The sequence below is a fragment of the Catharus ustulatus genome, chromosome 15, assembly GCF_009819885.2.
Source record: "Catharus ustulatus isolate bCatUst1 chromosome 15, bCatUst1.pri.v2, whole genome shotgun sequence".
Taxonomy (NCBI): domain Eukaryota; kingdom Metazoa; phylum Chordata; class Aves; order Passeriformes; family Turdidae; genus Catharus; species Catharus ustulatus.
The window spans coordinates 18,960,863-19,082,758 of NC_046235.1; the positions used below are offsets into that span (position 1 = coordinate 18,960,863).

Here is a 121,896-nt window from a genome sequence, read left to right on the forward strand (position 1 = left end):
ATTTCCTCAGGCACACAAAGCAGCAACTCAATAAGAATAAATATGCTAATGAATGTATTTAGTCTTGGCCATTACGTTTCATAAATATTTACTGCTCACTATTCAGAGTCCCAATCCACAAGAATCAGTTACCAATCAAAACAAGAAGTGTGAAGTGTTTTGTTGTGCTGTGCCAATACAAACCAGGCCCATTTCCTAGAGACCCTGCTGGGCTGCACAGAGGGACCCCAGGGCACAGCCAGAGGAGCACACACAGCTGGGCAGAGGGCAGCAGGAGCTCCCTCCGTCCCTCTGTCCCTCTGTCCCTCAGTCCAAGCTGGACATGGCCCTGGCACTCTGGCTGACAGCAGTGCAGCCTCTCAGCTCTGCCAAGGGACTTACTTATGGAATCAATCACATTGGCACTGTGACAATTGCTTTTTCTTCTATTCTCACAGTGCTGCAGACTTCCAGGCAAACGGTCTCCAGGAGGAGAAGGGGAAGGAGGGGACTCCATTAAGTGAATAAAATAGGAAAGGGCAGGTGGAGTCATTACCTGGTGTCTTTTCAGCAAGGAACAACTAAATCAAAGCCTAATCAATATATTCCTTTCAACCAAAGTTCAAACACAAATCTCGGCCCCAGGAGGCCAGGCTTGAGGGAGCTAAATTTGCTCTGCTCAGAGGGCAAGGATGCACTTGCCATGCAGAGCAAACATCCCCTGCCCATTAAACTCTGCACTCACAGCCTCAGCTAAAAGCTTCCCTGATGGAGCAGAGCCCTGGGGAGGCACTCAGCCCCTGCAGAGCCATCCTGCACCGTCCCTCTGCTGGGACACCCCACACGGGCCCCAGGAACAGCTCCAGGGCAGCCTCGAGTCAGGGCCACCTTGTCACTGAGCTGGGACAGGGAACTGTCCCAGGGTGGAATGACAGGGACACTGTCCCAGGGTGGCAGGACAGGGAACTGTCCCAGGGTGGCAGGACAGCGACAGCCTGTCCCAGGGTTCAATGACAGGGACACTGTCCCAGGGTGGCAGGACAAGGACAGCCTGTCCCAGGGTGGCAGGACAGGGACACTGTCCCAGGGTGGAATGACAGGGACAGCCTGTCCCAGGGTGGAATGACAGGGACACTGTCCCAGGGTGGCAGGATAAGGACAGTCTGTCCCAGGGTGGAATGACAAGACCAGCCTGTTCCAGGGTGGAATGACAGGGACACTGTCCCAGGGTGGCAGGACAGGGACACTGTCCCAGGGTGGAATGACAGGGACAGCCTGTCCCAGGGTGGCAGAAGGACAGCCTGTCCCAGGGTGGCAGAAGGACAGCCTGTCCCAGGGTGGAATGACAGGGACACTGTCCCAGGGTGGCAGGACAGGGACACTGTCCCAGGGTGGAATGACAGGGACACTGTCCCAGGGTGGCAGGACAGGGACAGCCTGTCCCAGGGTGGAATGACAGGGACACTGTCCCAGGGTGGCAGGACAGGGACAGCCTGTCCCAGGTTTCAATGACAGGGACACTGTCCCAGGGTGGCAGGACAGGGACAGCCTGTCCCAGGGTGGAATGACAGGGACACTGTCCCAGGGTGGAATGACAGGGACACTGTCCCAGGGTGGCAGGACAGGGACAGCCTGTCCCAGGTTTCAATGACAGGGACACTGTCCCAGGGTGGCAGGACAGGGACAGCCTGTCCCAGGTTTCAATGACAGGGACACTGTCCCAGGGTGGCAGGACAGGGACACTGTCCCAGGGTGGCAGGACCACGAGGCAAACACAAAACAGCCTGAGAGCTTCCAGCAGCACTGAGCAGCCCAGGTGTGTACCTGGAATATCTGCAGGAGCTGCACTGGCTGCCAGGGGACAGGGACAGGGACAGGTGGCACACCTGCAGCACACACCACACCCTCCCCAAGCCCTGTGGGGATCCAGCACGGGGTTAAAGCTGCACAGCACCAGCACCTGCAGTGACCCCAGGGGAGGTGATGGGGACATGGAGCATCCTCATCACCACACCAGAACCCTGTCCTGGCCAGAACGTTTTGTGCAGCCTCTGGACAGAGCACCCAAACCCTTTCCTCCTTCTTGTGAGCAGCACAAAATGTTCAGTTCAGTATTCATTGTTTGAATGAATCCTCACTAACACCACGTCCTGCAGGCAGTTGTCACCTCCCTGCCTTCAAGTCAAGCACAAGGAACCTGAAAAGGAAACCAAGTGAAAACGGTAGAAATGCTGGAGCACCTGCAGGGGATAAATAATGTACCAACATAGCAGAAATCTCCTCCTGCAAAAGCATCCTTCATTGTGAGGCCCTAACTTGGCTCAGAGCTGCTCCTACAGCTTCTCCTGCCCCGCCCTGGCAGGGAGATCCTTCCTTGGACTGGGCCAGTTAATTCAGCCACGTTGGAATAAAGTTTTACAAACTTCCCCACACACCCTGGCTTACCACTCCCCCTCCTGGGCTGGAAACTCTGCCCAGACTTTGCCTGCAGATCCCAGAGCTGCCTTCACCCTCTCAGGAGGAAATCATGCTCTACCACAGATCCAGGCTGGGATTTACTGACATATCTGCTCAGACTTGCAAACTATTCACAGAGAAATCATTTGGCAATAATGTGGGTGCACATCATTCATTAACACCTTTCCTGAACAAGTAATAAAAAATAAATATAAATGCTGTAATTTCCACCCAGATGCACTATGACTTCCACCAAAAAACCCAAAGTGGAGCAGGTCAACTTTCACTCATATATTTTTAGCCAGAGTTGGAATTAAATAAGAGAAATGTGACAAACATGAGGAGTTGTGAAATGGCACTGGCAGTCCATTAGGCATTGAAATACCCCCACCCCACCCACAGAATGGGCTCATGTCTCAGTTACAAAAATAATGATTAAATGAATCAGTGCCTTTGCTGACCTTGACGAGTTTTATGAAGCATAACTTTTCTCTCTCTCTTTCTGTAAAATACAGATATTATCACAGCTCACTCCACTTCTTCCTTGGAACCACTGCTACCCACGTGTGACTTCAACATCTCTGTTAGGGTTAGGCCTAGGATTAGGGTTAGGCCTAGGATTAGCATTATGCCTAGGGTTATGGAGGGTTCAGAAAAGCACAAAGCCCAGAGCTCCAATGACTCTAAAGCAAATAAAGCAGTACCAAGGGCAGCTCAGGATTTTGACATCCTGACTCCTTCCCCAGCTTGGTGCTTGGCACTGCTGCTTCCCCCTGTGACTGTTTTTTATTTTAAGTGGACTGTGTAAAGCCATGAGTTTTATCATAGCCCTGCACGAGGTTTAGCATTCACACAGAACGTTCTCCTGCTCGTCATGCAGCTCGTCCCCTCTCCATCTCCTGCCCCTCACTGTGCTGCTCCCCTGCCTCCCTTATCTCCCAGCTCTGCTCAGACACTGGAGAGCTGTCAGGATCAGGAGATAAAGCAGGAGCAGGGCTGAGCTGAGCAGGGCTGAGCTGCTCCCACAGTGCAGGTGCAGGGAGCAGGGCTGCTGCTCGGGGCAGGGCTGGAGATAAGGAGGGAACAGAGGGAGCATTTATCAATCACTGCCACTCTTGCAGTGTGCATTACACATCTGTCAGTGTCCTCACCGTGCTGTCACTGATGGCATTTGTGTGTCTGTGCCCCAGAACGTGGCTGAGCAGGGCAGGATGCCCAGATCCAGCTGCTGCTGAGGGACAGGGGCTGTGGGGCTCCGAGCAGCGCTCACCTGGCCAGGTGTGCCAGGTCTCAGCCACCCCTGACGTGCCTCAGCCACCCCTGCTGTGCAGGCACCAGGGCAGCTTTCACCACGTGTGACCCACGGCTCTGTGGTGCCCCACGCCAGCACAGAAGGAGCTGGATCCTTGGGGTGCTGGATCCTTGGGGTGCTGGCTCCCTGGAATGCTGGCTCCCTGGGATGCTGGCTCCTTGGGATGCTGGCTCCCTGGGATGCTGGCTCCTTGGGATGCTGGCTCCCTGGAATTCTGGCTCCCTGGAATGCTGGCTCCCTGGAATTCTGGCTCCTTGGGATGCTGGCTCCCTGGGATGCTGGCTCCTTGGAATGCTGGCTCCCTGGAATTCTGGCTCCTTGGGATGCTGGCTCCCTGGGATGCTGGCTCCTTGGGATGCTGGCTCCCTGGAATTCTGGCTCCTTGGGATGCTGGCTCCTTGGAATGCTGGTTCCCTGGAATTCTGGCTCCCTGGAATGCTGGCTCCCTGGGATGCTGGCTCCCTGGGATGCTGGCTCCTTGGAATGCTGGCTCCCTGGAATTCTGGCTCCTTGGGATGCTGGCTCCCTGGAATTCTGGTTCCCTGGAATGCTGGCTCCCTGGAATGCTGGATCCTTGGGGTGCTGGATCCTTGGGGTGCTGGCTCCCTTGGAATTCCAGCTCCCTGGAATGCTGGCCCCCTGGGATGCTGGCTCCCTGGAATGCTGGCTCCTTGGGATGCTGGATCATTGGGATGCTGGCTCCCTGGGATGCTGGCTCCTTGGAATGCTGGCTCCCTGGAATTCTGGCTCCTTGGGATGCTGGCTCCCTGGAATTCTGGTTCCCTGGAATGCTGGCTCCCTGGAATGCTGGATCCTTGGGGTGCTGGATCCTTGGGGTGCTGGCTCCCTTGGAATTCCAGCTCCCTGGAATGCTGGCCCCCTGGGATGCTGGCTCCCTGGAATGCTGGCTCCTTGGGATGCTGGATCATTGGGATGCTGGCTCCCTGGGATGCTGGCTCCATGGAATGCTGGCTCCTCGGGGTGCTGGATCCTTGGGGTGCTGGCTCCCTGGAATGCTGGCTCCCTGGGATGCTGGCTCCATGGAATGCTGGCTCCTTGGGATGCTGGATCATTGGGATGCTGGCTCCCTGGAATGCTGGCTCCTTGGGATGCTGGCTCCTTGGGATGCTGGCTCCCTGGGATGCTGGCTCCCTGGGATGCTGGCTCCCTGGGATGCTGGCTCCCTGGGATGCTGGCTCTCTGGAATTCTGGCTCCCTCGGGGTGGAAGCTGCAGAGCTTTTATCCTGCTCATAATTCTGAGACACAGCTCCTGAAGTGCAGAACTGCTGGGGGGAAGTGCCTGGGGCTGCAGTAAATACATCCAGCTGCAAAAACCATCCGAGGGCTGGAGGAGGATGCGTGGCAGGATGCAAATTCCCAGGGCCTGCTTTTGACTATTCCAGTGCAAAGGTGCTATAGAAGCACAAATTGTTATTGCAGTATTAGCTGGTACAACGAGGCATTAGGAAGAGGAACTGCCTCAATGCCTGGGGGAAATCAGGAATGAGAATGAATTACAGAAACTGATACAGTTATAAATGCCCTGTTCTAAAATCTATTTGAAACAAAACTATTACCATAATAAAAGTAAAATCCATTTCTGTTCTGCTTATTCTCTGTAGACAAAAGAAAGGGTCAAGCATTTTTTTTTATCAATTAAAAGATGTAAAGAATCAGGATTCAAAACATCAATTTAATTTTGGGCGCAGATAATCTGGTGATTTGAAGAAAAATTAGAATCTAATTCAGGGAAGAAATTCAAGTAATGAATGGCTTACCTTCCTCACACCTGGTTTCCAAAACTGTGTGAGTTTCCAGCACATTGTCCTGAAAAACAGGGACAGAGCAGAGCAGCCCTTCCTGTTCCTGTTTAGGAAACACGGAGCAAACTGTGCCCTGGGAGCTGCTGCTCCATCCCTGAGGAGGGGATTTGTCTCTTCAGTGCTTTGCCTGACAGCCCCAAAGGCCACACGAGGGGACAGAGGGACATCAGTGCCACGAGGGGCTGGGATGTGCCCTGCCAGGGCCAGCACTGCCCCAGCTCCTGCGGGGCTGGCACAGGGCACAGGGGGGACAGAGAGGACAGGGGACACAGGGGACACAGGGCATGGACAGGACATGGACAGGGGGCACAGGGGACACAGGGCAGGGACAGGGCACAGGGGACAGGGCACAGGGGACAGGGCACAGGAGGGACAGGGACAGGGGGGACAGGGGGGACAGAGTAAGGACATGACATGGACAGGGCAGGGACAGGGCAAGGACAGGGCACAGGGGGGACAGGACAGGGACAGGGCAAGGACAGGACATGGACAGGGCAGGGACAGGGGGGACAGGGCACAGAGGGCACAGGGCAAGGACAGGACAGGGCAGGGACAGGGCAGGGACAGGGGACACAGGGGACACAGGGGGACACCCCCAGAGCCAGCAGGGCAGTGCAGGGGGCTGCAGGAGGGAGCAGCTCCCTGACCCTGGGGACAGCAGCCCAGAGCTCCCAGCTCTGCACCAGCTGCTCATTCCCTCCATGTCCCCATGGCAGGGGACACAGGGGCTGACACTGACCCCACATTGATCCCCTGGCAGCTGCCAGGCCTGCAGCAGCACAACACAGGCACGGAGAGAAGGCTATTAATGAGCTCCAGCTACTAAATTATTGACTAGTTAAGTACTGCAAATTTGGCCTAATTGTTTTCATGATGGGAGTTTAATTAAAGTGTCTTTTGTATAAAAAGTCTAGCAATATCCTTGTTCAGATAGTGTCAGGGAGAGCTTCCAAAGCCTGCCTGGCTTTCAAAACCAAATTAAAAGTTACATCCAATGCAAAGCTCTTCAAAAGAGGGAGCTTTTGTGTGGGAGAGCCCTGTAATTCCCAGCTCCAGCTCCCAGTCCTGCTCCTGAGCCAGGTGTGCTCTCCCATCTGGGAGAATCTCACCCTGCACCCACCGAGCTGGAGAATGCAGCTCCAGGGCCATGGGAAGTGCAGGGCAGGATGGAAATCTGATGGCAAATGAGAAGTGAAGGAAGGCTCCCAGCGAGGAGGGGGAAAGCAGCCAAACCCAAACACTGGGGGACAGCAAATGACACTGAAAATCCAGGCTGCACACGACTGTCCACTGCAGCAGGACAGGAATCACCTGCCTGGACACAGGGCAATGTGACAGTGCACAACTCAGCATAAATGCAGGGCACAGCAGAGTCTGAGCCCCGGCCTGCCCTTTGGTTTGGCACTGGGAGCATTTCCAGACCCTGCCCAGAGCTGCCCAGGTGAGCTGGTCCCAGCACAGCCCCGTTCAGAGATTGCTGTGCTGTGGTCAGTTTGCTGTTTGGGAGCTGTGCTGTGGTCAGTTTGCTGTTGGGGAGCTGTGGTCAGTTTGCTGTTTGGGAGCTGTGCTGTGGTCAGTTTGCTGTTTGGGGAGCTGTGGTCAGTTTGCTGTTTGGGGAGCTGTGCTGTGGTCAGTTTGCTGTTTGGGGAGCTGTGCTGTGGCTCAGTTTGCTGTTTGGGGAGCTGTGCTGTGGTCAGTTTGCTGTTTGGGGAGCTGTGCTGTGGCTCAGTTTGCTGTCTGGGGAGCTGTGCTGTGGTCAGTTTGCTGTTTGGGGAGCTGAGCTGTGGTCAGTTTGCTGTTTGGGGAGCTGTGCTGTGGTCAGTTTGCTGTTTGGGGAGCTGTGCTGTGGTCAGTTTGCTGTTTGGGGAGCTGAGCTGTGGCTCAGTTTGCTGTTTGGGGAGCTGAGCTGTGGTCAGTTTGCTGTTTGGGGAGCTGTGGTCAGTTTGCTGTTTGGGGAGCTGTGCTGTGGTCAGTTTGCTGTTTGGGGAGCTGAGCTGTGGTCAGTTTGCTGTTGGGGAGCTGTGCTGTGGTCAGTTTGCTGTTTGGGGAGCTGTGGTCAGTTTGCTGTTTGGGGAGCTGTGCTGTGGTCAGTTTGCTGTTGGGGAGCTGAGCTGTGGTCAGTTTGCTGTTTGGGGAGCTGTGCTGTGGTCAGTTTGCTGTTTGGGAGCTGTGCTGTGGTCAGTTTGCTGTTTGGGGAGCTGTGCTGTGGTCAGTTTGCTGTTTGGGGAGCTGTGCTGTGGTCAGTTTGCTGTTTGGGGAGCTGTGGCTCAGTTTGCTGTTTGGGAGCTGTGCTGTGGTCAGTTTGCTGTTTGGGAGCTGTGCTGTGGTCAGTTGGCTGTTTGGGACTCAGCAGGTGCCACTTCCATCGCCCCAGCTCCACCAGGACACTGGGCAGTCGCAGTCTCTGCTCCCTGACCTGCAGTTCTCTGGCTGAAGATGATAAAGGATGTAGATAAAGATGTAGATAAAGGATGTGACTGTCAGAGTTAAACTGGATAAACTCACCCACGATCAGGGTCTGCCTGAGCCCTGGTGCCTGCAGTGCCTGGATCAGGGGTTAGGCAGAGGTGCAGGCACTTCCCAAACCAGAGCCATGAGGAGTGACCAGCTCACCTCTCTGCACCCACAGCTGGAGCCCCAGACAGGGCACAGGGCCCAGAAAACCTCTGAAACAAAACAGTTTAAAAAGCCAGAGCAATGTGTCCACATCCCAGTGTGGGGTTTCAGAAATGCCTCAGCCAAAGGGATTTAGCTTCCCCTGAAGTCGCTGGGTTTTTCCCTGAACACCCTCAGAGATTTCTGAAGGCACGTGGACCGTGCTGGACAGCCCTGCCACACTTCCAGGGAGAGCACCAGGGAAAGGCAACGACAAATTACAAGAGACACCAGAACAAAGCAGGAATTAATGGGGTTGACATCAGCTGGAAATAAATCTTTTTTTTTTAAAGACAGTCACATGTATCACATACCTGCTCATTTCAGAGCTGCAGGAATTAGAAATTCCACTCTGATCCTGCCATGGATGTGCATGCAGACATTGCCAGGTTCCACTGTGCTCAGGGCATGTTCTCCAGGCAAAGCCCTGTGGCACCTCGTGCCTCTGGGCACAGCAGGCACCAGAGGAGAGGATGGGAAAGGGTTTGGGAAGGAGCACGCTCCATGCCAAGGGCTGCAAGCAGGAGGGAGCTGATAATTCTTAAATTCCTGCCCAAGCATCTGCTGTGGACACAGAGCAGGGCAGAGGCTGTGCCTCACCTGCTGTGCAGAGCAGTGGGCAGCCTGCTCCTGCTGCAGAGCAGCACACAAAATTAATTCCCAGCAACTGTTTGTGCTCTGGCCACAGAGCCCAGCCTGGTGTGTGAGCAAGCCAGGGGAGAGCTGCAGGACACTGCAGCTGCTGCTCCACATGCACTGAGGAGAACAAGAAGTATTATTCAAACCCCTCACTCCAAGCATTCCAAAGGCAACAAAACCATTTCTGAGGGTCTGGCTGGCAGCAGGCACTGGATGGGCACTGGGCACATCAGCTGGGTTATCCATCCCAGGGACAGCACTCCTCCTCAGCCCTGCACAGCCCCCAGGGCTCAGGGAGCTGCTCAGGCCCCAGGCAGGGCTCCAGAGGCTGCAGTGACCCCACCTTGACAGCCCCTCGTGTCCCTGGAGCGTCAGGGGGCCAGGCTGAGGCACAGCAGCACAGCCCAGCCAGGGCCAGCAGCAGGGCAAGGCTCGGGCTGCTCCTACAGCAGCTCCTCTAAGCCCCAAAAAACCCATCTGAGGAAATGTCATCCCTTCAAACGAGACAAACCACAGCAAAGCATTAAGGTTTTACAACTTGACTAAATTACCTTTCGTACAATTTCAGGAATTACATCCTGGCACGTTGCAAGTCTCCAGTAAGTAATCCCCAGTGCAAACCTGATGAGAGAAGAGAATCAGAAGGGAAGAGTCACAGCAGCATATATTACCATTTTTTAAATAAAAACAAAGAATTGGAAGACTTTACAGCACAGCAAATGTACAAGCAGGAATGCTGGCAAATTACAGAGCGCTTGGGGAAGGTTCCTTTTTTTCCCCAAGCACAACCCAGTGCTGCTGCTGCTGTGGCAGGGTCAGGAGGGCACAGTGCCACCCTGGGCCCTGTCACAGCCCAGGGGACAAGCACTGCACAGCCAGGGACAGCCTGTGTGGGACAGGACAGCCCCAGGCTGAGCTTTAGTTGAATCCTGCCCTTATCCCAGCTGCTGTTCCCAGGCCTGTCCTCACATGGGATTTACAGGGCGCTCCTCCTCATCACACACGCTTTTTCTGTTGAGTTGGACTCCGTGACAAGGACAAAACTATCTATTAGGAAACAAATTACAGTTATTTAGTACTTCTAAAAAACGGCTGGCTTTTAGAATCACTTTGCCTTTTAATATTTAATGACCCAGATCAAGAACAGAACGCTCCCGGAGGAGCAGCCAGCTGGCAGGGAGCCCAGGGGAGAGAATTCTCTGGGATCACAGAGCACCTTCCCCAGCAGCTGTGCTCGGGGGGAGCTGGAACAGAACTTCCCTGGGCTTGGTTCCTGAACGGGAGCAAACAGCTCACGGGGAGAGCAGGGAGCATCTGCAGAGCAGGGCAGAGCTGCTCTGGCAGCGGGTGAGCGACACCTCCCGCGCTCACATCAAACACTAATCTTAGAAAAATTAAGATTTTAGTTAAACTTAAATAATTGATTGATCGTCCGTCATCTCATGTTTGCTCAGCTGTGCTTAAAATGGGAAAAGATGAAACTGGTAAGCAGGCCTGAAGAAGCACGAACAATCACAACCAGAAACCCATTCTTTGAAAAATTGGAATATCCCCAGAAATCATTTGTATTGTCATTAATAGAAAAGGCTCGAAAGTTCAGGGCGAGGAAGACTCGCCTTACTTCCTCCTTTTAGGACCCCTCCCCACAAAAACGACCCCAGACTTAATTCAAGAAGCCAACCACGCTGCTTAATAGCCATTCCAGCTAATTACCATAGAAAGCAGGGGATGGGCGGGGTTGGTATTATGAATATGTAATTATTTAAACCTTTTGTTAATAAATAGACTCTGTGACCACCTGTAATTTCGCAGTGCGTATTAGGGGGCTACCCCACGCTGCTGCCCAGCGCTGAATAAACATACCCTTTCTAACTTTAAATTGTTAGAGAGTCTTTTGTCCGTCACAGTTGAGTATCGGTATTAGACCAATACTCGTATTTTGGTAAATCACACAGGCACAAAAACCACCGAGCCAGGCACATCTCTGAATGATGACAGAGAATTCCGGGGCTAAAACTCTGGGGATTAAAGCACTGGGAACTAAAAATGTAATGCCTGAGAGCTGCTGTTTGACCCAAAATGAGTGTCTGATTGCAGTTCCTGCAGGAGGAAGGACGTGGGTTGTTCCCCCCAGGTCCTAAGGCTCTCGTTTCCCGCGTGGTTCCACAACTGTGAACACATCCTGAGCTGCACAGGCTGCTGTGGGCACCATCCTGCCAAGGAAAAGCAGCACAAAGCTGGGGAGGAACGCTCTGCCTGCGAGGTTACACAGCTGGGCAGCAGCGAGGCACAGGAGGGACCCGACTCCCTGTGGCAAAGGCAATCAGCATTCACCTGGGTGACAATCTGTATTGTAAAGCACAGGATAATTCGGTGATCTCAAATAACACCAGAACCTTGCTGTGACTTCCATGCTAATGCAAACGCCAGGCTGAAGAAACACTGCCATCAGCCTGGCAGGAAAGCAAACAGAAGCTTTAGGAAAGGCAGGGAAATTGCATTTTAAGGCTAACACAGTTACATAGTGCAATTATGATGTGCAATCACAGGTGAGCCAGAACTCTGATATAACAGAATTCTGATGTAAAAGGAATCTTGTGTTCTAAGCTAAAAAGGTTGACAACTCCAGAACAAAACTGTTCAATAAACCCAGCTCTACTGGTTTTTCTTGTTGCAGAATACGAGTTGATTTAAAAGCACAAGGTTTGCAAGGCCTGTTCTATACCAGAACTGGGGGTTTCTCCCCCACGTGCTGGTTTGAAATGGCACCACCACACCATGGATGTCACCTGCACTGTGAGCCCCAGTGAGACAAGGAGCGTTCACAGCAATCTTCACCGAGCAGCAGCCTCTGACACCAGTGCTGAACAGCCCGGAGCTCCTACACCCGACGGGGACAGAAATAACGGTGCAGGTGTACGAGTATGTGACACTGCGGGGGAAGAGCCCCAGCCCTCCTCTCAACCGTGTCCCTGTGTCCCAGTGTCCCTCTGTCCCTGCTGGCCGTCTGTCTATCCCCCTGTTCCTCTGTCTGTCCCTCTGTCCCCTTGTCCCTCTGCCCCTTCTCTCTGTCCCTCTCCCTGTCCCCTTGTCCCTCTGTCCTCCTGCCCCCACTGTCCCCCTGTCCCCATGTCCCTTCTCTCTGTCCCTCTGTCCCCCTGTCCCTCTCTCTGTCCCCCTGTCCCTCTGTCCCCTTGTACCTCTCTCTGTCCCGCTGTCTGTCCCTCTCTCTCTGTCCCTCTGTCCCCCCTCGGTTCCCGGCACCTCCCGGGCAGCAGCGCCACCGTGTGGCCGCCCCGCAGCGCTGCACGGGGACCCCGGACAGACACCGGGACAGACAGACAGACAGACAGAGCCGGGACAGACAGACAGAGACACAGGGACAGACACCGGGACAGACAGACAGAGAGAGCTGGGACAGACACCGGGACAGACAGACAGAGAGAGCCGGGACAGACACTGGGACAGAGAGACAGACAGAGCCGGGACAGACAGACAGAGACACAGGGACAGACAGACAGAGAGGGACACAGGGACAGACACCGGGACAGACAGACAGAGAGAGCCGGGACAGACAGACAGAGACACAGGGACAGAGAGACAGGGACAGACAGACAGAGAGAGCCGGGATAGACAGGGACACAGAGAGCTGGGACAGATAGACAGGGACACACAGATAGAGCCGAGACAGACAGACAGGGGCACAGGGACTGACAGACAGAGCCGGGACAGACAGACAGGGACACAGGGACAGACACCAGGACAGACAGACAGAGAGAGCCGGGACAGACAGACAGGGACACAGGGACAGACACCAGGACGGACAGACAGATAGAGCCGAGACAGACAGACAGGGGCACAGGGACAGACAGACGAGGACAGACAGACGGGGACAGGATCCCGACGAAGCGTGCACGCTCTCCTGCAGTCGCTAATGAGCTCCTGCAGTACATTTCTTTCCCCAGGGATTTCCTTATTTCCAGGACTTTCCTGCTCCATCACACGCAGCGCACCTGAGGCAGACACAGAGCTGACTTTGCCTGTAACTCACCCACAGCTCCCAAGTATCTTTCCCAGCCCAGTGGTGGCCTCGAGTGTTTCCAGAAGCCCTCATCACCTCAGCACGGGGGTCCCAGGGGCTCCAGGGCCAATCCTCACACTGCTCCAGCCAGAACCAGCCATTCCCCTCTTACAAAAACCCGGCAAATAAAACACGCCAAGAATCCCTGTGCTCTCCCTCATCCTCCAGCAAGAGCATCGATTGTTTTCTGTTTTCCACTCACAGCAACAAGCAGGACTGGCTGCACTGCTCACAATTCCGGATCCTGGGCACTCAGACCCACGTACCTGTGCTGGCTGGAACGTGCCATCATCCCCAGCTGGAGCCAGAAGTTGTTGGAGGGGAATCACTGGGGCTGCACAGAGTTCTCAGCAGAGCCATCACTGCAGCTCACACACCACAGTTTGTGTAAAACCAAAAGATTTCAAAGCAATCAAGGGCTGGGTTTACATGCAAATCAAATGTAGCCCACATAAATCAAAACGACAGCCTCAAAGGCTTGCAAAAATAATAATGTTTAAATTCATAAATATTCCAAGTCTTTCCTTTTTAACTGCAGGGAAATAAGGCAGTGATATTGCAAATTCAGCTAAACCTTTCCAGATTCCTCCACTTGTTTTCTGCTCTGGAAGGGTGGTGGCTGTGAATAAATGTAAATTAAAAACCCACTGCACAGATTAGTCGCTGTGATAAAGATTGATAAGTACAGAAGCCTCTCACATACAGATGTGCATATTTCAAACACAGATCAATTCATCACCCTTGAACAAAATGTTTTGTTCCCAGGTCATGGACAAGGTTTGAAGCGACCCCTGCAATCAATTAAAGGCCACCCAAAAGAACCCAAACTCCAAATGGGTGTTTGCAGTGTCCAAGGGACCTCTGTGCTCCCTCCTCGTGGACCCCGGGTGGAGCTGATGCACAAAAGGCCCCAGCTGAGGATTTCTGCTCAGGAGATGTCTTGGCACCAACACGCCCTTGGAGAACCCCAAGAGCTTTGGCTCTGCTCTCTGGGAGCTTGTCTGGTCACACCTTCCCACCCTGTTTTGCAGCACAGCAACATTCCAAGGCTCCACCTGCAGAGTCCCGAGAGACAGAACCAGGGCAGGAGCCTCGAGTCAGTTTAACCAAGCCTTTATTAGGAGCTCTGGGAATCAGCTCTGCAGAGCTGCTGCCTCCTGGGTTCAACCCATGCAGCACACTTTGCAATCCCATCCAAACCAGGGCTGTTTCACCCCCAGTTCTGCTCTCCTGGCTTGTAATCCCATCCAAACCAGGGCTGTTTCACCCCCAGTTCTGCTCTCCTGGTTTGTAATCCCATCCAAACCAGGGCTGTTTCACCCCCAGTTCTGCTCTCCTATCCAAGCCAGGGCTGTTTCTCCTCCCAGCCCTGCTCTCCTATCCAAGCCAGGGCTGTTTCACCCCAAGTTCTGCTCTCCTGGCTTGCAATCCCATCCAAACCAGGCTGTTTCACCCCCAGCTCTGCTCTCCTGGCTTGCAATCCCATCCAAACCAGGGCTGTTTCTCCTCCCAGCCCTGCTCTCCTGGCTTGCAATCCCATCCAAACCAGGGCTGTTTCACCTCCCAGCTCTGCTCTCCTGGTTTGTAATCCCATCCAAACCAGGGCTGTTTCACCCCAAGTTCTGCTCTCCTGGTTTGCAATCCCATCCAAACCAGGCTGTTTCTCCTCCCAGCTCTGCTCTCCTGGCTTGCAATCCCATCCAAACCAGGCTGTTTCTCCTCCCAGCCCTGCTCTCCTGGTTTGCAATCCCATCCAAACCAGGGCTGTTTCACCTCCCAGCTCTGCTCTCCCATCCAAGCCAGGGCTGTTTCTCCTCCCAGCTCTGCTCTCCTGGCTGCTGCTGTCCCTGCTCAGCTCCAGGGCCCTCCCTGCTTCCCACGGACATGCAACAATTCCATTTGCACTTCTGATTTGGCTCAAACCCTTCTCATCAAGGAGCACTAAACTCTGCTTCCCCTGTCACCCTGAGCTGCCAAGCACCCAAAGGCAGCGAGGGGTGGCCCTGACTCCTCTTGTCCGGGTTTGCTCCCAGTTTTCCCAGGCATTTCAGAGCACATCCATCAGCTCACCATGGTGTGGCAGCCAACAACAGTGAGTGACTGAGGCTGCCTGAGCCTTGCAGAGACACAGTCTGCAGCAGGCTGGAGCAGAAATGGTTGCTTTCTTGCTCTTGGGTTTGTTTCTTCCTTTAGAGAAGCCCTTAAATGCCTTTTTCATGCTCCTGTTCTAAGGCAAGGCAGGAGCAGCTGTAGAAAGGTGACAAAAACGTGAGAAACAGACTCCAGGCTGAGCATCTTTACCTGTATTTACTGCTCAAAGTCCTGGCAGTTGTGAGGTTTGGGTTTTACCTTTGTAAAAGAAAATCACAGGACAGTTTGGGGTTTAATACAGGGCTCACCACCCCTCCAGGGGTCTGCTTCTGTTATTGAGCCATTAAACTCCAGAATAAAAAAAAATAAATAAAAAAAAAAAGGTGATCAATGAAACCAAAACCACCAATTTTAGAGATTCCTGTATTTCATCCACCGTCCTCATCAGAAACACTCCACTGACCCCACTGGGGTGCAGAAGCCTGGTGAGTTCAGCAAATCCAGTGTCATCCTTCGGAGCCTTCAGCAGACTGGAAAGACTGGTTATTTTTTGGCAGAAGTTCAGCACGTCATCTCGCAGTCCTACCCTGACCCATAAAGCAATCCAGCTCACAAAGATCTGCCAGTTTTTGGTGGCTCACCCGGCAGAAGGAGCCCTCCAGCCCCAGGCTGCTCCGTGCTGGGCACTGCCCTGGGCCAGGCCAGAGCCACATTTGTGCTTCTGAGCACAGAACCAGGCTGGAGCAGGGCTCAGCTTGTGCCTGCACCCTGTGCCACCAGCCCCGTGGGGAGGGATGGAGGGATGGGAGGGATGGAGGATGGATGCAGGGATGCAGGGATGGGGGCTCTGGAGGCAGCAGAAATTAAACCACCAACATGGAACAGGAGCCCATTGCCTTGACAGCCAGCTCAGCAGGATGCTGCAGGAAAGCTCAGACTTCTGCCATGTGAAATAAGGGCATTTATTGGGTAAACCAAAGCAGATCACCAAAGATAAAGGAGCACGTTGGAAGCTGGGGAACAAATCCCTGCTTGGCTTGGAGTGCAGTCTCCAGGGCCCTGGAAGCTGTGGGCAGCACTGAGCCGGGGCAGAGCTCAGTCCTGGCTGCAGGCACCACCTGTGCCGTGTGCTGATGGCAGAGCTGACACTGCCAGGAGCAGGGACAGGGGTTGAGAAACATTATCATTGCCAGAGAACAATAAATAGTGATTTTATGAGTGCGTATTTGAGCCTGGTTTTATTGTAAACACTATCAGGCAATTTTGCCTGGTTGCTTTTTTCTTATCTTAAGCCAGCAAACTCTCCAAGAAGCCCAACAAACAGAGATCAAACAGGTGTTTGAGAGAAGGGATCTGCCTGACAGCAACCCCTGACTTGGGAAGTCTCACCTGCCCTCAGTGATACCCCAGGGACAACATTTTTCACATGGTGGATACTGATCTGATGAATGAAGCCAATCAAGCCTTCTGTAGATTGGGGCACTTTTAAGGAAAGAAACCCTCAGTACCCACAGCACAATTCCAGCAGAAGTGGAAGTGCAGGAGCTACAACAGTATTATTTTGAATGATTTCAGAATTGCAGAGAAACTTGGTAACCTACCACAGGAAAAGAGAAACTTGGCCATAAATTATCCTGCCTGGGCTTGCAGCTCAGTGTGCAGCACCTGTGAGCAGCCTCAGAGGGGATACAGGAGTTGAGGCTGCCCTGACATCACTCCTCAACACAAAAAGCAGTAAGTTAATGCTTTAGAGGAAAAGCAGCGTTTCCCCTGTTTGCCTCAGGCTCTCCCAGCCCCTGTGCTCCGAGCACCAGCGGCAGCCTGCAAAGGATCCCCATCATTGCTTCATCTCACTAATTAGCGTTTACCTGCTGCAGATTACAACACAGGATTAGCGTTAAGCAAGAGCTGTGCTGCTCACCCTCAGCCTGGTCCTGAGAAGTGCTGAGCAGCACACAGGGGAGTTTTAATCCAGCCCTTCCTTGTAGGGAGGCTCAAACCTGATAACTTCTATTTAGAATAATAAATTCACATACCCAAGTCTGGGAAGGGTTTTCAACTCCCCCCACGAATCAGACCCCAAAGGAATCCCTGTGTCACTGAAGCAGGTCAGCAAAACCCCAGGGAATGCTTCTGACCCTGCAGGGCACAGAGACAGCAGCAGTGGCATTTTCAGTGCTCAGCAAGTTCAGCCTGAGAGGCACCGCTGGGACAGATGAGCACAGAGCTGGGCTGGAACGTACTGGTACCAGTCCCCCTGTGCAGCTGGGCTGGTACCCCCTCACTGGTACAGACTGGTCCCAGTACCCCCTGGACTGGTACAGACTGGTCCAGTACCCCCTGCACTCCTCACTGGTACAGACTGGTCCCAGTACCCCCTGCACTGGTACAGACTGGTCCCAGTACCCCCTGCACCGGTACAGACTGGTCCCAGTGCCCCCTCACTGGTACAGACTGGTCCCAGTACCCCCAGTACCCCCCTCACTGGTACAGACTGGTCCCAGTACCCCCAGTACTCCCTGTACTGGTACAGACTGGTCCCAGTACCCCCTGCACTGTACAGACTGGTCCCAGTGCCCCCAGTACCCCCTGGACTGGTACAGACTGGTCCCAGTACCCCCTGCACCCCTGACAGTGCTGACACTGCCCTGCTCCTGCTGAAGGAGCAGCCCGTGGCAGACCTGGCTGTGCCTTTCCCCTCTGTTAAACACTTGTCCCTGTCACGGGATGTGGGAAGGCTGAACACCCCCAGGTGTGTCCCCAGGAGCCCCTAAGCCCCCCAAGGTGTGTCCCAGGATCACCAAACCCCCCCCAGATGTCTCCAGGAGCCCCTAACCTCTCAGGTGTGTCCCCAGGAGCCCCCAGGAGCCCCAAGCCCCCCCAGATGTCTCCAGGAGCCCCAAGCCCCCCAGATGTGTCCCCAGGAGCCCCCAGATGTGTCCCCAGGAGCCCCCAGGTGTGTCTCCAGGAGCCCCAAACCTCTCAGGTGTGTCCCCAGGAGCCCCTAAGCCCCCCAAGGTGTCCCAGGAGCCCCAAACCCCCCCCCCAGGTGTGTCCCCAGGATCACCAAACCCCCCCAGATGTCTCCAGCAGCCCCAAACGCCCCCAGATGTGTCCCCAGGAGCCCCAAACCCCCCCAGGTGTCCCCAGCAGCCCCCAGGTGTCCCCAGGAGCCCTCAGGTGTCCCCAGCAGCCCCAAGCCCCCCCAGATGTGTCCTCAAGCCCCCCCAGGTGTCCCCAGCAGCCCCAAGCCCCCGTGTCCAGCCCGGCCGGCTCAGGCCGCGCACAGCCGGCAGCGCTGCCGCCCGCTCTCGTCGCACGCCGGGCAGCGCAGCGCCCGGAACGACTCCCGGAATCGGTTTGCCAGCATGGAGAACTTGCTTCCATGGCACAGCGAGCAGGGGGCACAGCCCGAGCCTCTGCACTGCCAGCAGCCCTCCTGGAGCAGACAGCAGGGAAAAATCTGTTAGTGGTGGGAGAGAGCAAAGCCTGGAAGGTTCTGGAGGGAATCTCTGTCTCCTGGAACATTCTGGAGGGAATCTCTGTCTCCTGGAAGGTTCTAGAGGGAATCTCTGTCTCCTGGAATGTTCTGGAGGGAATCTCTGTCTCCTGGAAGGTTCGAGAGGGAATCTCTGTCTCCTGGAATGTTCTGGAGGGAATCTCTGTCTCCTGGAAGGTTCGAGAGGGAATCTCTGTCTCCTGGAATGTTCTGGAGGGAATCTCTGTCTCCTGGAAGGTTCGAGAGGGAATCTCTGTCTCCTGGAATGTTCTGGAGGGAATCTCTGTCTCCTGGAATGTTCTGGAGGGAATCTCTGTCTCCCAGAACGTTCTGGAGGGAATCTCTGTCTCCTGGAATGTTCTGGAGGGAATCTCTGTCTCCTGGAAGGTTCTGGAGGGAATCCCTGTCTCCTGGAACATTCTAGAGGGAATCTCTGTCTCCTGGAACGTTCTAGAGGGAATCTCTGTCTCCTGGAAGGTTCTGGAGGGAATCTCTGTCTCCTGGAACGTTCTGGAGGGAATCTCTGTCTCCTGGAACGTTCTGGAGGGAATCTCTGTCTCCTGGAACGTTCTGGAGGGAATCTCTCTCTCCTGGAATGTTCTGGAGGGAATCTCTGTCTCCTGGAACGTTCTGGAGGGAATCTCTGTCTCCTGGAACGTTCTGGAGGGAATCTCTGTCTCCTGGCCTTTGCCATCCTGGCACACCGCTCTGCCTGGGACTATCAGCTCTCCTCAGCAAGGACTTGGACCAAAAGGCTCCCACACGCTTGGGGACAATTTGTGGCTAAGCTAGAAAATGAGAAGTTAATGTGAACACACAATACCCCAAACTCTTTCTCTTCTGCCCCCTCCTGTGATTTCTTATCACACCGTTGCCACTCTGCAGCCTCAGGTTGGAGCCACACTTCGTTTCTCCAGGGGTTGCCCATCACCTTCTCTCCCCAAACGCCGTGCACACCTTTGAGCTGTCCTTTGTGCCTGCCTCTGTCCCCCTGTGCCAGGCAGCCTCTCTCAAGCCCACCTGGACATCCTGGGGGCAGAAGCAGAGCTGACCCGTGCCCAGACAGACCAGGCTCAGCTCCACGGAGCTCTATCAGCTCCACATGACACCACCAGCACTTGTGGGATCAAATCATGGTCAGGCTAATTGGGATTCTGACCAACAAAGACTCCCCCGTGAGAAAGCACATGTAAGGCACGACTTTATTTCAGCTGATACTGAAGTTTTAGCCTGAAGCAGTCTCAGCCACAGAGCAGCTGTGTTTAGCCTTGTCAGGCTGCAGAAACTCTGGCCTGCTCTCATCCCACTGGGAGGGGTGACAAGGGATGGAGCCCAGCCAGGCTCTGGGAATGCCAGCCATCTCCAGGAGAAGGAATCAGTGGGAGACAGGAGCAGCTGGAAGCAGCAGAGCTGTCCCCAGAGCAGGAGCTCAGCACAGGCTGGTCCTTGTCTCCTGAGGGGAATGAGGAGCAGAGTGATGCTTTTCACCCAGACTTACCCAGCAGCCAGCTAGAGATGGACAGGGCTTGGGTGGTCTGACCAGGGCTGGGGGGGAAATGCCCTTTCCATTTTCCCTTACCTGCACGTGCTGGTCACAGGTGACCGTGCTCTCTATTTTGTGCCCACCACCAAAGCGCTCTCTCTTGTCCCGGTACACGAACGTCCAGTCGTTCACGCCCTCGGTCTGGATGATTCTCCTCATGAGCTCTTTCTGGTCCATCGGGGCACGGATGATTTTCAGGTTATTGGTGTAGATGATGATCTTGCCAAAATCTACAACTGGAGAAGTCTGAAGGAGGAAGTTACCAGTCTCACCAGAATAAATTCACCCTGCAAACACTGATGGTCCCTGTGCTTCCAGAAGAGCATCCCCTCCCCCAGGCCAGCTCCCCTGACCACCCCCAGGGCACCCAGGGGTAAATGGAGGTACAGCCCTGATGGGTGAATTTGTATTTTTCTGTAGTAGTTTTAAAGCTAAGCTTGGTGAAACGTTTCCCTGAGAGCAGCACCTTGCTGACCTGGCCCCTCGTCCCTGGTGCCATATGGAGTTACTGGGCCCTATTGTTTTACACACTCTTCATATTTCACTCCAAGTGCTGTGTCAAGAAGCCACACAAAAGATGCTCCCTAAAAAACGCCCTGAGCCACATCAGCTGCCTTGAGGAGTTTCTGCTGTCCTGGCACTGGGGCACCTGCTCCAGGAGAAGCAGGAGGTGAGCCCAGGTGTGCCCAGCTGCAGGTGGGAGCCTGAGGTGTGCTGCAGACACGGCGTCTCCAGCTCCAGAGCGAGCTGCTGCAGCACAGGCTGGGACTGGACGCTGTGGCTGCTCCAGTATCTGTGGCTGGGGAGGCTGGGGAGGGACAGCAGCCTTACCCAGGAATGCAAAACAAATTAAGGGGCTGGATAAGATCACAGCAGTGCCCTGTCCCTGGGCAGGAGAGATTTCTGTGGCCTGATGTTTTCAGGCGAGCTCCATGTCCAGTGTGTCAGCAGGTCAAATATCAGCCAGCTGGGTTTCCCACACACAGCTCTGGTGAGCACCAGGAATTAACAGACTTTCAGTGTGCTCAGATCAAGGCCATAAAAGGTATTTACACACACTGTGCATGGGCTGCTTCTGTATTAGGATTATAGAAACGCTTCTCTATCAGTGGTATTAATTATATGTTAATAAAATAGCCAGTGAAACTAAGCTGGGATTCTCAAAGTAGCCAAGGAGGAATTCTGGCTGCCAGAGGATGTGGACACCTGGTACCCTGATGGCAGCACTGGCTTCCTGCCAGCTGAAGTCACACAACTTCAATATTTTAAATATATCTAATTAACATCCTCCTTACATTTGACTGATCCAGGTGCAGTAGGATTCCCATGAACAGATATCAATATGTATGAAAATGTTCTCTTTTACCCAAAGGACAGATGCAGATCAGCACTGGGAGAAGCCAGAGCACAGCTGGAGCACAGCTGGCAGATGCACTGCTGCAGACCCTGAGGATCCTGCCACGTGTGGCATATCCAGCATATGGAATTCCTGGAATAATGGCTGGAGAGTCACAACCACCCTTTTCAAGTCCTGGCCTGACAAAACAGTTTTATGTGGATGAGGCTGCAGGGTGACACTGCTGTCCCCAGCTGCTCCCAGCAGGATTTAGCCCAAAGCTGGTCCCCAGAGAGGCACACCATGGCCAGCACTGACCCTGCAGTGTGACACTGCTGTCCCCAGCTCCTCCCAGCAGGATTTAGCCCAAAGCTGGTCCCCAGACAGGGACAGTGGCCAGCACTGACCCTGCAGTGTGGCTCTGCTGTCCCCAGCTGCTCCAGCAGGGTTTAGCCCAAAGCTGGTCCCCAGAGAGGCACACCATGGCCAGCACTGACCCTGCAGTGTGACACTGCTGTCCCCAGCTGCTCCAGCAGGATTTAGCCCAAAGCTGGACCCAGACAGGCACACCATGGCCAGCACTCACCCTGCAGTGTGACACTGCTGTCCCCAGCTGCTCCCAGCAGGATTTAGCCCAAAGCTGGTCCCCAGAAAGGGACAGTGGCCAGCACTGACCCTGCAGGGTGACACTGCTGTCCCCTGCTGCTCCCAGCAGGGTTTAGCCCAAAGCTGGTCCCCAGAGAGGGCACACCATGGCCAGCACTCACCCTGCAGTGTGACACTGCTGTCCCCAGCTGCTCCAGCAGGATTTAGCCCAAAGCTGGACCCAGACAGGCACACCATGGCCAGCCTTACCCTGCAGTGTGACACTGGTGTCCCCAGCTGCTCCCAGCAGGGTTTAGCCCAAAGCTGGTCCCCAGACAGGCACACCATGGCCAGCACTGACCCTGCAGGGTGACACTGCTGTCCCCAGCTGCTCCCAGCAGGATTTAGCCCAAAGCTGGACCCAGACAGGGACACCATGGCCAGCACTGACCCTGCAGGGTGACACTGCTGTCCCCAGCTGTTCCAGCAGGATTTAGCCCAAAGCTGGTCCCCAGAGAGGGCACACCATGGCCAGCACTGACCCTGCAGTGTGGTACTGCTGTCCCCAGCTGCTCCCAGCAGGGTTTAGCCCAAAGCTGGTCCCCAGACAGGCACACCATGGCCAGCACTCACCCTGCAGTGTGGCACTGCTGTCCCCAGCTGCTCCAGCAGGGTTTAGCCCAAAGCTGGTCCCCAGACAGGGCACACCATGGGCAGCACTCACCCTGCAGTGGCTGGCTCCAGGCTGGCAGTCGCTGGGCAGGGGCACAGTCCCCGTGAGCCCGTGGCTCTGGTCCTGTCGGAGGATGCTGATCCTCTGGGCAGTCAGGGCTGTGGGCCAGTAGAAGCTGCTCTGTGGCTCCCTGGGCTCGCACAGGGGTTCCTCTGGCTCGAAGCAGTGGCGCAGGGAGCGCCTGGAGTGCTCCTTGGCCGGGGGCTCCAGCTCCTGCCCGTCCTCGTAGACCTGCTTCAGCACCCGGCCGCTGTAGGCTGAGCAGATCTTGAACCTCACCCTGCGGGGCTGCTGGCTCAGCTGCTGCTGGGGCTCCTCCATCCTGGGCCCTGCAGGTCCTGGAGATCAGCTCCGAGCTTTGGGTCCAAAAGAAAACGCTTGCAGCTTCCCCCCGCCACGTGATGTATAATTCAAGGTTTCTAGTAGTTCCTCTCATCTTACAGCAAAACTGACACCACTGGATTAAATATTGATAGAAATTCACAAAGAGAAAATATCGCTGGTAGGGAAGTTGGTGAGTGGGGGCCAGGCTGTACACACAGGAGGAAAGGAGTTAACCTGGAAGGAGAGGATTGCACAGGAAACTCTACCCTTGCTTCTGAAACCATGGAAATGTTTCTGCCACGTGCTGTGATAAGAACTATCCCAAATACACCATCCCAGTAGCTTCTCATAATTTTCTGACAAGATAAAAAGTTAAAAAGACAAATTCAGAGGAAAAGCAATCCAGCCTCACAAATTGCAAATGTGAATAATTCCTGTCCCTTTCTCACACTGAAACCCTGAGAGCACAAAGCTCGGGTTCATTTTAATCTAATATGTTCCTCTACAGGTTGTGAGATCTAATTAAGATATTCTCTTGTTAGTGCTCGATTCCTATTTATAATCCTTGATGCCTTTCAGGGCCTTTTGGACCATTCTGAGTTTGGTTTCCATTTTTAGGAGACAGTCATCACCTCACACAGCCCCAGCTGAGGGACTTCATTTCCCCAGCACTCCCAAAGCTCCATGCCAGGACAGCCCAAGCTCAGAGATCCCACCCATCACCCCACAGCTGGCACCTCTGGCACTGAGGGTTTGGTTCCTGCACCCATCCCCTGGGCTCCTCTGCCATTTGAGGGGTAAAATAAAGAGTATTTGTGGTACAAAACACATCTACAGGTAGCTGCTGTCTGGGCTTTAAACATTTCCCAACACTTACTTGAATCACGCCCAATAGGAGTTTAAATCTCCTTTTTTTTTGAGTTCCAAGACTTTAGTAGATATCCACATTGCACATCAGGTGGGACTCTGCCTTGGCAGAGCTTCATTTAACTCCTTTTGGTTCAGACCCAGCACTGCTAAAGCTGCATGCTCTCAATGGATTAATTCATTTTGTCTTTCAGAGGTTTGCTGATGACATCCTGGCATGACAGTTTAGGAGCTGCCTGCCCATAACTCCACTGCCACACCTTCCACCGACCAAGCTGTTTCTGTCAGACTCTGCTCGGAGGGTCCCTTGTGCTGCTGGAAGCCCCATCACAAGGACAGGTAAAAATTGTTTCTAGTACCAGGAGAACAAGCCTGGGCAAGCACACAGCCCTGGAGCCGCCCTTGGCATCCCCAGCTCTGCAGGGCTGATGCCAGGCTCCATCCTACCTCGCACCAGAGAGCCTCCTGTGAAAACTCTGATTTGCATGATTCACACTGGGGATGGCTGCACTCACTGGGGAAGGCTGAGCCACCCCTCCCCTGTGAACCCCACTGAATGAGGCCTCAGAACTGCTGCTTTTCAAAGGGTCCCAGCAGCCATAATCCAGCACAAATGACACTGGGAGACACCTCAACTGGAGCTCGTTTTCTTTTGGTAAAGGAACAAGCAGCCAGGAAAGGAAGCAGCAATGGGAGAGCAGAGCCTGAGCAGCGCTGTGAGCCCAGAGCAAAGCAGTGCTGGTGTGCAGTCACAGGAGCTGCCCCAGCTGAGCCACAGCTGAGCCACAGCCCAGCCCCTGCAGGATCCAGCCCCTGGCACTGCCAGCCCCTGGCACTGCTGCCCGGTGTCCTGCAGCCACACGCTCCCCGTGTCACCCCAGGCCAGGACACTGAGGCAGCTGCTCATCCCACAGCCTGCACGAGCCCTACTGAAAATACAGCAAAAATACAGCATTCAGCAGTGACATCATTAAACTGCACGACCTAGATCATCACAGCACTGTTCACTCTGTTCCTCTCATTTCAGTGATATCTGTATTTCAGGCGTGGGTCTCTCCTGCCAGCACACACGGGAGGATCAGGGAGCTGCAGGTGCTGCAGGACAGAGCCAGCCCTTGCCCTGAGCAGCACCAGGGCTGCACTGGAGCTGCTGCACAAAGCAGGGCCAAAAGAAGAGCTGGACTTTGAGGGCATTTCCACTTGCAAACTTTGCTGGGAAATCCTCTGTTGTGCTGTGCTTCCTTGGAGCAAGCACTGCTGCCCTCGTTCCCCTGCACGGGAACGGGAGAGGACGAGCAGGGGATGAGCAAGGGAGGAGTAGGGGACGAGCAAGGGATGAGCAGGGGACGAGCAAGGGATGAGCAGGGGCTCTCAGCTGCAGGAGTGCCCTGCTCTCACCACACAGCACGGACAGTGAGGGGCCAGGACACCCGGGCTGTTTGCCAAAGCCATGGGACAGACAGAGCAAGGCCTGGGAGCCAGCACAGCCACCACTCCCTCTCCCAGGCAGCCTGCACCTGGATCTCATCATTCCTTGTGCCAGGAGACACAGGCATCTGCAGCTAGAAGGGAACCCCAAAAACACAAGTGTTCTGCTCACTGCTGCTCGGGAGTTTCCTGTCCAGCAGCACTGAGACAGTCTCAGCTAAAGCCAGCACGGCTGGGCACGGATTTAGCTCAGGGCTGGACTCTGGTGCAAATATCTGACATCTCCTCTGGAGTCCTGAGCACCTCGTTAGGTCTGAGCCAAGGTGTGATGTCATGCTGCATCATCTGCCTTCATGCAGGGGCTGACAGCATTTCCTTCTGTGCTCAGCCTCCTGTTTTCACAGGTTATTTAAAACTCTGGATGCTTTAACACTGCACTGAGCTGGAGTCACGAGGGCGCACAGAGCTGCACAAACACACCTTCACACACTCCCTGAGCCATCCATCTTCCAGGAACCCAAGCTGAGGTTTCCCTGTGCCAGCACAAGGCAGGGCCCGCTGCACATTCCTGGGGGCTGAGCTCAGCACCCCCGGGAGAGCTCCATGGGGAAAGGCAGCTTACTCTGCACCTAAGTAAGCACAAAAATCTTGAAGTCACAAAGAAACAAAGGGAAAAACAGGAAAAGGAGCTTCAAAGAGGGAAATTCCCAGGTGCTGAGTTTTATCTATGGACACAACTCTCCCCCTGGGCTTCTGAGAGCACTAGCACCAGGAGAACCCTGGGTGCAGTGGGCAAGGAACAGTCTGGGCACTGGCCAGGGCACTGGGAGAGCTGGCCGTGGCACTGGGGCACTGGCCACGGCACTGGCCACAGCACAGAGGCACTGGCCATGCTGCAGGGGCACTGGCCACCCAGCTCCCAGGAGCACAAGGCAGGGAAATGGCTCTTTGCTGGATAAATCCACCTGGCACCTGAGGAGCATTGCTGTGCCCCACAGCTGGGCTGCAGCTCCCAGAGCCTGCCGGTACAGGAACTGCCCTGCCAGCACCAGGAGCTCCCCCAGAGGGCTCAAGCCCCCAGTGTGTTCCCAGTGTGCTCACGAGTGTTCCCAGTGTGCTCACATGTATTCCCAGTGGATTCCCAGCAGCCTGTCCTGCTCCCCAGCCCCCCTCCCACAGGGTCACTGCTCTGCAAGCAGGAGCTGTGGCAGAAGCTCACCCTGAGCCCCCAGCACACCCAGAGGGAGCAGCAGTCCCTCACCCCACAAAGCAGCAGCACAGCTGTAGTGCCCTGGTCAGTGCTCACCTTTCCATGCTGCCCCTCCTGCAGCTGGGGGCTCCCAGCAGGATTTATAACCTGTGCTCCCACTGCTGCCCAGAAGCAGCTGGGAGCCCTAAATTGATGCAGCCTTGCAGGCTGAGGGGTAATTTCCATGTGTGTAATTAGGTAACTGTAGCCTGATATTTTCTGCTGTCAAACCCACACAGAGAGCAGCTTCTCAAGGCCTGTGCTCAGGTCCAGACCACTTGGAAACCCTGATTTATTGTCCTGGAGAATTAAACCTGCATCCCTGCAGGTTCAGCTTATCAGGCAGGTCCCAGAGAAGCAGGAAACTGTGCTGGGTGTTCTGTGGTTCTGCTCTGCAGGGAGAAAGGATGAGTGCACCAGAAAGCCCAGAGCTGCTGGGGGGCACTGGGCACTGCTGGGGCCGGGGGCTCGCAGGCAGCTCCAGCTCCCAGCAGAGGAGCAGGGACCCTGGGCTGCGCAGATCAGAGGTGTCAGAGCTGGTTTTGTGTCAGCCCCACAGTCTCACATGCCTGGTGTCAGCTTTAACCACCCCCACCCCATTCCTGCCAGGTGCAGGAGGAGGAGGAAGAGGAGGAGGAGCAGCAGGAGGTGGCCTGGGTGACCTCTCCAGTCACAGGAAGGACACATCCATCCTCTCTCACTGCTGCTCAGCCTGGTTCCACCGCCAACTACTCCTAATGACACTTCAACAAACACACAACAATCTGTCTTCATGAAAATCAGTGAATAAATTTAATTTAAAAATACTTTTCTATTTCTGGACAGGCACCACTCTGCTCCAGCTACTTCAGAATCAGCTGAGGCCTTCACAGCACCCAACAGCCAGACTGCACAGGGCTGTAATGGCAAAACACAGCATCCAACCCTCTGTGAGCTTCATAAACAGCTCCCTAACCCCTCCTCTGTATGAAGTGTGGATGGGGTCTCAGTGTTTGGCTTCTGTCCCCAGCTGATGTGTTTGTACCGTGTGAAGGGGCAGAAAGGAGGGGACAGCCTGAAGCACACAGCTCCCCGAGGGTTTGTCCCTTGGTGCCCTGGGGGCTGCAGGGTGGCCACTGCTGTGCCCAGCACAGGACACCAGGCATTGCCTGGAGAGGTGGAAAATTGTAGAGAGGCTCCTTCTCTACTGGCTGCAGGTCCCCACACTCTGCACACCCCTGCAGAGTCACGCTGCCCTAATTCTGTCTTCAGGCAAACCCAATTTATTTACTCTCAGTGCTGGGTCCTGCCGCCGGCACCGCTGTGTGCTCAGAGCCCACGGCCAGCAGGCACTGCCCAGGAGCAGCCACAGGCCCAGCAGGAGCCCTCCCATCCCTGCCCTGCTCTGGGGCTCAGGCAGGTCCTGCCACTGCCCCTTGCAGAGCAGCACTGGGCGCCGTGCTTGAGGGTGGGTGGGAGGATGAGCTGCCAGCTCAGATCTGGAATCTGCAGCAGCCTGTGAGAGGCACCCCCTCTTCTGCCCTCCAGCAGCTAAAAACAGCCTCAAAGGTCCCTCTTCCCCCGGGAAGGAGGCATGTGGCATCCACTCGCATGGTGCAGAGTGCCTGAGGCTTTTTATTCCCCCTGCAGGTGCTGCTGTGCTGTGCCCTCTCATGGCACGCACAGCCCTGGCTGCAGTGGCCATGGAACCCAGCCCAGTGGCCACTGAACCCAGCCCAGGGGCCATGGAACCCCAGTGCCCCTGCAGCTCCTGCAGGATGAGCCCAAAACCCGCTTGCACTTTGCTTTGGGATGCACTGGAGCTGTTTCTGAGTCAGTGCTGGAGCTGGGGAAGCCAAGAGGCACCGGGGGAGATGCGTGTGCAGCTCGGTGTGGAGCCCAAGGTGGGCACGCTGCTCTCCACTGATCCAGCTCCATGACAAACCCCTTTGAGTAACCCAGCCTTGCAACACACATTTCAGCGTTCCATCCCTTCAGCAGCCAGCATCCATCCCGGGAAGCTGCAGAGGGCTCCCGGGGCTGGGTCAGTGGGGCCGTGCCCAGGCAGAGCCTGCGGCCCCAGAGCAGCGTCCTGCACAGCAGGCACCCGCTGCATCCAGCCCGACATAATTACAGCCCCGGCACCACTCTGCTGAAATGAAAGGGAAGGCTGAGCAGCTTCCTAGCTCTGCCTTTATTTTCTAACCCCAGTTACGAGTCATGCTGGAAGAGAGAGGCAGTGACAGATAATGGAGCTCAAGGGAATGGTCGGAGTGTGGAGTGGAAAGCCAGGAAAGCCTCACACCCTGATCCCAAACTGGACATTGATGTGCTGGGTTTCCTCCCCGTGCCCTGTTCTCTCCATGTGAACTGGGGCTGGGGGATGCTTAGTCTGAGGACATTCCAGAGATGAATTAGCTTTTGGGAAGTGCTTTGAAGATTTAACATGTTATATTTATATGTGTTAGCACAGACAGGGTTTGTATTGCAGCCTGGATCAGAGCCCTGGCTGTTCTGGCAGCTCAGAAGCTGTGGCTGGAAAAGCCCTGACCCCACCTGGGCGATCAGGATCCAGTGCCCCAGGCATTCAGGAAGGGCCAGAGCCGCTCCAGGCTCAGGGGAGCTTGCCCAGAGCATATCCCTGGTGGCATTCCCAGGGGATGGAGGACACAGGGGGCCTCCTGCAATGACCCACGTCACTGAGGCCCCTCAGGGACCCCCAGCCCCCCAGTCCCTGGGCCCCCCGAGTGTGCTCAGCACGGCTGGATTCCCCAGCCTGGCCCTCTGCGAGGTGAGCAGGCACTCCAGCTGTGGCCAGTGGTTTCCCTTGGGAGTTCAGTGGGCTCTGTGCATGTGTGTCCCCAGCAGAGCCTCGGTCCCACTCACTGCTCTGAGGGTGCAGCTAATGCAGCCTGGCCCTTGAAGAGCAGAAACCAAACAGGTCTGGCTGGAGATGAGCAGGAGCTGGCATGCAGAGAACTGTCCCTCGACTTCCAGCACCCCCACTGAGGAGACTTCACAATTCCATGTCCTTTCTAATCTAATCAGATGAAAATACAAACTGAGTGCTAATCACAGAGCACAAATAGGGAGGAATACATAAAAAAGAAAAGCAACCTCCACCACCTTTGTTTTCAGTGAAGTTGATGTCAGGCACTGCATTTAGAACCGCTGGCAGATGAGCTGGTGCTGATTGCAGCATCACTCATTGAGCAGTGCACACATCACCGTGACAGACTGCAGAGCAAAAGGAAACTTGAGATGGAACAGGGCGAGGTCATTAGTTCCTGACATTATCCTGAAGATGTTTGTCAACATTTTAGTTTAGCCGAATGGACACTATATCACAAAAATACAGAAATATTTTGTTACGACATGATAATGATCTGGGGGGACAGCTTTAGAAAACCACATTAACCTTTTCTGAGAGTAGGGCAGGGATGGCTGCAGCCTGATGGCGTTATCTGAGACATCTGCAGATTTACAGTCTTGTCCTCTGGTATTTGTAGTATTCTTATGTTGAAAACACAGGGCTGAAACACGGCAAGGTTTGTAAGCAAAATGGTCTTGGGCCTTAACTGCCCCCTGTTCTCCTTAGGCAATCCATCAGTATGTGCGACAGGCAGAGCCGAGATAGGAATGCGGCTGATAAAGGGAATGGAAATTGCAGGTACCGGGACATTCCCTGGCCTCCCCTGCCAAAGGCAGCGCCTCGCTGGGCGGGCAGGAGCCCCTCAGACCCCTCTGGCTGCTGCTGGGCTCGGGTCTCCCTGGGCTCAGGTCTCGCTGGGCTCGGGTCCCGCTGGGCTGGGCTCACACTCGGACCTTGCCCGCAGGGAGCAGGTGCTGGCCGTGCTCAGCGCTCAGTTGTGGCCCCCGTGCCCCAGCACCAGCCCATTGCCCACCAACCTGGAGCTGGGAGCTGCTGGGACACAGGTGGCAGCAGAAGCACACACAGGGTCCGCCCGGCCCCGTCCCGGCCCCGGTCCCACCGGGCAGGTGCTCTCCAGGTGAGCATCCCCGGAACGCCAGGCTGGAGCCCGTCCGGAGCACCAGGCGCAGGCAGCCGGGCCCGGCCCGGGTCTGGCACACGCTGTTCCCGCAGCAGACCCGTGCCAGCCCCTGGTGCCAGGGCTGCCCGGGGCCCTGGGGCCATCGCGGCTGAGCTGCAGGTCCGGGCTTGAGCCGCGCCGAGCGCCGGCCGCAGCCCCGAGCCGGAGCCGAACAGGTTGGGCGGCTCCGGGCTGGGGGAGGAATAATCGCTCGGGGCTGATTCAGCGAGGGCGAGGATGGCACTGGGAACCAGCCCTGGCACCGCCAGGTAGCCCCGGCCAGCGGAGGCGAGTGAAGGACTTTCCCCGGAGCTGCTGTGGGATCGCGCAGGGAGCGAGCCGGGCTGGCACTGCCTGCGGGCAAGAGGCGTGCGGGGTGTGCAGGGGTGAAGGTGTGCGGGGTGTGCGGGTGTGCAGGTGTGCAGGTGTGTAGGTGTGCGGGGTATGTAGGTGTATAGGTGTATAGGTGTGTAGGTGTGTAGGGTGTGCAGGTGTGCAGGGTGTTCAGGGGTGAAGGTGTGCGGGGTGTGCGGGTGTGCAGGTGTGCAGGTGTGCGGGTGTGCGGGTGTGCAGGTGTGCGGGGTGTTCAGGGGTGAAGGTGTGCGGGGTGTGCGGGTGTGCAGGTGTGCGGGTGTGCAGGTGTGTAGGTGTGCGGGGTGTGCAGGTGTATAGGTGTATAGGTGTGTAGGTGTGTAGGTGTGCAGGTGTGTGGGGTGTGCAGGTGTTCAGGTGTGCGAGTGTGCGGGTGTGCAGGTGCGCAGGTGTGCGGGGTGTGCAGGGTGTGCAGGGTGTGTAGGTGTTCAGTTGTGTAGGGTGTGTGGGGTGTGCAGGTGTGCAGGTGTGTAGGGTGTGTGGGGTGTGCAGGTGTGCAGGTGTGCGGGGTGTGCAGGTGTTCAGGTGTGTAGGTTCGCGGGGTGTGCAGGTGTGCAGGTGTGCAGGGTGTGCAGGGTGTGTAGGTGTGCAGGTGTGGGGTGTGCGGGGTGTGCAGAGTGTGCTGCAGCGCCAGCAGCTCGGGGCTGACGTTTATCAGCACTCATCTCATTTTTCCGAGCCGTGTCAGGAGCGCTGCAGCCCGGCCCGGCCCCGGGACCCCTGCCCAGCAGGACCTGGGGCTGCCCGGCCCGGCCCCATCCCAGCCCCAGCCCGGCCCCGGCCCCTGGCTCCGGCTGAGTCAGGAGTGACTCATTCCGAGCCGGGCTGCAGCGCTTGGGTGCGTTCGCAGATTGGCGAGCGCAGCTCTGGATGTAGGTGGCTGCGTTACCCGCTCCAGCAGCAGCTCTGCTCCGGCTCCCTCCTCCTCCTCCTCGCCCTCCGAGCAGGATTGAGCTCAGCTCTGCTTCCCAGCTCTGCTCCGGCTCCCTCCTCCTCCTCCTCGCCCTCCGAGCAGGATTGAGCCCAGCTCGCTCCCCAGCCGGCGCCGGTGGATGTGGGGCGTGGATGGCCCCGGCTCCGCTCCGGAGGGGGCTCTGCGCTGAACATGGATGACTTGGCTCTCCTTGACCTGTTGGAGTGTCCCGTGTGCTTTGAAAAGCTCGACGCCACAGCGAAGGTGCTGCCGTGCCAGCACACGTTCTGCAAGCCCTGTCTGCAGAGGATCCTCAAGTCCCAGAAGGAGCTGCGGTGCCCCGAGTGCAGGACCCTCGTCCTGGGCAGCATCGAGCAGCTGCCCTCCAACCTGCTCCTCATTCGCCTCCTGGATGGAGTCAGGTGTGGACAAAACGTCAGCAGGTTTGGCTCGATCCAGAGGTCGGGGGTCCTGTCCTCCCCCGCCTCCATCAGGAGGGTGCCCCGGGGGCTGCAGCTGCACCAGCACCGGCTGGCAACCAACCCCAGGATCCACATGGAAGGGGTAAGGAGCTTCTCGGTTCTTCCTTCTGCCCATGGGCATAGAAAGGTTCCTGCTGTGTGCCAGAGCCAGGAACCCTCTCTGTTAGCAGCGCTGCAGAGTGTTTGAAGTGAGACTGAGTGCTTTGTTTGTAAATTTGGCTGCTGCTTCCATGTGATATTTGACTATTTCAAGCTCACAACAGCAGAAATTGACTCCTAGGCTGAGACAAAGCCAGCCTGCCCTTCTCCCTTCAAAAACTTCCAGCACCTCTTTTCTCCCAGAGTTTTCAGATGCTTCCTGGTTTTTGGGGGCATTTCAGGTGCTTGGACTTTTGGGCAATGCATTGCTTTTGACTGATAGCAGTTGAGTCGGTAATTGCAGAGCTGTAACTCTTAGTGGAGCAGAAGGTATTTCCATACTGCACCTCAGTTTCCCCGCACTGGAAAAGAAGGGGGGTGCCCACTGATGCTCCTTGCTGTTCCTTCCAAAGTTCTCAGAGGTTCACTAGTTAAAAATATTGAATTTGACTCACTTTTGACTGTACCTAGGGATTAATTACTAGGCTAATTTTAAAATTCTAAGTTCTTTCCATCATTTCCTGTAATGATACAAAAGCTTTTCTTGAATAATGAGGACGTGATACTAGACCTGTTAAAAGAGCTTGGCTCAGATGGAATTTAGGGTAGAGACTTGTGGCTTCACCTTTCCCACATTATATTCCTGGATTTCCATTTCTCTCACCTGAACTGTTCTGTACAACATCTCCAAGACCTTTTACTAGCGCTCGGAGGCTTGGCTGGAAGGGCTGTTGGGTTCCTGCTAGAGCACAGAGCTGTGAGGTCAGGCTTGGCACAGGTGCTGTGCCCTGGCCACAGCTGGGCAGGTGTTGCTGTGTGCTGTGGGAATGAGCTGGCACGTGTGTGCAGGAACCTCCGTGCTTGGGTGAGGGATCTGCATGGATCACACACCAAAACCAGGCATCCCTCAGGAGCTGCTCTCCCTGAGCCCAGGCACCGTGTCCCTGTCCTGGGAGCACTGCCTGGCCAGCACAGCTGGGGACAGGGCTGGTGACACTGCCCAGGGACAGGGCTGGTGACACTGCCCAGGGACAGACCTGGGTGACACTGCCCAGCGCAGAGCACCCTCCTGGCCAGCACAGCCGGGGACAGGGCTGGTGACACTGCCCAGGGATGGGGCTGGTGACACTGCCCAGCCCAGAGTACCCTCCTGGCCAGCACAGCCGGGGACAGGGCTGGTGACACTGCCCGGGGACAGGGCTGGTGACACTGCCCAGGGACGGGGCTGGTGGCACTGCCCAGGGACAGGGCTGGTGGCACTGCCTAGGGACAGGGCTGGTGACACTGCCCGGGGACAGGGCTGGTGACACTGCCCAGCCCAGAGCATCCTCCTGGCCAGCACAGCCAGGGACAGACCTGGGTGACACTGCCCGGGGACAGGGCTGGTGACACTGCCCAGGGACAGACCTGGGTGACACTGCCCGGGGACAGGGCTGGTGACACTGCCCAGGGACAGACCTGGGTGACACTGCCCAGGGACAGGGCTGGTGACACTGCCCAGGGACAGACCTGGGTGACACTGCCCGGGGACAGGGCTGGTGACACTGCCCAGCCCAGAGCACCCTCCTGGCCAGCACAGCCAGGGACGGGGCTGGTGACACTGCCCAGGGACAGACCTGGGTGACACTGCCCAGGGACAGGCCTGGTGACACTGCCCAGGGACAGGCCTGGTGACACTGCCCAGCCCAGAGTACCCTCCTGGCCAGCACAGCCAGGGACAGGGCTGTTGACACTGCCCAGCCCAGAGCACAGCACCAGGAGGGGTACAGGGCCAGGGGCACACGGAGCAGGTCCTTGGGCTCCCTCCCCTGCTCTGAGCAGGGACAGAGCCTCGCTGGGAGCAGCAGCTCCCCAGGGCAGCTGCAGGAGCTGCTGGGGCCAAACCACCCCACAGTGACCGGTTTCAGTCCCTGCCATCCCGGGCAGCATTCCAGACGACAAGGAGAACGTTGTAGTTTTTCCAACTGGACTCTCCTGGCCCTGGATAAAAGAGCACATATACACTTGTCTGGTTTCTTCTCTCTCACTCATTTCTTGTTTCTTTAACTGGTTCTCGGGACAGGTAGGAACTTGCTGCTGGGATGTAATGGCAGCATCCATCCATCTATAGCTCCCAAAAGATTTTAAGACCAACTTAAGACCAAACTGCAGGGAATCAACAGAGCCAGTGAGCACCAAGGGAGCAGAGGCTGTGGCTGCTCCTTGGCACTGGGACAGCCCTCTGAGCTCCTGTGCCTCTCTGGGAAGGGATATAAAACACATTACACTGAAATACTCTTAGACTTAATTAGTTACTTAATTATAAAACACTTTGGAATCCTCTGCTGCGAGGTGAAGAATGCAAGGTATTAGTCACATTTTGGTTTTAGTGGTTTTAAATACCTGCATTCAGGACCAGGTGTTGCTTTGGGTGCTCCAGTGGGACGTTAATGATTTGGAGCCTCCCCTGAGCTCAGTGTCACTCGGTGACAGCAGCACGTCACCCAGCACAGCAGGGACACGTCTGGAAGTGCCTGTGCAGTGCAAAGATGAGGCAGTGATGAGGATGACTTGTCATCACCCTGCCCCATGGGTGCTCGAGGTCCAGGGAATTCCACCTGGAGGAATCTGGGTAAGCAGAGACCTCAGAGCAGATTCTTTTTGTCAGGAATCACAGTGAGTGCTGCTCCCCTCAGCACAGCTCTCCCCTGGGGACTCAGAATTCAGTGTCCCTGTGCTGCTGCAGCAGAAGGTCCCCAAAAACAGACTGCCCAATCTGCAAGGGCTGCTAATTACCCCAGTAGCACCCACCCCTGTGCTCTGAAGCAAACACGAGTGATGTGCCTCACACAGCTCTGCAGGCAGAGCCACCACCCAGCCAGCACAGGGCCAGCCTCTGGTTTTACCAAGCCTGCTCTATAAATAAACTTCCTGCACTCCCTGGAGCTGAGAACATGGCAAGTTTGATCAAAGTTTCTCTCTCAACAAGGATGTTTCCTTGCCAGCTCTTTGCTCTTCATGCTCACAAGCATCCATGAAGGCAAAAAATGGAATCAGTGCCTCATCACGCAGCGAGCAGGAGCTGGTCTGATCCTGAGCAGGAGGAGCAGGCAGGGCACAAACTGCACTCAGTCTGCGGTCAGGAATTTCCCAGAGCCAGTTGTTAAAAAACAGGGAATTTTCTAATTACAGCCCATCCCAAGCGATTTATTTGCTGGCATTTAAATCCCTTTTGAATCCACTTCCTACGAGCGAACGTGCTGTGGGCACGTGCTGGCTTTGTGCACGTGGACCTGGCCTGGCTGTGCCAGGTCCTGCTCAGCCCTGAGCCCGGCTCTGAGCCCGGCTCTGAGCCCCTGCCCTGCCCCTGGCACCGCAGCCAGGCCTTCAGATCTCCAACATCAGTGCAGGAGCACAAGGCTGGGATTTTCAGAATCCCCACATAATAAACTGTCTGGAATTTAAGAATAAAAGCACTTGCTGGGAGGTGTATGCGTAAATAAGCCACGCTGAAGCCTTTGAACTCGTGGCATGTGCCAGGTGTGGTTGCAGCTTTGCTGAGGCTCCTCCTCACCTGGCTGCAGCCCCAGCGTGAGCTGGTGAGCCAGCAGAGCGTGTGTGCTGAGGTGTGCACAGAGCTCCCACACCTCTGCAGGATGGAGCTGACCCACTGCACCCTGCAAAACTCCGTCCGGGCCACTGGGCCACTGCTTGGGGGCTGAACTTGGTCATGGACAAACACGGGACAGTGAGCCAGAGGAAAAAAGTTCCGAGTATGACAGCTTGCCTTGGGAAAACACAGACCACGCAGATTTAACTGTGACTTGGGCTATTTTCTCTTTGCATGAACTGAGTGCTCAACACCCCCTCCCAGCATTTCATGGGAGATAGACAGATAACACCTCTATTGGGATAAAAATACTCTGCACTCCAACGTCCCACCTTCACACGGACGTCTATAGATAGTGCCTGCGTCTTGGTATTTTCTTCTTCTCCAGAGTCATCTCCAGCTCCTCTCTGCATTTGACAGACAGCACTTGCCTTGCTGGAGCTCCTTGAAGTCTTGTTCAAACTCCATGTTTGCACCTGGCAGAGGAAGGAGAGTTTCCTGGCCCCGTCACTGACCCCCTTCCCTCCCCAAAACCCCCAAAACCCCAGCAGCTCCTGTGCAGTCACAGCAGTGACCTCCCCACACGGTCCTGTCCCCTGGGGCTGGCTCGGGGGTGTCACACACCCCTGGGTGCTGCCCAGGCTGGGCTGGGCCTGAGCTGGTGGTGCCAGCTCCTTTCCCACCACAGCATCCTCACACCCCACAGCTGCTGGGGCTGGTGGGGTGCACAGAGCCCCTCAGCTGGACACGGAGATGTTTCGTTTGGCTGCACGATTCTGTGTGCCCTCAGGGCCTTTCTGGAGGGAGGATTTGCCCCAGGTCTCCTGCCCTGCCATGTCCATCAGGGCTCATCTCACTCTGCCAGAACAAGGAGCCTCTCCCACGGCGCTGCTGGCACACCTGCGCTGCTGTGCTTTCTCCCTCTCACGTAGTTTTGGCACTTTTATCTTCTACAAAGCAGAGGCTGGTGGACAGCACACGCCCCAAAGCTGTGTGAGCAGCAGGGCTGGCACAGGGCACTCGGGGTGGTTCCTCAGCCCTGGAAAGCCCAAAGACCTCCGTGGCCCACAGCAGGAGCCAGTTTCCCTGGTTTTACAAAATTAGGTACCAAGCTGCAGACACATAAAAGTGTTTTAAATTGTTTCCAAGGCAATGAGTCAGGCTCAGATGGCGAGTCAGGAATAGCGCAGCAGGGCTGTGGAGCTCACCTGCTCGGTGCCATGGTCGGCCGGAGCCCCCGCTCTGAGGGCCCTGTCCTGACACTCCCACAGCCGATGGCCACTGTCCTGCTCCGGGGGCTGGTCCCTTGCCTCAGTGCATGGCTTTTCCTCCAGAGGGAAGGGGAAAGGTGGGAGTGCCAGGGCTGGAGGCCGCGGTGCCCTGAGGGACGGCAGAGCTCTCCCTGCTCCGGGCGCCCTGGCTCGCTGAGGGAACAGGCCCAGGCCTCAGAGGTGGCCATGGCGCCCAGGGCTGAGGAGCCACATCAGCAGCGCCTTGGCCACAACAGGGAGGGCACTGAGGCAGAGGAGAGGCTCAGGAGCAGCAGCAGGGAGCAGGACGCAGGTTTCCTCCCTGCACAACAGCCAGGCTCGCTGCTGCTGAGGCAGAGCGTCATGACCGGGCACGCCGAGGGCTGACACAGTTTGTTTTCCGTGCAGCTCAAAGCCCTGACACACGAATTAACCATGGCTGGGACTGCTGACAGCAGCACAGCCTCATCTGATAGAGCAGCAGCGAGCCCGGAGCCTGGCAGGGAGGGTTTGGTGCTGGCCCTGCAGCCTGAGCTCGCTGGGACCCCTGCACGCCCCTGCCATGTCCTGTCCTTCCCTCCCTGACTGTCCCTGCTCTCCTTGAGCTCCTGCAGCTCTGCCAAGGAGCAAACCCAGCCCAGCCCAGCCCTGGGTATTCCTCCTGCTCACCTGCATGTCCCCATCTTTCACACCTGCATGTCCCCCATGTTTCACACCTGGGTGTCCCCATCTTTCACACCTGCATGTCCCCCATGTTTCACACCTGGGTGTCCCCCATATTTCATACCTGGGTGTCCCCCATGTTTCACACCTGCACGTCCACTGTATGTCACACCTGCATGTCCCCTGTGTTTCATACCTGGGTGTCCCCTGTGTTTCATACCTGGGTGTCCCCCGTGTTTCACACCTGGGTGTCCCCATCTTTCACTCCTGCATGTCCCCCATGTTTCACACCTGCACGTCCCCCATATTTCACACCTGGGTGTCCCCCGTATTTCACACCTGCATGTCCCCCGTGTTTCACACACACCAAGTGAGTCCTGACCCAGCCGTGTCCCCCTGGGGAGCTGTGGTGCATCCTCAGGCCAGGCATTCCCCTGGGAGCTCAGCTTCTCCCATCCCCTCCATCACAGAAGCTGCTCTGGGCTTTCTTCAGTCATTTAATCATTTTCCATGTCCCCTCTGCCTACCAAAGCCAGGCCACGTTCAGAAGTGCTGTGAGCCTTGATGCCATGAGCCCTGGTGAGCACAGCAGGGACGTGCTCCCAGCCCCTGTGCCACTGCCCCAGCAGCTGCAGCCGTGCAGATGGAGCAGCACAAACCAGCTAAACCCACACAGCTCACATCTCCAGCACCTTCCCACGATGGCCAGTTGGGTCAGGAGCAGGTGGCCACCAGCATTAGCCGTGGCCTCCCGTGTGGAGGCCCAGGAGGGAACGGGGCAGCTCCAGGGCTGACGTGAGCAGCTTTGTTCTCCTGGGGCACACAGTCTACGTGTGCTGGGAAGACAGGAGCAATCCTCCTCAGGGAAGAAATAATGCAGAAACCACCCAACTGTCTGAATCCTCAGAACGTAATTATGTGAAGAGATTGAAATGACAAGTTCACTTTTGAAGGTTTTGTTCTCTGTGACAAGGCTGAAGTTATCTCCTCTGCCAAAATGCAGAAAAACAGAATCGTAATGGCAATTAATTTACATTCAAATAGCTCTTTTCATGCACCTGGATGCTGCAGAGCCCTGAGCTGAGCTAGCTGAGCACACAGGCAGGATGGGGCTCGTTCATGAGCAGCTGTGGCAGGAGGTTGGGGGCAGCTCTCAGTAACCACAGGAATGGAGATGCTGTTGATCATCTCTATAAAAAGGCAGCAGGTGCAGCCCCTCGGTGTCAGTGGGGGCAATTCCCAGCCCCACTGCTCAGTGTCAGCCACAGCTCAGGGCTGTCCTGGTGCCCCAGGGTGGGGCAGTCACACTGCCCAGTGCTGTGCTGCCTCCTGCACAGCCCTGGGGAGGACAGAAGATGCTCCTTGTGTAAATTCCCATGCTGTGGTAGGGGTCTTTGACGAGGATTGAGGAGTTAGAACCCTCTCATTTCAGATAATCACAGAGCGTGTTTCTCTCCTAGGAAGAGATGCCCCAAATTGCTTCCTCACACACATAGATATATTTTTAATCTTCTTTGTTTTGTGCGGAGGGAGACTCAGAGGCATTGGATGGCTGCCCAGCACAACTGATGCCAAATGCCAAAAATAGTGGAAAAAATTAAATCTTTTCTCCCTTATTGGCCTCAAATCCACTGAGAATGGGGACAAGGAGTTGGAGTGCATCTGCCATGACCATCCCTGCTGGCAGGGTGGCCGAGGAGGGAAAAAGCATCTCCCCCAGGGACGGTGCTGGTGCAAGGGGTTCTGCCCCAGACCTGGCCTTACCTGCTGCCCTCTCTCCCCAGGGCTGTCCCACGCTCTCTCCTGGCCCCCCATGGCAAGGGGCACCTGGGGCTGGGCTGCTTGAGAGCCTGGAGGAGCTCCTGGGTCTCACTCAGGCACGATGGAAGAGAAAACTGAGGAGAAAATCAGGAAAAACGAGGCAGCATCAAAAAAAGCTACAGGCACCCCAAAATGAGTTTCTTTGCTGCAGTTTTTCTCTCTCTGCTACTGGGCAGCAATGCTGATGACAAACTTTCGGCAGCCTTTGGCTGAGTTTTGCACAAAGCTGCTCCCAGTGTTTTCTCACCAGGATGCTCAGACAGTGAGTGCAGCTCCCGTTGTGCTGAACATTGCACTGCCACCCTGCTGCAATGAAATGCTGCTTTGGCTGACCCAAACCAGCTGGACAAGCTAACGGGAGAACAAAACCAAGCAGGTCCTGCTCCCCCCTGCCAGGACCTGGCCTGGGGAAGCCTCTCCCTCTGCCCTCAGCCACCTCCAGGCACTCCTTGTCTTTATCGCAGGTTAATTAGCACCCCAGTTTCTGCCTTTGCAATTAACCTACTTTGAATAAAGCAAAACAGGTCCCTTGCAGAGGATCTGGGACAGGCGGGAGTGGGCAGGAACCAGCCCAGACTGAGCCAGGCTCAGATCAGCTCGGAGCTGAGGGTGGCCCAGGACCGACCCCAGCTCCAGCACCAGCTGCCTCAGTCGCTCTTCCCTACACCCTGCAACATGTTAAGGAACAGGGACTCTGTCTTTCTGAAATCTCCAGCTTGCAGCTTGATTTTGTGACAGTAAAAACCATGTTAGTTGCTCCCTGTGGGTAGCTAAAGGCTTAATTTATGTCCTAAATAAAGCTGGGAAATCAATGGGATATTTTTGGCTCAGTATCTGAGAAGCCAAACAAAATTTCTTTTAAAAAATGTAGAATATCAAAACCTGCAGAGTTTTAAACAAGCTGCCTTGGGTTGGGAGATTTGAAATGTGGCAGAAAAGTGTGAGGAAAGGGTTAAAGAGGAGGGGAAGAGCTGGAGGTTGTGAGTGTGGTTAGAGGAAGAAAGAGCCCATTCATCCAACCATCCCTGAATCCAGGAGCAGGGATGTGCTCAGCCAGAGCTAACCCACAAGCACATCTGGCCCACCTGGTTTTTGGGTGTTTCTCCCAGTCTGCCTGGCTGAGGAAAGAACATTCCAGACTCTCAGCACTCCACTGCTTGCTCCCTGTTCCCAGGTATGCATTTCATTTCAGAGTTTCTCTTCGTTCTGATGCATTTCCATAACTCGTTCACGCTGCCTTTAATGTTTGCTGTATCCTGCTGTTCCCTCACATCCCAGACCTTGCTGCTCCTCCTTGTGAAAGTCCCGTTTGTTTTCTGGCTGCTCCTGAGGCGCTCCAGGGTCTGTGCTCCTGTGACCCCAGCCAGCAGTGCCAGCGTGGCTCTGGGGAGAGCTGCCCATGCCCACATCTGTGCCCACATCTGTGCCCACATCTGTGCCCACATCTGCTCTCATGGCAGAGCACACCTGCCCAGCTGTGTTTGCAGGGGGTCTCCATGGCCCTGGCATGGACCTGAGCCCTGGTTTTCCATGGAGAGCAGCACTGGCCCAAGCCTCCCTTCCCCATTTCTCTTCTCCCAGCTGTTGGTGTCACTGAGCCAAGCATGTGTGTTTACTGTGAGCACAAATTAACAGAGAGAATGACTTAATTAGAACTAAACATTAAACTAATTGCTTCCCATTTCGAAGGCTTTGAAGTAAAAGCAGTACATGAAATTTTTCTCTTCTTGGTTCCTTTTCCCTACCAGGCATCAGGGTTTGGGGATGCTGGAAGATGTCTTCTTTCCAAAAACTTGAGGATTTCCATGGGAAATTTGATCTTTTCCACACTCTTGGAAGCTAACACTGAGATTCTCACTTCTCTTTCTGGCCTCTGAAAAGTGGCTGAGGGAGAGGGAGCTCTGCACGAGTCCTGCCTGAGCCCTGGTGGATTTGGGGAAATGCCCAGTGAAAGGCAGAGATCTGGAATGTGTCACTGTGCAGAAGTCTCCTGTGAGATGAGTGGGTGACTGTGGCTTGGAGAAGCTGCAGGGCTCGGTCCTCACCGTGGCACATTCAGCTCTTGGCAGCCTCAGAAGAGAGGAGAACGCAGATGTGCAGAGCCCAGGGAAGAAGCAGCTGAGCAGCCTCTGGTCCCTGGGCACTGACAGCTCTGCCTGAGGCTGATCCAGGCTCCAGGGCTGGGTTCAGCCCCAGCTCCCAGCTGTGCCAGCTGCTCAGAGCCAGGAGTGGACTCAGCACCTGAAGTGTGGGGCTGACCTGTGCTGGGACCCTGCTGGGCAGGGCAGGAGCTCCAGGTAGTTCTGCTGCAGGCAGGGCTCAGCTCAGCTGCTGCCTGAGGGCATCTTGGTCCTTCCATTTTGGTGACAGTCAAGACCCCCACATCCCTGTATCTCTTCTGGGTTTGGCACATCTCTTCTGTGCCGTGTTACACTGCAACAATGATAGCATTGACCCACCTCTTGCCATAACTCAGGAAAATGCTGAAATAAACCCACAGCCACTGAGTTAAAGCAGGGATAGAGCCACAGGAGCACAGATCCTGCACTCACCGTGCTCTGCCCTGTTCTCCTGGCAGGTGACAGCCACCAGGTCGGCTGGTCACCATGGCTGTGACCTCCAGTCCTTCTGGAATAGAAATACCCGGGTCATTAAAATAGATAGTGTGTTGGAGGAGCTCTTATGGCAGGCAATGAGATCCCATGGGAAGACTAGTTTAAGGCCTTAACTGTTTCTTAATATTCTTAAACAAGTCCAGCCTGCTTTTCATCTTGATACAAACTTAGCATAAGTATTTGGGAGCTTGTCTTCATTAGTAAAACCCATCAAGGAAGGATGTGGGTAGTTAATCCTAATAAATGCATGCTTAAGCCTTAGACCTCTGCATTTTTTCCCCATTAATTAGGAATGCTTTTGGGGAACTCTGTCTGTGTGGGACCAACTGCAGGGTCTGTTTCTTGTCCCCGCAGGTGCCCCGAGCCAGGGCGCTGTACACGTACAGGGGGCACAACCCCGGGGAGCTGCGCTTCAACAAGGGGGACACGATCGTGCTGCTGCGGCAGCTGGACGAGGGCTGGTACCTGGGCGAGCTGAACGGCAGCAGCGGCGTGTTCCCGGCCAGCTCCGTGCAGGTCATCCAGCACCTGCCCCTGCCCCGCCCTCTCTGCAGCCTGGACCTGCGGGGCCGCGACCGGGGCGACGCCAAGGACATCCTGACCTTCCAGAAGGTACCGCGGGCACGGCGGGCGTGGGGCTCCGAGGAGCGGGGCTGAGCCGGCCCCTCCGACACTGCCACAGAGTGGTGACCAGAGCATCCTCACAGGGTGCAGGTGGCTGAGGGTCCCCATCAGTGTCCCCATCAGTGTCCCCATCAGTGTCCCCATCAGTGTCCCCATGCCCCTCTGACACTGCCACAGAGTCGTGACCAGAGCATCCTCACAGGGTGCAGGTGGCTGAGGGTCCCCAGGAGGGTCCCATGAGTGTCCCATGAGTGTCCCATGAGGGTCCCCATCAGTGTCCCCATGCCCCTCAGACACTGCCCACAGAGTCGTGACCAGAGCATCCTTACAGGGGTGCAGGTGGCTGAGGGTCCCCATCAGTGTCCCCATCAGTGTCCTATGAGGGTCCCCATGCCCCTCCGACACTGCTGCCACAGTCATGACCAGAGCATCCTTACAGGGATGCAGGTGGCTGAGGGTCTCCATGAGGGTCCCCATGCCCCTCTGACACTGCCACAGAGTGGTGACCAGAGCATCCTTAAAGGGTGCAGGTGGCTGAGGGTCCCCATCAGTGTCCCCATCAGTGTCCCCATGCCCCTCTGACACTGCCACAGAGTCGTGACCACAGCATCCTTAAAGGGTGCAGGTGGCTGAGGGTCCCCATCAGTGTCCCCATCAGTGTCCCATGAATGTCCCCATGCCCTTCAGACACTGCCGACAGAGTCGTGACCAGAGCATCCTCACAGGGTGCAGGTGGCTGAGGGTCCCATGAGCGTCCAGGGTCCCCATGAGTGTCCCATCAGTGTCCCCGTGCCCCTCTGACACTGCCACAGAGTCGTGACCAGAGCATCCTCACAGGGGTGCAGGTGGCTGAGGGTCCCATCAGTGTCCCCATCAGTGTCCCCATGCCCCTCAGACACTGTCCACAGAGTCGTGATCAGAGCATCCTCACAGGGTGCAGGTGGCTGAGGGTCCCCAGGAGGGTCCCATCAGTGTCCCCATCAGTGTCCCCATGCCCCTCAGGCACTGCCACCAGAGTCTTGACCAGAGCATCCTTACAGGGGTGCTGGTGGCTGAGGGTCCCCCTGAGGGTCCAGGGTCCCCATGAGTGTCCCCATGAGGGTGTCCCTATGAGTGTCCCCATGCCCCTCAGACACTGCCGGCAGAATCGTGACCAGAGCATCATTACAGGGGTGCAGGTGGCTGAGGGTCCCCATAAGGGTCCAGGGTCCCCATGAGGGTCCCCATGAGTGTCCCCATGAGTGTCCCATGAGTGTCCCCATCAGTGTCCCCATGAGGGTGTCCCCATAAGTGTCCCCATGCCCCTCAGACACTGCTGCCAGCAGTTTTCTCTCCCCTCTGATCACCCCTTGGGCACACAGGTGACCAGAGCATCCTCACAGGGGTGCAGGTGGCCCCCAGCCGTGGCAGGTGGCCCCTGGCCGGTGCCAGCTCCTGGGGCTGTGGCTCCAGAGCCCTTCCAGCTCCCTGGCAGAACTCTGGTCTAGACATTAATTGTGTTGTGCAGCTTAGCTTGAGATGCAGGGTGTAAATGGCACCGGCACCAGTTCCTAGAAATAAAATTAATACTTGTAATGCCCATAATTACAGCAAGCTCTGCTTTGTGGCTGTTTTATAGGAGGACACAAGCAAAACATCTTATTTGAAGCTCTAATACATTTTTTTAAATGTCTTTTCATTTAATGAAATCATTTTAGCTTCAGTAATGACTTATTCAAGTCTGGCATTAACAGACAGAAGTTAGTTAAGGGACAGCCACCAAGAAATTAGAAATTAATTCTACAGGAGGCAAAGGTAGGGCTGCTGTGGGACACACGAGGCTCTCCTGGCTCTGACACACAGTTTGTGCCCCCATTTACCATGTCTCTGGGATTTAGATAGGCAGAAAAACGTTTCCAGTTTGCTCACATGCAGAAATGACAGGATGGCCATGGCACATGTGTCACACACTGTGGGCTTTAAACCTTATTTTGGAGAGGGAAAATGAGAAACCCCCTCCTACTGTAAAATGACAAAAATCTGGGAGCCACCTGCCCCTCTCCTGGCATGGTCTCCCTGTCCACCCCAGGCACAGAGCACGTTGCCTCCCACGAGAGGGTGAGAATCTCCAAGTTTTGCAATTCATTAATGTCAGCAGTAAATCATGATTAATTCCTCTGGCATCCATCGTGGTGAAAAACACTGTCACCACATGCCCTTTGCTACGAACACCCTGCTCAGCAGTTTCCAGGAGCACTGTGTGAGCTCTGCCCTATGCAAACTCGGGGCTGCCTCTCCCTCATTAACCCCAGCCCTGAGCAAGCCGGGGTTCCAGTGGAGCAGCAGCCAGCTGGGAGTGCTCAGGCTGGCAGAGATGGGGGATCTGGTCCTGCTGGGGATGCCAGCACCAGTGAGGGCCCCTCTGAGCCCCTGGCACACCTGAGCTGCACCGTGCAGCCACGTGTGCCAGCACGGACAGGGAAATGATGAGTCCAAACATCCCTTCTCACTCAGAGATAGAGTTATTAAGTACAGAGTTATTAATTGCAGCTCTCCCTGTGCCAGCCAAGGGATGGATGGGGAGCACTCATCCTCAGGAACCCCTTGTCTTAGCAAAGGTTTTCAAACCAATTTTAATTTTGCTGTCAGCTTTGAATCGGGAATTTTGCGCCCAGAATTTGTCACTGACACCAGATGAGAGAAATGACAGAGCCCTGGAATTTTAGAGACATCTGTACCCAGCGGAGCCCTGGCTGCAGCGCTCTGCCCGGTGGGGACGGGAGCAGAGCGGTGCAGGGCTGGGATTCTGACACCCCCCGTGTCTCCTGCTGTCTCCTCCAGCCCAGCAGCCCCGCTCAGCAGCTCCTGCAGGCCACCAAAGGCCACTGGTCCCCGCAGGCCAAGGGCACATCGCTGGGAGCGGCGTCTCCCAAGGCCAAGGGCGCAGGCTCGGCGCCTTTCGCCAAGGTGCCCGACTCCAGGAGGAAGAGCCTGCGGCAGTTCTCCATCACCACAGCCCTCAACACCCTGAACCGCATGGTGCACGCCCCGGCCGAGCGCCCCGCGCTGCACATCAGCTCCCCGGTGCTCATCAGCTCCAGCAACCCCAGCGTGCCCACCCCGGGCAGCGAGAGACCCGAGCTGCCCTGCGGGACCCCTGCGCAGGTAAGGCAGCCCCGGCACCGGGGCTCAGACCTGCTGGGGTTCATCCTCCCGGGCACCGGGCACTCAGACCTGCTGGGGTTTATCCCCCCGGGCACTCAGACCCGCTGGGGTTCATCCCCCGGCACCGGGGCTCAGACCTGCTGGGGTTTATCTCCCCGGGCACTCAGACCTGCTGGGGTTTATCTCCCCGGGCACTCAGATCTGCTGGGGTTCATCCCCCCGGGCACTCAGACCTGCTGGGGTTCATCCCCCGGGCACTCAGACCAGCTGGGGTTTATCCTCCCGGGCACTCAGACCTGCTGGGGTTTATCCCCCCGGCACTGGGGCTCAGACCTGCTGGGGTTTATCCCCCCGGGCACTCAGATCTGCTGGGGTTTATCCCCCCGGCACTGGGGCTCAGACCTGCTGGGGTTTATCCCCCCGGGCACTCAGACCTGCTGGGGTTTATCTGCCCGGGCACTCAGACCTGCTGGGGTTTATCTGCCCGGGCACTCAGACCTGCTGGGGTTTATCCCCCCGGGCACTCAGACCTGCTGGGGTTTATCCCCCCGGGCACTCAAACCTGCTGGGGTTTATCCCTCGGGCACTCAGACCTGCTGGGGTTTATCCCCCCGGCCACCGGGGCTCAGACCTGCCGGGGTTTATCCTCCCGGGCACTCAGACCAGCTGGGGTTTATCCTCCCGGGCACTCAGACCTGCTGGGGTTTATCCCCCCGGGCACTCAGACCTGCTGGGGTTTATCTGCCCGGGCACTCAGACCTGCTGGGGTTTATCCCCCCGGGCACTCAGACCTGCTGGGGTTTATCCCCCCGGGCACTCAGACCTGCTGGGGTTTATCACCCCCGGCACTCAGATCTGCTGGGGTTTATCCCCCCAGGCACTCAGACCTGCTGGGGTTTATCCCCCCGGGCAGCCTCATTCCTCCTTCCCACCCTGGCTGCAGGTCTGAGCAATCTTCACAGACATCTGATACAGCACAAAAAGGGGCTTTACATTTATGGGACATCTTCCATAGTGAAGGTTGTTCCAACCTTTTTTGGAGCAGTCACCCAGACCCTGGCAGCCCCTGGCAGTCCCTGTCCAGGCACTGACACCCGCAGCACAGGGCTGTGCCAGGGCTGTGCTGGGTTATGCTGAGTTATGCTGGGGCTGTGCCAGGGCTGTAGGACTCACACCACAGCCCCTGCCCGCCTGGCACTCAGCAGCTCGGGCTCCTCTCGGCCCATAAAAGGGAATAAATAACCAGCGCTGCCCCAGCTTCCTCCTCCCGCTCCTGCTTCCCCTGCGGTGCCAAGCCGGGCTCAGGTGAGCCAGAACCAGTTTGCAGGGCTGCGGTGCCGTGTCTGTGCTTGTGCCTCTTGTGCAAGGCTGTGGGGTGAGGGCAGCGGGGCACCCACGCCCTCCCTCTCCAGCGCTGGAATCTCCGCCAGCCTCAGCCCCGCTGGGTCCCTGGGCTGGCAGCGCTTGGCTCTGGGCTGGAGCTGCTGCTCAGAGAAGGGATAAACCCCAGAGCTCCCCAGAGCAGGAGCTGATGGGGCTCACAGGAGCCTGAGCGCTGGGGTGACACTGCTGGCACACCCGGCAGGGACACGGAGCGGGACGGGCAGCGAGTTCAACCCCTTGTGCTTACAAGGGCTGGCAAGGTACTCGCAGGAGATCAGTGCTGAAATCACTCATACGTGACTCGCAAATATTTCTTTCCATCATTTTTCCCTTCTGCATGTTGCAAATGCAAGGATTTGAGGATGCCCTGAGTGATGGCACAGGGGAGCACACAGGTTAAAACCGTGGAGCTTTCCACACAGAAGGGACATTTCAACACAGTTCCATCAGGAAAACCAGCAAAAGGCTGTCCTTTGGTTCCAGTGTAGAAAAAAGAAACTTCAAATACCTAAAATTCAAGCATTTTTATTATGATAATAAAACAGAATTATAACTTCCAGTCAACTTTATGAGCACCTGGTCCAATCCTGCCTGGACTAGAAAGCGAGGAATGCAGAGAAGGTTTGAAGCTGACCTGAGACTCCAGGTCTGAGACAGAAGCTGAAATTGCTGGGGTGTTTTAATTAATTTAATTTACTGGAGAGCACCAGAGCGGGTGAGTCACTTTGCTTTTTCCCTTGGTCCTTGCCAAGCCAGTGCTCAGCACCGCATTACAGACATGACCACTAGAAATTAGATTTGGAATGAACATGAGATTAAAGCCCCAGCTTGCATCATGACAGATCCTGCGGTGGTTGCTGGAGAGCAGAGCTGTGCCACATCCAAGGTTCTGCTGTCCTGAGCTTCCAGGGACACTGCCACCACCCTGGGGCTCTGTGCCCCACAGAGGGGACACTGCCAACACCCTGGGGCTCTGTGCCCCACGGAGGGGACATTGCCACCACCCCGGGGCTCTGTGCCCCACAGGGGACACTGCAAGAAGCACAGCACAGGGCACAGCACAAGGCACAGCACAAGGCTCAGCACAAGGCTCAGCGCAGGGCACAGCACAAGGAACGGGGCTGCAGCTCCTCCCTGGGACACCAGAGAGCCCCGTGGGGACACAGAGGGGACACCGTGGTGCCTGGTGCCTCCCTGCAGTGGGGAAAGGACAGGGGGGATCTGTCACAGGGCCTCAGAGACTCTGGAAGCTTCTCCAGCCTAAATGATTCTGTGATTCTGAGTCCTCCTCTTGCTGCCTGGTCTTTTCTTAACTCAAACACTCCAGACTCTTCTCTTTCCTGAAATGTCATTGGTGGTTTTTTGAAGGGTGGGTGAAGCCAGTCCAGTGTTAGCTGCCCCTCCAGTGGCTGAAGGAAGCTGATTAATACCAATATTAGCCAGATTAATGCTTTGTTTTCTCTGCTCCCCTCTCCACAGGTCAGCACCTCTTACTACCCCACGCCAGGAGCCCTGGGCCCCCCGGCAGCCATCGTCACCCTGCCCCACCTGCAGCACCACGGGCCAGCCTACCTGTAAGGACACTGCAATGCTCTGGGGACGGGCTGGGATTTCCTGTAGCCTCACCAAAGGCAGATCCATGCAGGAATGGACCTGGCTGGTCTGAGCAGGGGGTGGCAGAGAGCTGAGTGCATCCCTCTGCCTCACTCCAGTAGCTGGAGAAACAGCTCTGCCTCTTTGTCAACAACACATTTTAAATTTTTTGAGTGTAAAGAAACCAATTACTCCTTAAGTGCCCCTAGTTATTTATCCTGAAACCTTCATGGCCACTGGTGTTTTGAACAATCCAATTTTTGAAAACTTTCACACAGTTAAAATTTGCAGGTAACACTCTGTGATGATTACATCAAGGTAAGATTCACCACCCTGGCACTTTAGTAAAGCATCCAAAATAACAACAGCATCCCAACACACTGTTTACACAGCACCCAGCACTCCTGTGCAGGGCCAGGCTGTGGGAATGCTGGAACAGCCCCGCACACACTGCCCCAGCAGGCCAAACCTTCAGAGGCTTCTGCTGAGCAGCAGGGAGAGAGAAACCTTTCTGAGTCCTGGGGCAGCCCCTGGCTGCCCAGTCTGTTGTTTGTGTTTTGTCAATAACACCCAAGAATTGCAGTGTTGGGCTGTAATTCATTGATTCCTGGAGCAGATCACATTCCCCTTGAAAAAAAACCAACAGTGCAATTAAATGTGTTACACTTGAGACAAATTCAAGTTCTTTCAAGAACAGATAGGGAAATTTTTTGAAAAATACACTGTTTTCTTTTGCTGTATGCTCACATGTGGGTCAGTGAGAAGAACAAAGCTTCAGCCCTTGGCCCCAATCCCAATCACAAAAGAGGTCTAGAGGGGATTTCAGACTAATCTCTGGTCTGATTTCCTCGCTACCCTGGAGTGGAGCCATGTTCCTCCTCCCACCTCCTGCTCTGTCCATCCTCCCTGACCTCCAGCCAAGGAGAAGGAGGGAGGGAGGGCAAGACTGGTGCTCTTCCCTGGGCTCAGCACCTCCTGGGGATGCTCCAGGCAAGCAGGTCCAAGGCCTCTGGTTTCAAAGGCAGAATTGCCTGATGCTATCTTGACCAGGCACCATAATTGTGCTGGTTCTAGAGCTTTGCCTTAGGACAGGTCCTTGTCAGGCCCTGATCTGTGTTTCTGACTCTCACTGTGTGAGTGCAGAGCAGCACCTTCCTCCTCCCCAACATTTCCCACCCTGGGCTGGCACTTCTGGGACAGAAACCACCCTCCTGAGCTGCTTTATTCTGCATTCCTGCTGGCTCTCCTTTTGTTCATATCCCCTTTGGCCTGTGGTGATGGGCTGTGTCCTCCCTGCGAGGTCTCTCCACAAACAGCAGCTCCAAAGGCTGGATCAGCCCCAAAGGCTGGGTCAGCCCCCAAAGGCTGGATCAGCCCCCAAAGGGTGGATCAGCCCCAAAGGCTGGGTCAGCCCCCAAAGGCTGGATCAGCCCCCAAAGGCTGGATTAGCCCCCAAAGGGTGGATCAGCACCCAAAGGCTGGATCAACACCCAAAGGCTGGACCAGCACCCAAAGGCTGGGTCAGCCCCCAAAGGCTGGGTCAGCCCCCAAAGGCTGGATCAGCCCCCAAAGGCTGGGTCAGCCCCCAAAGGCTGGATCAGCCCCCAAAGGCTGGATCAGCCCCAAAGGCTGGACCAGCCCCCAAAGGCTGGATCAGCACCCAAAGGCTGGATCAGCCCCCAAAGGCTGGATCAGCCCCAAAGGCTGGACCAGCCCCCAAAGGCTGGGTCAGCCCCCAAAGGCTGGATCAGCCCCCAAAGGCTGGATCAGCCCCCAAAGGCTGGATCAGCCCCAAAGGTTGGATCAGCCCCCAAAGGCTGGATCAGCCCCCAAAGGTTGGATCAGCCCCAAAGGCTGGACCAGCCCTGGCTCCTGCACAGCAGCAGCGTCCCCCAGCTCAGACATCCCCGGAGCTCGGGGATGCTGCGGCCGCCTGCCCGGGGCAGCTCTGCCTCCCCTGATGCCCTCTGTCCCCAGGTGCGTGGCTCTGCACTCGTACGCGGCTCACGGACCCGACGAGCTGGAGCTGCAGAAGGGAGAAGGGGTCCGAGTGTTCGGCAAGGACCAGGACGGGTGGCTGCGGGGCATGTCCCTGGTCACCGGCAGAGTCGGGCTCTTCCCCAGCAACTACGTCGCTCCCCTCTTCAGGTCTGTAATTCCTTACGGGAAACAAAAACTTGGAGAGGGAAGGGGGTGACACCTAGAACTTGGGGTCTTCTTGTTTCCCCGGAGAACCCACGGCAAGACATCCCCCAGTACTGAACGGGGACCCCCCAGTACTGACCAGGGACCCCCCAGTACTGACCAGGGACTCCCCAGTACTGACCAGGGACTCCCCAGTAATGACCAGGGACCCCCCAGTAATGACCAGGGACCCCCAGTACTGACCGGGACCCCCCAGTACTGACCAGGGACCCCCCAGTAATGACCAGGGACCCCCCAGTAATGACCAGGGACCCCTCAGTACTGACCAGGGACTCCCCGGTAATGACCAGGGACCCCCCAGTACTGACCAGGGACCCTCTAGTACTCACCAGGGGCACCCAGTACTGGCCAGGGGCACCCAGTACTGACCAGGGACCCGCCAGTACTGACCAGGGACCCCCCAGTAATGACCAGGGACTCCCCAGTACTGACCAGGGACCCCCCAGTACTGACCAGGGACCCCCCAGTACTGACCAGGGACCCCCTAGTACTGACCAGCACTGGCCAGGGGTCCCTCGCCAGGTGGGATGGCACCCGGCATCCCTCGCCCTTCTCTCCCAACAGGAAATCCAGTCTGTCCGACTCGAAGATGCCCTCGCTGTACACGTCCTGGACGCTGTCGAGCTCGTCGCTGTCCTCGCAGGGCAGCGTGTCGGAGCCGGGCCGGCAGAGCCGAGCGCTGCGGCCGCTGCTGCTGCCCGTGCCCGTGCCCTGCCCCGGCAGAGCCCCGGGACCGACCCCGCTGCGGCGCGGCCGCGGCAGCTCCAGGAAGAGTGAGTGAGGGGGAAAGATCCGGGGAGAGTGATGGGGAAAGATCCAGGGAGAGTGATGGGGAAAGATCCAGGGAGAGTGAGGGGGAAAGATCCAGGGAGAGTGAGTGAGGGGGAAAGATCCGGGGAGAGTGATGGGGGAAAGATCCGGGGAGAGTGAGTGACGGGGAAAGATCCAGGGAGAGTGATGGGGAAAGATCCGGGGAGAGTGAGTGATGGGGAAAGATCCGGGGAGAGTGATGGGGTGGGGAAAGATCCGGGGAGAGTGAGGGGGAAAGATCCAGGGAGAGTGAGTGACGGGGAAAGATCCGGGGAGAGTGAGTGATGGGAAAAGATCCGGGGAGAGTGAGTGATGGGAAAAGATCCGGGGAGAGTGAGTGATGGGGAAAGATCCGGGGAGAGCGAGTGATGGGGAAAGGATCCAGGGAGAGTGATGGGGAAAGATCCGGGGAGAGTGAGTGAAAGGGGAAAGGATCCAGGGAGAGTGAGTGAGGAGGGAAGGATCCAGGAAAAGTGAGTGTTGGGGTCTGAGAGGAGCAGGGGTACACGTCCCCAAACCACCGCAGCTGCTGCGGTTCACGGTCCCGCACCCCTGCCTGGCCCCGGCTCCGGCTGCTCTGGGAATTCCAGCGTGGAAAAATCCCTTGCAAAGCTTTGTGCAGAGCTCGGGGGGTTTATTCTTTCCGAGGAGGCTGCGAGGTTTATCTCCATCCCATACACCTTCATCCCATACACTGTTTTTAACACACTTGCAGGAGTATTTGGGGAGCCAGGTGGTGTGCTCCCAGCTCCGGCAGCAGAGCTGCTCCCGGAGGCAGCCGAGCCCTGGCAGAGGCCACTGTCAGTGCTTTTACACCCGAAATCGGTGCCGGTGCTCCGGGGTGGGCACGGGGTGACCCCTGGGAACAGAACCACAGTCTGAGAGCAGGGAGCTGCTCACCCTGCACGGTTTGGATTCCTGACTAAACTCCTTTCCTGTCCTCGCTCCCCAGACGGGTCCCTGCAGCGGCCAGGGCAGGCCGGGACCCCCGTGCAGATCTCCGGCTCCCTGCGGCGCCCCTCGGCTGCGGGGCGGCCCCAGCAGCTGCAGCTCTACCCCGCGCCGCTCAGCATCCCCGCCGGAGCGGCTGCCGCGGACGAGGCAGCGAGGCCAAACGCCTCCTGCGAGGCTTCAGCGGCGCTGCTGGTCAGGGGAGGGGAGAGCCGGACCCCCTCGGTGTGCAGCTCGGTGATCCTGGACGCCAGAGACCCCCCGGCGAAGAGCGAGGCAGCCCCGAAGCCGCCCGCGTCAGCCCCGCCGTCCATCCTGGTGAAACCAGAAACCTCCCGCAACAGCGCCGAGAAGGTACAGAGTCCCCAGAACCCCCAGAGCCCCCCCAGAACCCCCCCAGAACCCCCAGAACCCCCCCAGAACCTCCCCAGAACCCTCAGAGCCCCCCCAGAACCGCCTAGAACCGCCCCCAGAACCGCCCAGAACACCCAGAGCCCCCAGAACCTCCCCAGAACCACCCAGAACCCCCCAGTGCCCCAGAGCATCCCCTTGGAACCAGCGCTGTCAGCCAAAATTAACCTGGGCCAAACCTCCCGAGGGCTTTGCTCCATCCTCACCAGCTTTCCTTCCGGTGGAAATCACTGGGGTTGGCAAGCCTTGGAAAATCGGGTGTTTGTGCTGCTGACACAAATACTCGATTAAGAAAGGCAGGACATTGCAGGGGGTCTGTCCATGTCACCAATTTCGGTCACAAGTAAATCCCTTGTGACTTTTCTGAGGTCATAAATTGGGCAAGAATCTGTGAGTTTGGGAGCAAATGCCACAGACCTGGTGTCCGGCAGAGCTTTGCAGAACTCTCCCATCTCCCTCACGCCGCTTGAGCCAATTGGAATGGGAATTTCTTTGCCTTCTGGCAGCCAGAGAGAAATTCCATAAAGGTAAAATCATTCTGAAAATTGTCCTTGGGACAGCTTCCCCTTCCCAGAGTACCCAGAGATGTGCCCAAATCGCTGACCCCAGAAGCGCAGCCAAGCCCGGAGCTCCAGGCAGCTCAGCCGATTGCCCGCGGCTCTGCCGGGCAGGAGCTGCTGCCGCTCCCGGGCTCTGCTCCGCCTGCTCATCTCGCTGGGCTCTGCAGGGTCCTGTGCCCCAGGGACGCCCAGCACATCTCCCCGGTCCTGCAGGAGCAGTGGGGAGGGCGGGCCGGTCTGAGCTCCCCTGCCCCTGACCCTGGTCCCCTTTTCGCTGCAGCAAGTGAAGACGGTGAGGTTCCAGAACCACAGCCCGCCGCCGCCCAAGCGGCACAGCCTGCAGCCCTCGCCCCGGCTGGTCCGCAGCAGGACAGAGCCCGGGCCCGAGGGGCTCCTGGGCGAGCCCCGCCTGGGCCCCGAGCTGCTGCTGCTCTACTCGCCCCGCCTGGGCTCCAGCCCCCTGCACCCGCGCCGGGCGCTGCACCCCAAGGCGCTGTCGCTGGACCTGTCGGGACAGCTGACCTTCCCCATCAAGAAGAGCTACAGCAGCATCTCTGCCAACTGACCGGGTAACCCTCTGCCTTCCTCCCCGCTCCTGCTCCTCTCCCTCGCCCAGCGCTGCGTCCTCGCCCCGCTCCCCGCCTGGGCTGGGGCCGCTGCTCCTGTGGGACCTGCGGGGCCTGCAGAGCTCTGCGGGACCCCAAGGGACCCCCGAGGGACCCCCGAGGGACACCCTGCCCCGGGCTGCCCGAGCACGGGGAGATGTGCCCGGGGGCCGTGGCCTACACAGACCTGGCATCCATCCATCATCCATCCACCCATCCATCCATCCATCATCCATCCATCATCCATCCATCCATCATCCATCCATCATCCATCCATCCATCATCCATCCATCCATCATCCATCCATCCATCCATCCATCCATCATCCATCCATCCATCCATCCATCCATCCATCATCCATCCATCCATCCATCCATCCATCATCCATCCATCATCCATCCATCCATCATCCATCCATCCATCCATCCATCATCCATCCATCATCCATCATCCATCCATCATCCATCCATCCATCCATCCATCCATCCATCCATCCATCCATCATCCATCCATCCATCATCCATCCATCATCCATCATCCATCCATCCATCATCCATCCATTTATCATCCATCCATCCATCCATCCATCCATCATCCATCCATCCATCCATCCATCCATCCATCATCCATCCATCCATCCATCCATCCATCCATCAATCCATCCATCCATCCATCCATCCATCCATCATCCATCCATCCATCCATCCATCCATCCATCATCCATCCATCCATCCATCCATCCATCAATCCATCCATCCATCCATCCATCCATCCATCATCCATCCATCCATCCATCCATCCATCCATCCATCCATCCATCATCCATCCATCATCCATCCATCCATCCATCCATCATCCATCCATCCATCATCCATCCATCCATCCATCCATCCATCCATCCATCCATCCATCCATCCATCATCCATCCATCATCCATCCATCCATCCATCCATCCATCCATCCATCCATCCATCCGTCCATGCCCCGGGTCGCTGCCGCTCCCAGCGGCAGGGGAGGAAAGCGTGCAGCTATCAGGAGGAGTTTCACTCGTTTTGATCTCCTCAGGGCTGCAGGGAAGCCCACAGAGATCAAACACGGGCTCATTACCTGCCTGTCTCAGGATAAAGAAACCATAAATCAGAACCAGTCAGCTCCTGGCTGATGGTTCACGCTGCCTTTGAGGGGAGAGGGTCACTCCGATTTTGTGTTAGGGTGGTTGCTCGCTTGCTTGCTTTTCTCATTGGTTTTAGCCCAGGAATTTTAACACTGAAGTCTAAAAGGTGATTTGGAGGGCAAAGAGCCAATGGAAAGGGCTTTGCCATCACTGCAGTCAGCCAGGCTCTGCAGTGAGGGCACTGAATCTCCCTTCTCCTCATTGCTTGTTTTCCTCTGGTCACCTGTCAGCTACCTCCTGCCCACCAGCTCCTTCCAGCCTCTCCCCACCACCCACCCACTCACATGTGGCTGTTGTAAATATCTGCAGTGGGATTCACGGGTTTCAGATGCATGAAACACTGTCTGTGTAACAGAAAGCAGAATTCAGAGTTCCCCGTGCCCAGACCCCGCTCTGCCCCAGCAGCACCAGCTCTGGCTTCCAGCTTGCCCCAGGGCAAGCATCCTGCTGTGAATCCCAGGGAAGCCAGCAGAGCTGTGCCTGCTCTCCAGCAAACCTCTGCACAGCAGATTTTGGGTTTCAGACTTGGTTTTCATTGCTGGTTTATCCGTCAGCAGCTCCCAGCCCAGCTGCAGGCACTGGCCACCCGCTCCCTCCAAAACTGCCCTGAAATCCCATCCTTGGTTACCTGCACACAAACCCAGGGAAGGAATCCACTGGGCAATGGAAACTGTCCCTGGCACAGCCTCAGAGAAGGACATTTTTTCCTAAAACTACACAAAGGGAAGGGATAAAACAATGAAGCTACACCACCACCCCTGGACCTTCCCTCTTGCAGACTTTGTGTCTGCAGAGCAGGAAAGCTGGGTCTGCCTGGGGGGATTTTCAGTGGCACAGCAACCTCCGAGGCACAGATCTGTTCTCCCTCTGTGCTCTCAGTATTCCAGCTCCTGCAGAAGCACCCTGACAAGCTGAAAGCAGGTTCTGTGCCCAGGTATAAAAGGTGGCAGCAGCTGCAGAAGGAGCTCAGCACCTCAGAGGCAGCTGAGTCCCTCGGGAGAGGAGCTGGCTCTGCTGAGGACTCCTGCCATCCTTTAAAGCTGGACCAGAAAGGAGCTGGCTCTGGCTCTGAGACATCCACGTAGCCCAGCACCCCAGAAAGGAACAGAATTGCACTCAGTCCATCAGCCCCCCTCCCTCTGGGAACTAGGAATGCAAACTCTGGCTCCAAAACGTTTTAGTTGGAAACACCAGAGCAGCCTGGGACTGTGTAAAATCACACATTTATCATTCTAAGGAGGTTAATTCACTGCCCAACAGTCCTTGGAGTTAATTTGTGAAATGGCATGCTTGAAGTGTAATCACAGCTCAAGACTTCTCAGGTTTTCTGCCATAACTTCAGTGTCTGTCCCATTTAAAAAGTAACATTTCCAAACACTCCTGGAACCAGCGTTCAGAACCCCAAACTGTCCATGAAGCGATGGGGGCTCCACAGCTGATCCCTTTGTTCCCAGTGGGAAGCAGGGATGATCCCAGACTGCTGTAAGGGTAATGAAGGAGGAAAATAACTGTTTTACACCTAAGTTACAGCCAAAACAGATCTTAGAGGCAGAGGGGGTCAACAAAAGGTCCCTGATCATGAACACGAGCGAGCAGGGAGTTCCAGTGTCTGCTTTCTGCACCCAGCCCAGGGAATGCTCCAATGAAATGTTACAGCCAGGTCACCATCAGGGAAAAATATAAATTACTATTTTTACATATATATCTTAGAAACAGTAGGATGTGTAATCTTTGCTTAGTCGGTGATGGGTAGGAGGAATAAATCAAATATATTTAGTTTATTGTTCAGAGACACTTGGACAAATTCAGGGATGGTGAATATTTTTTCCATGAAGTGAAGTTCATTTTTAAAAAGTTTTTTTCAACTTAGGGTACTATTTGGGAGAAAAGTCAATAAACAAGGAGATATTAGTTTCCTGTTTTGTATTAATCCTCAAGCTATTTATTTTGTATTTCTGTACAAAAAAAAAAAAAGCAATGGTTTAAGGATATTTTAAGTTTTCAGAAGTTTATTCATCTAAGTTTGTAGCACTAATGCTTTGCTCTGTAGCCTGTAGACAATTAAATTAACTGGGGCTGAATGGATTCCAGCCCCTCCTGCACTGGAAGCACTGGGGGGGCACTGGGGGCTCAGGAAAGCTTTGGCCCCCACCATGTGAGACACCAGCCCATGGGAGCTGCTGTGGCACCATTAAAACTTTTTGCATGAAAAAGCCCAAGAATCTTTATTTTCACTTTCTTATTTCAGGTTTTGCCTGCTGGGAACAGATGGCCAGAGGAGGGGTACCTGACTGTGGGTATGGAAAGGAATTAAAAAAGTCTGATCCTGAGGCAGTGCCCAGGAAAGAACAAACAATGAGACCTTAGACAGGCAAGGTGGCAGAAGGAGTTTGAGGCAGCACAGGTGACACCAGTGTGCTCCCTGCCTGTGTGACAGCAGTTCCAGCTGCCAGGGCCCCCCTCTCCCCCCAGGCAGCACCAGGCTCCTCAGAGGAATTCCAAGCGTGGCATTCACATTTGGTTCTGAAGGCCCTGCCCACAGCTGGAAAGGAAGGGGCTCCAGGGACTGTTTCTTTTCAAGAGAAGCCAAAGCACCAGAGAAAATAATTTTATTAAATCTCTGTTTAAAAGAGCAGGGGCAACACACATGTGAACTCAGGTGGGTTTGGATGGGCTGTTATTTTAGAGAACAAATTCTCCCTTTGTTTAATACAGATGTTTCCAAGTCCCCCCACGAACCTCCTGAGTGCCAGTTCAGTGCACCAGGTAAACAATCGTGTCCCCAATGTCCCTGGTGAGGCCGTTCTCAGTGACACACACGTGCCTCTGGGCCAGGTCGATGTGGAAGGTGGCTTGCTCCAGGATTGGAGTTTTCCCTGCTTCCTCCTTGCCAAGGAGTGGAACACGGCGGGGCCCGAGCACGGGATCATCAAACCTCATCAGCTTCACTTTAGAGAGATCTGCACAGACAGAGCAGCTGGTCAGGCAGGGCAGCTGGACCCAGAGAAAACCACAGCAGTGCTGAGCCCTTGGAACTGCCACACCTGCTCCAAGGATGTGGATTCTCATGGCAATCCCTGTCCTGTTCAGATTTACAGCAATACAACAGTATCCTGCAGTGCTTACACACAGTCACCAACAGGAACGGGGACACACCACACAGAAACACCAGCTCCTAATGCCACACTCCAAACACTGAATTTAATGGACAGGACAGGTCTGAGTAACTGAACAGTTATAATGGACTGCAGGGATGGGGAGAAGAGGAAGGTGGGAGTTGACTTCAGTACAGCTCCCTTTCAAAAGGCAGAGCAGTAACTCTGCTAAGCACACCAAGAATCTGGGACCCTCCAGCCCAGCCTCCCTGCAGCTCCCAGCCCTGCCCAGCAGCACACTGACACCTTCTGGGGAGACAGGGAGGGAGTCCCTGCTCCATCTCCTCCTTTCCAGCCATTCCCACACCTGCAGCACCAGGAGCTGGCAGAACTCATCCCTGCACACACAGGGCATGTCCCATGTCTGCCACCCCGTGTCCCCCCTCAGCAGGTGGCATAGCTGCTACCTTTGATGCCCCTGTCCATCTTCATCAGGCGCCTGATGATGGTCTCTCTGCTGTCCCCTTGCCTGATGTCCATCTTGGTGGAGAAGTGGCCGTTGGAGGGCTGAGGGTTCACCAGGAACACAGACACACCGGGCTGGGAGAAACAACACACACCTCAGAGGAGAACCTTGCACATGATCCCTCAGCAGAAACGTGAAACCACACCAAATAAACATCTGCTGCTGACAACCCTTCCAGAGGGACAAAATCCCTTTAGACCCTGGATACCAGCACTGCCCCAACTCTAAAATGCAGCCCAAGGTGTAACAAGGGTGTAAGACACATTTAGGGAAATCAATGGCATATTTTAAAAAACCCAGACAAAGTAAAGTTTCAAGTCAAGTTTTTTAATTAAGTTTTCAGACTTCCAATATCTGAATTTCTGATTTTACCTCAGTTCTGAATGTAGAAAATGGTTTTCCAGGACAGCAATCTTCTTTGATTTTATCTTCTGCTTCAGATGCAAACTTCACCTCAATGTGATCCAGCTGTCAAAGAAAATATGGGGGAGGAGGGAATAATCAGGAGTTTAAAGGCTTTAGAGGGAAGAGCAGAGGTTACAGCCCCATCAAACAACTGCTCCTGTAGGAAAGGGGAAACCAAACCTGCACTGACATAAAGCACCAAAAGCACACCTGAACCCCCAGGGACCTCTGAGGGTCCCCTACTCCCTGTGGGACTGAGGACAGGGACCCCCAGAGACCCCCCCAGCCCTTCTGGCAGCTGCCAGCAGTGCATCCCTGTTCTCAGAACACACTGCTCCCTCCCCTGTCAGGGGCTGTGGATTTCCAAATAATTTACAGTAAAAGCTGCTGCTTGCTCCCAGCTTTGCTCTGCCATGGGATAAGCCCAATAAAGCCACACTTGTTTCATGCTCTAAGGTTACATCCAGCTTTCAATACATACAGCTCCTAATTCTTCAAACACAATTGCTTTTGATTTTGACTTTTGGTGTTGGTGTTGTTTGGTTCTGTCTGTTTGGGGTTTTTTTAACACCACATGCCTGAGCTGCCCCTCATTACCATGCTGCCTGTTAAACTGAATTCTGCCCATCACAGGAAGCAGCACAACTGCTGCCAGACTGGATGCCTCTTCCACAGCAGTGTGGAAAGCCCTGCCCAGAGCCTGCTCCTTGCACAGGGAACATGCCAGGGTAGTGCCCAAGCACTGACTGATGCCTTCAAGCAGCTCCTTCTCATTTCTTCAGCTGGAAATGGGAGATGCAGACTGGCTCAGGGAAAAACGTCTCCTCCAAAGTGCCAGTGGATGCCACTGTCACAGCTACACCCAGCACTGCAGTGAAAGCCAGCCCTGTTTTCTGGAACCTCTTTTGTACTGCACACCTCCCCCTGTACCTCATGCCAACACTGAACAGATCTATATGCATCTGTTTGACAAATGGAAACAGAAAGCTCATAAAAAACTTCTACTTCATCAATGCACACCCAGAAGTTAATGAAAGAGGCTCAGAGCCTTAGGGAAGGCTGCTGCCCCAGCTATCCCAGGTGCCAGGTCTGTACCAACCTCCAGGGAATTTGTCAGATAGACAATGTTCTCCATGAGCACTGCACGCTCATCAAACTCCAGTTCAAGATCAAGAACACGAGAACCATTTTTCTCCAAGTTTTCCTGTGGGGGAGCGGGGAAAAAAAGTATTAAAACCCTCTAAAGGCTGCAAGTAAAATGATGCTTCAAAATGGCAAACTATCCACATTAGTCATGAAAAGAATAGGCTTGTAAATCTGAGAGCTCTCTGCTGGCACAACACTAACATTGGAGCAATAATTTTCTTGTAACAGGGCTTCTTCTACAGGGAGCTGGTGACACTGATGGGAGGAGTAAGAGCAATTAGAACGCATTTTTAATATAGAATTGAAAAGGTGTTTGACATTCACAGTTATTTAAATCCCTACTTAATGTGCAGGTTGAGAATTCACAAAATCAGTCAGCATTTCAGTGGCATTTCACAGCAGGAAACTCAGGCTCATGACCCAGTTTAAAATAAAGGACAAGCCCACAACACCTGGACGTGCTCAGAGTTCTCTGCAGGGAAATAACCACCACTTTGTAAGTTAACATAAAAGTAACTTAATTAGTCCAGAAAGCCAGCAGCAACAGTCACAAGAGACACAGTATTAAAGGCAGTATGAAAACCACACCATTTTTTTTTTTTTTTAAAACTAAAACAGAGCTTCCTCTTTGGAGTTTAATCTGTCCCTGCCTGGCTCTCACATGCTGAGCCAGCTGTCTCCTTTGAAGCTCTGCTTTGTCAGCCTCAGCATGGTTGTGGTTTCCTGGTTTCCTCATCAGTGTAATGTGAAAGATTCCCTTTTAACGTGGAACTGCTTCCCTTTGTAAATCACAGAGGTGCTCCTACGTTTCAGCCCTCCTCTGGTGAGTAGGAAGCACAAGCAGAAATGCTCCTGTGCCCTGGAACTGATGAATAGTTTCAGAGAAAGACACTGCTCAGGGGAGTCCGAGCTCAGATGTTTCCATGTCTCTGTGGGAAGCAGGCTGCTGCTCTTTGGAAGCAAAAAGATGGATTTGAGGAAAGCTTCAGCTCCTTCCCCACGTGCCCCAGGACCACTCACTGCTGCCAGAGACACCAAAACACAGCAATGTTTCAGCCCTAACTCAGGACTGAGAGCTGCTCTGACCTCTCCTAGCTGGATCAGTGGATCTAACACATCCCTGCTGTTCTTACAAACTCAGACAGGAAGCTCCAGAACTGCTCTGTGCACTCTGCTCCTCTGAAGGCTTCCACCTGGGCTACTTCACAGAGAGACATTTTTATTGTGCAGTTCTAGAGATGTAAAATATGTTTATAAACAAACCCTTGAAGAAGGCAAATAAGCAAAGGGCAAGGGGGGACACTGCATCCACAAAAGCCTTTCCTGTACCAGAACTGTCCTCTGACACTTACCTTAACCATGGCAACAAAAGGCATCACCTTCTTCATGTACTTCTTCAGCTCTGGCAGGGTGTTCAGCTCACTGGCAATCACTTTATTATCTGGCAGCTGACCTCCACTGGCCTAAACAGGGATGAACAAGCAGTAAGGAGAACAGCTATCATGAAAAAAACTTGCCCTATCATAAACCCTTCCTGCTTTCCCATAAACACCAGCAAGGTTTATCAGCATCCTTGATTCCACAGATCCTTTTGAAACCCAAACAGCATTTACCACCAATACAGAAAAAAAGCCTACACAATGCCCAAAGGTGAATACCCCCAAGAACAAATTCCACATGAGGAATATTGGTTTATCTCATTGCCACAAGCTGGAATAGTCAGGACTCCTGAATCTATCAGCTACAAGCCTGGTGTGCTCAAGCTGAGGATGGTTCATCAGGACCCCAAAAGCCACTCTCAGCAGTTTCCCCCTGTCAGAAGCATAGATCCTTCTGCTTTCTAAATGTATTTCTTCTTACGACTGACTTACTCCATTTCAGCTATTTCTTGTCACACTGCTGAGTGTGACAATCAAGGACTAGAGCAAAGCTTCTAAGCCCCTTGTAGAGTAAGGCAGCAATAGTCTGTCAACCAACCATGTTTCCTCAGAAATATACTTGTAAAGAAGAAAGTTAACCACTTACAAATGGAAGAAACAACAGAGCATAGGCAGATAGTCAAAACCAACAAAATGCAACTGTCAAATCAATGACAGTCCTTGGGACATTTTCATTAAGCATCAAAACTTACTGGACAGTTGTAAAAGCATAAAGAAAATGAATCTATTGAAATGATTTGGTAACAAGGTACAGCTTATAAACTTTGTACAGATGGAGAATGAGTCCCCAAAGAGCAGGCAAGCAGCTGGAGGAGGGAGGAGCACCTGGAAGTGCCTGCGCAGCACGGACAGCGTGGTGTGCTGCCAGGGCGGGTAGCTCTTCGCCACGTAGATGGTGCAGTGAGAAGGCTTCTGGGCAGGCTCTTTGGCACTCTTCTGAGGAAAGAAAACAAATGAGGAAGGAGTGCCCAGGCAACACAGAATTATCAGTGGCACATGCACACACACAGCCCCTCACCTTTCCCTTGACAGGAGCCATGTAGCTCTTGAGGCGCAGGCGCAGGTCGTGAGCTGCTTCCATCAGGTACTGGGAGGAGCGAATCAGCACCTCGTCCACGGGCCCTGCTGCTGGCCACGAGGCCCTCATGATGGAGTCAGCCTTTGGGCAAGACAGGAATGCACTGAGGGCAGCACAGCTGCTGGGTGTCCAGCCATTGTAGCTTGATTGGAAAAGAGACTTTAGCCAGGCTGGACCTCAGTGAGCACCACCCCCAACACCCCAAAGGAGGGGGCACACGGCCAACAAGAACTTCTCTGCAAGTGTGTTCAGGACTGTACACACCATCACAACTACCACATGCCTAGGGAATGCCATCTTGTACAAACAGAGGGCTTAAAAAACATCTAAAGTAAGCTTTACACAGAAGTGTAAGACTGTTGTGTTGTTTCACTTAATTTTAGATCACCTTTTCATAAGCAGACAAAGCTAGTGACTGGTATTAATGTTATTAATGCACACACCATCACAGCAGCAGGCCAGCTCCCTGCAGTCCCAGGGACAAGGAGCCCCTCTGACTCCTTGGATTCTGACACATTTTGTCTACTTGTACATGAATAATATCTGACATGGGTGTTACTGAAATAAATAAAAGCTCAGAACTGAAATGTCAGTACCTTCCCCAGCAGGGACCAGATGTGCTCACACAGGTGGGGGCAGATGGGGGCCAGCAGCAGAGTCTGCACCTCGATGAACTGGAACACCAGGTCCCTGTGCATGCCCTCGATGGCCAGCTCCCGGTACTTGTCCTTCGCTGCCTGGAACAACAGCACAGCCCTGAGCCCTGTGCTGCCAGGGAGAGCACCCAGAGTGACACACACACAGCCCTGAGCCCTGTGCTGCCAGGGAGAGCACCCAGAGTCACACACACACACACCCCTGTGCTGCCAGGGAGAGCACCCAGAGTGACACACACACAGCCCTGTGGGCTCCAACACCCCTGCCTGAACAACATCACAGCCCTGAGCCCTGTGCTGCCAGGGACAAACACCCAGAGTCACACACACACAGCCCTGAGCCCTGTGCTGGGGCCAGGGGGAGCACCCAGAGTCACACACACACAGCCCTGAGCCCTGTGCTACCAGGGAGAGCACCCAGAGTCACACACACACAGCCCTGAGCCCTGTGCTGGGGCCAAGAAGAGCACCCAGAGTCACACACACAGCCCTGAGCCCTGTGCTGCCAGGGACAAACACCCAGAGTCACACACACACAGTCCCAAGCCCTGTGCTGCCAGGGACAAACACCCAGAGTCACACACACACAGCCCTGAGCCCTGTGCTGCCAGGGAGAGCACCCAGAGTCACACACACACACACAGCCCTGAGCCCTGTGCTGCCAGGGACAAACACCCAGAGTCACACACACACACAGCCCTGAGCCCTGTGCTGCCAGGGACAAGCACCCAGAGTCACACACACACAGCCCTGAGCCCTGTGCTGCCAGGGACAAGCACCCAGAGTCACACACACAGCCCTGAGCCCTGTGCTGCCAGGGAGAGCACCCAGAGTCACACACACACAGCCCTGAGCCCTGTGCTGCCAGGGAGAGCACCCAGAGTCACACACACACACAGTCCTGTGAGCTCCAACACCCCTGCCTGAACAACAGCACAGCCCTGAGCCCTGTGCTGCCAGGGACAAACACCCAGAGTCACACACACACAGCCCCGAGCCCTGTGCTGCCAGGGACAAACACCCAGAGTGACACACACACAGCCCTGAGCCCTGTGCTGCCAGGGAGAGCACCCAGAGTCACACACACACAGCCCTGAGCCCTGTGTTGCCAGGGACAAACACCCAGAGTCACACACACACAGCCCTGAGCCCTGTGCTGCCAGGGACAAACACCCAGAGTCACACACACACAGCCCTGAGCCCTGTGCTGCCAGGGACAAACACCCAGAGTCACACACACACAGCCCTGAGCCCTGTGCTGCCAGGGACAAACACCCAGAGTCACACACACACAGCCCTGAGCCCTGTGCTGCCAGGGAGAGCACCCAGAGTCACACACACACAGCCCTGAGCCCTGTGCTGCCAGGGACAAGCACCCAGAGTCACACACACACAGCCCTGAGCCCTGTGCTGCCAGGGACAAACACCCAGAGTCACACACACAGCCCTGAGCCCTGTGCTGCCAGGGAGAGCACCCAGAGTCACACACACAGCCCTGAGCCCTGTGCTGCCAGGGAGAGCACCCAGAGTCACACACACACAGCCCTGAGCCCTGTGCTGCCAGGGAGAGCACCCAGAGTCACACACACACAGCCATGAGCCCTGTGCTGCCAGGGACAAACACCCAGAGTCACACACACACAGCCCTGAGCCCTGTGCTGCCAGGGAGAGCACCCAGAGTCACACACACACAGCCCTGAGCCCTGTGCTGCCAGGGACAAACACCCAGAGTCACACACACACAGCCCTGAGCCCTGTGCTGCCAGGGACAAACACCCAGAGTCACACACACACAGCCCTGAGCCCTGTGCTGCCAGGGACAAACACCCAGAGTCACTCACACACAGCCCTGAGCTCTGTGCTGGGGCCAGGGAGAGCACCCAGAGTCACACACACACAGCCATGAGCCCTGTGCTGCCAGGGACAAACACCCAGAGTGACACACACACAGCCCTGAGCCCTGTGCTGCCAGGGACAAACACCCAGAGTCACACACAAACCCCTGTGGGCTCCAACACCCCTGCACAACGTGAGCAGTTTGTCAGAATCCATTACTGAGTTCTAAGAACTGCATTTTCCTGAAGCACCCACGTGTGAATCTGCCAGTTGGCCATTGGATTTTTGCATTTATGTGGTACTTTATAAAACTGTTTATTGGCACAAACATAAAAGACAAAACAGCCACAGCTGTGCATCAGGTGCTGTCATCCCAAATAACTTACACACAGATACTAATAAGGACTAAGAAAAAGGCAATGAATATGATCTATCATTACACATAATTCAGCCTATTTAGCCCTACTCCTGAGTATCTCAAAGCAGCCACATGAAGGAGCATGTGCAATTCATTAAATGGAGCAGCATGGCTCTGCAGACACTCTGGAGACATGGTTTATGGAGGATATCAAAAAGCACTATGCCTCCAAACAATTTTGTTGATGCATTATCTGGATTTCTCATGAAGAGTCCTTTATCACAAAAGATATAAAGAAAGGCAACACTCTTTTCAATAGTGTCTTTTTTAAAGCAGCTCATATCAGATATCAGAACTATTTGCAGAACTGCATTAACTTTCTTCTGGACTTTTGTAAACTGACACAGGCAGACCTCTACTATTCCACATTTATTCCCTTGAAGTCCTCTTGTTTCTTGGCACAATTCTGATTCCAATTCAGCTGTATAATTAAGGATCAGAGACAGAAGGATCAAAAGAAATCCACAAAGTAACAAATACCGGGTGTCACTCTCTTACACCTCCTACCTGAAACTCAAAGAACCCAGTTTTCAGAGCTTCCTTAAACATCATCTTCTCATAATTTTGGTCTGTCTTCATTATGCCTGCATTCATCTCACTGGGGAGGGAAGTGACAACATCAATACAGTATAGTCTGCCCCACATAATGGCAACACTGTGAAACTGTCACCAATGCAGCCAAACCCCATAATCTACTCTGCAATGAGCTCTATTTTATTAAATTCATTAATTTTTAGGAAAAAAAAATAACTACAGGATTCCCTTTACAAGGAAAGACCTGGCCCAAACTGCATTATTAAACTTTGTACCATACCTGGCAAACACTCTGTCATTGAAGGTGCTGGCTGGGCCACTCCTCAGGCTGTCTCTGTTTGCAATCATCTCCTTCACCCACTCCACCCACGTGTAGAGACGAAGAATACCAGCATCTGCCATGGCTTCCACAAAGTTGGCATCTTCAACAGTGTCTCCAGCATCAGCCAAGGCCAAACGCATGCCTGGAGGAGAGGGGAGCAGCTGGATGGCTGGGCAGGTACCCATGGGGACATCCCTGGGGACATCCACGGGGACATCCCTGGGGACATCCATGGGGACATCCCTGGGGAGCAGCTGGATGGCTGGGCAGGTATCCATGGGGATATCCATGGGGACATCCATGGGGACATCCCTGGGGACATCCCTGGGGCCCAGCTGGACGGTTGGGCAGGTATCCATGGCGATATCCATGGGGATATCCATGGGGATCAGTTGGATGGCTGGGCAGGTATCCCTGGGGATATCCCTGGGGACATCCCTGGGGACCAGCTGGATGGCTGGGCAGGTATCCATGGGGACATCCCTGGGGATCAGCTGCCATGGCTGGGTGCCACGAGCTGGCCCATACCCACGGAGTGCCATGCCTCCATACCCATGGCACTCACTTCAGCTGGATTAACAAATGCAAAGCCAGGTCACAAAGATGCCTCAAAGGAGGCACTTCCCCTGGGAGAGGAGCACTGCCCTGCTTGGGAAGGGACCAGACAGACACCAGAACGAGGAGAGCAGCGCAGTCACTGCCCAAAACACAGGAGCATGGCAGGAGCATTGGCAGGAGCATTGGCAGGAGCATTGGCAGGAGCAGGGCACTCATGGACACACAGGGCACAGACATGTTCCCACCCCATGCACACCAGCAGTGTGTCCTGGGTTCTGATCTCTTTGTGCATGCAGAAAGACCCAGCAGGCTGCTCTGCTCCTGCAGGGCTCAGCCCCAGAGGCAGCTCCTGGCTGATCCAGGTGTGCTAACACACATCCCACCCTTCCAAGTGGAGTTCAGCTTTTCAACAAGAACAGGTGGTGAGTGGCAGATTTATTGCCATTCAATACTCCAATAAACTCCTGAGAGAGCAGAACACTCATTTGAGTCGTTCTGGCATAACTGACAATCAGATGCAGGTCAGAATGCACTCACCATCTGCAGAAAACTTGTCAACAGCTTGAGTGAGGGTGAGGAAGTTGCCTGTCGATTTAGACATCTGAAAGAAAGATAAGAGTGTTTGTTTTCTCACACATCCCCTGTGTTGGTGGATAAGCAAGACAGACCCAACAAGGGTTTGGGCAAACAATTTTCTCATGAATCACAGCAAAAAGCTCTTTGGTAAATCTGAATGAGGTCTCACAGCACACAGCTTGGCATGCACTCAGCAACAAAACATAATCCCAGAAAGTCCCTAAATTAAACTTAAATACTACTTGAAAACTGGCAGTTTCAGATCACCCTGTACTGAATATTCAAGAAGGACTCTACTAGGGTTTGTCTTGGGATTTTTTGATTCACATCAGAGTGTCCAAGGCCTAACTCCTGGGTTCAGGAGTTCACTTCCAATTCAGTGTCAGAGCGTGCAGATATTACCAAGCTACTGGCACAGACTTTTTCTTCTCACTGCACCTACTCCAATGCTCTAAAAATATAAACTTCAGTAAAATAAATATTCTATATTACCCTCAAACTTCACAGAAATGCACTGAACTCTTCACTAAATTGGTGAGACTACACAAGAACTGACTTAAGAGAAAATGATACTTGGAATCACAGGCAAGGTAGCTCTTTACCTGCAATGAATGAAAAGTGGAGGGCACTAATGAAGAAATGTCACTCTTTTCCCTGCTTACATCCCAAGAAGTTTCCAGTCTGGCTAGCAGATGCCAATTTTGACAACACAAAAGCCATGTCACACAAAACCTCACCTTTTCAGAATTGAGGAGCAGATGTCCATTGGCTCTCACAGCTACTGGCCACTTTTCTCTGTTTGAAGACAAGATACAAGTAAATACAAGTAAATACAAGTAAATACAAGTAAATACAAGTAAATACAAGTAAATACAAGTAAATACAAGTAAATACAAGTAAATACAAGTAAATACAAGTAAATACAAGTAAATACAAGTAAATACAAGTAAATACAAGTAAATACAAGTAAATACAAGTAAATACAAGTAAATACAAGTAAATACAAGTAAATACAAGTAAATACAAGTAAATACAAGTAAATACAAGTAAATACAAGTAAATACAAGTAAATACAAGTAAATACAAGTAAATACAAGTAAATACATTTTCTCTGTTTTAAAAAAGGAACAAACATTTTATGTTCCAGTTTGAAATGGACACCTTAAGTGGAATCTTAAAAAAAATACCTAAGGGTTGTCTTGAATACATTAAGGAGTGCCTCTGAAGATGAAAAGAAGTACAGTATAAAGGCTAAGGATTATCATTGCTGAAATGCAAGGCAGGGAGCAGTGCACCTGCAATTTCACTTCATTTATGGCACCTTCCTCTATTCAGGTATTTTTAATTTAAAGCCCAGTGATTGGCACTGCCCAAGAGCACACAACAGTGCTGGGTCCTCTCTCTACCCGTGGAGGAAGGAGATATTAAATTACCCACAGTCAGCTTTACATCAGAAACCCATTTTTCCTATACAACCCCTAAAGCAAAGTTCAGGGGAATGCAAACAGTGTCTTCACCATAAAAGCATCATGCAATGGGCAAAGATTCTCAACCAGTCCTGCACAATCCATGGGAATATATATGGTTCTTTTAACCATCCTTGAGAAGAAATTGAAGAGACTTAATAATAAAGTCACATAAATTCCAGTGCAGGAATACAACTCAGCACTGGGAAATCCATAGGAGGAGATAATGCAGAAAAAACAGGGGAAATAATGGTAAAAAACCCCTTCCATTTCAATAATTTTGATTACAGATAGCTGTATCAAAGCTGCAATATGAGAGAATACATTTTCAACACAATTCTAAATGTTGTACAGTCCAAAGGCCATTAGCAAATGTAACAGAGCTGTGAATTCTCCAGCTTTACTGCATCACATCCCAGCTTACCTTTGTTCTGACCACATGGCCACGTGATTATAGAGGTAGTACGACAGGTGATTGGGAACGAGATCTTTGCCAGAAACTCTGAGATCCACAGGATACCAAAATTCAAACTCCTCCTTCAGCTTATCCAACTTTTCTTTCGGGATGTCAGTTTTAGGGAATGGAGCTGTCTTGAAGAAGATGTAATCCCACACCTCTTTGCTCAGCTGATGTGCCCTGCACAGAACCAGTCCCACGTTGCACAGTCAGTAAAAGCTCCTCACACTCCACATCATCACTAAACATGGACAGAGTGCCCAGGGCCTTTGCCTGAGTCAATCCAACATCAGAAACAAATTCAAAACTGCTCAAGCTGCCCTGCTTAAACTGCCCCTTGAGATTTCTCAATAAAACAAAGATCCCATGAAGAAAAAGTGATTAATAATAAAGCATAATAGTAAAGCATTGCATAGCCTAGAAACCTGATCATTTATTTTCCACCACCCAAGCCTCAGCACCACCTGTGACCTCAGGTGGACACAGTCCCTCACTGGTATGTCTCATGGAGCCATTCTCTCTGGCTTCCCAGAAGTCAGAGAGGAGGAGGACAGGAGACAATTGCTGTACAGTTCAAGGTTGCATCCCACATGGAAAATATTTGTGGTGTTTTCCCACTTCAAATAGAATGAACATTTTAAATTAACATTTACTGCAAGACACATCTTACCAATTACCAGAGGCAGGACCCACAATTTTGAAGGAAAATACTGATGAGATGCAACTGATACCCACAGCTCTGTGGCCACTGGGCTGCATTAACACATATCCTCCTTGTTTCTAGAGAGATTTTTATTCCTGGCTCTCAGAACTTCAGCACCAGCTACTGCATGCATTCCAAATTAAATACTTGCAAGCCAAAGTTTGCTGTGTTAGCACCTGCTAAGGGGCTCTGACCTGTGCTATGCAGAGAGGAAAACCCCAGATAATTCCAGTACACATTAAAAAAGCACCTCAAATGATGGTCTGTACTACCAGCCCAGAATAAATCCTACAGGCACAGCTTTGCTGGTTTGGTTCTGGCAGTTCTTGTTCTTTGCTTTCAATTCCTGTGCTGTGACTGGGCTTGTGTTTGGTGCCAAATCCACTGGAACTGAAGGTGACTGAAAGGATGGGCCATAAACCCCCTTTTCCTTCACACCACAGAGCAAGCATCAGTAAAAAGCATTTTCCAAGGCTGCTAGATGTTATCTACTTGCATAGGAGAGCACTCCAATTGTACATGCTTAATTACATCAGATCTGTAATTCAGGGCCCAGGATGCTCACTTCAAAGCTTGCTTCTAGACACGACCAGCTCGTGCACAGCTTCTCTGTAATTACAGAGGTTTGAGCCCAAACAGCCTTGCCCAGTCTCAGAGGTATTTCTGTCTGTAAGAATCAGAAGTTCTACTCTGGAAATGGTTTTCAGATTAGTTATAACACCAAGTAAGAAAAGTTTCCATTCCAATATGTAAACCACTCCAGAAATTAGTCCATAAACCACACAGAACTAGAGCAGATGATTCAAGGCACAATCTGAAGTGTTTTTTTAACTCCAGACTGAGCTGTACTATCTCATCTCTCTGATCCCTATCACCACACTTCAGAAGTCACTCCACCAAGAGGTCACATGCCTCCTCCCCCTTGCTCTGAAGATTTCCACGGACAAGTTGTGGATAAAAGATAGTTCTGAGCTTCCAGGAGTGTGACAGTGACAAAAAACAAGAGCTAAATCCTCTTCCCTCTGTAACTGGAGGCCACAATTTGTTGTGGTGCACAGCAGTCTCAGCGAGCAGATACCTGAGCAGCCACTGAAACCAATCACACAACAACCTGCAAGGCCCATTTCAAGGCAAGTCAAACAAGTACTGAAAAAGGTGATTTAGTCTCCACACAGCTCTTTCAGAGATGTTTTCAGAAGCATTTTTCCACTCTCTCTCCTCTTCTCACTGCCTATCTCTCTCTGTTATTGCCCCTCTTGTAACTCAGCTCATGGTAGGTTAAGTTTAATAAAGATGCTTTTTCACACACTCAGCCTCCTTGGCTGCAGAGAATTCAGGAGATAAGCACACCCAGTTAAACAAGAGGAGATTAAATGGCTCCCTGTCCTTACCTGATGCCCAGAGGAGACTCTCCTTGCCCCCTGAGGTTCCCTCCCTGCAGCAGGTGAGCCACAGTGTAATAGGCCATGTAGATGGTGGAGTCAGAGAGGGACTCTATGAGCCACTGCTCGTCCCAAGGCAGGCGGGTCCCTGGGGGAAGGCAGTGTCAGCACCCCAGCACACCCCACCCACACACAAGGGCAGCTGCTGATTCTCAGTGGAGCACAGAAACATACATATATATACATCAGTACTCATGCTGAGGCTTTTTAGAAGATTTGGTTTAAAAATTAAATCATGCATTTGGAAATTTTACTCAAGAGCAAACAGTTGCTGATTTTCAATCTGTTCCCTGACACAGCTCAGCTCAAGAACATCTGCTGTGGGCTGTAATGCACTTCTAGCAGCTGTCCCATCTCAGGCTACACAAGATGAAAGCTAATCAGAATTCCAGGAGAAAACCCTGGTGAAGAAATGGTGTAAACTCCCTCTTCTGAGGTCCCTTCCAAATCAATGGCCCAGACAAAAAGCTACCAAGATGCTGCACAGATTTCCTGTAGTAGTGCAAATATTACCAGCCCCATGCACGTCCAACAAAGCACACCTTCTCTGGGATGCTGGGCCAAGATACAAGTTGGACAGTGCTGTTCCCACACTTCCCTACACCCCTGGAGATGTTGTACAGCACTTAAACCTTCCAAAAGAAAGAAGGATCACCATCCAAGCTGAGAAAGGAATGTTTGCCTACCTAAGCCATACGTCCTGGAGCACGCATGCTCTTGTAGCCAACCTAAGGTAGCTTCAAAGTTTCTCCTAGTCTCTTCACAGAACCTGTAAGAAAGAAGCTCTCACTGCTTTCAGCCCTCTCATAGCCCACCAAGAGCAGCAAAGCCACTCTCCTTTACAGCCACACTCATAACTCACGTCTCCAGATGTTGCAGGCACTCTGACGCCTGCTTCTTCCAGCTCGCTTCACCATAATCCAAATACCTGGTCAGGAGAGGTTTATTGTAATAAAGCAATCCAGAAGTAGTGTGCAATTGGAGCAACTTTCCAACTGCAGCTTTGTTTCACTTACCACTGGTCACAAAGGGCCACGACACACTCATCAGCAGATCTCGATATAACTTGTTTCTCGGGTTCCATGTAAACCATGGCTTCCCCCTAAGAGTTCAAAGGGCAATGAAAGCTGAGATTTAGTACTGAGCAGAGCACTGAAAACCCTGACAACTTACTAAGAAGCATTCCCTCCATTCTAATTTGGTTTACAGCATTTACTGCACAGATCTCACTATTGCCCAGCTCTCTGCCTCAGCATTTTCCCTCAGGTAAACTGAGGCAAGGCTTAACTCTGTACTTCTCTAAGGTGCCAGTTCACAGCACTTTGTACAGAATGCATGAGGAAAAGGAGGGCATGAGCACAAAATACTTCCCACTAACTATGTCCCCTGATTGAAACAGTTCCTAGGAAACTCTGGGAGACAGAGGGAGAGGCAAAGGAAAATGGGATGCTGAGCTCCAAAGCGACCTGCACACACCATGAGTGCTGATGCGTTATAATCTGGACATAACAATGCCACAGCAACAAGGGAATAATGACTAAATGCCTGAAGCCTCTCACTCCCAACCCTCATCAGGGAGCCTCATTAGAGGGATGCCACAATCACTGTTTGCTTTCTGAAAGAGGAGCCCAGCAATGGGGCATTTGCACACCACACATCCCCTTCACTGGTTCGAAAGAGACTCAGCAGCTCAGGTCCTACACTTCCAGTATCCTCCCAGCTATACTGAACAATAAACTGGACCACCAGAACAGGTCCTAGGGAGGGTGACAGAATAAGGCAGGGAACAAGAGAACTCTGATTAAGCTGCTCAGCCCACCCAGCCCAAGAACACCAGGTCCCTCTCCCTGCAGTGACCCAAAGCACTCTGAGGGCTGCAGAACCACACCAGGGGTTTCTCTGGCAGCTCAGCCCTGTGACAAGGACAAAACACACAATTCAAAGCAGCTGTGTGCACTCTCACACACCTTATCCAACATCAGCTTCTGAATGCGCTTCTTGACATCTTGAACTTTCTGTCCTTTGAATTCACTCACCAACATCACCTGTAAAAGATGGGTCACAGGAGAAATTTTTTTCCAAAATTTAGCAAGAAATAGATGCCACAGGTGTTCAAATCAATACAAGGAAGCAGCAGGTGCTGCAATCTTTGGTGCTGTTTTTTTTCATTATGTGTAGTCATCTTTACCCAAGAACAGTTTGTATACATCAGCATCCACATAGATGACAGATTGCAAAGAGAAATAAAAACTATTGCTTGCTTACGAAAGAACAGCTGAGAAATACACATGGTGAGCAGAAACCAGGTTATAAGGCTCAGAGAACACAGCCAGGTTTGAGTGGAAACTTCCAACTGCAGAACCTTACTGCAGGCAGAGTCTAAATGAACAGTCCTTTGGAACTTTTTGGGGAAAAAGGACATGGTCCCTCTTTCTTGAGATTTTAAAAAAAATTCTTTACCTGCCTTTTTTCACTCCTAGTTAAACTCACCAAGAAAGCACTTACCAATATCTTGTATTACTTACTCCCTCATAGAATCCTTTCAGGTACACTCTCTCCTTGGCCTCTGCAAGCTTCTCTCTGTCATTCTGGCTCTGGATTTTGAGCTCATCACAGATAAATGGAGCACAAAGGCTGCCAAACTCTGGGATTTCAATGATGGGCACCTGAGAATTAACAAAGGGCAGTCAAACCCCTCCTGCACCCCACTGCTCACCGTACATGGTGACATCTAACACCCTGTACCTACACACATCTAGCACAAGCTCACAGGGCTCACAGATTGCTGCAATTCCACTCATGGCCCAGAGGTTCTGGCAGCCCTAGGAGCACTCCTGAGCTGCCCAGGTGTATCCCTGGACATGACACCACACCCACACCGAGCTGTCCCAGGACTGGAGCTGGTGTGGGGAGCCAAGGGCTCTGCAGAGCACTGGGATGGCTTTACCTGTAACCTGCGTTTTCAAACGAGAACTGCCTCAGCCTCCAGGCTGTGCTAACACTGAGGGACTTCAGCTGTTTGCACTGAACAGACACCCTCCTAATCCAGCCATGAAGGCACTGAGTTTTAATCTACCAACAGGTTATCAGTATAATGATGCATTCCATTTCCCAAAACAGTAATTCCCATAAAAATTGATACTTTCCTTCCTCTCTGAAGTATAGCATAGAATAACAAATCTTGGTTGCAACCCTTAGCAGACCAAATGTTGTAACTGCAGGAAAATATGAAAACTTTAAGTTTTTCAGCTTTGTCAGCTGAGAAGGACTTTAAACAGAAACTGTGAAGAGGCAGCACAGCTCCTGGTTCGCTTCTCATCAGTGAGCAGAACATCCTGTGTGCTGCAGACGGACACATCTGGGTGCACTCACCGGCTCGAATGGCAGGACCATTTCATCTCTGATGCCATACTTCACCCTCAAAGCCTTGAAAGTTGGAGAAAAAAAAAGCAGTAGATAGAAATCTTCTAGATGTAAAGGTTTTTATCCCTTCATAGTGTCTTTTTTGTACAAAATGTTTTATTACAAATCAGACAAAGCCACTTCCCTGCCTTTTCACCATTTCTGACACCTGAGCTCAATCCCCATCTCATTTCCAGGTGATTCTTTGCTATAATTGTCTACATTTTTTAAAAGGGGAAAAACTGATACTGCTCTACCCTGAGATGAATGGACAAAAATTCAGTAACCAGGGATAGCTGTTCAGACACTGATGTACTCCTGCAGTTAGACACAACCACTTTCAGTGTCATTTGAAATTCATAGAGAATCAATCTCGTTTCTGGAAGTCATTTCCACAAGAGGAATTCATTTCTGTTTCACTGGTGCTGCTCTCTACCTTAACATGCAGCACAAGTTACATGATTCTCGTCCAAAACTCAGACCTGAAGTATAAAAAAAAAAATCTCTCCTAGCCCAGTTAGTTTAAATTTCATTTATTTTTAAGTGCTTTGATTTCAAGTTAGAGATGGAAAAATGCCAATTAAAGCGAGTTTCATTTTACCCACTGGATATTCACTTTTGACCCTCTTCCCTAGGGAAAGGAAACAGAAACAATTCCATTTACAGACTGACCTGCTTCTTTTTCAAGTCTCTCAGGGCTGCAAAATCATCTGGAGAGTCAGAGGGAACACTTGTGACCACTCCAGTTCCTTGGCAAAGGAAAAGACAAACAGATGAAAGGATCAGTCCCACATGCTGAATGGCAGTGCCCACCCAACAGGCTCTGCTGCAGAATTACCTTTATCCTCCTTGATGGTGAGCATGGGCAGGGCATATATGACCTTGTAGGTGCTGAGGGGTGCTGAGAGTGCAGCACCAAGGATCTCCTGAGCAGGACAAAGGAACAGCATTACAGAAATCAGGGCCTTTCAGCCTAGCAGAGCAACCTCTCCTGGCTGATATTCCTCAAATTTGCTGCAGATTTTCCTGACACATTACAAACAAATTAAATACATTTTATATACAGATGGACAAGGAAGAAGTACATATGAAAATGTATTATTAGAGACATGATATAGGTTATTTATTGGTAGAAAACTCAAACATCAAATACCAAGAAACTCAAATGATTAGTATGTGGAATTGGGAAAGCATGGGAAGTAGGACAGTTTGCTCCCAAGTACCTGAAGCACTTCAGCATGGAGGCAGAAATGGCTTCTGAAGCCAGTGTCAAAAGTGACATTAAACAAATAAAGGAAAGTGTACTGTCAAGACAGTCACACACTGACAGGAGGCAGTGGAGAAGTGGCAGCTGTCTTCTACCTCACCAATTTGCCTGAATTCACATCAGATCTACTAACAAAGGAAAAAACCCTGTATTTTCTACTTCATTCTTCTAAGCAAGATCAAGAAAGATCTTGCCAAGTTGTAGTGAATGGAGATCAAGGGATGCAAACAGCTGAAGGGGCTTTGTATGAGGATGAATAAACACCACTGATGTCACACAAAGCACACAAGTTAAGGACAGCAAACCCCAAAACCACTGACATTCACTCCTCAGCTAAGAAAGCTTCATTCACACAGATGTCCTGGAAATGTCAGTACCAACAAAAGCCTTTTCCACACAACCCTTTCCAGCTATTACTTTTTCCCCTCCCTTTCCATTCACTCTTCCCAGCAAGCAGAGAAGCACTAACACTATCCTTTCCCCACATCATGCTGAGGGAACAGGAATGCATCTGTCCCCAGCTACGTGCAGCAGTTTATTCTCCCAGCAGCAGCTGTGCCTTGGCTGCCAAGGAAGGTGCCTGCTGCTTGCCTCGTTTGTCACTAATGATTTCAGTCATACAAAGGTTCTGTAACACCTCCTGTATTTTTTTTCCAATTCCAACTCCACATCACCTCTCCAAGCACTCTCCAGAGGCCCAGCTGAGCCTGAGCAGCACACACAGGTGCTCACCTCTCCCATGAGCTCCTTGACCACAGGCACGACGCCGTTGTCCTTGGTGAAGCCCTGGTAGGACATGTTCCTGGCAGCACGCTGGGTGCAGATGAAGATGTCCCCAGTGGCAGTCTCAAAGCCAATGTACTTCATGTCTGGGCGCAGCCAGCAGTTGGTCTGGCCAAACATGGTCTCTGGCCTGAGCGTGGCAGCCACCAGGAAGATGTTTTTTCCTTTCAAGCCACTGGGGGAAAAAGTATTGGATAAGTTACCAAAACAAAATCATTCCAGTCATACAGAACATGCTTTAAACTAACATCCACTTTCGAGCAATGCTCCCTAAGAGACAAAAGTGGGTCATTCATTTGGTTTGGGTTTTCCATTTTCTTTCCTTTTTTTTTTTTGAAATTCCATCTTGAGTTCCACACAGACACAGCAAATAAAGCAGCTCAAAATTCTGACCAGGTCCTTGAAGTGATGGAAATAACCACGTGGAATTAAATTCTGCATTAGGTACAACAGACTGTTTAATTCAATGGTCAGTTCTGGCCAGGAGACAGAGCCCATCTGCCACTAAAAATCAAGACCTACCTCAATTTTGGAGGGTAAGGATCCAACACCTTCATTTTTATCAGCGTGTATTCTTGAGGCCCAACACCCTGCAATTCCCACAAACAATGCAACAATCAATAAATGAAAATCACTTGAGCAGGAAAGAAAATAAATCCTATTCTGTAGGAACCTAATCCAAACACTATTTAAGGTACTGATGCTTCCCTCAGGGTAAATCCTATTTCCACTCATATGAAAGGCTGTTCACTAAGATGCAGAGAGGTTATACCATGTTTCTACAGCCAAAACTCACTTGTCACAAACACTGTCTCAGCAACATCTAAGTTGACAACAGCTTGTTTATTTAGTTTCAACAGACAACAACACAATGGAGTGATGCTGCTGGTACAGATTGCCAAAAATCACACAAACCAGCACCAATGGAAAACACTGTCCAGAGCTGCAGACAAAGCTGCTCAAGAGAGCAGCTCATTCCATTTTCACATGTACTGACAGCTGAGAGACAGTGACCCTGACATCCAAACTATGTTATGCTCCAAGATACTATTCACTTTCCATTCAGTATTTAATGCATTAAAGTGTCAAGTAAAAACATTACCTCTCCTGTTTGCCTGTCATGATCCATGCAAGGCTGTCCATCTTTAGGGGAATAAATTGTGTATCTAGAAAAAGGTATATTTTCGTTTAGCAGTGAGTAAAATAGTGTACAGAGCAAGAAGAAAAAAATACAGCTCTCTGAGAAAACAAGGTCTCTTAATGGTATTTTCAAATTTTGTGTGGATCTGTATCCACCAGTGCCAATGTTCAGTTTTCCCAAGAACTTTCAGAACTGACCCTTTTTTGCTTGAAGTTGGTACCCATGGGGAAAAAAAACCAGCAAGACAAATCTCACATGATTTGCTGTCACAACAACTACACTTCACCTCACCAGGAAGAACACCAGCAGTGGAAGATTCTGGTTTCATGTGAGTTAAAAGCACACTCTAGAGATGTGTCACAGGGCTCTGTCTTTGTACAGCTGAGCTTATCCACACTCCCAAAACCCCAGAGCTGAGTGGTAGCTTACCGTTTGCCAAACTTAATCTTGTTTCTTTCCTTCAGAGTAAGGAATTGCCATCGCACAAAGGAGTCGTAATAGGGATTGACATTTGTTGTAATGAAGGAACGCCTCCAGTCCACCTGAAAATGGGCAAGAGGCTCCAGTAAGTAAGCACAACCAAGAAATCAAAGGAATCTCATAACACCATAACTATTCTTTGAAAAATAAAAAGAGCTTTCTCTCCAAAAAGACAATGCAAGTACGTATCCCATAAAGGGTGTGAGCCTAACCACACATCTGTGCCTGCTCTCTCACAGCAGATATCAGACTCAAGGTCCTGTCACTGACTGAGAAACTCAGAGGTTTTGCAGTAGTTTTAACCAACCATTCAAGCTGAATTTCAGCACTGCCTTGTTTCATCTTTATTTCTCCTCACTCTCAAAAATCTGTTGTCAGCAGGACAAGTACTTTTAGGAAGAAGAATGCAATGTTAAATAGAACCACTGCCAATACTGACTACAGACAAGCTACCTCACATGGGTACCACAGGTCATAATGTCTTCATTGGACTCATTTCCAGCTGTGACCACTGTACAGGACACAAGCTCTATATAAGAGAGCACTTTAATTATCACCCAAGACCATTAAAACCTTAAATGACTAATTCCATAACTATCAGAAACATTCCTGGAATGATGCTGGTATTACACAGACAGTTCAAGGAGAAGTAGAACATTCAAGCACAGTAACCATACAGGCATGGCTGCTGTACAACTGAGGTTAAGAGCACCCACAGTCACCTTCAATCCCATGCTCTTCAGATCCTGAACAGCAAGGGGAGGGAAATAATCCAGCCAGTGCTCAGCTTCAGAAAAACTGACCACCTCTTCATCAGACAGGCCCAAAGACTTCATGATCCCCCACTGGTATTTGGAAGAGCCAGTCTTGGCAGCAGCCTTGCTCTGAAAGAACAACTGGGATTAGGAAGAAGCCCACAGTCCTGTCATGAGAACATTTGCCTCTGTTGATGTTATGGTCTCTGATTCCAGATATACAAGTTAATACAAATATTCTCACATCCTCCCTCTAACAGTGAGGGTAATTGATTAGAGTTTTCATTCTACACCCTGTATTTAAAGAGTTTCCATTCTACCACACCTTGTAATCACTGCTCATTCCCTAACCCTCCTCTTCCCAACTGTTCCATGTTGTTGTCCAGAACACCTGCAGAGGCTCTGCCACAACACCCTGGCAAGAAATTGCCTGTTGTCAAGGCCCTGCCCAAACCCATGGGTTTTTGTACCACAGAAAGGTGGAAAGCCCTGTACCCAAAACCTTTGCTGCTGTCACTTTGCTCATGGTACTTGTCCCAGCCGTCCCTTGAGAATCTCCTGTCTCTCCCCAGCAAAAGCCTATTGTACACACTCAAGTTTTGAAAGCACAGCTCTCAGTCCAGGAAGGCTTAGTTTAAACTTTACCTTTTTGCCTTTTGCTTTGTCTTTGATAATAATTTCTTCCTCTTTTTTACCAGCATTTTCTTCCTCTTCCTCCTCCTCATCAGGAAATTCCGGTGGGCAACCATACAATTCCATTTCTCTTTTCAGCTTATCTGCACAAGCCTGAACAGAATTATTGGGAGTGTGTCAGCCAGACAATCACAGCCAAGAACTGGGTTTTGCTGATAACATTTTGCATTCCATGCTTTAAACTTTCTCTGGACCTTGCATTAACATCCAGGAGATCCTGACACTCCCAGAACACCTTCCAGGGCAGTAAGAGGTTTACTGTAAGGATTTTCGTGCAAAGGAAAACATACAACAGGTAAAATTTAGTTTTCCAGCACTTTATCCTCTAAAGTGATGTTTTAGCTCAAGCACAACACATGCTTATTACAAATTCAGGGTCCAAATCCCACTGTGCTGGTGAGTTTTTAAATAAACTCAGGTGATGCTGGGGATGGACAGTAAGCAAGGCTCCAAGCAGCCTGAGGGATAAAAACCCCATCAGAAACAACCCCAAACAACTGCAGAACTCTCACCTTGATGGGCATCCCCGTGCAGTGCAGCCCAAAGGGAAACAGGCAGCTCCTCCCCTTCAGCCTCTGGTACCCGACTGCGAACTGCAGACAGGGAAAATGGAACAGCTGGAACAGCTGGAACAGCCCCAGCTGGGCCAGCAGCTGCTCCAACACGGGGTGACTCCTCCTCTAGCGTGGTGACACAGCTGGGGAGCAGCTCTGGCAGGAAGGTGGGACAGGAGTTTGTTCCAGGCCTGCCCCATGCACAACTGGTGTGCTAGGCTGGCTGCACCAGACTCCATGGGTGCAAAAACAGGGCTGCTGTGGAATCCCACCCCCAGCACCCAAATCCTGCTATCACACAGGCACAGAGCACACACAAAAGGGACAGGTCTCTTGTGAAGGCTGAGCCATTGAGCAGCATCTCCTAAAAATCTCATTTCAAAGAACAAACAGGAAACACCTGCAGCCCCATCTCATCAAATTAAAAATTACATTCATGGAATTTCCCTTCAGCTAGCAATATTCCTACTGAAAATCTGGGAAAAAAGGAGAGTTTAATAAGTCATTACTAAAGCTATAAAGGCATTGACATGGCATCCTGTTAGCTCAAAACTGAACTATAAAACCAGCATTTGTTCTAGAGCAGTATTTAAAGGTATCAGCACAGGAGAAGTTTTACCTCACATTTAGATAAGGAGAATGTGTGTCCCAGGTGCAGGCGGCCGTTCATGTAGGGGTAAGGAAAGGTAACAAAGTACTTCCCTTTGCTGAGAAGAAAGTCAAATAATTAAAACACGCAATTAGCTTTGTAAATAACCATCAGACAACACACAAGCAAAAGAGCTGTCAGGACTGACATCACATAGAAACATTGAAATAGATATAGCATGTTCCCAAAGGTAACATACTCTAATCCTGCTTCTGTAAATTAATTACAGCAAAGGCTTAAAGTCATTTTTTTATCTCTCTATGAGTTCAGATTTTAAGGGTACATTGCAAGCAATCACTCCTTTCACAGGGTTATATTGTTGCAGGACATTTCTAAGATATATTACAGTGTTGGAACCTGAGCTCTCAAAGCAGCTAAAAATATATTTACATTTAGGACACTGAATTTCTACCTCTACCTTTGCACTCTACTTCACACCCTGTCCCTTCCCTTCACACACTCCCTCAATCCATTAATACACAGGAACAAAGGCCAAGTCTTTGTTTGCTTGCAAAATCTACAATTTAAGAACCTGCCACCTGTTACACCACTTCAATCACTTATCTTGGTTTAGTCTGACTTTCCCACACACCAAATATTAACCTCACACTGCCAAGGTCACTTCTTTTCCAGTCAGAGACCTCCCCACAGGATTCATGCTGCTCCCCCAGGCAGCCTGGATCCCACCAATTCCAGAGGAACTGTGTTTCCAAGCATTCCCAGAGGATAAACAAGTTTCTCAGGCATTACTCTGGGGCAGAAATAAAAGCAGAGTCATCTGGTGCTCCCCAAGAGTGCAGAGCCCTCTCTGCACCTGTGCAAGGCTCCTCCTCCCCACAGCTCCGTCCGTCCCCTCGGGGGCTGCAGCCAGGGGTGACCAAGGTGGCTCATCCCTGTCCCCACAGCCAGGGCCTCCCCCAGCCCTGGCCCTCCTCCAGCTCATCCCTGTCCCCACAGCCAGGGCCTCCCCCAGCCCTGGCCCTCCTCCAGCTCCACAGGAGCACAGGAGGATACAGCAGGACACAGGTTTGTGTAACTCTGCTGCGCTCTGTGAGGCACAGCAGGACACACCTGCCCCCAAAGTGAAAATCTCCCAGTGGTGATGGCTCAGGCAGCACCCTGAGGAACCTCCTCCACGTCAAACAGCACAAATCACCAGAGAGAACCTGGTTTTCAGACCACACAGGGCAGTGACACTGCCAGGGAATGAAAAAGCTTCTCTCACCCCACTGGAACTCAGCCACACACGTACTCAGCTGCTTTATGTCATCAGCTACACAAACATCAACAAGGTGCGAGCAAGTTCCTCCAGCTGAGCCATGAATACTGCTCGTGACAAAGGGGCCACCTTTTCCCCCCACCAGATTTTGAATGAAAAGACATTTCCAGTAGTAAAAATCCAACGACACCTCCTCTGGTCCTTCCTGTCTGCAGCATTGACCTCAAACACTCGATCATGGTCCCACTTCTGCTGAACTTCTCTTTCAATCTTCTTCAGGAAATCCACTTTCGCCGTTCCTTTACGCTCCTGTTCAACAGGGAAAGAGACGTCTGGCTGAACAGGGCAAGAAATAACAGGACTGTAACCCACCACAAACCACTCCTGACTCCTTGGGTAAGGGCAAGCACAGCAGCAGCAGCTCGGAGCAGCAGTGACGGCTCTGCCAGCCTCCACCCTGAGACCCAGCCTTCTGAAACTGGGGCTGAGATCTGTAAGAAAGCGTTAAAAACCCTTCTCCACAGCAAAGGACTCCACAGCAGCCAAGACACACAGGCACACTGGCCAGCTTCCAATGAAGAACAAACTCCGAAAGGTCTCAACTCGGGAGGTAGAAGAGGATATAAATTATACGTGAAAACATCCATAGAATTCTGGTTTTATTCCAGACTGTCCATAAACCCATGCCATGTATCCTCCTCTTGATGTACACAAAGTGAGCACAGCACTCCCTATGCCAGGAAAAGGGCCTGGAGACAATTCCAGGTGCAGTTCACGGAGCTCGTCAGGTGAAGCATTCCGAGCGATTTTAATTAAATCAGTGTCCGGTAGCCCTTCCCCTTACTCTTTTATGGCAAGTATTAAAGATCTTATTCTTTCACCATATAACACACAATAATTGTTAAAGGACACGGGCATTACAGACACACGCATTCTACACTCGTAAAAGTTGAGGATTTAGCTTTTCCCCATCGAAACCAAGACAATCCTAAGACCTTTACACCAAGGGGCCGCAGCCGCCGGGCAGAGGCCTGAGCACGCCGCTACAGGACCCCATGCCTGGAGACTGCGACGCCGAAGATGACCCTGAGGAGAGGATGAGGATCCCCGGGCAGCCAGGAGCCCCCGAGCAGCCCCACAGCACGCCAAACGCCGGCCGCGCTCCCCAACTCACCGCCATATTGCCGCGCCTGAGGGGGCCGCACGGGCCGCGCCACCGCGCCGGCCGGCGGGGGAGCCCGGACTGCACCAAGGCGGTGGGCGGGGGGACACCGGGCCCGCTTCGGCGTGAAGGGAGGGGAGAGAAGGAGTGTGGGAGGAAGAGCGAACGGAGCGATCGCTGCGGCCGCTTGTCCCGGCTGGGGAGGGGAAAACGAGCCCGGTGTGCCCGTCCGCGCTGTGCGCCCGCCGGCACACTGTCCCTTTAAGAGCGCCCCCAAAGATGTCGCCGCGGGTTCATGTGCTCGCTCTACCGAACTTGCTGGTTCTCCCTGACCCTGGGCTCGGGCTCTGGGCGGCTGCGATTGGCTGGCAGCGCGGAGCGGCGCGCTGTGATTGGTGCGGGCGGCGCGGCCCCGCCCCGGCCATGCCCAGCAGGCTGCGCTGCGGGCGGTGCCGGGCAGGTCGCGGCGATGGCGGCGGTGTAGCAGCGAGCGGGCGGCGCGGGGCCACCATGATCATCGAGAGCGTAGACGCGCTCAAGTCCTGGCTGGCCAAGCTGCTGGAGCCCATGTGAGTGCGGGCGTGAGGGGCGGGCGGGCCGGGCGCACGGCGCTTCCCGCGGGCCGGGCTCGGCCCGGCCGAGGCGTTAGGGCCCTGCCCCGGCCCGGGCCCGGCGCGCCCGGAGTGCGGGACAGCCCGGGCCCGGGGGGCGCGGGGGCTTTGGTGCTACAGCGTGCAGCGGAGCTGAAGGAGGGTTTGGGGCACGGGGCTGATGAGGGGCAGCTGGGGGGGCTCAGCCTGGAGAAAAGAAGGCTCAGAGGCTCTGCACAGCTCTCTGACAGGAGGGGACAGCCCCAGGTCCGGCTCTGCTCCCAGGGAACAGGGACAGGAGGAGAGGGAACGGCCCCAGGCTGGGCCAGGGGAGGGGCTGGGTGGACAGCAGGAAGAATTTGTAGATGGAAAGAGTGGTCAGGCCTTGACAGAGAGATTTGGAGTCCTGACACCGGGAAGTGTTGAAGGAAGGGCTCAGGTGGCACTCGGTGCTCTGGGCTGGGTGACAAGGTGGGGGTCCGGCACAGATTGAATTTGGTTGTCTGGGAGCTCTTTTCCACCTTTTTGTTTCTGTGTGCTCACAACTGCTGTCCCAGCTGTGCTGTCGACTTCAGTCCCAGCTCTGTCATCTCGGAGCAGAGCCAGGAACTGATAAAACCAGGAATAACGTTAAAACTGTGGGAATTCTGCATTGACATCCTACTGCTGCTTACAGTGGGAGTGGGACTGGGATGGAGTCAGCATGGACCCAGGTCATGTCCTGCATTTTTTGGGTTCTGATAACTCGTCCTGGCTGCCAAGTGGTGCTGGTGCCAAGCTCTGGTCACCACAGCTGGTGCTGATGGTGCAGGCACAGCGAGGGGTGGCTGAGCCTGGCCAGGGGAAGCTGCTGGTCAGTGCCTGGCCAGGCTGAGGTCTGCCGTAAAATAAAGCTGAGGCCCATGGAGAGTTTTAAGTAGGCCTTAGGTCTGCTCAGTCGCCATCATTAACTATTAGTCTGTTGGCAGTTCTTCACAATTTTCTTTCCCCCTTGTTACAATCATGGGTTTCTCTGGTTTTTGGTCAAACCCTGCTGAAAGTCTCTGGACTGGAGCATGACTCCTGCACTTTCCCTGCCAGCTCCAGTTGGTGTCCAGCATTCCTTGGGCATTTGAGCTGCACTGTGGAATGTGAGGCAGAAAATCAAGGGATTGGTGACAGCACAGACTGGCTTACCTGGAGGAGTGCACTCACCTTGTGTGCTCCTGTACCCCATAATGGATGGGATGGGGTGCTTGGGAGGGACTGACACGTGGAGGAAGGAAAGGTATTGGTTGTGAACTGAGGGATAGTTTCCTCTGTTTGAAATTGAAGATTTCCAGTCAGTGGGTGAGGGCCCCAGCACATCACACACAGTGTATGCATCACGTACAGGTTATTTCTCTGTGTGTGTAAGAATTGTAAAATCTGTCAATTTGTGGTTTCTTTGTTCTTAATTGCTCCATTTACCCTGGCTTTCAGTGGAGGTTGGATGTTGTTGGAGGCTATATGAGAGCAGAGCTGCTTGACTGCTGCTCATTGAGGATTTTTATTTCTAGCACTTGTTGGCCTCTGCTTGGCTTTTTGCCTTTTGCTGTTTTCTGGATTTTTTTTCTTACTTGAGATTATTTTGAGGTATATATACTCCAGAATTTTTCTTTCAATTTCCAGAGTTACTGTTCTCAGAAAATACACAATAATCTCTTTAAATGTTAATTTAAAAAAACCCAAAAACTTCTGAGTATTTTAGGTTTTTGCCCCCACCTGGTATCTGGCATCTGCACCCTCTGAGAGGCCAAACAAGGAGGGGTCACTTAGTGACACTGTTACTCTGGTTCATACCTGGGGTGTTTCTAGCAGCCCAGTGATGGCATCTAAAGCAATATCCAGCTTAAAGATTAGAGCTGGAGCATCACTGCACAAAGTTGGTGTCTTTGGTCTCTGTGGAGCCAGGCACAGGTGAGGGAGCCTGAGGAGAGAGCCTGGCTCAGTGATTGCTCCCCTTTAGGTGTTCTGCCAGCATTAAAAGGTTACTGTAAAATATGGCATGGCAGTATGCTTGAGGAGGAAACCCCAGCACATCAGGACATCTGTGAAGCTGTGCAGGAATGTCTGTGTGAACTCCTTTATAACAAGGTTTTAATTTTTAAACACAGTTAAATCCTTCTCAGTCCTTGTGCAGTGCCGTGCCCGGCCCCACAGTGCTCTGTAGGGCCGTGTGAGGTGTGCCTGCTGGCTGGAGGAGGTTCAGCACCAGTGGCTCTGTGTGGGCAGAGGAGAGATGGTTTTCCCTTAGCAGAGAAGGGGCAGCTTTGTCAGGTGCAGTTGAGGGGTTCCCAAGGCAATTAAAGTGTTGTGTGTGGTTGCAGAGATCCCTTAGCTGGCTCTGTGGCCCAGGGCAGCTGTGCTGGTGCTGGGGGTGAGCCCAGCAGCCCAGGGCTGTGGCAGGAGCTCAGGGGGCTCTGCAGTGCCTGTGCCCCCAGGCTCACATCCTGCAGCAGCCCAGCACAGTTCCCTCTCTCTCTCTAGATGTGATGCAGACCCCTCTGCCTTGGCCAACTATGTGGTGGCGTTGGTGAAGAAGGACAAGCCTGAGAAGGAGCTGAAAGCTTTCTGTGCTGACCAGCTGGATGTGTTCCTGCAGAAAGGTGTGGTGGCCACGGCTGGCTGGGGGAGGAGGGAGGGTGATGCACCATTGCTGCCTTCAAAATCTTTCTAGCTGTGACTATTTCCTACAGAGTTTGGGGGAATAAAGATCTTGTGATTAAAAAAATAATAATTGCGAGAGGAAGTCGTGTAACTTGGACTTTTCGCAGCAGGTGGGCGGAAATGTTCTTAAATAAAAGCAATTTAATTTAAAGTGTCAGTCGTGTTGCCAGAAGCTTCTCTGACAGGTGTTTGGTGACTTTTGAAAACCTGGTCTGTGTTAATCCTTCAGATTGCTGGGACTGCACCTGTGGCAGTTTGCTTCATAGTCGAGGGTTTAAACACCTGAAAGTCTGACACTCGCTGGGAAGGTGATTGTGCATTTCTTGTGATGTTGAACTGCTGATGGCAGTGTTGAGAATTATTTGCTCTCATAAAAATTGCCCTGAAGAGGCTGCTGAGTGTAGCTGGTGGAACTTGTGGATAGCTGTGGACTTGTTCCTCGGTCACAGGCTCCAGTCGTGCTTGCCCCTTAGAGCAGGAGAAGTCTCTGTTGCTGTCTGTGACATACCTGAGGAATTTCTTTCTCTAAATGAACAATCTCAAGTGCCACAAATGCAGTTCCAGCTCCTTCAGTGGAGCTAGTGCTCATTAACCTGAGGTGCAGCTCACCTGGCTGGCTGTTTTCAGGCTCTTCTCTGGTAAATGTAAGCATGCACTGGAATGCATATGTAACAGTATTTTCTTGTGTTCTGTATCCTCAGAAACTTCAGGGTTTGTAGACAAACTCTTTGAAAGTTTGTACACCAAGAGTTACCTTCCTTCTGCTGAGCCCACAAAGGCAGAGGCAAAGCCTGCAGGGCAAGAGAAAGAAGAAGTCAAGGAGGAGGTAATGTTGTTTATTCTGTCTGCCTTTTATTTTCAAATTAGCTCTCCTACATTTGTGAGGCAGAATGTGACAGAAAAATGTTCTCTGTTGTGACTAGTGACCTCTGTGTCCAAAGAGCCCTGGAAGGTGACTGTCCAGGCAAGAACATTTTACATGCCTTTGAGGAGTCTACCTTTGATCAAGCACTCAGAAATCCTATTCACAGCTCTGGCAATACCAGTGGATAATTACTTGGGAGAGTTGGAGAGGGAGAAGCAGCAAAAGCGTTCTAAAACATTTCCATTTTTGTATGTTCTGTGAGGAAAGAAAATTATTTAAAATGTTTTCTGTGATGCTAAAAATCATTGAAATATGTCAGCCTCTGTATTAGAATAATTACTTTGGAAAGTCAGCCAACTGTTTTCTATTTTACCTTGATTTAAAGTTCTGTTGGCAAAATTGAAAGCAATTGATTTTTTGAGAGAAGGTGACAAATAATTGCAGAAATTGTCAGTCAGCCAAACCCAGGTCAGCCCCAACAGATGCAGGTCCTTATTTACCCTAATGTGGTTCATCAAGTGATTAATTTAAAGTTGCTTTTTACTTTTTTTCCGATTTTCTGATGTCCTTTTTTTACCTGAGGACATGACACAGGGTTATGACAGTTTATGGAAGTAGCTTTGCTTATGGCAGTTCATAATTTGAACAAGACCCTCACTGTAAGAGCTTTGCCCTCTGTTCTCAAATACTGTCACAGTTTACAGAAGGTGATGCAGAGCTGCCTTCCACTGACTTCCCAGTGCTCTGGTGGGGGCAGAGGAGGGGCTTTGGGGGCTGCAGGGGAGTGGCAATAAGCAAAGCAGATATCTAGGACAGCTTTATGGGACAGTCATTCAGAATTCAGGACGTTAATTAGTTACATTGACACCAGCAAGGCCTTCAGGATGTGTCATGAAGCTCAGTGTATGGTGTGATCCTACAGAGAGGCCATGAAATAAACCCCACTGGAAGCACAGTGAGGTCAGGCTGGAGGGGACCCCAGGTACCTTGTGCTTGGGATCAGGACTGCAGCTGCAGCTCCCCAGAGCCCTGGCAAGCCAAGTCTTGAGGATTTCTCCCAGTTGTCCCCAGATAATCCTGTTTTACAAGGATGCAGGAAGCCTTCCTTTTGATTTCAATTGAAAAAAAGTCTTTTAAAGATTAGTGTATGTCAACTTTTCCCACCAAAATTTACTGTAACTTGTAAGCAGTGTGAAATGGCAGCAGAAGTGCAGAAGGGGTCAGTGGTTTGCAGTAGTGGTACAGACCTCTGAGCCTGCTGTGGTGGAGGCCAGCAAGAGAGTGACCAGTTCCACCGTGGAAGCAGGGTGTGCCTTGAGGGAGGTGTTTAAAATGACAGCTAGTGACTTGCCTGCCTGGAGAGGTGACTCCAGACTTCGTTTAAAGGTTCAGGAAATACCTCACTTGTAGAATTGCTTATGCTAGATAAGGCAGTAGAGTGGAGAGAGATCTTGCCTTTGTGAATCCTGTTTAGAAACAAAAGATCAAAGTGGTTTTATTTAGGGGCATCTCTTCTGCAGAAAAAAGTTTTGAGAACAAAACCCTTCAACAGACTGTAGTGCTTGATTACTTGTAGTGCTTCAGTGCTCTGGGCAATAATACTCGAGTGTTGTTCTCTTTGGCATGCTGTCTGTAACTTGAACTACATTTTGGTGTCATTTTCTTTGTTACAAAAATTATATTCATCCTTGTTTGGTAGTTGTGTGTTAAACAGAATTTTCAAGAGTCTGTTGAAGAAGAGCGGGAGAGCAGGAAGAAGAAGTATTCCAGTCCCCAGAGGAGCCGTACAGACTCCAGTGAGCAAAGGTTAGCTTTGAGCCACAATATTAACAAATTTTTCTGTATTTACTGTCCATCTTTGAGCATGTTTTTTTACCTTGTAGGTGGTGATTTTTGTGAAAATAGGGATTTTCTCCTTCCTTTGGGTAATACACTGTGCCTATGCTGATCACGTGCGTGAGGAGCTTCCACAAGAAGTTGTCCTCTTGCAAAAAAATGATAGTGTTCTTCTAGGAATGTCACCAGTTCCACTGTTCACCTTGTTTTATAAATGATGGACATTTTTGGGGTCTATAGGGTCTGGGGACAGTTGTTCACAGCATCACTTCTAAAGCCTGTTCTGGTTTGAGCATCTTAACTCTCTGACCTTGCCAATTCCTACCCCTGCTCCCTACAGCCCAGTGAATCAGCTCTAAGGTCCTGTACTTCTCTGTGTAATTTGTGAAGTTCTGGCTGGAGTGTTTCACTGCTCAGATTGATGGGAAGGATGAGCAGAATCTTTTGCAAGGCTCTTCTTTAATTTCGTTTCTCTTTGCACTGACGTGGTGTCCATGTGTCTCCCGTAGAAGCCGAGAGAAGAAGCGGGACGATGGGAAGTGGAGGGACTATGACAGGTACTATGACAGGAGTGACTTGTACAGGGAGAAGTCGAGCTGGCGCCGGGGCAGGAGCAAGAGCCGCAGCAAAAGCCGCGGGATGAGCCGGAGCCGCAGCCGCAGCCGGGGCCGCAGCAAGGACCGGGACGGCAGCAGGAGTGGTGAGTGCCCTGGGGCTGCTTCAGAAGGGACTGTGCAGGGACAGGGTCACTCCTACCTTCTGAATGGTCTAGCAGGCAGGAGATGCCCCTGGGAAGGTGGAGCAAATTCTGATAGCTTTGTGTGCTTGAAATTATTAAGATACTGTTCTTCAGAGTAGAGCAATTAAGGGATTTGTTTTCTTCTTTGCTAACCTGTTAATTTATCCACAGGTGTATTCCTGTGGATATCAGTAGCTCATGTTTTTGTGCTGTGTGTTCTGACAAAGCTGTTGATTTTATTCTTTTTTCCTCCTAAGGACTGAACTTTTTGCAAAGCAGTGTTTTCCTCTTTCATCTTGTTACTGTGTGTTTTTTAGAGAAGGCTTCTTTGCAGTTGCAGGTGGTTACCATATGATTGTTCTTTTAGGGCTAGTTCAGGTCTGTCGGAAAAGTAACAGGCACAGATTACAGCATTCCACGCACCTTGAGACTGCGTTAGTTAAGGGCAGAGGTAGGTTTGTTGTTTCAGGCTTTTGGCCTTCTTTCTCCTTTAAAAGAGAGCTGTAAACCAGAAAGAAATTAGTAGAGTAGTAAAATGTGCATTTTGCAAAGAAAACTTTGATATTTCTGAAGTTAAATCCCTGTTTATGTTATATTTAGTTATTACTCATTAGTAAGACTGAACTCCTTCAAGAGCAGTTCATTGTGCAGAACGCTGAGTATTCAGGGAATGTGTTAATCTCTTGCTCATGTCTCTGATGTACAGAGCATAACATGAAGGCTTTATTCAACTTTATTTTTTTTAAACAGAGCACAGAGAGAGAGAGAGGTCAAAATACAAGAGTGAAAAAAATGATGTCGAAGGCTCTTACAATCCAGTGTCTGCCTCTCCCAGTAAATCCTCTGAGCAGTATTCCTCTGCACAAGCTATTCCCACTGCTGTAACTGTCGTTGCACCTGCGCACCACCTTGAAAGCACCACAGAGAGCTGGTCAAATTACTTCAACAATCACAGCAATCCCAGTTCATTCGGCAGAAACCCTCCTCCTAAAAGAAGATGTCAGGATTATGATGGTAACTGTTACCAGTTTTGTGCCTTATTTCAGTGTTTGGGACTTTTTAATGTATTCACTAAATGTGTGCAGGGGCATGAGGTGTGTACCTTGTATGTAACAGATGCAGAGATGATCTTTACTGTGCTGGAGAAATACCTAGACTTACTGGATGCATTTTGCTATGCTGTGGCAATTGCTGAACAGGAACATAAGGAGTTTTTTCACAGCTCTCTATGTGCTAGACAAATACCTCAACCACTGGCACTCCTGGTGCACATTTGCAGTGTGTGTCTTTAAAATAAACCACAGCGCTTCTGATTATTTTTTCCACAGCTTTTATAATGAATGTGTCTAAGTTTGTATGATTTTTTGAAGGTTTGTTCTAATTTCAATTATCTTGTGAAGCCTTACCTTACAGTATAATAACATATCAGTGGATGTGTGCTTTCTTTGCTGAGAAGTTCCATGAGAACCGAAATGTCACAAATCGCGAAAGCGCTGCGTTGGTTTGCTGACACCAGTGCCGTGTCCTGTTTTGCAGAGCGAGGCTATTGTGTCCTTGGCGACCTGTGCCAGTTCGACCACGGGAATGACCCTTTGGTGGTGGATGAGGTTTCCTTGCCCAGCATGATCCCGTTCCCCCCGCCTCCTCCGGGGCTGCCGCCGCCGCCGGGGCTGCTGCTGCCGCCGCTGCCGGGGCCGGTGCGGGGCCTGCGGCTCCCGGTGCCGCAGCCTCACCCGCAGCCCCCGCCGCCCGTGGTGCTGCCTGTGCCACGTGAGTCACCACGGAGCTCAGCTCCTGTGCTGCCTGTGTGCTCTTCGCTGCAGGGCCCCAAGGATTCCCGGTATTCCACTGGAAAACCATGGTGTTCAACCATGGCGTTCCTAGCGCTCCAAACCCAAGGAAATTGGGTGGGGAGTGGAGTTGGGGATCTTCCAGCTCACCTCAGTGGTAGTTGGTAGTGATTGGATTGGTCACTGATGATTACTAGCCAGGGTTTTTCCTGCTATAATGCAAAAAATGTTGCAATTCCGTCTCCTAGAGCTTCTAATGAAGTGTTGGTGCTACATTATCTACTACTAGAAAGCAATGCGTTATTGACACAGTTAAGATCTTTGTTAGCTCGGCAGTGATCTGAGATGTTGAGCCTTTTGTATTTTCTTACTGCATCTCATAAACTCTATATAACAAACATCGTGTTAGGGGCGTGCTTATTCTGTTTCAGTGCTGTCTGTTCCAGGGACAAAATAAGTGCTGTGATAATTGTGTCCAATATCAGCAATTATGGGATGAGGAATAATTTGATACAGGATTAACTGTATCAAAAGCCCTTTAGCAGGTGGAACTGTCTTGCTGTGAGAGAATGGACAGTGCTCAGGGTGGGCTGTAGTGTCACTTGAGGTCCCTTTGGATCCCAGTCAGTAGGAATGTCAGTGTGGTACATGAGGAAACCTGAGCACAACCAGCTCGAGAGCTGCAATCTAAATGCTGCTGTGATCTCTTGCTCTGAGCAAACCTTGGCTCTCCATGGTAGAGCTGAGGGAGGAGCTGCTGTGGTTAGACATCTCTAGCTCTAGCAAACCACTGGGGAAGAAAAGACACTTTTTTCTTTTCCCTTAAAGCTTTGTCTCTCTTGAGAAGGAGAAAATGTTTTGGAATCAGCAGCTTACCTGAACAGGCTTCTCAATTTACTGTTACTGCAGTGGGATTGGACATGCTTCCAACCCTGCCCTTGCTCACAGTAGTGCATAAACACAGCATGGGATGGTTTTCACGTTTGGAGCTGTCAGTGTGTGATCTGTGCTGTGCTGTCTTTGCAGGACCTCCTTTGACACAGTCCAGCTTGATAAACAGCCGTGAGCAGCCGGGGACAAGTGCAGTGCCCAGTCTTGCACCCGTGGGAGCAAGGCTGCCTCCTCCTCTGCCTCAGAACCTGCTCTATACCGTGTCAGAACGTAAGCAAATGCCTTTTGGTTTCAACCTGTTTGGTGGGAAAAAATTACATTTTCTCTGTGTATGTATGATTAGAAATTATGATCTGTCTTCCTCCAATATATACAAATCTAAAAAGAAGTCTGAAGGCTCTCCCTGGGTCAGCCCATCACCCATTCTGGAATGGAATGGCAGCAGTGCTCTGTCCTGCTCTGAGGATGAGCACTCTGGGGAGCTCTGGGTTTCATGTCCTCACAGCAATCCCATTGTTGCATAAGAAATGTTCCTTTCATCTTCAAACCATTCTGTAGGACACTAGTAGGTGAAAGATGGATCAGCAGACCTGTAATTGCTGTTTAACTTAGGCTTTGTTCCTCTCCAGTTTGGACTAACACAGATGAGTGGTTTTTTTTTTTCCCAGCTTTATGTCTCAATAGTTTGTACAGTCTTCATAGACATCAGTACTTTTTCTATTCTTTTTCCAGAATCACCCTAGTTCTAGCTTTCTAAAAGTTGTTAGCTTTCATTGGGCATATCCCTCTTCCTAATTAAAAATTTTTAAAGTATGTTTTTATGAGGGAAAATAGCAAAATACCTGAAAAGTCCTAGATTGCCCAATTTAAACACAACAAAATTTGATAATTAAAGGATTAATGGCATTTCCATATTCTATATGACCAAAATAAGATAACTAAATGTCAGAGTTTTACAGTATTCTCATCTGGGTTTTTTTAACATAAATATTCTGCATTGTATTCAAAGAGGGGATCTAGTTCCATTCATGATCCATGTCATTTTATCTATGACTTCCATGCTTTTCAGAACTTCAGACACTCAAATTTCTTATTAGTAAATCTGTTCAGTTATCCCCAAGTCCTGTTGGGTGTCACCATCTGATCCCTTCAGCTCCAGAGCTTCTGTGCAGATTCTCATGTCCTGTTCTTGGACTGTTGTGGTAACAGCTGCTGCTTGCCCTCTTGCAGTCAATCATGTTCTAAATCAGGGAGGAGGAGCAGGTTCAGCTCCTTTGAGGTTAGAGGAAGTTCTTGTTTTGCAGAGTTAGTGTGGATATTGTGGGGCATCTGTTTTTAACTGTAGAGTTGTCTTTGTTTCCGCAGAATAAGGAACTGAGATTGTGGAGGGGTTCATGTCTGTCAGGCTCCCTTGTACAGGCACTTGTTCTGTTCCTGTGGAGGCTCTTCACAGACTTCATTCATTCTAGTTCTTGTACAGTTTTAAAGGATAAAAAAAATGCATTTTCCTCAATTTGGACCTTGGGCTGGAGGAGCAATAGGAGTCAGTTCTGTGATCTTGTATTCTTGTGGTGACCCCTTCTAATGAAAATGATCGTTAGTAAGGTACTAGGTAGCTGATCTCAGTCTTACATAAAGTGAATTCATGAGGTAAGTATTGGTTCCATTACCTCATTTCTCAGCTTTCTTTGATTTAAATCATTTAAGTGTGTTCTTCACCTAAAATTCTTTTCTGAGGAGAACTAGACTGTTGGGCAAAGGCTGGAAGTCTCTTTGCATCTTGGGCTCTATAAATGCTGAAACCAAAGGTTGTGTTGCCTTTGAACGCTGGCAGATGTTGTGCACGCTGTCACACAGACCCCTCAGGCCTTCCCAGGCTGGATCAGCAGTGCCCTGGATTGTGACCTGTGTGCTTGGACTGTCAGTACCAGGATAAAAAGCAGAGGAGAATGTGTGCAGATAGGCTAGGCCTGAAGATCAGGTGAGGGTCTGCAGTGGCTGCACAGGTTGGCTGTACCACCTCTCTTCTCTTCATCCAAGACAGCTTCTGACTCTTGGACATCCCTGCACTTCCTTAAAGGAAAATTAACCCCGAGTCTTAAACTCACTTGCAAAATTCTGTCGTTTCTCTCCTTTTTTTGTAGATACATATGAGCCAGATGGCTATAACCCTGAAGCTCCTAGTATTACCAGTGCTGGTAGATCTCAGTATCGGCAGTTCTTTACGAGAGCACAAATGCAGCGTCCAAATCTAATTGGCCTAACATCTGGGGAGATGGATACAAACCCTCGAGGTAGGAAGGGTTCTGATCATTGCTGTTGCTATTTTTATCCAAGATCATCAACACCTTTCCCTCTTTTCAGGCTGAAAGCACTAGTTTTTCTCACTGATCTAGTGTTTCATTTTTTTTTTACATTTCTACCTTTTTTAAGTGCTAACATGCTCATATTAAAGTCAAAGCAGCCTTTTTGATTAAAAATAACCACTTGCTTGGGAATGCCACAAGGGTTTTGTTGGTTGGTTGGGGTTTTATTCCTCTTAAGCCTGTGAAGGTATTTTCTGGGTGCTCCCAGAAAGAGAAATGGTGCCTGAAGATGGCTTTAGCAGCAGAGTCTGCAGAGTGCTTTTGGTCAGCCATGGGATGGTCCAAGCTCCTTGCCTTGGCTGTTGTGGTGGTAGTGAAGAAGGGAACTGCCCTGGCATGTTTTGGTGCTTCATGGTCTGGCTCTGTCAGCCAGGTGTTCTCTCTGAAATGAGCTTCACAGTTACCATTCCATTTTCCCAGCTCATGGGAATCCCAGTCTGCATTGAGGTAATTCCTAGCCCCTGCCTGAATGGATGTGGCTGCTGTCTCTTGGTTGTGATTTATATAAAGTATCTTTTAGGGAAGGGCACAGGTCATGACTCTTCAAAGTTTAGTGTAGCAAAACTTTCTTTCTCCCTTGTGTTTTTCATGCACTGATCCTTAAAACCAAAGATGTTAAATTTTGGGTTTTATTTTTATAGTTCAGTATTTCTTACTTAGTAGATAAGAAAGATTTTTTTTATTTTTATTTTCAATATTTCTTTCCAATGACTCCTCTCATAAGGAATGTGGTTAAATATTATTGTAGAAATTGCTGTTGCTGTTTGCATCTTAATGACTGTCACAGAGGCAGGGTTGGGGATTAATTGGTGCCCCTCAGGTTCTCTTTGAGAGCCCATCCCATGGTGAGTGCTCAGTGAAAGGGCCTCACACAACTCGTTTTACTCTTTGTCACTGGTGTGAAAGGTTTGCTCTCAGATCATCCTCCAAAGTGAGGATGCCATGCCCAGAAATGCCCAATCTCAGTTTTCACCAGTGTAACCAGCAGAGCCCTGGCTTATATAAAAGCCATAGAAATTGCTGTGTAACTCAGACTTCTTTTTAGGGGCTGAATATTTGACATTCACAGTAGACTAACGTCAAGGGCATAATCTTGAAAAGGTTGCAAATCAATTTCTAGCAAACTTTGTATTGATAAAATTTATTTCAAACTTTAATGTCTTGAAAGAGTGTAGTTGTGCTTAATAAGTTGTGCTTAATTAGAGTTTGTTGCTGAAATGTGGCTGGAGGGCTGGCATTGGGATGGCAGTGGGAAGAAGGGTTCTTGCTTGCTTTTGCTCTGTCAAGGGTTCACACAGGGCAAGCTGGTTGTTAATTCCCCCCTGCCCATTGCAGAGCTCTGACCTAAAACCTGGGGTCCACCCATGGTTCTTTTCTTCCTTTTCTGTTTTGTTGGGATTTGGGGTTTGGTGGTTTGTTTTTTTTTCTTTCTCTCCTTTTCTTGCAGAATCTGAGTTTTTAGTACCTGAGAAATGAAGTTTTAGCTTTTTTTCTTCATCAATACTGACCTTAAAGGTCAAAACCCATCCCTCCCAGCTGGACTGTGTGTGCTTCTCTCAGGATGTTTAGTTAGGCTAGGGAACAATCTGAATGATTCAGAAACAAGACTGACCAATTTGGTTAAGTCTTCCTAATGTTTTTGTTTTTAATCTGTTCTGTTTCACTGTGTGAAAGCTTTTCCATGTGTGGTGGAGTAACACAGGCCTTTTCCCTTCTCTCCAGCTGCCAACATTATCATCCAAACTGAGCCTCCCATTCCCATCACAAATAACAGCAGCAATGTCACTAGAGTTGTCCTGGAGCCAGACAGCAGGAAAAGATCTCCAAGCAGCATGGAGTGTCCACCACTGAAGAAACCCTGGCTGGGAAAGTAAGAATTAGCTACAGATGTTAACTCAAATGTACATTCCTACTCTGCAGTCTCTGTAATGTGGGGTGGTTGGGTCAGAAAGTCTGTGCCCACATAACATGGGACTAAACATGGAGTCAGGGGGACTCTTTGTTAGTGTCTAGAGGGTGTGCTGTTTAGGGAAAAATGCCATTTAGATGTGTGTTAACCTTTGCTACCTTACTTAGGCACACACATACTAATCTGAGCTCTTCTTGTTCTCCTTTTCTCTAGGCAAGTAAACAACAACCAGAATAAGCCAGGGTTTTTGAAAAAGAATCAGTATACTAATACAAAATTAGAAGTTCGAAAAATTCCACCGGAATTGAACAATATTACACAGCTCAATGAACACTTCAGCAAATTTGGAACTATTGTAAACATTCAGGTAAAGAAACAGAGTCCAGTTTTATGTCTGTGTGTGGGTCCTGAAGCTTGCTTGATTACTGTATGATGGCTTGAAGAAATCTTAGTGGAGACAGATTGGGAGAAGAGGTAATCAAGTTCAGAGAAACCTTGTCTTGGTCTACTGTGTGTTATTATCTTAAATCTGTAAAACATATTGGCTTCTGCCTTCATGATGCCTAGTTATATTTGAAAGGCTGGCAAGTTTAACAGTGTCTAAACCAACTCAGGTTTTTGAGCCACTGGTATATAACTTCTGAAAGAGATGATGTGACAGTTTTGTATGGTAGTCTTATGGTGTCTGATGGTCAGGATTTTGATGAGGATACTGCAGAAGAGTTTTTATCTGCTTCAATTTGCTACCACTTGGCATCCTAGAACTCTGAATACATGATGCTGTTGGTGGAGGAGGCTTATTCATTCATTTATTTATTTAAATGTATATAGACTTTGCTGCAAGTACATGTAATGTTTGTCAAAAGCTACTTTGCTTTCACTACATAGAATGTCTTACTGGTGTTTTGGGCTGTTAACGCCCTGGAAGCCCAACTCATCATTGCACATGATTTGTGGATGGGTTTGCTAATGACTGAAATGTTTTCTTCCTTGATCAATAATGCGTTTGTGCACTCTTGCTCTAGGTTGCTTTCCAGAACGACCCCGAGGCTGCTCTCATTCAGTACCTGAGTAACGACGAGGCCAGGAAGGCCATTTCCAGCACGGAGGCAGTGCTGAGCAATCGCTTCATCCGGGTGCTGTGGCACAGGGACAGCGAGCAGCAGCCCCCGTTGCTGCAGCAGCAGCAGCAGCAGGCGCCCAGCCCGCAGGCCCTGCAGCACCTGCAGCAGCAGCAGGCGCTGGCCACGCCGCCCGCCGTGACCGTGCACAGCAGCCTGGCCAAGGTACAGCTGGGGGCCAGCAGCCTTCCAGAGTGCTGCTGCTGCAGGACAGCCGAGTGCCTAACCTTGGTCTTTTCAAATCCACCACACAGGTGATGAACAAACCCCTGGCATCTGGTGCCTACGTCCTTAACAAGGTCCCGGTGAAAAGGCGCCTTGGAGCGGCGGGTGGGAGCCAGCCCGAGCTCAGCCAGCCCGGGGCTGCCGTGGAGGAGTCTCAGGTGGGTTGAGAGTGGACCGTGGTCATGCTCTCAGGCAGAGCTTTGGCTTGTCAGCCAGGAAGGAACAAGCAGAGAACTTGTGAATTGTTCCCTCTTGGTTCTGTTCCTTGCAGCCGTGGCCAGTCACTTCTCCCTCGTTTCATCCACTGTTTATATGGAATAGGGACAATGACTTTAGGAACTGTCAGCTATAAAATAATCAGTGTTGTAAATAGCATAAAATATTTTTGGCAGTGCTTGATAGCAAACAAGTCTGACAACCTGTATGTGAGACCAGCCTTTTGTTGACAAATGTAATGGTTCTTCCAGTAATTTTTGAGCTTATGCTGTGTTTTAACAGCAGTGCTACAAGCTTAGAGAGTATTTGTACCCCAAGTTCAAGGCAGTGCTATTCAATTCACACTGATATTGTAGGGCAGCCTGTGTTCTGGGCCTTGGGGAAGTCCTTTCAAGGAAGGAAGCATGGAGTGGCTTTTGCTGCATTGGTCAGAAAGTGGGATGTTGGCCTGTGACTGCAGGGCTGAAACTGAGGCAAGCACAGAGCATCCCCTTAGCTGTGTCCTGGTGGGAATTGGGATGCAAAGGGAGTCTGCCATGGAGAAGCAGAGACAGTATCTTTTTCAGAAATCTTTTTGACTGATATCTTTATCCATGTGTTTCAATTGCCTTGGTCTTTCTGCCTGCTTGCACAAATCTGGTCATCTGAGTTGGTGTTTCTTGAACATGATCTGCTAAAGTTCCCCTGCTGGTGTATCATGGTCACTTTAAAATACTTCATATTTTACTTTGTGTTTTTTACCATTTCAGATATTTCCTACTTCTACAAGCCACTCAAAAATGGTGTACAGCTCTTCAAACTTGAAGACAACTCTGAAGTCTGGTGCAGGGTCTAAACCTCACGATGTGCAAGAAGCCCTTAAAAAAAAACAGGTACTTAATGCTTGATGGCTGACTGTCAGTGTAAGAGGCAAAGTGCTTTAAACACAAGGTTTGGTGGGCCCCTGAAACCTCAGCCACTCCTCTGCAGCTTTGTACGTGGGTGTGGAGTTGGTCATTGTTATGGGACAGCGTTGCAAGCACACGTAGCTGTAATCATGTGTGGAGTGTCCTTCTGGGTTGTCTCACTCAATGCTCTGCCATTTTGGGCTTTCTGGGTTTGCTTGGTGTTCTCTGGATTTCATCTCTGCAGGTGTGAGACACTTGCATCAGTGCACAGTATGTTTCTTAAGAGGTGGTTGAAGGGAGCAAAATGTTAGTAAAATACCTTACAGCAGGAAATTAGCATTTTTACATTTTTTATTTATTGAATCAGCTACACTTCATACTTGTGTTTTTTGCAGACAGAACTTTTGGTTGTGGATTTCACTTCAGTAGTTTGAAGGGGACAATGTGATCTGTATGAGTGCATATATGATCTCTATGAGTACATACAGTGTTTGTCTGCTTTTTACTGATGGAAAGAATTTTCTCCTCTTGCAGGAGGCAATGAAACTCCAGCAAGATATGAGGAAAAAGAAGCAGGAGATGTTAGAAAAACAAATAGAATGCCAGAAGGTAAGTCTGGGATGTGACTAGTAAATGCATTCTGGTTTTGTAGATACCTGGCTGTTAGGGCTGTTTTTCCTGGAATTTTATGTTCCTTTTCTTTTATTATTGTATAGATGTTGATATCCAAGCTGGAGAAAAACAAGGCCATGAAACCAGAAGAGAGAGCAGAAATTATGAAGACTTTAAAAGAACTAACAGGAAAAATATCTCAGTTAAAGGATGAATTAAAAACGTCATCTGCAGCCTCCACACCATCCAAATTGAAGTCCAAGACAGAGGTATTTATTGTGCAACACACTTGCCTGCTTGGTTTTTGTAACTATTTCTGTTAATCTGTCTTAAAAATTGCAGTAGCTTTAGCTCAAAACACTTGCAAGCAGCATTTTGATGTGAGCGATAACCATGGACAAACAAGCCATGGTTGAAGGAACTCCATGACCTAGTTTTGCTTGTAGCTCATTCACGCTTGCTCTAGTTCTAAAGCAGAGAATTCTGGGCCCTTCAAAAAATGGGGTGGGACCTCACACACACAAGAGGCAACCAAACCAAAACTGAATTTAGAGAAAAGTATGTATGGCTATTGTGTCCTGATCTGTTTGTATCATTGACATGAAGGTACTGCTGAAGGGGAATAAAACATGGCAAGTGTGCCTTACAGCTCTGCCCTTTCCTTCTGTTTTCTCTTCCCACGCCAGGCACAGAAGGAGCTGTTGGATGCAGAGCTGGACTTCCACAAGAGGCTGTCCTCTGGGGAGGACACGACCGAGCTGCGCAAAAAGCTCAACCAGCTACAGGTGGAGGTGAGCTGCTGTGCCCTGCTGCTGCTGCTGGGTTGGGTCCTGCTGTTTCACCCTCTCACTGGGGCTGGCTGTGCTCTTTCCCCAGGCTGCCCGCTTGGGCATCCTGCCCGCGGGCCGAGGCAAGGCCGTGGCTGCCCCGGGCAGGGGCCGGGGCCGGGGCCGCGGGGGCCGAGGCCGCGCAGTGCAGAACCACATGGTGGTGGATCACCGGCCCAAGGCTCTCGCCGTGGGAGGCTTCGTGGAGGAGGAGAAGGATGAATTGTTACAGCACTTCTCTGTAAGTGTCACCTGGCAATTCGTGTGCATCTCCTTTGCTGCTGTAAAATCTAGCTCCTCTTAGAATAGCAATAAATCTGAGCCCAAAAATACAAGTGCTGCAATACTGCTGCCTGGTGCAGCTGGGAGTCCTCTGGCTCTCACTTTTCTGTCCAAAAAGTCAGATTTCAGTGTCACTTCCATACACCACAATTGTACCACATGATTATGTTACTGCTGGTCCTAATGAGCTTTTCCTCACAGAAATTTGGAGATATCGAAGATCTCCAAGAAGAGGATTCCCCATTAAGTGTTGTTGTAACTTTTAAGTCCCGCTCAGAAGCTGAGAATGTAAGTAATCATGGATATATTTTTTCACATATCTAAAATAAGAGTTTTTAAGTACTTTCTACCTTTGTATTTTAAAATTGTAGAGGCTTTGATCCCCCAGTTTGAGCTTGATAGTGTTTGGTGCTGCTGCAGGGGAAGGGGAAGTTCCTCCTGGTGATCTGAGCAGTGGCACAGGGCTTTCCCTGGTACAGCTGCGTGTCCCTGGCAGTGCAGGGCTCTGCTCGTCTCACAGGAGCAGGATTTGGCAGATTTGGGTGTGGCTGAAGTTGCTCTTGGAACACTGAAGTGGTTGACTGTGGTTTATATATTTGAGATCTCCAAACATGCCTCTGTGCCACATGCTCTGGGTCTGTTGCTGATGTTAAAAGTTCTTCTCTTGATGCTCTCTGAAATTGTCTGCGTTTAACCACGGCTCAGGCTGCTAACCAGGGATCCCGCTTCAAGGACCGGCGGCTCCAGATCTCCTGGCACAAACCCAAGGTACCTTCTGTGTCCACAGAGGTCGAGGAAGAGGAGTCCAAGGAAGAGGTATGAAAATCTGACAACCTGGTCATTCTTACTGGGATCTAATAGCTGAGAGCTCTTAGGGTACAATTTCCTGTCTACTGAGGAAACTTCATAAAAGATGTTCTTACAAACCAGGTACTGGTTTTGAATAGTCAGGTACATTTTCTCTCTTTTAAAATAGAGAAAATGGAGAAAAAAAAAGACACTCTGTTAATTTGTCAATGATGTAAATAAACCTTGGGTTCTGAATGTGCAGGCTGCAAAGCCTCTCACTCCTCACTCGTGCTCTGCTGTACAAGTTGTGTGTTCTTCCCTATAATTCACCTTAAACTTTTAAAAGTTATTTTGTTGTGGCATTTAACAGAAACCTTGTCTAGGAGAGGGTGAGTGGTGGTTTATTCCAGCTTCCTCTGAAGCTTTGCTCTCTTTCCTGACATGAGGCTGCTGTTGTTACCCCAGAACTGTTTGGATGTAACTGAGACACGCGTGGCAGATCCCAGTGCTGTGGGCTGGGATGTGTCCCTGGCCGCTTGGAGCTTGTGTCTGAAAGCTGGTTTTCTTTCTTCCTCCAGGAGACTGAAACCTCAGATTTATTTTTGCATGAAGATGATGACGATGATGATGAAGATGAGGATGAATCCCGTTCTTGGAGAAGATGAAACTTGATGTTCGAAATGTATAATTTTAGGAATATAGTTCAAACTACATCTTTTAAACGTTTATTTAAGGAAGTTGATGAGCCAAAAAGAGCTTTACTTTCTTTTCAAACCACAAGGTTTACCATGAGCAGTTTGGTATGAGAACATTTGGGACACAGAGCTGTGAGACTGAGCTAGCCAAAGGCCCAGGAACTTCTTACAGGATTATCAAGCTCACCAGGGCGGTGATTTTTTTCTATTTAAGAAGGATAAAAAGGGCGGGGGGTGGGGGTTGGAAATCAGTATTTTCTTGTCCTCTTTTTGTCACCTGTAATACCTTGTTTTGGGTTTTTTATAATGTGATTGGTTTGTTAGTTTATAATTGAAAAGATATTACAGGTTTTATTTAGCAATATTACGGGGTTAGGGGAAAGACAAACTTTCATTAAATATTATGAAAGAAAAACTGGCCTCATTTGCTCGTTGAAAAAAGGGAGCATTTTATTTCCTGTGGAGTCTCATGTTGTAGGAATTATTTGTGGCTAGATTCTTAAATCATTTACTTCAGTATGTGTGGCAGCCACACAGTCTGTACCGTGCTGCTTTTTGTGAGAGGAGGTGGAAGAAGCAATTTAACAGGGTATTGTTATAACATTGTCCAGTCCACTCTGCTTCTCCAAGTTCTGCTTCCCAGAATCCATCAGCAGGGACACACACTGGAGTGGATTTTCACTCCTCCTTGATTTCCTTGTCATTTCAGTGTAAGGCTCAGTGTAAGTCAGGCTTTTATTGCATTTCAGTATTTGTGAGCAGCAATGGAAGGAGTTCCAGTCTTCCTGAAAAGCAGCCTAGCCCAGCCCCTGTGGCAGGCAGGAGCTGCTCCCCTGTCCCAGCTGTGTCCCAGCACAGCCCTGCAGGGTTCAGAGCAGGGTGGGGGTCACCCACAGGAGGGGGGTCCTGCTCAGCCTGGCCCCAGACCCGGGCTCAGTGTCCCAAGGGTGTCCAGAGCTGGCTGTGCTGTGGTGGCCCAGAGGTGGCCCAGATGTGTCTCTGACGTGTCCTGTGCTCAGGGCCTCTGCAGGGTCAGTGCTGCTGGTGACCCCGGGGGCCACACCAGGGGCTGGACTGGCTCTGGGCTCTGTGGCCCTGTTGGGGCACCCAGCAGCACCTTCCCTGCCTGCCCTTGTCCTGCAGGTTTTATGTGCATTTCCACACAAAACCAGCACCGTGCCAATGCACAGCTCCTCTCTTGGGGAATCACCAGTGAGGGCCCTAGCAGTTCCTGGCTGAAGGACAGCCCCACCTCACCTGCACCTGCCTGTGGCTCTGGCTGTGGCCAGGGCAGGTGCTGAGCACCTTTGGGGTCACAGCCCCACTGCCTCTGTCCTTGTGCTGGGGTGGGGCTCCAACCTGTACAATGTCCTGTTTCTTGTCAACTGAAGGGGATGTCTCCAGTATTCTGTCTCTTTCCAAACCTCTCCTCTTCCTAGAATTAGGACTGTTTTGCTAATGCTGAGACTGAATTCCAGGCATGAAGAAATGGAGGAGAAACTCACCCCATGAACTTACAAGAATGTCGTGCTCTTCTCCCATCACCTCTAGGGGTTTTAATGTCTGTGGCACAGTGTGTATCTTGAGAAGTCCATTGCAGCAAACATGTCCAAGTCCTGACAACTTAAGGCAAGAGGGATCAAAAGGATTTATATATTTTTTTGTACAGAGTTTTTTCTTAAACTGTATAATTTTGTAAATATTTTGCTTTTTTGTGTACTAAAATTACCGGCGTATAGATTTCAATAAGAATTGTTGTATTTTTGTATTTGGAAAATGAAAATTACAGTGGATTAATTAAGCTGTAAGAAAAATTGCAGTAGCCTTCAACACACACAGCATGGATTCCTTTTCATATGGTTTTAGCTCTGAAGTGACACTGAGGTGGCACCTGTGCCCTGGGGCACGGGTCAGGGAGCAAGGGCCATCTCTAGAGTGTCACACAATCGCTGTTTGCCCTCCCAGCAGCCCTGGCAGGCTGGCCTGAGTGCCAGGTGCCAGCCCAGAGGGGCTGGAGCAGGAGCAGGGACTCTGTGCCCCTGCCCTGCCTTTTGCCAAAGCTCATGGCCCCCTGTGTTTCAGGGTGTGCTGGGCCTGTCTTGGCCTGCTTTGGGTTGGGTTTCTGTGTTCCAGCAGGGCAGTACAGCCAAGTTCTTCTCGTGGTGATGCTTTACTGGGGAGTTCACACAGCCCTCAGGGTCCCTGTGTGCCCCAGCCACGTGTGCCAGCCTGAGCTGGGGGACAGGCACTGAAGGGGCAGGGGATGGGGGAAGGAAGTCACTGTGCAAAGAATTCCCTCCTTTCCATGCTGGATTAACCTGAGCAAAATACACAAACCCTCCTCAAATCTGAAACCAGACACCTGCTTAGGAAAACACCACTTTAACAAAATCATGTGAAAAGGAACAAAGCTCCTCTTGGTGTATAGTAACCTTGTACTATAGTTTTTACAGATTGTGAACTTGTGTAATAGGATAATAGCAGATATTGTTGAATTTCTAATTGTTTACACATTAAAATTCATATATGTAATGTTTGTTTTATTGATTACAAGCCAAATTTCTAAGATGCATGTTGACTTTTTTGCAATAAAGTTATAGTATGAAATGGTTCAAGATACAGAAAAAACAAAATTCTAACTGAAATAAATTGGAAGGAGAACCATTCAAAAAAAAACCACAATTCATAAAAAGAGCATTATCACTTCTTTGGGGGGAGGTGGGTGTGTGCAGGGGGATTTATGTGTGTGTAATGTGTGTGCAGGGGTCTCTTCCAAGGGTCTCAGTCTCTGGAACAGAATGTGTGAGACAGGTAAATGGGAGGAGCAGTAAAGGCTGTGTGACAGGGGTGGGGGGCTCAAAGAGCTGGAGGAAGCTGTGCAGACCAGGGTGGGTTCCCAGGCTCTTGCAGGTTTGCAGGGTCCTGGACTGCTGGGTACAAATCCTGGCAGGACTCAGCTGCCAGCTGTGCCCCCTCTGCAGAGGGGGGTGAAAGGATTCTGTGATCACCTTTATTCCTGGGCTTTGGCCCTGCCCCAGCTCCTGTCATTCCCTCCCTGTGCCTGCTGTGTCCAGCTGCTGGAGGGGGATTTAAAACCTCTCCTTCTCTTCTGTGCTGCTGAAGAGCCTCTCCCTGCCAAGCCTGTGGCTTTGAGACATCTCAGTGCCAGCAGCTGATCTTTGGAATGTGCCCAGGCCCTTTTCCTGCCCACAGCCACCAGCCAGCCCTGCAGGAAGCAGCAGTGTCCTTTAGGAGACAGAGCCTGGCATGGAGCAGGAAAGGTTTAGTGGCCAAAGCACTTCTGCTTCCTATGCAATTAAAATTCATTTTAATGGAAAGAAGTTTATAAAAAATTGGAAGAGGAGTAGCATTTGCATGTGTGTGTGTTTTTCCCTGCAGCCATTCCAGTGTGATCTGAGAGCTCCCTGAGCACAGCAGCAGCGTTGGCAGGGTGGGACAGCCTTCCCCTGCCCTGGGCTGCAGTCCTGCCTGCAGAGGAGCCCTGGGGAGGAACCAAATGGCTGCAGGAACTGTTTGCAGGGAAGAGTCACACGAAGGTAAATTGTTGGTGTAACTGTCAGCCCAAGAATCTCTTTGTTGTCTCCAGTGGAGGCTGTGTGGAATACAGCACTAACTTCTGGAGAGGGTTCCCAAAGGTGGCAATCTAATTTTAACTCATCTCTGCAAACAGGGGACCCAGTTCTGTCCTCTGGAGCAGCTTGTGTAACGTGTCTGGGCCTTCACTGGTGAGATCACTGACACAAGGGGCGTTCAAAAGGGAAAAATAAGTTTGTCTGATGTTTCTCTGGAGGTTTTTATAAGCTTCCACCACTTTATTCCACGACAGACTTGCAACTGTGATGATCAAGACCTGAATGCATAAACTAGAGCACTTTCTTTCTCTCTCCCCCCAGGATCATTCCACAGACAATTTTCAGTGGCTGCTTGGTCTCAGGTAGGCTGACAGGGTGGGGTGAGGCTCCTGTGCCAGTGCTGTGCCTCCTTCACTGGGGCTTCCCCCTTTCTCCTACAAAAAAACAGGTTTTATTGCTACTTTTTCATGGTATCTGGAAAACACATTTTTTGTCAGAAACATCTCTTGGATTTGAAGTTCAAAAATACGTTTTACCTGGTCAAGAGACCAGCAGGAGCCCATGCCAGGGCTGTCAGCACTCGGTGCCTGCAGCGGGAGCAGAGGCAGGGAGCGAGGCAGGGACAGCAGGACAGGAGTGGTGGCACCATGGGGGCAGCAGGACAGGAGTGGTGGCACCATGGGGGCAGCAGGAACAGGAGTGGTGGCACCATGGGGACAGCAGGACAGGAGTGGTGGCACCGTGGGGGCAGCAGGACAGCAGTGGTGGCACCATGGGAGCAGCAGGAACAGGAGTGGTGGCACCATGGGGGCAGCAGGAACAGGAGTGGTGGCACCATGGGGACAGCAGGACAGGAGTGGTGGCACCGTGGGGGCAGCAGGACAGGAGTGGTGGCACCGTGGGGGCAGCAGGGTCCCCAGCAGCCGTGTGTCACCCCCCAGGGACACCTGTCCTGGAGCCTGGGGACAGCCCTGGGCACCAGCACCGCCCCAGCTCGGGGCCTGCCCTGCTCTGCTGGCTGTCACCTTCTTTTCAGGAGCCCAATTCCTTCTTTCCAGGAGCCCAATTCCTTCTTTCCAGGAGCCCAATTCCTTCTTTCCAGGAGCCCAATTCCTTCTGTTCCTCGCCCCGGTGTCGCAGCCCCGCGCTCCTGACGTGGGAGTTAATTATAGCCCGACCTGCCTTGGAGCACTCCTGCCAGTGATTTATTTAAACTCTGATAAATTATACATTCCTTTAGTAATCCATGTGAAAATTATTTAGAGTCAACTCAACATCCCATACCTCAGTGTTCTCTCTGGTGGCAAAGGCTCTGTCAGACTCTTCCATCCACTCTTCCTTTGGTGCCTCTGGGTTACCTGGGGGTCTCTGAGGAGTCAGGGGGCTCCTGGAACAGTCCCAGTCCCAGGGGGTCCCTGAGGAGTCAGGGGGCTCCTGGAACAGTCCCAGTCCCAGGGGGTCCCTGAGGAGTCAGGGGGCTCCTGGAACAGTCCAGTCCCAGCTGCTGGGCTCAGCACCAACAGGAGCTCACTCTGGCTTTAAGCTGGCTTTGGGCACAGGCTGCAGCTCCCTCTGTCCGAGCTCCCAAAGCCCCGGCAGTGTCCTGGCTGTGAGGATGCAGGGGCTGCTCCTGGGCACTGCAGGGCCAGGACTGCTCGTGCTCCCACCCTTCTGGCACCGTTCTGGGCCGGGAACAAAGGCACTGAGTGAGAGGGTGAGACTGGGGGGCAGTCTGATGTGTCAGTCCTGTTCTCCTGCCCCCCCAGGACCGCCCTGACGCAGATACAGCTGTTTCACTTGTTGATTAGCAAAAACATTAGGAGACCTACTGTTTCAGGACATGAATAATTGATGTTTGCTCCTCATTAACTTCTTGTGGCAGAGTCCTGTTAGATGCATTTAGATGTATTGCTAGAATTAGGAGCAAATTCGAGGAGGTGCCTGGCAGCTGGGTGTTCTGTTCCAGCCCTGGAAAGCACTGCCCCATTGCTCCCATCCTCTCCAGCAGGGAGGTTGTTCTGATCAAGGACTGACATGTTCTTTATTACAATTTTAATTTCAGTGAATGATACAAGTAACAAATTCTATAATTCATGTACACTACAAGTGAGTAAAGGATGTCCCTCCCAAGAGAGTGGCCTCCAGTTTTCCTGGGATGTCGAATTAAAACCTTGTTTCCTGAAAAATTCAAAACTGAGTTGAAGAGTTTTCCACCTGCTGGTGCTGCTGGGCAAGGCTGCTTGTCCTGCCCCTGGACATTTCTTGTGCTCTAACGTGGCCACAGTGCTCTGCTAATTCCAGAGGCTTTTGGGTTTGGTCTGGGATTAACACCCACAAACCCTGGAGCCCCTGGAGCCACCAGGGCTGAGAGCCCACAAAGCTCTGCGTGGATTTTAATAATAGAAGAGGAGAAAGCACTTCTGATTTAATCTGAAGCAATGCACAGACCCCGGGTGCTTCCCCTTCCCTGTCCTCAGAAGGAAGTTCAGCAGTTGGCCCAATCCTCAGTCCCTCTGGAGCTCTCCCTGGCAGGTTTGTGTGGGGTGGCCCTCCCTGTGTGTCCCTGTCTGCAGAGCAAGCCTGTCCTTGCTGTGGTGCCACTGGCAGCTGTGCTCTTTGAAACAGCTCCCATCCCACCCACCTGTATGAAAAACTTCCCAGAGCAACGGGGGTCCTGCCCTGGCCCCTCCCTCTGACCCTCCAGGTTCTGCAGATCTCCCTTTAGCCCCCCAGGTTCTGCAGATCTCCCTCTGACCCTCCAGGTTCTGCAGATCTCCCTCTGACCCTCCAGGTTCTGCAGATCTCCCTTTAGCCCCCCAGGTTCTCCAGATCTCCCTCTGACCCCCCAGGTTCTCCAGATCTCCCTTTAGCCCCCCAGGTTCTCCAGATCTCCCTTTAGCCCCCCAGGATCTCCAGATCTCCCTCTGACCCCCCAGGTTCTGCAGATCTCCCTTTAGCCCCGCAGATTCTCCAGATCTCCCTTTAGCCCCCCAGGTTCTCCAGATCTCCCTTTAGCCCCCCAGGTTCTGCAGGTCTCCCTTTAGCCCCCAGGTTCTGCAGATCTCCCTTTTGGCCCCCCAGGTCCTGCACAAGGCCCGCTCACAGCTCTTGCTGCTCTCCCTGAGCTGCTGCTGCCAGACCTGCCCTGGCACAGGCTCCACAGCAGCGAGTGCTCTGCAGGATCCTCTGCATTCTCAGAGATTCCTCAGTGTCCGTCCCTTCCTCTGGGAGCCCGACACTGCCTCGGCCACACACAGCTCCTGTAACTTAGCAACTTTTTTTTCTCTGTTAAGGTGGGTTCTTCAATCTCCTTAATGAATAAGAGAATCAGGCCAGGTAATTGATGCTTGGCCATTTAGCTGATGAATAATTGACTGTCTGGGTAACTGGAGATATTTCCTCGATCAGATTGTGCAGTGGAACAGCCATATCACCTGGGGTGCAGCATGGCTCACAGCTCCAGAGTGCTGGAACTCTGCTGAGTGAGCTCAGGCTCCGGAGGAACCTTCCAGAGCCAGCTCCATCCTCTTCCTCCACGTGGAGCAGGCACACGAGCTCCAGCAGCAGGAACCTCCTGAGGTTCAGCCAAGGCTCGTGATGATCCCTTCCAGCCCAAACCATCCCCTGATTCTGTGGTTTTGATGACTGGCTGCATTTGAGCAGCAGAAGTTATTTTATCACAAAAATCTCGACTCGGGATTTTTCCCAGATCTGCAGTGGATACAAACACAGCAGAAGGGGGTGCAGGAGCTGTGTGCCCCAGCAGGGAGGTGTCCCTGTGTGAGCTGTGTGTGCTTTGGCTGCCCCACAGGCAAACCCTGCAGCAGCCTCGTCCAGAGGAGCCCGGTGTGCAGGACATGCTGTGGCTGCTCTAAACAGCAACAGGAAAACATTTAAAGAGGCAAGTTCTGTCAGCTTTGTGACTCTAACACATAGTGCTGCTCCCAGTCCCTGGCAGACAGGGTACCAGCACGAATTGTGGATTAAATAACTCATGGTTTTAATTTCAAACTTCCCATCAGTCCCGTGTCAGTACGTTCTGAATATTTTTTAAACTAAATTGAGTTAATACAATGAAACCAAGAGCCCGTTGGCGCCACTCTGTGATGAGCTTTGAATTAAAATCTAAATAAGAACAGAATATTTTGATGTATTAGGAAAATGGATAACAATCCATGAACTGTGATAAAGGATAAAATAGCACATGCTTTTAATCTGACTTTTGCCTTCAGATTTCCAATGAGTCACCAACAATGTTTCATCAGGGTATGGGTTTGGGTTTTTTCTTCCAGAAATGCCATTAATTATTTACCAGTAGGTGAATGATCTCTGAAATCTATTGGAGTGACACCTTTGAGTCTGCAGACAGTTTCTGATGGCAAACCATCTGGGCTCCTTTAACTTGTTATTGTTTATCCTTCGGACTCCTCTCCCCGGGCTGGAAGGTGTAACGGCAGCAGGCAGGGCCAGGAGCATCAATATTTTACAGCATTAATTAAAGGGAGCTCAGCAGCTGCAGTGCCCAGCCCGGCTGCCTGCGGGAGGGGAGGGAAGGGAAGGAGAGGGTGGGCAGGAGAGGGGTCGGGGTGGGAGAGGGGTCGGGATGGGCTGGCAGAGGGGTCGGGGATGGGATGGGATGGGATGGCAGAGGGACCCCCTGAGCCCCGCGGTCACACAGGAGCTGCTCGGCCGTGACAGTGAGCAGCCAGTGCAGGGACAGCGGGTGCAGGGTCCCCGGCAGCTTCTCCTCCCTTGGGAGAGAACGAAGCAACAGCAGAGAGACAGAAAAAGCTCCCAGTGTTGTGGGAACACGCTCGGAGCCAGCACCAGAGTCGGACTCTGACGAGCAGGCACTGATCGGGCTCCGCGTCCACCTTTCGGATCTCCTTGTTTACTTTAACAACAGCACTAAATAAAGGGAGGGTTCAAACCAAAACAAAACAAAGGCCTGAAATTTATCCCTCTATTAATTACTTCCAGCAAGCAGGGCCGCCTTTAAAGCGGTGCCACTTCACAGATAAAACTTTCATGCAGCTATTTAGGGCCTCTGAAATATAAATGATTTCCTTTAAATGTTTTATCATAAATCAGGGCAGGCAGCTTCGGCACAACGCGCCGGTTCCCCCCGGTGGGAGGGAGCTGCCAGCCTGGCCCGGCTCGGCCCGGCCCGGAGCCCCCGGCCCCGAGACCCCGGCCCGCGGCGGAGACGGGAACGGGACGGGACGGGAGAGGGACAGGACGGGGAGCGGAGAGGGATTGGGACGGGAGCGGGATGAGAGCGGGACAGGACGGGGAGCGGGACGGCAGCGGAACCGGACCGGAACCGGAGCGGTACCGGAGCGGAGCGGGCGCTCTCCCCGCCCGCTGCAGGCGCTGTCCGCGGTGCTGCTCCCTCGCTCCGGTCCCGCCGCCCGCACGGCCGGGCCGGCCCTTCCAACCCAACCCTGTCCTCGATCCTGCCTGGCTCGGTGCGTGCTTCCCAAAGGAGCCCGTTTCCCCACTGCAGTGCCGCTTCTTTTCTCTGCCCGCGGTCAGAGTCAGTTTGTCAGAAACCAGACAGCAGCTGCTTCTGCTCTCGGTCCGTATTTACTGAGGCTTGTAAGTGTTGGAAACTTTGAATCTCAGAACAGGTTTTATTTTTGCTTAAGAACTTCGAATTTTGCAAAATATTTACATCTCTGGTCCTTCAAAGTACAGTAATGTCTGAAGAGGTGTGAAGATTGGGAGAGAAAAAATGAAAGGGCCGCTGGGTAGCAGAACAATGCCACCTGCAGAACCGCTTTCCCGGGGTGCGTGTGCGGACGACGGCCCCGCTGCTCCGAACGGAGAAACGCCCTCTCCTCCCTTCCCCCGGGACCCGCCGGCCGAGGCGAGAGCGGGGATGGAGCGGGGATGGAGCGGGGATGGAGCGGGATTCGGGCGGGGGCTGCGGGTCGCTCCCGCGCCAGGCGGTGCCGCACACCCGGGGCCGGCGGGGCGCGGGTCCGGGACCCCCGGGGGTCTCCCCGGCCGTGCCCTCCGGTCCCGCCGGGCGCATCACGCGTGCGCGGCCCGTGCGGGTGTAAGATGAGCGAGGGCGCGGGGCGGGGGCGGGCGCCGGCGGAGCTGTGCCATCCAACACCGCTCGCTCGGGCAGTGCCCAGGGCAGACACAGCCCCGCGCCCATGCCCGGGGCCTCCCGCCCGCGGGCCGCGCCGAGATGATGGCCATGGACGCCAAGCAGCCCTTCGCCGTGCCCGCCGCCCTCCAGGAGCCCAAGTTCCCCAGCCTGCACGCCGGCACCGAGGCGATGCGCAGAGTTTGCCTCCCGGCCCCGCAGGTACGTGGATGCGGCGCAATTACCGCTCTAAGCCACATTTTCTGACAGGCACCGGGTTAATGTTTTTTTCATGTCGGCAGCAGCACCGCGAGTCGCGGCTCCGCGCTCCCCCCGCGCCCGCCCCTGATCCGCGCCGTGCGGAGCGGGGCCGCTCTCTTCCTATTAATTTTTATGACCTGAGCTCCGGGGAGGACCCGCGGTGCCGGGGCCGGTTTTTCAGGCGGAGATGACAGAATTCCCCACTGACCTCGCCATGCGTGCTCTTGCTCGCAGCTGCAGGGCAATATATTTGGGAGCTTCGATGAGAGCCTGCTGGCCCGCGCCGAGGCGCTGGCGGCCGCGGACATCGCCCCCCACGCCAAGGGCCACCACCTGCACCCCCACTTCAAGCCGGACGCCGCCTTCCACGCCATGAGCGGCGTCCCCTGCGCCGCCGCCGCCCTCCCGCACCCCGCCGCCCTCGCCGCCCACCCGCACCCGCTCCCGCACCCGGCGCTGGACGGCGGCGATCTGCTGGAGCACCTCTCGCCGTCGCTGGCCGTGGCGGGGCTGGCCGAGCCCCCCGCGCTGCCCGCCCCGCTGCCGCCGCCGCCGCCGCTGCCCGCCGCCGCCGCGGGACCCCTGCCCGTGCCCGTGGGCGCCCCGGGGGCTCCCGCGCCCGCCGCGGACCCGCGGGAGCTGGAGGCGTTCGCCGAGCGCTTCAAGCAGCGCCGGGTGCGGCTGGGGGTGACCCAGGCCGACGTGGGGGCGGCGCTGGCGGCGCTGAAGCTGCCGGGCGTGGGCTCGCTCAGCCAGAGCACGATCTGCCGCTTCGAGTCGCTGACGCTGTCGCACAACAACATGACGGCGCTGCGGCCGGTGCTCCAGGCCTGGCTGGAGGGCGCCGAGGCCGCCCGGCGAGCTCGCCCCGCCGGCCCCGACCCCCCGCCCGGCGCCGAGCGCAAGCGCCGGCGGACCTCGATCGCCGCGCCCGAGCGGCGCTCGCTGGAGGCGTATTTCGCTCTGCAGCCCCGGCCCTCGGCTGAGAAGATCGCGGCCATCGCCGAGAAGCTGGACCTCAAGAAGAACGTGGTGCGCGTCTGGTTCTGCAACCAGCGGCAGAAGCAGAAGCGCATGAAATACTCGGCGGTGCACTGACAGCCCGGCCCCGACCGCCCCGACGGTCCCGCGGAGCCGGCACGGGGCGGGACGGGACGGGGTGGAACGGACGGCCCTGAGCCCCCCCCGCCCCGGCCCGCCCCGCAGAGCCAGCCCGGGACAGAAGCGCGGCGGGGCGCGGAGCGGCGGGACCGGAATCCCGCAGGTCCCGAACTCCGTGGGCGGCGGGCAGAGCCGCTCGCACCGCGCCCGCCGTTCTGCCCCGTTCCGCCGCAGAGCGAGCCCCGAGCCCCGAGCCCTAATAAAGTTTTATTTTTCAACCCACCGGGACGTGTCGTTCCTCGCCGCCGTGCGCCGCAGCGCAGACGGGAATACCCGAAATAACCTGCAGGAGCCACCGCACCCTCAATAAACTCCCTTCAGCGAGGCGAGGCCCCGGGAACGGGACCGGGCTTGGCCCCGCCGGGCCCCGGGGAAACGGAAACAGCCCCCACCAAAACCCTGCTGGGTTCGTTTCCGAATCTGTTCAGGAGGGGGAAAGGGCTTTTATTTGCGATTCCCAGAGGCACCTTAACGATTAATGATTAATGTTCGAACCGCGAGCCTCCTCTGGATATTCCACTTTAGCATTTCAATGAGTGACAAACATCGAACTTGAGAACGGGGTCTCCTCCCCCGGCAGGAAACGATCTCACGAATTCACCTTTTGCTCGCGGGTAACGCTTCTTCGCGCCGCGTTTTCCCGTTCGTCCTCAATGAATTTTCCCCAATCAAATGTCCTTTAACAAAAAATGCCTTCATGCCACTGCATTATATTGTGGGCTCTGAAAATTTAGAATAAGGGCGACGCGGTATTAATCGCCTTCCGCACTATAAAGGAGGCAACTCCGACCGCATCTTCCCCCGCAGCTGCGGACCCCGGGCCCGTGTTTTTACAGGTAAGATGTGCTTTTATCTCTTCCCTCGTCTCCGTGTGTGTCTGGGAGCTGCCCAGACCTCCGGCGGGGCGGGCGCGGGGTCGGGAGCATCTCCTGGAACGGAGATCCAGCCCAGGTCCCGGGCGGTGCCGGTGCCGCGGGGCACCGCAGCCTCACTTCTTGTGCGTTCCAGCAGGAAGAACCGCTAGCGCTGCTCCAGGGCGGGATCCGTGCCCTCCCCGGTCCGGGTTAAACCCAGCCTGAGCCGAGCCGAGCCGGCAGTGCAGAACACCCTCGCGGCTCCGGGCCGGCACCTCCGTCCCTGAGCACCCCAAAGGGAGATCGGACCGGGCTTGTTCCCGCGGGGGCAAAGGCATCACCGCCGTTTTACCTGTGGCTGTTCAGGTGCTGCTCAGCTGTGTGGGTTTGTGACGTTTCCGTGTTTGTCCCTTTTGCACAGCTCTGGAGAGTGCCTTTAATATTTAAAACCATTTCTAAACGAACTTTCCCAAACCCGCAGCTCCTGGGACCTCCTCCTCACCTCCAACAAGTTCACCGGGGACACCTTAAGCCCCTTGATCTTTTAGCTCATCCTCCCTCCCTCCCTCTCTCCCTCCCGGCCCCTTTTCTCCCGCTATTTTCTGCCCGGGGCCTCTGCCCAGATTCCACAGGCGGGATCTGATCGCTTCGTTCGAGATTTGCTTTGGAGGTCAGGTCCGTGCTGGTTGGTCCTCACTGGTGCCTCAGTCTGTCCCTGGGTTTGGCTCTCAAAGCTCTGGGGTAAACCCACTGTGGCACAGGAAGCTCATCTGGTCTTCCTGGAGCTGGGGGTGAGCTCCTTTCGGCCTCGAAATAGTTCAGAGCCGGTATTTAATGCTGAAGAGGCACAAAGAAGCTGCCCACGTTTTCCCCTCGCAGTAACGAGCAGTGCCCCGGAGGCAGCAGGCGATGGGAGGCAGGATGGAGCCAGTGCTTGGAATTCCGCGTTTGTGAGAAGCTGCCACCACATCACAGCCCCCCGTTCCCAATCACAGCCCCCCGCTCCCACATCACAGCCCCCCGCTCCCACATCACAGCCCCCCGCTCCCACATCACAGCCCCCCGCTCCCACATCACAGCCCCCCGTTCCCAATCACAGCCCCCCGCTCCCACATCACAGCCCCCCGCTCCCACTCCCCCCTGCCTCGCCGGCCTCTCCAGGACCCTCAGCTGTGTTGGAGGGCTGGGGCTCCTTGTCCTGGGCACTGGGGACCCACCCTGGGATGCTCGATTCTTCAAAACACACCACATGCACAAACCCATCTCCCACAGGCAAAATGAAAAATGTGGGTGAAATTTGCTGAGAAAGGGAATTCCCTGCCAGTGACAGCCCAGAAATGCCCAGTACTCGTGTGAGAGACACAGAAGGCAACCCCCTGTCTATGGTTTCTGAACCACTAACAATTGATTTATTATTTTTCCCCATTCCATGCTTGTTCCTTAATATCCTGCTCTCTGTCTCCCGGGACCTGTGCACAGGAGATGAAAGCACAGAAAACCAAACAAGCCATTGGCGCTGCTCACTCAATTGATTTTTACACAAAATTTGCCTTCATGCACAAAGGATGGAAAAATGATCCCATTAATAATAAATAACAAAAACAAATGCAGGGAGGAAATCAATAGCAGCACATCTGATAACACGAGGGGCCGGGGGAGCTCCTGGATGTACAAAAGCATGTGTGAGGAGGAGGAGTGGGAGAGAGGAGAGGGGCTCAGGGGTTTGGGGAGCTGGGGAGCAGGGCAGCAGGTGCTGGGGTGCAGGTGGTAATAGCTGATGGCCTGGCAGGAGCACACGTGTGTGTTTGTGTGTTTGTGTGCACACGTGTGTGTGGTGTGTGCAGGGCAGGGCAGGGCCCAGGGCAGGGCCACCCACGGCTGTGGGAGTGCTGGGACCTGCTGAGGGTCTCAGCTTGTCACAGAGCCCAGCCCCTGCTCATGACAGCACCAGAAGATCCAAGCAGCCACTGACAAGGAGAGCTGGAGCCATGCTGCATTCCCAGAGAAAACTGATTTATAGCTGCAAAATTCCAGATTTCCAGTCCTCTTTTCCTTCACACCTTCTGCCCTCAGTGTTTCCCTTCTCCTGAGTTTTCAAGGACATTTGTCCTCCCCAGGAGACACACTCAGTTTGAGATGAAGGATGTTCCTTAGGACAGTGTTTCTGCTGCTGCCCAGGCTTTGCTCCGTGCCCTGGGCTGGGAGCTGAGCTCCCCACAGCTGGGGCCAGGCCTGGCACCTGCACCTGGCAATGAAGGAACTGAAATATCTTGGACAGAGCAAATGTTTTCCTTGTCAGAGACACTGGAGTGGGAAAAGTCGTTTGCTTCCTCCTTTGATGAGGAAACCTGAAATCGTAAATTTGGGGTCAGCCCAGGCAAAAGCCACCGGAGGAGTGCCGTGGCAGTGACACATGAGCCGTGTCCCCTGCCACCGGGCCATGTGTGCCAGTCATGTAGGATTAGTGGCTCCATGTTGCAGTCAGGTTGGACGCCACGTGCGGGCACGTTAACATGGAAAACACATTAGCCCCCGCTGAGGGAACCGGAGCAAATTGGCCATGAGATGAGGCACCCAGGGATTTCACAGCGGTGCCATTGCTGAGACGGGACAGCACGGCAGAGCTGAGGCCTGGGGAGGGGGTGACCCCAGCCCACCACAGTCCAGCAGCCCAAGGAGCCGGGTTGGAGCAGCCCTCTATAATCGCACGGGTCCATCCCCCGTGCCCGGGCCCCGCGATCCTCCCGTCCTGCCGCGGGAACGGGAGCGCACGTCTGGCCCGTGCCTCTGAGCCAGCTCCTGCCCTAGAACCTCATCAAATATTAACCCCGAGCCGCAGCGCTGCCGGTCTCTCGGGGAAGGAGCACATTTGCAGCGCTCCGAGGATGAGCTGCTCTCCCCGCCGCCCTGTCACGCGTGCTCGCACCGGGCCAGCGCAGAGCGAGCCGCGTGTCCCGCGGGGAGGGGACACGGACCCTGCCGGGGTCCCCTCCGCTGGCCCTGCCGGTGTCCCCTCCGCTGTCCCCGCTCCTGGGGCGGTCCCGGAGCCCGGTCAGCCCCCGAGCCGTTCCTCCGAGGGACGGAGCCCCGGCAGCCGGAGGAGGAGCCCGCGGCAGAACGGGCTGCAGGAGGGCACTCGAGGGGACCGCGAGTCGTGGTCAGGAGCTGGAGAAGAGCCTCGCATGAGAAGGGACGCGAACACGGCATCTCCAACCGCGCCTGCTCCGGCCAGGAGCCCCGGTCCGTGCCCCAGCCGTGGGACCCGGCTCTGAGCCCATCCCAGAGCCCATCCCGGAGCCCATCCCAGAGCCCATCCCAGAGTCCATCCCAGAGTCCATCCCATAGCCCGTCCCGCAGCCCATCCCAGAGTCCATCCCGGAGCCCATCCCGGAGTCCATCCCAGAGTCCATCCCGGAGCCCATCCCGGAGTCCATCCCAGAGTCCATCCCAGAGTCCATCCCATAGCCCATCCCGGACTCCATCCCAGAGTCCATCCCGGAGCCCATCCCGGAGTCCATCCCGGAGTCCATCCCATAGCCCATCCCGGACTCCATCCCAGAGTCCATCCCAGAGCCCATCCCAGAGTCCATCCCGGAGTCCATCCGTCCCGCAGCTCGTCCCGCAGCCCCTCCCCGCTCCGGCGCGCAGAAAACGGGAGAGCGGCAGCACCTAGGCACATCAATATTTCATAAAATGCCAGCAGCAACAGAGGGAGAGAGGGACCAGGAGCAGAGCCAATACCAGAATGTCACACAGCTTTTTAGTGGTCTTCTTCTATTAGTGTCAGCTCGGTGGCTGTTTTCAGACAGGAGAACTTTCCCTGGATGCTCCCCGAATTTCAGGGTGATGCAGGCACAGCACTCTGATGCTTTCAGAAGCACTCCAGGGCCGGCAGCACTGTCCCTGCTGGCCAAGGAGCTGCGGGAGGCGATGGCGCTGCAGGCAGCCGGGCTGGGCTCCGCTCTGCTGTGTTCCTTCCAGCCATCACCTCCGACAAGCTCGTTTGGGCAAACCCCGGCTCTGACTGACTCGGGCACCTGCAGACCTCCCGCCCGTCTGCTGCTCTTGCCATGGCTGAGCGTGCACTCCCTTTCCCCGTGCAGGAGGGAATCTGCAGGCTCCATATGTAGGGAAAAAATGGGATGTTTTCATGTAAATACAGGGAAAGCCTGGGACCAGACCGGGAGCTCCTGCCCGGAGCCTGCGTGCAGCATACCGTGCCGTGCTGTGCCGTGCTGGCAGACAGAGGTGCCCTGTGAAATTCCAGCAATGCCCAGACCCACCTGCTCCCCACAATGCCCAGATGACGCCTCACACGGCCTCAGAACGGGCCAGCCCAGCTCCAAGGCCAAGCAGGGCCCCCATGGCTGGAGGGGCTGAGCCCGATGCGTTCAGCCCCAACTTCAGCACGGAACCGTGGGGCTGAGGGGGGCTGGGGAAGCAGAAGCACCTCAGTGCCTCAGGAGCCTCCCCCCTGCCACCCTCCAGCACAGATCTGGGGCTCTCCCTGGCAGATGCTGGCACCGCAGCAGCCCAGAGGCCCTGCAGACAGCCCAGGGCAAAATTTTTTATTTGTCATCACACTTCAACCTGAAATCTCAAAAAAATTAAAAAAGAATGGCAGGATGTCGGCATCTCTGAGATGACACAACCCCACAGCTGGTGCAGCTCCACGGCAGGGACCAGACCCAGCAGTGGGAGCCCACAGCAGCTCAAGGGCTGCTGCACTGCTCCAGAGGGAACCTCGGTGCTGAAACCAGCCCAGGCACAGAGCTGCAGCGAGGATGGAGAAGGCCACTCACCTTGGACCAAGAGAACACAAGAACATGGGCAGGTCTGGGAGGGAACATCCACACTGTGGCAGAGAAGTCAGACCGTGTCATAAACAGCCTTTTAAAAACTGCAGAGATCCAACTATTTGAAAAGGTTCCCAGTTTAAAACCTCCCTGGAAGCAATTTCTGGAGCAACAGCAGCAGCAGTGACAGCAGCACAGCAGCTCTGTGCTGGTATCTGGTACAGCACAGCCAGCAGCTTTCCAGACAGGGAACAACGGGTCTGGGAGGGCTGGCAGGAGGGACAGGGGAACAGTGGGGGTCCCAGCTGCAGACTTCTCTGGAAAACTGCCTGGATTCCCAGCGTACCCACAGCCATTCCATTTGCAGAATTCCATCAGCTGATTCACTGCCTCTGCAGTGGGTGGGGGTTTGGGATTCCCCCGGAGAGATTTCCCCTGGCTCCAGAGCTTGCCACAGCCCCGTTCCCCGAGGAGCATGGCCAGCAGCACCCTCCCAGCTCCGGGAGCAGTGCCACGGCTGCCCGAGGGCACTAACAGAGCCTGCTGGTCAGTCCCCTCACACCTGCACCCTCAGAGCACACGGGGAGCTAGGGAGAGCGTCCAGGCAAACGGCGAGCTGAGCCAGTGGAATTCTTGATTTCAGTGAAATCCAGGGAAGTGCATATCAATCACAGTAAATTGTACTGCTGCCAAAAGCTGCGTCCTGCAGCACAGGGAGCTGCCACCAGATTCGTCAAAATGACTCGTGTTTTGCAGCTCACCATTAACAAACTGCTCCTGCAGGAGCTGGAGTCTGGGAATTCCTGCCTGGAATGTTTTGAGAACACAAAGGTGAGGGGGCTGGGGTACAGCAGCGGCAGCAGCCCCCCCGAACCCGGGAGAGGGCACTGCAGCTGCTCCTGCCTGCTAGCTTGACATCAATAAAACATGGAGACAATCCTGGAACAAGGAGATAAAAAGAGGATGAAAGACGCGTGGAAGACAGGCAGCCCCACTGTGTGTGGAGGATTTGAGCACTCATGGGCAAAGCTGGTTTTAATCTCTGCCGTCAGAAAGTGCTGGTGAGGAGGGTGCGGAACGGGACAGCCCAGGCCATCCCCGGCCCTGC

The 121,896-nt window shown here is 52.7% G+C and overlaps 5 protein-coding genes across 8 annotated transcripts; 3 read left to right on the top strand and 2 right to left on the bottom strand.

Moving 5' to 3' along the window:
• Window positions 1-18,312: 18,312 nt before the first annotated feature.
• On the bottom strand, window positions 18,313-23,055 carry GRXCR2 (glutaredoxin and cysteine rich domain containing 2). Its single transcript, XM_042779762.1, has 4 exons — window positions 22,726-23,055; window positions 20,117-20,326; window positions 19,784-19,813; window positions 18,313-18,462 (listed from the first exon to the last, which is right to left on the bottom strand). Exons 1-4 carry the CDS (start codon window positions 23,053-23,055, stop codon window positions 18,313-18,315), a joined length of 720 nt encoding a protein of 239 aa, XP_042635696.1.
• An 8,817-nt stretch (window positions 23,056-31,872) lies between these two features.
• On the top strand, window positions 31,873-54,798 carry SH3RF2 (SH3 domain containing ring finger 2). Its single transcript, XM_033073298.1, has 8 exons — window positions 31,873-32,482; window positions 42,831-43,088; window positions 45,921-46,244; window positions 49,107-49,201; window positions 51,198-51,368; window positions 51,990-52,198; window positions 53,188-53,540; window positions 54,438-54,798. The coding sequence occupies exons 1-8, from the start codon at window positions 32,111-32,113 to the stop codon at window positions 54,720-54,722; spliced, it is 2,067 nt and encodes a 688-aa protein (XP_032929189.1). The 5' UTR covers window positions 31,873-32,110; the 3' UTR covers window positions 54,723-54,798.
• Window positions 54,799-58,528: 3,730 nt separating this feature from the next.
• On the bottom strand, window positions 58,529-84,751 carry LARS1 (leucyl-tRNA synthetase 1). Of its 2 annotated transcripts, none has more exons than XM_033073151.1 (32): window positions 84,711-84,751; window positions 83,727-83,845; window positions 82,288-82,375; window positions 81,627-81,707; window positions 81,067-81,207; window positions 80,389-80,550; window positions 79,616-79,728; window positions 79,148-79,211; window positions 78,568-78,635; window positions 77,995-78,220; window positions 76,834-76,921; window positions 76,668-76,744; window positions 75,966-76,019; window positions 75,119-75,259; window positions 74,561-74,638; window positions 73,610-73,695; window positions 73,456-73,521; window positions 73,280-73,362; window positions 72,543-72,681; window positions 70,416-70,628; window positions 69,263-69,320; window positions 68,487-68,550; window positions 67,350-67,533; window positions 67,043-67,133; window positions 64,222-64,362; window positions 63,566-63,706; window positions 63,373-63,480; window positions 62,461-62,571; window positions 61,062-61,166; window positions 59,930-60,025; window positions 59,499-59,631; window positions 58,529-58,896 (listed from the first exon to the last, which is right to left on the bottom strand). In XM_033073151.1, the coding sequence occupies exons 1-32, from the start codon at window positions 84,714-84,716 to the stop codon at window positions 58,691-58,693; spliced, it is 3,531 nt and encodes a 1,176-aa protein (XP_032929042.1). In that variant the 5' UTR covers window positions 84,717-84,751; the 3' UTR covers window positions 58,529-58,690. The 2 variants fall into 2 exon arrangements, with proteins under 2 accessions (XP_032929042.1, XP_032929041.1); XM_033073150.1 differs by having other exon boundaries at window positions 63,373-63,483.
• Window positions 84,752-85,146: 395 nt separating this feature from the next.
• On the top strand, window positions 85,147-106,701 carry RBM27 (RNA binding motif protein 27). 3 transcript variants are annotated; one of them, XM_033073349.1, is made up of 22 exons: window positions 85,147-85,267; window positions 87,797-87,915; window positions 88,678-88,802; window positions 90,541-90,647; window positions 91,187-91,377; window positions 91,784-91,867; window positions 92,167-92,430; window positions 92,953-93,186; window positions 94,233-94,367; window positions 96,242-96,391; window positions 98,186-98,333; window positions 98,586-98,739; window positions 99,398-99,658; window positions 99,748-99,876; window positions 100,684-100,806; window positions 101,356-101,430; window positions 101,538-101,702; window positions 102,120-102,224; window positions 102,310-102,501; window positions 102,744-102,830; window positions 103,248-103,358; window positions 103,910-106,701. In XM_033073349.1, exons 1-22 carry the CDS (start codon window positions 85,209-85,211, stop codon window positions 103,994-103,996), a joined length of 3,105 nt encoding a protein of 1,034 aa, XP_032929240.1. In that variant the 5' UTR covers window positions 85,147-85,208; the 3' UTR covers window positions 103,997-106,701. The 3 variants fall into 3 exon arrangements, with proteins under 3 accessions (XP_032929240.1, XP_032929243.1, XP_032929241.1); XM_033073352.1 differs by lacking the exon at window positions 96,242-96,391; XM_033073350.1 differs by lacking the exon at window positions 91,784-91,867.
• Window positions 106,702-113,807: 7,106 nt separating this feature from the next.
• Window positions 113,808-115,130, top strand: POU4F3 (POU class 4 homeobox 3). Its single transcript, XM_033073366.1, has 2 exons — window positions 113,808-113,938; window positions 114,212-115,130. Exons 1-2 carry the CDS (start codon window positions 113,819-113,821, stop codon window positions 115,073-115,075), a joined length of 984 nt encoding a protein of 327 aa, XP_032929257.1. The 5' UTR covers window positions 113,808-113,818; the 3' UTR covers window positions 115,076-115,130.
• Window positions 115,131-121,896: the final 6,766 nt, after the last annotated feature.

Bases quoted from the DNA above. Each gene is read 5' to 3' on its own strand.
- RBM27 (XM_033073349.1), top strand. From the start codon at position 85,209: ATGATCATCGAGAGCGTAGACGCGCTCAAGTCCTGGCTGGCCAAGCTG. The intron at 94,368-96,241 runs GTAAGCAAATGC...CTTTTTTTGTAG, and splicing joins GCTCTATACCGTGTCAGAAC to ATACATATGAGCCAGATGGC. The intron at 102,225-102,309 runs GTGAGCTGCTGT...CTCTTTCCCCAG, and splicing joins TCAACCAGCTACAGGTGGAG to GCTGCCCGCTTGGGCATCCT.
- LARS1 (XM_033073150.1), bottom strand. The intron at 61,167-62,460 runs GTAAGTGTCAGA...GCTCCCCCACAG, and splicing joins CTTTTGTTGCCATGGTTAAG to GAAAACTTGGAGAAAAATGG. The intron at 60,026-61,061 runs GTTGGTACAGAC...TTTCTTTGACAG, and splicing joins ATCTGACAAATTCCCTGGAG to CTGGATCACATTGAGGTGAA.
- SH3RF2 (XM_033073298.1), top strand. From the start codon at position 32,111: ATGGATGACTTGGCTCTCCTTGACCTGTTGGAGTGTCCCGTGTGCTTT. The intron at 49,202-51,197 runs GTAAGGACACTG...CTCTGTCCCCAG, and splicing joins CACCACGGGCCAGCCTACCT to GTGCGTGGCTCTGCACTCGT. The intron at 52,199-53,187 runs GTGAGTGAGGGG...CTCGCTCCCCAG, and splicing joins CCGCGGCAGCTCCAGGAAGA to ACGGGTCCCTGCAGCGGCCA.
- POU4F3 (XM_033073366.1), top strand. From the start codon at position 113,819: ATGATGGCCATGGACGCCAAGCAGCCCTTCGCCGTGCCCGCCGCCCTC. The intron at 113,939-114,211 runs GTACGTGGATGC...TCTTGCTCGCAG, and splicing joins TTTGCCTCCCGGCCCCGCAG to CTGCAGGGCAATATATTTGG.
- GRXCR2 (XM_042779762.1), bottom strand. From the start codon at position 23,055: ATGGAGGAGCCCCAGCAGCAGCTGAGCCAGCAGCCCCGCAGGGTGAGG. The intron at 20,327-22,725 runs GTGAGTGCTGCC...TTCCTCCTTCAG, and splicing joins CTGGAGCCAGCCACTGCAGG to ACTTCTCCAGTTGTAGATTT. The intron at 18,463-19,783 runs GCTGAGACTGCT...GGCTGCTGGCAG, and splicing joins CTAAACACAGCTGCTCTGTG to TGCAGAGGCTCGGGCTGTGC.